The 120000-nt window shown below is 39.2% G+C and overlaps 2 protein-coding genes across 5 annotated transcripts in view; both read right to left on the bottom strand.

The window, feature by feature from the left end:
* Positions 1-14283: 14283 nt before the first annotated feature.
* On the bottom strand, positions 14284-75870 carry LAMTOR4 (late endosomal/lysosomal adaptor, MAPK and MTOR activator 4). The gene is made up of 4 exons (XM_053718261.1): positions 75766-75870; positions 48405-48485; positions 37007-37121; positions 14284-14520 (listed from the first exon to the last, which is right to left on the bottom strand). The coding sequence occupies exons 1-4, from the start codon at positions 75766-75768 to the stop codon at positions 14423-14425; spliced, it is 297 nt and encodes a 98-aa protein (XP_053574236.1). The 5' UTR covers positions 75769-75870; the 3' UTR covers positions 14284-14422.
* Positions 75871-90428: 14558 nt separating this feature from the next.
* Positions 90429-120000, bottom strand: part of LOC128662311 (transmembrane protein 272) — a 76996-nt gene continuing 47424 nt past the window's right edge. For 3 of the 4 annotated variants that reach the window (XM_053716115.1, XM_053716117.1, XM_053716116.1), the window contains exons 3-5: positions 98571-98621; positions 95708-95905; positions 90429-91285 (exon numbers count right to left, since the gene is read on the bottom strand). In XM_053716115.1, coding sequence (XP_053572090.1) covers positions 91065-91285; positions 95708-95905; positions 98571-98621 — 470 coding nt within the window. In that variant the 3' untranslated portion in view covers positions 90429-91064. Of the gene's footprint in view, positions 91286-95707; positions 95906-98570; positions 98622-119598; positions 119639-120000 lie in introns of all 4 variants that reach the window. The other variant, XM_053716118.1, reaches the window with a different exon arrangement.

Here is a 120000-nt window from a genome sequence, read left to right as displayed (position 1 = left end):
AGCTCCTTTCCAAACCAACCGTGGGACTAATTTGCATTGTCCAATAACGGTGGGAAACCTGGTTTATAGGTTGCCCATTGATTCCAGGGAGTGCACATGTACCTAAGCATGCGCTATTCAATATTATTGTCCTGCGCATGTGGCCTATAAATTTAAGAAAATATAGAGCAGTAATGCACATGCTATTTACTTAAAGGGACAGTGAAAATTTTTCTCTTATGATTCAGATAGAGAATACAATTTAAAGCAACATTCCAATTTACTTCTATTATCTAATTTGTTTCATTCTTTAGATATCCTTTGTTGAAGAAATAGCAATGCATAGTGCGAGCCAATCACATTAGGCATCTATGTGCAGCTACCAATCAGCAGCTATTGAGCCTATCTAGATATGCTTTTCATGAAATCATGAAAGAAAACATTTGGGTTTCATGTCCCTGTGCAGGCGATCAGGAGCGCACATCCCTCATTAATATGCACATTTTGAACGCTGCAACTGGGCAATATGATGTAATGGAGTAGACACAACCATTTTATGGGTTGGATTGGATGACGTCAAAAAAGAATAAAAATTGAATTGTTTCTGAGTAGAAGTAAATGTAATGTGCAGATTATCAGATACATTTACAAATTATATGGTTTTACATTGCCATTTTTGCAAAGTTTTGTAATCCTAAAACAACCCCTTGCCCTCATCACATCTGCTTATGAACTGCTAAACATCTACACTGGAGATTTTGTTTCCTTTATGCAGTTGGAATCCCAGTGCTTTGAAGCAGGAATGCTTGTGATATGAGATGATCCAATGAAGAAAGGAAAAAACATAATTTATGCTTACCTGATAAATTCCTTTCTACTGTTGTGTGATCAGTCCACGGGTCATCATTACTTCTGGGATATAACTCCTCCCCTACAGGAAATGCAAGAGGATTCACCCAGCAGAGCTGCATATAGCTCCTCCCCTCTACGTCACTCCCAGTCATTCGACCAAGAATCAACGAGAAAGGAGAAACCAAGGGTGAAGTGGTGACTGGAGTATAATTTAAAAGATATTTACCTGCCTTAAAAAACAGGGCGGGCCGTGGACTGATCACACAACAGAAGAAAGGAATTTATCAGGTAAGCATAAATTATGTTTTCTTCTGTTATGTGTGATCAGTCCACGGGTCATCATTACTTCTGGGATACCAATACCAAAGCAAAAGTACACGGATGACGGGAGGGATAGGCAGGTTCATTATACAGAAGGAACCACTGCCTGAAGAACCTTTCTCCCAAAAATAGCCTCCGAAGAAGCAAAAGTGTCAAATTTGTAAAATTTGGAAAAAGTATGAAGCGAAGACCAAGTTGCAGCCTTGCAAATCTGTTCAACAGAGGCCTCATTCTTAAAGGCCCAAGTGGAAGCCACAGCTCTAGTAGAATGAGCTGTAATTCTTTCAGGAGGCTGCTGTCCAGCAGTCTCATAGGCTAAACGAATTATGCTACGAAGCCAGAAGGAGAGAGAGGTAGCCGAAGCCTTATGACCTCTCCTCTGACCAGAGTACACGATAAACAGGGAAGACGTTTGTCGAAAATCCTTAGTTGCCTGCAAGTAGAACTTGAGGGCACGAACTACATCCAGATTGTGTAGAAGACGTTCCTTCTTTGAAGAAGGATTCGGGCACAGGGAAGGCACCACGATCTCTTGATTGATGTTCCTGTTAGTGACTACCTTAGGTAAGAACCCAGGTTTTGTACGCAGAACTACCTTATCTGAATGAAAAATCAAATAAGGAGAATCACAATGTAAAGCTGATAACTCAGAGACTCTCCGAGCCGAAGAAATAGCCATTAAAAATAACACTTTCCAAGATAACAACTTTATATCAATGGAATGAAGGGGTTCAAACGGAACTCCTTGTAGAACGTTAAGAACAAGGTTTAAACTCCATGGCGGAGCAACAGTTTTAAACACAGGCTTGATCCTAGCTAAAGCCTGACAAAAGGCCTGGACGTCTGGATTTTCTGACAGACGCCTGTGTAACAAGATGGACAGAGCTGAGATCTGTCCCTTTAATGAGCTAGCCGATAAACCCTTTTCTAAACCTTCTTGTAGAAAGGACAATATCCTAGGAATCCTAACCTTACTCCAGGAGTAACCTTTGGATTCGCACCAGTATAGGTATTTACGCCATATCTTGTGGTAAATCCTTCTGGTAACAGGCTTCCTAGCCTGTATCAGGGTATCAATAACCGACTCAGAAAGACCACGTTTTGATAAAATCAAGCGTTCAATTTCCAAGCAGTCAGCTTCAGAGAAGTTAGATTTTGACGTTTGAATGGACCCTGTATCAGAAGGTCCTGTCTTAGAGGTAGAGACCAAGGCGGACAGGATTACATGTCCACTAGATCTGCATACCAAGTCCTGCGTGGCCATGCAGGCGCTATTAGAATCACTGATGCTCTCTCCTGTTTGATTTTGGCAATCAATCGAGGAAGCAGCGGGAAGGGTGGAAACACATAAGCCATCCCGAAGTTCCAAGGTGCTGTCAAAGCATCTATCAGAACCGCTCCCGGATCCCTGGATCTGAACCCGTAGCGAGGAAGTTTGGCGTTCTGGCGAGACGCCATGAGATCTATCTCTGGTTTGCCCCAACGTCGAAGTATTTGGGCAAAGACCTCCGGATGAAGTTCCCACTCCCCCGGATGAAAAGTCTGGCGACTCAAGAAATCCGCCTCCCAGTTCTCCACTCCCGGGATGTGGATTGCTGACAGGTGGCAAGAGTGAGACTCTGCCCAGCGAATTATCTTTGATACTTCCATCATTGCTAGGGAGCTTCTTGTCCCTCCTTGATGGTTGATGTAAGCTACAGTCGTGATGTTGTCCGACTGAAACCTGATGAACCCCCGAGTTTTTAACTGGGGCCAAGCCAGAAGGGCATTGAGAACTGCTCTCAATTCCAGAATGTTTATTGGCAGGAGACTTTCCTCCTGATTCCATTGTCCCTGAGCCTTCAGAGAATTCCAGACAGCGCCCCAACCTAGTAGGCTGGCGTCTGTTGTTACAATTGTCCAGTCCGGCCTGCTGAATGGCATCCCCCTGGACAGATGTGGCCGAGAAAGCCACCATAGAAGAGAGTTTCTGGTCTCTTGATCCAGATTCAGAGTAGGGGACAAGTCTGAGTAATCCCCATTCCACTGACTCAGCATGCACAATTGCAGCGGTCTGAGATGTAGACGTGCAAAGGGTACTATGTCCATTGCTGCTACCATTAAGCCGATCACCTCCATGCATTGAGCTACTGACGGGAGTTGAATGGAATGAAGGACACGGCATGCATTTAGAAGCTTTGTTAATCTGTCTTCTGTCAGATAAATCTTCATTTCTACAGAATCTATAAGAGTCCCCAAGAATGGAACTCTTGTGAGAGGAAAGAGAGAACTTTTCTTTTCGTTCACTTTCCATCCATGCGACCTTAGAAATGCCAGAACTAACTCTGTATGAGACTTGGCAGTTTGAAAGCTTGAAGCTTGTATCAGAATGTCGTCTAGGTACGGAGCTACCGAAATTCCTCGCGGTCTTAGTACCGCCAGAAGGGCACCCAGAACCTTTGTGAAGATTCTTGGAGCCGTAGCCAATCCGAATGGAAGAGCTACAAACTGGTAATGCCTGTCTAAGAAGGCAAACCTTAGATACCGGAAATGATCTTTGTGAATCGGTATGTGAAGGTAAGCATCCTTTAAATCCACTGTGGTCATGTACTGACCCTTTTGGATCATGGGTAAGATTGTCCGAATAGTTTCCATTTTGAACGATGGAACTCTTAGGAATTTGTTTAGGATCTTTAAATCCAAGATTGGCCTGAAAGTTCCCTCTTTTTTGGGAACCACAAACAGGTTTGAGTAAAACCCTTGTCCTTGTTCCGACCGCGGAACCGGATGGATCACTCCCATTAATAACAGATCTTGTACACAGCGTAGAAACGCTTCTTTCTTTATCTGGTTTGTTGACAACCTTGACAGATGAAATCTCCCTCTTGGGGGAGAGAATTTGAAGTCTAGAAGGTATCCCTGAGATATGATCTCTAGCGCCCAGGGATCCTGAACATCTCTTGCCCAAGCCTGGGCGAAGAGAGAGAGTCTGCCCCCCACTAGATCCGGTCCCGGATCGGGGGCCCTCGGTTCATGCTGTCTTTGGGGCAGCAGCAGGTTTCCTGGCCTGCTTGCCCTTGTTCCAGGACTGGTTAGGTTTCCAGCCTTGTCTGTAACGAGCAACAGCTCCTTCCTGTTTTGGTGCAGTGGAAGTTGGTGCTGCTCCTGCTTTGAAATTCCGAAAGGGACAAAAATTAGACTGTCTAGCCTTAGCTTTGGCTTTGTCTTGAGGCAGGGCGTGGCCCTTACCTCCTGTAATGTCAGCGATAATTTCTTTCAAACCGGGCCCAAATAAAGTTTGCCCCTTGAAAGGTATATTAAGTAATTTGGACTTAGAAGTTACATCAGCTGACCAGGATTTTAGCCACAGCGCCCTACGTGCCTGAATGGCGAATCCTGAGTTCTTAGCCGTAAGTTTGGTTAAATGTACTACGGCCTCCGAAATGAATGAATTAGCTAGTTTAAGGACTCTAAGCCTGTCCGTAATGTCGTCCAGCGTAGCTGAACTAAGGTTCTCTTCCAGAGACTCAATCCAAAATGCTGCCGCAGCCGTAATCGGCGCGATGCATGCAAGGGGTTGCAATATAAACCCTTGTTGAACAAACATTTTCTTAAGGTAACCCTCTAATTTTTTATCCATTGGATCTGAAAAAGCACAGCTATCCTCCACCGGGATAGTGGTACGCTTAGCTAAAGTAGAAACTGCTCCCTCCACCTTAGGGACCGTTTGCCATAAGTCCCGTGTGGTGGCGTCTATTGGAAACATCTTTCTAAATATTGGAGGGGGTGAGAACGGCACACCGGGTCTATCCCACTCCTTAGTAACAATTTCAGTTAGTCTCTTAGGTATAGGAAAAACGTCAGTACTCGCCGGTACCGCAAAGTATTTATCCAACCTACACAATTTCTCTGGTATTGCAACAGTGTTACAATCATTAAGAGCCGCTAAAACCTCCCCTAGTAATACACGGAGGTTCTCCAATTTAAATTTAAAATTTGAAATATCTGAATCCAATCTGTTTGGATCAGAACCGTCACCCACAGAATGAAGCTCTCCGTCCTCATGCTCTGCAAGCTGTGACGCAGTATCAGACATGGCCCTAGTATTATCAGCGCACTCTGTTCTCACCCCAGAGTGATCACGCTTGCCTCTTAGTTCTGGTAATTTAGCCAAAACTTCAGTCATAACAGTAGCCATATCTTGTAATGTTATCTGTAATGGCCGCCCAGATGTACTAGGCGCCACAATATCACGCACCTCCCGGGCGGGAGATGCAGGTACTGACACGTGAGGCGAGTTAGTCGGCATAACTCTCCCCTCGCTGTTTGGTGAAATTTGTTCAATTTGTACAGATTGGCTTTTATTTAAAGTAGCATCAATACAGTTAGTACATAAATTTCTATTGGGCTCCACCTTGGCATTGGAACAAATGACACAGGTATCTTCCTCTGAATCAGACATGTTTAACACACTAGCAATAAACTTGCAACTTGGTTATAATCTTATTTAACAAAAACGTACTGTGCCTCAAAGAAGCACTAAACGATTAAATGACAGTTGAAATAATGAACTGAAAAACAGTTATAGCATCAATCCTTAAAAACAACACAACTTTTAGCAAAGGTTTGTTGTAAAGTAACAATAATTAAATTTGAAACATAAAAATTACAGAGCAACGTTTTTAATCACAGTCAATATATAAGTCTCACAGCTCTGCTGAGAGAATCTACCTCCCTCCAAAGAAGTTTGAAGACCCCTGAGTTCTGTTAGAGATGAACCGGATCATGCAGGAAATACAAGAGTAACTGACTGGAAATTTTTGATGCGTAGCAAAGAGCGCCAAAAACGGCCCCTCCCCCTCACACACAGCAGTGAGAGAGAAACGAAACTGTCACAATTAAAACAAGCAACTGCCAAGTGGAAAAATAATGCCCAAACATAAATTCACTCAGTACCTCAGAAAATGTAAACGATTCTACATTCCAGCAAAAACGTTTAACATAATAAATACCTATTCAAAGGTTTAATGTACTTTTAACAGAGTAATTCCAGTGAAATACCATCCCCAGAATACTGAAGTGTAGAGTATACATACATTCATTATAACGGTATGGCAGGATTTTCTCATCAATTCCATTCAGAAAATAAAAACTGCTACATACCTCAATGCAGATTCATCTGCCCGCTGTCCCCTGATCTGAAGCTTTTACCTCCCTCAGATGGCCGAGAAACAGCAATATGATCTTAACTACTCCGGTTAAAATCATAGTAAAAACTCTGGTAGATTCTTCTTCAAACTCTGCCAGAGAGGCAATAACACGCTCCGGTGCTATTGTAAAATAACAAACTTTTGATTGAAGTTATAAAAACTAATCACCATAGTCCTCTCACACATCCTATCTAGTCGTTGGGTGCAAGAGAATGACTGGGAGTGACGTAGAGGGGAGGAGCTATATGCAGCTCTGCTGGGTGAATCCTCTTGCATTTCCTGTAGGGGAGGAGTTATATCCCAGAAGTAATGATGACCCGTGGACTGATCACACATAACAGAAGAAACAGAGCTTGTATTGAACTATTATATAATTCAGTGTTTACAAATAACTGTGCTGATTTTCTAATGCTGCTTCTATTATTGGTCGGCATTTAAACAGATTGCTGGTGATTGCTTTCTCATTGGCTGGTGCACATCTGGTTGGTTTGTATTGACATTACTTCGCCAAATATACATCAATGACAGTTAACTCTAACATGCAGGTTGTGAATGGTTGTTATGGTTGTTGTACAATCTCTTTACTGGATAGAGAATTTAAGCAAATGTTTTAAAAATCTAAGAACTAGTTAGCATTTTGTTTAAGCTTTAAAGGGATACTAAACCAATTTTATTTTCTTTCATTCAGATAGAGCATGCAATTTTAACCAACTTTCTAATTTACTCCTATTATCAATTTTTCTGCGTTCTCTTGCAATCTTTATTTATAAAGCAGGGACGTGAAGCTTAAGAGCCGGCCTATTTTTGGTTGAGAACCTGGGTTATGCTTGCTTATTGGTGACTACATCCAGCCAACAAATAAGCAAGCGTAACCCAGGTTCTGAACCAAAAATGGGCCGGCTCCTAAGCTTAACATTCCTGCATTTTAAATAAAGATGCCAAGGGAACGAAGAAAATTTGTTAATAGGAGTAAATTAGAAAGTTGCATGCTCTATATTAATTATTCAAGAAAATGTTTGGATTTAGTTTCCCTTTAAGATGTGTTAAGCCCCAAGGCTCTTACCTGTGTGCGGTTCAGCCCGTGTTAAGAAGAGAGTGGATATTTTGCCACAATGTTGGAAACACTGAATTGTTTAAACTTTGTGTCCTGCAGCATTAAGATGACCCTCCACTGGAACTAAGGGACCTACCCCAACCCTAAAAAACAGCCCCAGACCATTATCCCTCCTCTAACAAACATTACAGTAGACAATATACATTCTGGTAGGTAGTGTTCTCTTGGCATCTGCCACACCCAGATTCAAATGGCGATGTGCTTTTGGTCTTATACTGTATCTAAGATCTCTTATTTAAAAGAGGGAAATCCAACTATAGAAATAACCAGAGATGGAACATAATGTGACGTCTGACATTCATACTTTTTATGATGAAATCACAGCTGCCGACTTAAAAATCAGTAGGTGAACAAAATAGCATCATGCAGAGTATCTGTACAACTTCCACTTGTAGCAAGCCACATGACTGTCCTGAAAACTGATACCAGCTATGATGTGTTTAGGATTTAATAAACAGCTTACATTTATGTATTGTAATAAAAAGAAGATGCATATTTATTCATATATTACATTACTACTTGTCAATAAACCAAATATTACAATTAAAAATAAATAATATTTCTTTAAGCCGCAGCCAGTATCTTTGTAGTGCAAAGGCAGAATCAAGGTAGTCTGTGGGGGGAGGCACTGGGTGGTCTGAAGGCTTGGTCAGGAGGTTTCAGTAGAGCTTAGGTGGTCCACTGTTACACTTTGTGAAACCAAGGTATAAATAGTAGACATGGAATAAAAAGGGGAAGAGCTACAATATGTGGGAATGTAAGAGTTCTATTAGAACCCCACTTCCCTCAGACAGAAAATGTTTGCACTCTATGGTAGTAGCCTTCACAACAATGTTTGTAGCACTATTATACATAGTTGCAAACACTACTACTATAGAATGCTAAAGACATGTACATGCATCTAAGCCTGTCTAGGTTTAGTCTTTAACAAAGGATGCCAAAACAACAAAAGAAATTTGAAGTAAATTGAAAACTTCATTTTGTTTTGTAAATGACATGCTCTCTGTGAATCATGAAAGTTTAGGTTACAGCAGCAATGCAACATTCCCTGTCAGGGTGCAATGAAATAATGCATTTGGCTATGTTACCAAGTATTATGCTTCAAAACTGGAGCGCCTTAAAGGGACCTGAAAGTAAAAAACACAATTTTGTTCAAGTACTTTAAATTTAGGGAAGAAAAAAACTTGTATATACTAATTTAAGCAATTGTCTTGCTTTTTGTAGAAAAAGGCTGCTCTGTCCCACACCCTATTTTTTGGCTCATTATTCAGAGCCAATCACATGCACATTCCAAACAGTGTATAACTCCTATGAATTTCCCAATCCTGCAGTCACCCCTGCTGTTCCTCTACTTAAAGGGATATGAAACCCAAAACAATGTATTTTCTGATTCAGACAAAGCATACAATGGTTTCCAAATTACTTCTATTATAAAATGTGCTTTATTCCCATGGCAATCAGCCAATCAGATTGAGCTCGCATTCTATTGGCTATTCCGATCAGCCAATAGAATGCGAGCTCAATCTGATTGGCTGATTGGATCAGCCAATCGGATTGAACTTGATTCTGATTGGCTGATTCCATCAGCCAATCAGAATATTCCTACCTTAATTCCAATTGGCTGATAGAATCCTATCAGCCAATCGGAATTCGAGGGACGCCATCTTGGATGACGTCCCTTAAAGGAACCGTCATTCGTCGGGAGACAACGGAAGAAGAGGATGGATCCGCGTCGGCTGCTTCAAGATGGACCCGCTCCGCACCAGATGGAAGAAGATCGAAGATGCCGCTTGGAGAAGATGTTTGCCGGTCCGGATGTCCTCTTCTTGCCGGATAGGAGGAAGACTTTGGAGCCTCTTCTGGACCTCTTCAGCACCGGATGCCAGGACGGATCGGTGATACCTGGATGGTGAAGACAAGGTAGGAAGATCTTCAGGGGCTTAGTGTTAGGTTTATTTAAGGGGGGTTTGGGTTAGATTAGGGGTATGTGGGTGGTGGGTTGTAATGTTGGGGGGGGGGTATTGTATGTTTTTTTTTACAGGCAAAAGAGCTGATTATCTTGGGGCATGCCCCGCAAAGGGCCCTGTTCAGGGCTGGTAAGGTAAAAGAGCTTTTACATTTATTAATTTAGAATAGGGTAGGGAATTTTTTATTTTGGGGGTCTTTGTTATTTTATTAGGGGGCTTAGAGTAGGTGTAATTAGTTTAAAATTGTTGTAATATTTTTCTAATGTTGGTAAATATTTTTTTATTTTTTGTAACTTAGTTCTCTTTTATTTTTTGTACTTTAGTTAGTTTATGTAATTGGAGTTATTTGTAGCAATTGTATTTAATTTATTTATTGATAGTGTAGTGTTAGGTTAATTGTAGGTAATTGTAGGTAGTTTATTTAATTAATTTATTGATAGGGTAGTGTTAGGTTTAATTATAACTTAGGTTAGGATTTATTTTACAGGTAAATTTGTTATTATTTTAACTAGGTAACTATTAAATAGTTCTTAACTATTTAATAGCTATTGTAACTGGTTAAAATAATTACAAAGTTACCTGTAAAATAAATATTAATCCTAAAATAGCTACAATATAATTATAATTTATATTGTAGCTATATTAGGATTTATTTTACAGGTAAGTATTTAGCTTTAAATAGGAATAATTTATTTAATAAGAGTTAATTAATTTTGTTAGATTTAAATTATATTTAAGTTAGGGGGGTGTTAGTGTTAGGGTTAGACTTAGCTTTAGGGGTTAATCCATTTATTATAGTAGCGATGAGCTCCGGTCGTCAGATTAGGGGTTAATAATTGAAGGTAGGTGTCGGCGATGTTAGGGAGGGCAGATTAGGGGTTAATACTATTTATGATAGGGTTAGTGAGGCGGGTTAGGGGTTAATACATTTATTATAGTAGCGCTCAGGTCCGGTCGGCAGATTAGGGGTTAATAAGTGTAGGCAGGTGTCGGCGACGTTGAGGGGGGCAGATTAGGGGTTAATAAATATAATATAGGGGTCGGCGGTGTTAGGGGCAGCAGATTAGGGGTACATAAGGATAACGTAGGTGGCGGCGCTTTGCGGTCGGCAGATTAGGGGTTAATTATTGTAAGTAGCTGGCGGCGACGTTGTGGGGGGCAGGTTAGGGGTTAATAAATATAATACAGGGGTCGGCGGGGTTAGGGGCAGCAGATTAGGGGTACATAAGTATAACGTAGTTGGCGGTCGGCAGATTAGGGGTTAAAAAAATTTAATCGAGTGGCGGCGATGTGGGGGGACCTCGGTTTAGGGGTACATAGGTAGTTTATGGGTGTTAGTGTACTTTAGGGTACAGTACCCGCGTTAGCCCAGAAAGCTCTTAACTCCTGCTATTTTCCTGCGGCTGGAGTTTTGTCGTTAGATTTCTAACGCTCACTTCAGAAACGACTCTAAATACCAGCGTTAGAAAGATCCCATTGAAAAGATAGGATACGCAATTGACGTAAGGGGATCTGCGGTATGGAAAAGTCGCGGCTGAAAAGTGAGCGTTAGACCCTTTAATCACTGACTCCAAATACCGGCGGTAGCCTAAAACCAGCGTTAGGAGCCTCTAACGCTGGTTTTCACGGCTACCGCCGAACTCTAAATCTAGGCCTTAGTGTTTGTTATTTTGTTTAACTTAGTTGTTAGTTTTTTGTAACTTTGTAATTTTTAATAGTAGATTTAAATAATTTGAGTAGGGTTTGGTTTTTAACTATATAATATATTTTATTTAATTTGTAGTTTAATGTAATTTTAATATAACAGTTAGGGTAGATTAATTTAGTTTAATATAATTTTAGTATAATAGTTAGGGTAGGTTAATTATTAGTTTAATATAGTTTAATGTAATTTTAGTATAGTAGTTAGGGTAGGTTAATTAATAGTTTAATATAGTTTAATGTAATTTTAGTATAATAGTTAGGGTACGTTAATTATTAGTTTAATATAGTTTCATTTAAATCTAAAGGTAAGTTTTAATTTATTATAATATAGGGATGAGTTAATATTTAATGTAAAGTTAAGGGGTTGTTAGGTTTAGGGGTTAATAGGTTAGTTTATGGCGATGTGGGGGGCTGGCGGTTTAGGGGTTAATAGGTTTAGTAAGTGGTAGTGATGTGGGAGGCCAGGGGTTTAGGGGTTAATAACTTTATTTAGTTGCTGTGGGCTCCAGGAACATTATTTAGGTGGCGGCGGGGTCCGGGAGCTGTGGGATAGGGGTTAATACTTTTATGTAGGTGGCGGCGGTGTCAGGGCAGCAGATTAGGGGTTAATAAGTATAATGTAGGTGGCGGCGATGTCGGGGCAGCAGATTAGGGGTTAATAAGTATAATGTAGGTGGCGGCGATGTCGGGCGGCAGATTAGGGGTTAATAAGTATAATGTAGGTGGCGGCGATGTCGGGACGGCAGATTTGGGGTTAATAACATTATGTAGGTGGCTTGCGGCGATGTCGGGGGTGGCAGATTAGGGGTGTTTAGACTCGGGGTTATGTTAGGGTGTTAGGTGTAAACGTAACTTTTATTCTCCCATAGGAATCAATGGGATATATGGCAGCATCGAACATAAGCTTTCGCTGCTTTCAGACTCCCATTGATTCCTATGGCATCCGCGGCCTCCAGGGCAGCGGATTGAAAACCAGGTACGCTGGGCCGGAATAGTGGCGTGCGTACCTGTTAGATATTTGTTAACTAGCAAAAGTAGTCAGATAGTGGCGGATTTGTATTCAGAACATCTGTAATGACGTAAGCATTGATCTGTGTCAGACTGAGTCAGGCGGATCGTATGTTACGTCACAGATTTCAACTTTTGCCGGTCTGTAAGCTTTGATAAATAAGGGGAATCAAGCTTGCCACAATTACGCTGCGGAATTCCAGCGTATTTGCGGTTGACGGCTTGATAAATAGGCCTCTAAGCATTCTTTGGATATTAAACTACTTTCTTGGAAAGTGTTGTTCCTTTTGGCTATCTCTTCTGTTAGAAGAGTTTCCGAATTATCTGCTCCTCCTTGTTAGTCTCCTTTTCTGATTTTCAATCAGGATAAGGCAGTTTTGCGGACTTCATTTGAATTTCTTCCTAAGGTTGTGAATTCTAATAACATTAATAGGGAAATTGTTGTTCCCTCTTAGTGTCCTAATCCTAAGAATTCTTTGGAGAGATCCTTACATTCTTTGGATGTTGTTAGAGCTTTGAAATATTATGTTGAAGCTACTTAAGATTTCAGGAAGACTTCCAGTCTGTTATCTTTTCTGGTTCTAGGAAAGGTCAATAAGCTTTGTCATTTCCTTGGCATCTTGGTTAAAGCTTTTTATTCATCAGGCTTATTTGGAGTCAAGTCAGGCCCCCGCCTCAGAGAATTACAGCTCATTCTACTAGATCAGTCTCTACTTCGTGGGCTTTTAAGAATGAAGCTTCAGTTGATCAGATTTTTAAAGCAGTAACTTGCTCTTCTTTGCATACATTTACTAAATTCTACTTTGATGCGTTTGCCTCTTCGGAAGCAGTTTTTGGTAGAAAAGTTCTTCAGGCAGCTGTTTTAGTTTGATTCCTCTGCTTATGTTTTACGTTTTTTTCTTTTCAATTATGAGAAAACTTATTTTTTGGATGTGGATTTAATTTTTTCAGCGGAAAATGGCTGTTTTTATTTTTTAGCCCTCCCTCTCTAGTGACTCTTCTGTGGAGTTCCACATCTTGGGTATTACTATCCCATACGTCACTAGCTTATGGACTCTTGCCATTTACATGAAAGAAAACATAATTTATGTAAGAACTTACCTGATAAATTAATTTCTTTCATATTGGCAAGAGTCCATGAGACCCACCCTGTTTATTGTGGTTATGATTTTTTGTATAAAGCACAATTATATTTCCAGTTCCTGTTTTGATGCTTTCTACTCCTTTTTCTATCACCCCACTACTTGGCTATTCGTTAAACTGAATTGTAGGTGTGGTGAGGGGCGTATTTATAGGCATTTTGAGGTTTGGGAAACTTTGCCCCTCCTGGTAGGATTGTATATCCCATACGTCACTAGCTCATGGACTCTTGCCAATATGAAAGACATGAATTTATCAGGTAAGTTCTTACATAAATTATGTTTTTGTTTAGTAGACAACTGAAAGGTATTGATCTAGACCTATTTTGGTATATTTCATGCCACCATTTCACTGCCCAATGTAATCAAATAAAAAAAAAAATCACAAACCTTGGGGTTCTCACTGAAATTATTTACATGTCACCTATGCAGTCATAACACAAATGGTTGTAAAAGCTTCTCTGGGATCCCCTTTGTTTAGAAATAGCAGATATGCATGGCTTTGCCATTGCCTTTTGGTAATTAGAAGGCTGCTATTTGCAGCTGCGCACCATAGTTCTGAAATTCCTGACGGTGAAGGGGTTAATCAGGTAGCTTGTAATGTTAAGTTTAGCTATAGTGTAGACTTAGAGATTACCCTCTAACTACCTGATCAATCCTAAACAGCTCTCTTCTCTCCCTCACCAATCACTTGTCACCACCATCTTAGGTACTGACAGACAGTCTGCCAAAGTAAGTTTTAGGTATTTTTTTGTTTTGTTTTTTTAAATTGTATTATTAATTTCTGCTGTGTAGGATTCCCCCTTACCCTCCCACCTCCCTGATCCCCCTTAACAGCTCTCTAACCCTCTTCCCTCTAACTAGTGTCCACCATCTTAGATACTGGCAGCTGTCTGCCTGTACCTAATTCATAAACACTTTTCATCTTTTTTTAATTAAAAAAAAAAAGAATTTTCTATAGTATAGGGCACCAAGGAATTGTAAAGCACAATTAATAAAATAACACAATATTTACAGTATAATAAATAAACTTTATTAGAAATATCTTCATGTGGAAATGAACAATAATAATGTGTATGTGCTTGTAAATGTAACATCATTTAACTAAATCAGCATAGTAAACCAGAAACACATGGTAGTAATGAGAGGTTAGACACAGACTGGCTCCCTTATGATATTCTGCCGTTTTACCACATAAATCTTCTGACCAGAAACAGTGACAAGGAAAGAATGTTCTCCAAATACAACTGCAAAAATAGAAGAAGAAATATGAAGGGAACATTTGTTAGTGATGTCTTATAACTGACTCTTTGTGCTGCACTCCTCCCCCTAATCTTGCATAAGATCCCTTTTTTTATTACTATTTCAGATTCTGCTTTCCCCACCAATTCTTTTCGTCTCAGGTTTCTTTATAGTTTCTCTGGGTCCCATTTTCTCCCCTGCCTTCTGACCATATGACTGACAAGGGAAATGTAAAAGGGACATGGTTTTCTCTTTTCTATTATAATTTATAACAGAGCTTTGCTTTTAGAAAAACAGATGTTCTGATGCTGAGTAAACCATTTTTTTTCTGTGAGAGTTATCAGCTAGTGAGCAGTAGAGTCTTAGGAATCAGTTGCACATAATTATGCATTTTCAGTTTCCCCTCAAGTTCAAAAGGCTTTACTTAAACATTTTATATGCAATGAACAAAACATTTTTAATACTTAGCTGCTCTTTCATATACATTATATAATGAAAAAATGAGTAATATATTCCTTAAATTAAAATACTATTTTGATAACTGTATTTCATAAAAAAATTAAAATAAAGTCTAACCGGCATGGTTCTTATTTATTTTTACTATTTTATTGATAATCATGCTAAATTAGAGCCATTGGGGTCGATTTATGAAGCAGCGGATGCTGCTTCCGACCCACTCTGCTTCAGGTCCGCCTGAAGTGGAAGTTAAGAAGCAGTGGTCATAAGACCGCGGCTCCTTAACTCGTCCGTCACCTCTGAGGCAGCGGACAGCAATCAGCCCGATCGGATAAGATCAGGTTGATTGACACCCCCTAGGGGGCGGGATTGCACAAGCATTTCACGTGAAATGCTTGTGCAATGATAAATGCCGATGTTGGCACTATAATAAATCGTCCCCATAGGATGAACATACAACAGAGTGCAGCAGAGTCCTGCCTCTGGAGCTGCCAGTTAACCCAGACTGTGTTAATAGCACCAGAAGCTGCTTTGAATTTGTCAGTATACACAGTAAAGTCATAATTAGACATTCATGACAGAGCATACAATTTTAAACAACTTTCCAAATTTACTTCTATTATTGAATTTGCTTCCTTCTTTTGTTATCCATGGCTGAAAGGTTTATATAGGAAAGCTCAGGAGCAAAGAACCTAGGTTCTAGCTGCTGATTGGTAGCTGCATATATTTGCCGATTGTCATTGCCTCTGCCATGTGTTCAGTTAGAAACCAGTGGGGCATTACTGCTCATTCAACAAATGATACCAAGAGAATGAAGCAAATTTGATAATAGAAGTAAACTGGAAGTTGTTTAAAATTGTATGTTCTACCTAAATCATGAAAGAACATTTTTTAGTTTCATGTCTCTTTAGACATGCCACTAGGGTTATAATAGTTTTAGATTTTCAAATTTACTGTCAATTTTTTTTAGGTCTCAGTTTAGTTTTAGTAAGTTTGGCAATTGTTTTGTTAATCATAGTTTAGTTTTTATTCTATGAACAGATTTCTGTTTAGGTTTTATATAATTTTATTTTAAAACGTTTGCATTCAGAAATTTTGGATAACTCCCAATGTGGAAGGTGGTGGCCCTTCATGCCATTCAGTCTAATTTATACTTGTGGAACAGCAATACACTAACATCTGTGCAAATCCAGTCTTTAGTGTGTTGCCGTTTCACAAGTATAAATTCTGCTCAGAAAATAGCCGAACGGCAAAAAGAGCTGATTTTCCGCATTCGGTGATATCCTCCAAATGCACACATATAATAATAACACCACCACCACAATGTTCTAGCAGGGCTATCAGTAAACGTACTTGATCATGCACAATCTACTGGTTTGATATCATGTGGTATTCAAGAATTCACTGCATCATCAGACTTGTGATAAAAAAAAATGTAATGTATAGTTTTATTTTAGTTAGTTTTCCAATAAATGTTTAGATTATGTTTTTTTTTTCTTTTGTGTAAATTATATTTTTTTCAATAGATTTTCATTTTTGATTATAGCCCTGCTTAACACTCTATGAGGTGTCCTTTTTATTATTTGCTGTACAGTCTCAAGAGTAAAGAACCACAATTTCTGCTATCGGGCTAGATTACAAGGGGTGACTAATGTTAGCGCGGGCACAATGTTGCAATTTCGCAACCTCAACTAGTTGAAAGTAAACGCATTCACTTGAGTGCAATAGAATTTAACACACATCTAGTTAGCGCAACTGAAGACCTTGTATAAAGGCTAAGACTTATTAAAAAATGCGCACCAAACACAACATAATACATAAAATAAACAGTAATACTCATATAAACACTTTATAATAAAAAGTATTCATAAAAATATTAATACAAATATTTTATAATGGTTCAAAGATATATGGCCATCTATTTGACCGCAATGATGAAATTACACGGGTATACATTAGTAGCTCGGTATATGCAGCCAATTATGCAGTACATACAAAGTGTTACAACACTGCTACAAAAAACAGAATATTGCAGTATATAAAAATTGTTACAGCACTGCTATTTAAACAGATCACCTATATTATACAGTATACTGTGTGTGGGACAACCCTAGATAACTAATAGCTATCTATAGACAGCAATGCCAGTCCAAATGGACGTTGAGCCCCCTAGGGGTCATAGTCCCTAGGTTGAAAATCCATCGTGCCTCCCATTACAAGAGGATTTTTGCCCTATCCCCCACCTTGTGTTCAACGGGGGGGATGTGGTCAACGATAATATATTTGAGATCAGTAGCTTTGTGTCCGGCTTCAGCAAAATGCCGAGCCACAGGCTGGTCAGATGTTCCTTTGTCTATCGCTGCATGTATGGCGGACCAATGGATCGCCATCCTGGTTATCAGGTCGTCCACCGTCTTGCCCGCGTAAAACATTCCACACACACAGTGGAGGAGATACACGGTGTACTTTGTGGTGCAGGTTACTCTGTATCTTATTTTAAATTTTTTTGTAGAGTACAGGTGACTGAAGAAACTGCATGTAGTTAAACCCCCGCAGGTGGTGCATCCCAGGCACCGAAAGCACCCGGGCTTGGTTTTACGCCAGGTGTCTTTGCTGTAACATCCTCTGGGGTCCGTTTTAATAAGTTGATCTCTCAGTGAGGCCGCTCTTTGGTATCTAATCCTAGGTGGTAGCATTTTTTTAAAAGGTAAGTCCATATCCGTGGTTCCAGTTCTTCCTCAGGTTTCCTGCAATCCCTTCTTTGCCCTTGGTATAGGTAGTGGAAAATGTAAGTTTCTCCTCCACTTCTTTACTCTTCGGGCCATATAAAAAGTAAATTTATGCTTACCTGATAAATTGATTTCTTCTATGGTAAGACGAGTCCACGGATTCATCCTACTTGTGGGATATTATTCTCCTGCTAACAGGAAGTGGCAAAGAGCACCACAGCAGAGCTGTCTATATAGCTCCACCCCCAAGTCATTCGACCGAAGGTACAGGAAGAAAAAGGAGAAACTACAAGGTGCAGAGGTGACTGAAGTTTGAATCAAAAAAATATAATCTGTCTTAAAATGACAGGGCGGGCTGTGGACTCGTCTTACCATAGAAGAAATCAATTTATCAGGTAAGCATAAATTTACATTTACTTTTCTTCTATAAAGGTAAGACGAGTCCACGGATTCATCCTTTACTTGTGGGATACAATACCAAAGCTACAGGACACGGATAAACGGGAGGGACAAGACAGATGGTTAAACAGAAGGCACCACTGCTTGAAGAACTTTTCTCCCAAAAATAGCCTCAGAAGAAGCAAAAGGTATCAAATTTGTAAAATTTGGAAAAGGTATGAAGCGAAGACCAAGTCGCAGCCTTACAAATCTGTTCAACAGAAGCATCATTTTTAAAAGCCCATGTGGAAGTCACCGTTCTAGTAGAGCGAGCTGTAATTCTTTCAGGAAGCTGCTGTCCAGCAGTCTCGTATGCCAAACGGATGATGCTTTTCAGCCAAAAGGCAAGAGAGGTAGTCGTAGCTTTTTGACCTCTACGTTTTCCAGAATAGACAACAAAGAAGATGTTTGACGGAAATCTTTGGTCGCTTGCAAGTAAAACTTTAAAGCACGAACCACGTCCAAGTTGTGCAATAGACGCTCCTTCTTAGAGGAAGGATTAGGACACAGAGAAGGAACAACAATTTCCTGATTAATATTCTTATTAGTAACAACCTTAGGAAGGAATCCAGGTTTGGTACGCAAAACCACCTTATCAGCATGAAAAACAAGATAAGGCAAGTCGCATTGCAATGCAGATAATTGAGAAACTCTTCGAGCCGAAGAGATAGCAACTAAAAACAGAACTTTCCAAGATAGAAGCTTAATATCTATGGAATGCATAGGTTCAAACGGAACCCCTTGAAGAACTTTAAGAACTAAATTCAAACTCCATGGCGGAGCAACAGGTTTAAACATAGGCTTGATTCTAACTAAAGCCTGACAGAACGACTGAACGTCTGGAACATCTGCCAAACGTTTGTGCAGTAGAATTGATAAAGCAGATATCTGTCCCTTTAATGAACTAGCTGATAGCCCCTTCTCCAAACCTTCTTGGAGAAAGGACAAAATCCTAGGAATCCTGATCTTACTCCATGATTAGCCTTTGGATTCGCACCAATAAAGATATTTACACCATATCTTATGATAAATTTTCCTAGTGACAGGCTTTCGAGCCTGAATCAAGGTATCTATGACCGACTCAGAGAAACCCCGCTTGGATAAAATCAAGCTTTCAATCTCCAAGCAGTCAGCCGCAGAGAAACTAGATTTGGATGCTGGAACGGAACTTGAATCAGAAGGTCCTGTCTCATTGGCAGAGTCCATGGTGGAAGAGATGACATGTCCACCAGGTCTGCATACCAAGTCCTGTGTGGCCACGCAGGTGCTATCAAAATCACCGAAGCGCTCTCCTGTTTGATTCTGGCAATCAAACGAGGAAGGAGAGGAAATGGTGGAAACACATAAGCCAAATTGAACGACCAGGGTACTGCTAGAGCATCTATCAGTACTGCCTGAGGATCCCTTGACCTGGACCCGTAACGAGGAAGTTTGGCATTCTGACTAGACGCCATCAGATCCAATTCTGGTGTGCCCCATTGCTGAATCAATTGTGCAAACACCTCCGGATGGAGTTCCCACTCCCCCGGATGAAAAGTCTGACGACTTAGAAAATCCACTTCCCAGTTCTCCACTCCTGGGATATAGATTGCTGATGTGAGTCTCTGCCCATCAAATTATTTTGGTAACCTCTATCATCGCTAGAGAACTCTTTGTTCCCCCCTGATGATTGATATATGCTACAGTCGTGATATTGTCCGACTGGAATCTTATGAATCTGGCCGACGCCAGCTGAGGCCACGCCTGAAGCGTGTTGAATATCGCTCTCAGTTCTAGAATATTTATCGGGAGGAGAGCCTCCTCCCGAGTCCACAAACCCTGTGCTTTCAGGGAATTCCAGACTGCACCCCAGCCCAATAGGCTGGCGTCCGTCGTCACTATGACCCACGCTGGCCTGCGGAACCACATTCCCTTGGACAGATGATCCTGTGACAACCACCAAAGAAGAGACTCTCTGGTCTCTTGGTCCAGATTTATCTGAGGAGATAAATCTGCATAATCCCCATTCCACTGTCTGAGCATGCAAAGTTGCAGTGGTCTGAGATGCAAGCGAGCAAACGGAACTATGTCCATTGCCGCTACCATTAAGCCGATTACCTCCATACACTGAGCCACTGACGGCCGAGGAATGGAATGAAGAGCTCGGAAGTTGGATAAAAGTTTTGATTCCCTGACCTCTGTCAGAAAAATTTTCATGTCCACCGAATCTATCAGAGTTCCCAGGAATGGAACTCTTGTGAGAGGGATAAGTGAATTAATTTTTTACGTTCACCTTCCACCCGTGAGATCTTAGAAAAGCCAACACGATGTCTGTGTGAGATTTGGCTAGTTGGTAAATTGAGACCTGGATTAAGATATCGTCCAGATAAGGCGCCACAGCTATGCCCCGCGGCCTTAGAACTGCCAGAAGGGACACTAGAACCTTTGTGAAAATTCTGGGAGCCGTGGCCAACCCGAAGGGAAGAGCCACAAACTGGTAATGCTTGTCCAGAAAGGCGAACCTGAGGAACTGGTGATGATCTTTGTGGATAGGAATGTGTAGATACGCATCCTTTAAGTCCACGGTGGTCATATATTGACCCTCCTGGATCATCGGCAAAATAGTTTGAATGGTCTCCATCTTGAAGGATGGGACTCTGAGGAATTTGTTTAGGATCTTGAGATCCAAAATTGGTTTGAAGGTTCCCTCTTTTTTGGGAACCACAAACTGATTGGAGTAGAACCCTTGCCCCTGTTCTGTTTTCGGAACTGGGCAGATCACTCCCATGGTATATAGGTCTTCTACACAGCGTAAGAACGCCTCTCTTTTTGTCTGGTTTACAGACAATTGAGAAAGACGAAATCTCCCCCTTGGGGGAGAATCTTTGAAATCTAGAAGATACCCCTGGGTTACTATATCTAAAGCCCAGGAGTCCTGAACGTCTCTTGCCCAAGCCTGAGCGAAGAGAGAAAGTCTGCCCCCTACTAGATCCGGTCCCGGATCGGGGGCTACCCCTTCATGCTGTCTTGGTGGCAGCAGCGGGCTTCTTGGCCTGTTTACCCTTGTTCCAAGTCTGGTTAGGTCTTGCTTGAAGAAATTAAAAACTAATATTTTATCACTTCTTTCACTTTACCCTTCCTAGTACTTAGAGTAGGCAAAGAGAATGACTGGGGGGTGGAGCTAAGGGAGGAGCTATATAGACAGCTCTGCTGTGGTGCTCTTTGCCACTTCCTGTTAGCAGGAGAATAATATCCCACAAGTAAAGGATGAATCCGTGGACTTGTCTTACCTTTATAGAAGAAAGTTATTTTTGTGTCGTTTCCAGAGCCGCTTCTTTGCTTAGCTTCAAAGTTTTCTAGTGGTATCCCCTCTGGCAGAATTTAATTTCCATATCTGTCATCTGTAGATCCCTGAGTACCTCAATGGTATTGTTCCTGGCTACTTTCTTAAATTGTGATGTTGTAAGTGCCTTCTTCAGGCTAGGCGGATGGCAGCTGGAAGCACATAGAATTCTTATCGGTTGGTTTGCTGTAGAGGGTAGTGTTCAGAATATCCCCTCGTTTGAAAATTCTTATGTCCAGAAAATCTACTGTATTCTTGTCATACGTTATTTTAAACTTGACAGCAGGGTGTACTCTGTTTAGTTCCTTAAACCAATTGAGCAGTTCTTCCTCAGTTCCCGTCCATAGGACGAACAGATCTTCAATATACCTTTTAAATAGCTGCACTCTGTGGTCTTGAAACAGTTGTGTACCTCCATTCTCTAGCTCAGCCATAAACAGGTTGGCATATGATGGGGCTATGTTTGACCCCATTGCTGTTCCTGCTACCTGCAGGTAGAATGATCGTTCAAAATGGAAATAATTGAGCTCCAAACACATTCTCAACATTTCACAGATGGCTTCAACAGGAGGACCAATGTAAAGATATTTTGTCAATTGTCTTTTAGTAGCCGCTATTCCCTCTTGGTGGGTGATGACCCTATACAGGCTGGTCACATCTATTGTGACCAGCCAAGTGTTCTCAGGCAGAGGAGGTAGTTCCAATAAGAGTTTAATCATGGATGCTGAGTCCAATAGGAAGGGATGGTATATTGCGGACTATTGGTTGTATTATATGGTCTACATATGTCGCTATTGGCTGAAGAAGGGAGCCAATTGCAGACACAATCGGCCTCCCAGGCAGGGCAGCCAAACTTTTGTGCACCTTGGGTAACATATAGAGAACCGTTGTCCTCGGGAACTCCACCGTCATATACTCGCTGGTATTTTTGTTGATATAGTTGTTCTTGAGAAGCAGTTGTATAAATTCATTCAGCATCTTTTTAAATTGTCTGCTTGGATCGCCCCTCATTACACAGTAGGTGTCTTTGTCCTCTAGTTGTCGCATCACTTCTAGTTTGTAATCAATATAGTCCTGTAGGACCACTGCACCTCCTTTATCGGCCTCCCTCAGGACGATGGTATTATATTAACTTGTAGTGTTCTAAGCGCCTGCCTTTACCTGGTAGTCAGGTTTTGCCTGTATTCCTTAATGTTTTTGCAATTTTCTTCACTCTCCTGCCATAGGAGTCTTGAGAATGTTTTGATCGATGCATTTTGGCTACTGGGGTCATAGTTGCTTTTTCCCCTAAATCTTGTACCAGTTCCTTCTCCACTAGTGGTGCCAAAGTGTTCCTTAAGTCTCAGAGTTCTTGTGAATCTTTGTACGTCCACGTATAAGTCAAAGTTATCAGGTTTGGATGTAGGGACAAAGGAGAGTCCCTTATTCAGGACACTTCAGTAAGAATGTGGCTACTCAGGATAATAATCAGTTCCTCATGGACCTTCCCCTCCTGTGTGGTCTTGGTGGGCATCCCAATTTAAGAGAGTAGCCAGGAACAATACCATTGAGGAACTCAGGGATCTACAGATGACAGATATGGAAATTAAATTCCGCCAGAGGGGATACCACCAGAAAACTTTGAAGATAAGCAAAGAAGCGGCTGTGGAAACGACACAAAAAGAACCGAAGAGTAAAGGAGTGGAGGAGAAACTTACATTTACCACTACCTATACCAAGGGCAAAGAAGGGATTGCAGGAACCCTGAGGAAGAACTGGAACCTGCTAACCACGGATAGGGACATACCTTTTAAAAAAATGCTACCACCTAGTATTAGATACCAAAGAGCGGCCTCACTGAGAGATCAACTTATTAAAACGGACCCCAGAGGATGTTACAGCAAAGACACCTGGTTTAAAACCAAGCCTGGGTGCTTTCGGTGCCTGGGATGCACCACCTGCGGGGGTTTAACTACATGCAGTTTCTTCAGTCACCTGTACTCTACAAAAAAAATTAATATAAGATACAGAGTAACCTGCACCACAAGGTACACCGTGTATCTCCTTCACTGTGTGTGTGGAATGTTTTACGTGGGCAAGACGATGGACGACCTGAGAACCAGGATGGCGATCCATCTGTCCGCCATACGTGCAGCGATAGACAAAGGAACATCTGACCAGCCTGTGGCTCTGCATTTTGCTGAAGCCGGACACAAAGCTACTGATCTCAAATATATTATCATTGACCACATCCCCCCGTTGAACAGGGGGGGGGGGGGATAGGGCAAAAATCCTCTTGCAAAGGGAGGCACGATGGATTTTCAACCTAGGGACTATGACCACTAGGGGGCTCAACGTCCATTTGGACTGGAATTGCTGTCTACAGATAGCTGTTAGTTGTCTGGGGTTGTCCAACACGCAGTATACTGTATAATATAGGTGATCTGTTTAAATAGCAGTGCTGTAACAATTTTTATATACTGCAATATTCTGTTTTTGTAGCAGTGTTGTAACACTTTGTATGTACTGCATAATTGGCTGTATATACCGAACTACTAATGTATACCCGTGTAATTTCATCATTTAGATTAATAGGATGTATACCCTGACACATATCTGTTGTTGTGTTATGTATATGTGATATGTATGGCCTAGCTTGCATGAATATGACTCTAGTTCTAATTATACACTCCTGCTATAATAAGACACAAATAGAAACACATTGTAATATGGTATGGCTTCATGTACAATATATAATACACCATGTTATGTATTCCTCTTTTGACTGTATATAAACCAAACCTGTGAGTCTGCATAAACGTGAATGTACTTTGGGTACAACAATGTTTTTATGATATGCTACTGGATTGTAACCGCAATGTAATACTGTCATGTACAGCGATAATTAGTATCCTCTCCCAGTAGGGAACAAGCGGTATGCCCTAGACGTGATATCACTTTCTGTACATGCAATGACTCCTGTCAGTACGTTTTACCTATGTTTTTAAGTACACACACGGCGCGCTCATGTCTGAGCGTCCGGTTGCCATGACCACTCGTGTGACGTCGGGTAACTTCCGGGTGGCGGAGTGAGCGCCGCATTGTTTGCTGTGCAGGGATATTAAGGGGGTGAGTTCACTGTTTATTGTTATGCTTAGTTTTGAAAATGGGGTAATACCTGAAACGTCAAATAAAATACTATTTGTATTTATCTAAAGAAAGACCCTGTGAGTGACTTCTTCCTACACTGATCTTTATATATAATAATAAGATAGCACTCACTGGATTTGTAGGTAAAACTTAGCTTTTATTATCAAAAGAGAAACGGTCCCATGACGTTTCGGTGCCAACTAGCACCTTTATCAAATGGATCAATCAGTTCATCAGGCAGATGGCATAGCCTGACATCCGAAATGAGCAAGTTAAAAACATAAGGATGCTGTAGCCTTATATGCACTGTGTCTAGCTCAATTGACTGATGGTAACAATGCGTGTTTGCACATCCGTGTGCACGTCACTAAGGCCACGCCCCTTCCGGAACTATGGGGAACTGTGATTGGTGCAACCAGCATCGTGTTAACATAGACCTTTTCATCCGGAGTCGGGTATGGCACATGGCTAATTTGCATATCTGATGCTGCGTGACGTATGCGGTCAAGAGAGCGTCTTTCTGTAAAACTGCAGAAATCCAAGACGATGTTAAAAACAACACTGTGAGCAATGAACACACTTAAAAAAAAAAAAAAAAAAAAATCGGCAGATGATGTTATGCAGATTAAGATCATAAATTCAATTCAGGTTTGGAGGGTATGGAAGATCATTACGCAGGAAGTGCAGACCTGCACCAGACATTGATTCTTTAGTATAGGTTGAATCCAATCAGCCAATCAGATTAGAAGTAAAAATCTGTAAGGACAGAAGAGAGAAAGGCGCCTTATGGGACAGTATCACTCGTCACAGAGAAGGTAAAGAACACAAACAGCCCAAAGCAGGGGTACTCACAAGAGTGGCGGCATAACAGTATGCCTCACAGCGCAGGACGGGACCTTAGTCGCCCCAAAAGACAAGCCAGCAGGAGAGAGCCCGGGAGTCCAGGAACAAATCAGCAGCCGCTAACTGCAAAACGTCACAGGATAGCCGTCCGTGGTGCATCCAATCGGTAACTCACAGGCTGATCTCACAGAACTGAATTGGTTTCACTGCTACTCCTGGATGGCTTCACTAGTGAGATCAGCCTGTGAGTTACCGATTGGATGCACCACGGACGGCTATCCTGTGACGTTTTGCAGTTAGCGGCTGCTGATTGGTTCCTGGACTCCCGGGCTCTCTCCTGCTGGCTTGTCTTTTGGGGCGACTAAGGTCCCGTCCTGCGCTGTGAGGCATACTGTTATGCCGCCACTCTTGTGAGTACCCCTGCTTTGGGCTGTTTGTGTTCTTTACCTTCTCTGTGACGAGTGATACTGTCCCATAAGGCGCCTCTCTCTCTTCTGTCCTTACAGATTTTTACTTTGACTTTCTTATCAAGAGTGCTGCCTTGTCTATCCAAGTGTTTAATTGGCTCAAGAACCTCCTCACTTTTGTGATCATCCTCCGGTCAAGTCACAATCCACCTTCTGCGCACCTCCAGGAGAGTCCACTTTCTCTTTTTAATCAGATTAGAAGGCCACCATGCCAGGTGAAAGACGTTGAAAAAGCAGTGCATTCAAGCTGATCTCTGCATAGGAGATAACTGGATCTTAGACATATAGTGCCAATCTTTATCCTATGAAGGGGCCATAATCCAATTGTATGTTAAGCCCCCTAGGTTCCACTGTGTCCAAAGTATAGATCCATTTTGTCTCGCGTTGGAGTAGATTTCTACCGCGGTCACCTCCCCTAGCCAGAGGTGGTATGTGGTCTATAATCATAGTTCTCAGGCTGGAGACACTGTGTTTCAGCTGCGTGAAGTGGCGTGCCACTGGCTGATCTGAGGTGCCCTTCTTGATGGCTTCCCTGATGGCGTATCTGTGGTTGGCCATCCTTTCACGAAAATATGTAATGATTTTCCCTACATAAAACAGGGAGCACGGACACACAAGTTACTCTGTGTTGTATTTTGTAGCGTTTGTTGTAGTGTGGGTGCTGGAATGTAGGGGCCATTTGCATACCGTTAAAGGTAATGCAATCTCCACATTTGAAACATCCCTTTTTGGTAGACTTGAGCCATGTGTCCTTTTGATAGGAATCCTTAGGGTCAGTTTTGACCAGTATATCTTGTATATTCCTGGCTCGTCTATAAGCCATACGAGGGAGGTTCAATCTCCAGTTTGACAGGCACTTGTCAGTCTGCAGTATATCCCATCGATTACGGACCGCTCTGGCTACACGGTGATGTTCCGGAGTGAAAGTCGTGATAAAGTTCAACCTAGAAGCCAAAGCTTGTTTCTGCAACTTAGTCCGATCCAGCAGTGTGACTTGTGATTGGCCATCCAGTCGCTTTCTAGCTGTGTCAATGTCTTTCTGGTCATACCCTCTAGCCTGTAGTTTCGTGCACAGTGTCTAGCTGAGCTTGTAGGATGGTAGAATCAAAGTTGTTACGAACCACTCTCGTCAATTGGGAGGAGATTATACCCATCTTTTGGTGGTCAGGGTGGCTACTTGTAGATAGGAGAAGAGAGTTTCTATCTGTAGATTTGGTAGAAAGAGAAGTGCCAAACCTACAGTCACCATCTGTAAGGACTTTGAATACATTAAGGTCCAAAAAGTGTACATTTTGTACACTGCATTCCATCTTAAATTTAATGGGTGACTCAGTGTGATTCAATTCAGATACCCAGTTTTGGAGGTCTGTTAAACTCCCTGTCCAAACCAAAAACAAGTCATCTATGTAGCGGGTGTAAAAAAAGAGATACATGGATGCATTAGGGGTTTCATAATGGCAGACTCATATCCCAGCATGTACAGGTTGGCGTATACAGGGGCCATATTAGACCCCATGGCCGTACCTGAAAATTGAAGGTAGAAATCACGTTCAAATTTGAAATAGTTTTTCTTTAAGCAAAGTTCCATCAGTTCTATTATGAACTCCAGTGGTGGACCACTATAATCAAGGGACTTACTCCCAATGGTTTTGACGGTCTCTAGTCCTGCCTCATGGGGAATAACCGTATATAAACTGTCAACATCCATGGTAACTAGAATGTAGTTAGGGTGTAAACATGTATGTTGTTGAAGTTTACGAATCATGGAAGTGGTATCTTGCAGATATGAAAAAGAATTACATTTAACTGGCTGCAAGTGATAATCAATAAATTCTGCAATACCAGAGAAAATTGACCCCCTGGCAGAAACAATGGGTCTGCCAGGAGGGTTGTCAAGACTCTTGTGTACCTTGCGTAGTAGGTACAATATTGGAACCTTAGGAACAGATAAGGTCATGTAGTCATATTCATTCTCAGTGATATACTGCAATTGTAAACCACGGGATAGGGTCAGATCAACTATTTTTTTAAATTTGACAGTAGGATTAACATCCAGTTTCATGTAAGTATGTGTATCACTCAATTGTCTGATGGCCTCTAATTTGTAGTCACTGTAATCTTGGACTACTATGGCCCCACCCTTATCTGCCGGACGCACAATGATAGTGTGGTCATTAGACAGGGTGGTCAAAGCTTTTTGTTCATCAAGTGGTAAATTGGAAAAAATGCGTGTATCATTCTGAGTAGTGCAATCATTACGTATTAAGCGTGTAAAGCTTTTAATGGAGGGGTTGGTGGTCTGAGGATCAAATTTAGATGGAGGTTTAAATCTGTTATTACTGGGTACAAGTCTGTCATCTTTAAAAACTTTCCTAATATTCAATATTTGTGACTACAAATTAGAGGCCATCAGACAATTGAGTGATACACATACTTACATGAAAGTGGATGTTAATCCTACTGTCAAATATAAAAAAAACTAGTTGATCTGACCCTATCCCGTGGTTTACAATTGCAGTATATCACTGAGAATGAATATGACTACATGACCTTATCTTTTCCTAAGGTTCCAATATTGTACCTACTACCCAAGATACACAAGAGTCTTGACAACCCTCCTGGCAGACTCATTGTTTCTGCTAGGGGGTCAATTTTCTCTGGTATTGCAGAATTTATTGATTATCACTTGCAGCCAGTTATACGAAATTCTTTTTCATATCTGCAAGATACCACTTCCATGATTCGTAAACTTCAAAAACATTCATATTTACACCCTAACGACTTTCTAGTTATCATGGATGTTGACAGTTTATATACTGTTATTCCCGATGAGGCAGGACTAGAGACTGTAAGAACCATTGTGAGTAAGTCCCCCGATTATAGTGGCCACCACTGGAGTTCATAATAGAACTGATGGAACATTGTTTAAAGAAAAACTATTTCAAATTTGAACGTGATTTCTACCTTCAATTGTCAGGTACGGCCATGGTGTCTAATATGGCCCCTGTATACGCCAACCTGTACATGCTGGGATATGAGTCTGCCATTATGAAACCCTTAATGCATCCATGTATCTCTTTTTACACCCGCTACATAGATGACTTGTTTTTGGTTTGGACAGGGAGTTTAACAGACCTCCAAAACTGGGTATCTGAATTGAATCACACTGATTCGCCCATTAAATTTAAGATGGAATGCAGTGTACAAAATGTACACTTTTTGGACCTTAATGTATTCAAAGTCCTTACAGATGGTGACTGTATGTTTGGTACTTCTCTTTATACCAAACCTACAGATAGGAACTCGCTTCTCCTATCTACAAGTTGCCACCCTGACCACCAAAAGATGGGTATAATCTCCTCCCAATTGACGAGAGTGGTTCGTAACAGCTCCGATTCTACCATCCTACAAGCTCAGCTAGACACTATGTGCACGAAACTACAGGCTAGAGGGTATGACAAGAAAGACATTGACACAGCTAGAAAGTGACTGGATGGCCAATCACAAGTCACACTGCTGGATCGGACTAAATTGCAGAAACAAGCTTTGACTTCTAGGATGAACTTTATCACGACTTTCACTCCAGAACATCACCGTGTAGCCAGAGCAGTCCATAATCGATGGGATATACTGCAGACTGACAAGAGCCTGTCCAACTGGAGATTGAACCCCCCTCGTATGGCTTATAGATGAGCCAGGAATATACAAGATATACTGGTCAAAACTGACCCTAAGGATTCCTATCAAAAGGACACATGGCTCAAGTCTACCAAAAAGGGATGTTTCAAATGTGGAGATTGCATTACCTGTAATGGTATGCAAATGGGCCCTACATTCCAGCACCCATACTACAACAAACGCTACAAAATACAACACAGAGTAACGTGTAGTAGCACATATGTTGTTTATATCTTGGTGTGTCCGTGCTCCCTGTTTTATGTAGGGAAAACCATTACATCTTTTCATGAAAGGATGGCCAACCACAGATACGCTATCAGGGAGGCCATCAAGAAGGGCACCTCAGATCAGCCAGTGGCACGCCACTTCACACAGCGTCTCCATCCTAACTATCATTATAGACCACATACCACCTCTGGCTAGGGGAGGTGACCGCGGTAGAACTCTACTCCAATGCGAGACAAAATGGATCTATACTTTGGACACGGTGGACCCTAGGGGGCTTAACATACAATTGGATTAGGGCCCCTTCATAAGATAAAGATTGGCACTATATGTCTATGATCCAGTTATAGTCTATGCAGAGATCAGCTTGAATGCACTGCTTTTCCGACGTCTTTCACCTGGCATGGTGGCCTTCTAATCTGATTGGCTGATTGGATTCAACCTCTACTAAAGAATCAATGTCTGGTGCAGGTCTGCACTTCCTGCATAATGATCTTCCATACCCTCTAAACCTGAATTGAATTTATGATCTTAATGTGCATAACATCATCTGCCGATTTTTTTAAGTGTGTTCATTGCTCACAGTCTTGTTTTTAACATCGTCTTGGATTTCTCCGTCACGCAGCATCAGATATGCAAATTAGCCATGTGCCATACCGGACTCCGGATGAAAAGGTCTATGTTAACACAGTGTTGGTTGCACTAATCACAGTTCCCCACAGTTCCGGAAGGGGCGTGGCCTTAGTGACGTGCAAACACGCATTCTTACCATCAGTCAATTGAGCTAGACACAGTGTATATAAGGCTACAGCATCCTTATGTTTTTAACTTGCTCATTTCGGATGTCAGGCTATGCCATCTGCCTGATGAACTGATTGATCCATTTGATAAAGCTGCTAGTTGGCACCAAAACGTCATGGGACCGTTTTACTTTTGATACTCTACAATAAAAGCTAAGTTTTACCTACAAATCCAGTGAGTGCTTATTATAAGACTGTTTGTACCCTGTGATACAGCACCCTGGTGGATGTTTCTCAATACTTGAGAGTTGGAGTGCAGGTCCCTCTCTCTATATATACATTATATACTATATATATATATATAAATATATATAAAATATATATAATACGGCGTGGGGGGATCGCAATTTTCACGTCAGCACCCCCTGTAACCCCCATAAGCCCCCCTTTTTAACCTACATAAGCCCCATTAGCTCCCACTGTAACCACTCCTCTGTAACCTACATAAGCCCCATCAGCTCCCACTGTAACCCCGCACCCCCTGTAGCCCCCATAAGCCCCCCTCTGTAACCTACATAAGTCCCATCAGCTCCCACTGTAACCCCAATAAGCACCCCCTTTAACATCATAAGCATCGCCTGTAACCACCATCAGCCCCCAACCCCCATAAGTCCCAGCGCACCCCCCTACCTGTAACCCGCATCAGCCACAACGCACCCCGGTAAGTCGGCCCCCCTCCCTGTAACCCGCATCATCCACAGCGCTCCCGGTAAGTCGGCTCAATGTCGCAAGGCAGGCATGGCAAGTCAGCGGCCCTCCTGTACGTCATAGGTGACATCAAATGGGCGGGGCTAAAAATCGCATACTCTTGCGGTTTTAAATCAGTGGCGATTAATTACAGCTTAAAATCGCATCCACGATTAATCGTGTAGCCCTAATATATATATATATATATATATATATATATATATATATATATATACACATACACACATATATACATATACACACACACATACCGTACATACAGTAACCCACAAAAGTGAGTTCACCCCTCACATTTTTGTAAATATTTTATTATATCTTTTCATGTGACAACACTGAAGAAATGACACTTTGCTACAATGTAAAGTAGTGAGTGTACAGCTTGTATAACAGTGTAAATTTGCTGTCCCCTCAAAATAACTCAACACACAGCCATTAATGTCTAAACCGTTGGCAACAAAAGTGAGTACACCCCTAAGTGGAAATGTCCAAATTGGGCCCAATTAGCCATTTTCCCTCCCCGGTGTCGTGTGACTCGCTAGTGTTACAAGGTCTCAGGTGTGAATGTGGAGCAGTTTAAAATTTAAATTTGAATGTTAAATTTGTTGTTATCTCTCTCACACTCTCTCATAGTGGTCACTGGAAGTTCAACATCGCACCTCATGGCAAAGAACTCTCTGAGGATCTGAAAAAAAAGAATTGTTGCTCTACATAAAGATGGCCTAGGCTATAAGAAGATTGCCAAGACCCTGAAACTGAGCTGCAGAACGGTGGGCAAGACCATACAGAGGTTTCACAGTACAGGTTCCACTCAGAACAGGCCTCGCCATGGTCGACCAAAGAAGTTGAGTTGTCATATACAGAGTTTGTCTTTGGGAAATAGACGTATGAGTACTGCCAGCATTGCTGCAGAGGTTGAAGGGGTGGGGGGTCAGCCTGTCAGTGCTCAGACCATATACTGTATATTACATTAACATCATCAGATATAGATATATATATATATATATATATATATATATATATATATATATATATATATATATATATATATAAAAAAAAATTTTTGTCTAGGTAAAGAACACTGGAATGTAAAATATGCATAACATGCTTTCGGTTTCGCTCTGTAGGTCAACTCTGTGTTGGTTTAGCGCACATAAAAAAATAGTTATCTTAATACGTGTTATGTGATTATTAGATATAGAAAAAAAAGAATAAATTAAATTATTTTTGTTACTGTAAAATATACAGAAATTATTTTTAAGGTTTTTAAAGAAAATCTATAATTAAAATTAATATTTTAAAAATATTTTATATTTAATAGTTACATAATGCGCATTAAGATAAATAATTCTTCATGTGCGCTAACGCAATACAGCTTGAAGCGTGTTACGAATATATTTTATATTCCAATGTTCTTCAAATAGAAAAAAAAATGTTTTTATTTTTAAATATATATTTATACATATATATCTGATGATGCTATTGTAAAATATATATCTATATATCTATATATCTATATATCTATATATATATATATATATATATAAAAATATTAAACGTCCTGTATGTGAAGAACATTGGAATGTGAAATATTAATAGCTCCGGTCAGGCGATTTATGTGTTAGTGCATCCGGTTTTGTTCATGTGCAAATTTTTACTTTCAACTAGTAATACGAGCGCTAACTTGTGCGTGCAAAAACTTTACTTCTGGCGGTGTTAACGCTCAAGTGAAAACGCTAAATAGCACTCCACTTATAATCTAGCCCATTGTGTTTCTAGCCCCTGGAAGTGCTGAATGTGTCTGAGTACACATCTTGGAAGAATAGCATTTCTTTTATACCTACAGTGTTGATGAGCTCTCTTTCTTTTAGTTTTGCTTTACAGTATTTAAAGTAAAGCTTTGCCTGGATTATTTAAGAGGAACAGACTTTCTTTCCAGTGTGAACTGAAATTTAGGAAATAAAGTTTTTATTATTTAGACTTTTTCAAACAAACTGATTTAATTTTCTGCTCTCAGCGCATTACTGTCCCTACAACCCTCTATTCTTCGTAGTTAAAGGGACTTGAAACCCAATTTTTTTCTTTCATGATTTATAACGAGCAATTTTAAACAACTTTTCCAATATACTTTATTATCTAATTTGCTTAATTATCTTCATATAATTTGTTTAAAAGCACACCTAGATAGGCTCAGCAGCTGCTTATTGGTAGCTGCACATAGATGCCTCGTGCGATTGGCTCACCATTGTGCATTGCTATTGCTTCAACAAAGGATAACGAAAGAATAAAGCAAATTAGATAAATTGAAATGTTGAGTAAAATTGTATTCTCCATCTGAATCATGAAAGAAAAATTTTGGGTTTCAAGTCCCTTTAAAAGGATCTCAAACGGATGCCAAGCTGCCATGTGAGAGAGATTACTTCTAGGGGTGATTGTACCTCCCTTCCAACTTCAGAGCACTATCTGGCAAGTTGCCCAGAGTTGCACTGCTCCTCTGGAATGCTGTTTCAACCTTTTAAGAACAACACCAGCATCCTTTAACATAAATCTCTTGCTGTTTGGTGCTTCAGCTATCAATTGATAGCTTCTACATTGTGCCGTCTTCTGGGTCCCTGTCAGACCTACATGCAACTATTATTCTGTTAGCTGATGTCTACATAATGCACCCTACTGGCTATACCTGCATTCTGCATATTGTTCTTCTCAGCCTTTCCTTCTTGCTTACTTGGCCTGACCCTTACAGCATTCATTCAGCTCTTGCCACTGTTTCAGCTATATATCCCTTTTTAAAACTTGTGTAGGGCCTGCTGTTCTTTTATGACAGAACTTGCTTAGATATCTGTATGAAAGAGAATACCTGACAAAAGGACCTGAGAGCTTGCAAGTGTATCCACTATTAGTTAGCTATTAAAGGTATCACCTGCACATCTCTTTAGTTATTGTCTTACAAAAGGATTTGTACTTTCTTTAAATACACTAAGGGCTAGGTTACAAGTGGAGCACTAAATTATTGCACTCCTGGAGTGCAATAATTAACCAGCCATTAACCAGTCTGACGGCATCAGAACGAGGCTCCTATAGGAGTCTATAGAAGCGCACTCGTGAGCGCAATGCTTCCTAGCAATGCGAACACACTTGTAATACCAGCGCACATTATCGTGCGCTGGTATTACAAAGTGGAGCGCTAATATCGCTTACATGCAAGTAATATTTAGAGCTCCACTTGTAATCTGGCCCTAACAAGGTACTGGCCTTTTTCTGCATATCAGTATGAAAAAAGCATAAATATACATGCTATTTAGTATCTTAGCAAAATATTTAATGCTAGTTTTAACCTGCTAGCCGATTCCATTGATATGTCACTGACCTCCAAAAACTCTTGAACTACATTAATCAAATCAAATTACAACCTTGTCTCTGCCGTATTACCCTCAGCCCTTGCTAGTAGTATCTACCTTACTACTGATCACTGCTTATGTAAAATGCAAAACGTGACAACTTTATATACGCAGTAGAAAAATAGATACAATTAAAAATGCTGTGCACAAATAAAAGAAAATATCTTATATCCCTTTAAGGAATTAGTGCAAGACCATCAAGAATTCAGGTAAGTGGGAGTCCATCCACATTCTCACAAAGGGTGTATCCAATTGTCCCCCAAGAGAAAAAAAGAAAATAAAAGTGAAGTAAGCCTTTATAATGGCAGGGTGATTGTAATATACCCAAGACTTTAGAATATCAAACAAACACTCACTTCCAGGATCAGGTTTTCGGGGCTGGACTGACCATGTCGGCGGGATCAGACTGATATACTACAGGAAAGTTTTCCTCTGTGAAAAGCACAATTGGGCAGAAAGAAGCTACTACCAGGTGGCAACCGGGCCATAGAACAAGCTATTGATGCTGCTGTTCGTTCCTGGCAGACTGCTTCTCATTCTGTTTTGCATATGTAAATATGACCCTGGGGATAGTCTCCCTAAGGGTGATGGGGGAAACCAGACGTGGACTCCTTGCCCAATGTGCTTAGAGGGATATGGCTGCACCTCACTGACGAGGCCCAAAGGAGGCCGAAGCGATCGTCTGGGGTTGTCATGTTCCTTGTTCAGAGGAGAATTGCCTGGTATTTCGGGGCTGGACTGACCATGTCGGCGGGATCAGACTGATATACTACAGGAAAGTTTTCCTCTGTGAAAAGCACAATTGGGCAGAAAGAAGCTACTACCAGGTGGCAACCGGGCCATAGAACAAGCTATTGATGCTGCTGTTCGTTCCTGGCAGACTGCTTCTCATTCTGTTTTGCATATGTAAATATGACCCTGGGGATAGTCTCCCTAAGGGTGATGGGGGAAACCAGACGTGGACTCCTTGCCCAATGTGCTTAGAGGGATATGGCTGCACCTCACTGACGAGGCCCAAAGGAGGCCGAAACGATCGTTTGGGGTTGTCATGTTCCTTGTTCAGAGGAGAATTGCCTGGTATTTCGGGGCTGGACTGACCATGTCGGCGGGATCAGACTGATATACTACAGGAAAGTTTTCCTCTGTGAAAAGCACAATTGGGCAGAAAGAAGCTACTACCAGGTGGCAACCGGGCCATAGAACAAGCTATTGATGCTGCTGTTCGTTCCTGGCAGACTGCTTCTCATTCTGTTTTAAAATAATAAAACAACAAATGCCAAAAGTATGTTACATGGGTATACAGAACTAATGTCTAAAACTAACTCAGACTGTACTAAACAATGGGGATACAACAAAAAGATCAGTGTTGACCCTAGCAGCTTAAGTGTGGTCTGTATTGGTTGCTAACAAATGTACAACCCTTAAAAGGTACAGTCTACTCCAGAATTGTTCTTGTTTAAAATAAAAAAAATGATAATCCCTTCATTACCCATTCCCCAGTTTTGCAACCAAGACGGTTATATTATTATTCTTTTTACCTGAGTGATTACCTTATATCTAAGCCTCTGCAAACTGCCCCTTATTTCAGTTCTTTTGTCAGACTTGTGATTTAGCCATTCAGTGCTGACTCATGAATTACTCCACAGGGGTGAGCACAATGTTATTGATATGGCACACATGAACTAGCACTGTCTAGCTGTGAAAAATGTCAAAATGCACTTATATAAGAGGCGGCCTTCAAGGGCATAGAATTAGCATATGAACCTACCAAGGTTTAGCTTTCAACTAAGAATACCAAGAGAACAAAGCTAATTTCATGATAAAAGTAAATTAGAAATTTGTTTAAAACTGCATGCCCTATCTGAATCATGAAAGTTTAATTTTGACTAAGCTGTCCCTTTAAAGTCCTCCTAGAGAACCAATGTACATTTCATCAGTTGCTGGCTTTTTCAAGGGAGACTTTTTTTTCTTGAAGGCTATTTGCATTCACCTTTATTGAAAAAATAAATGATAATATGACTTTGGATGGACTCCTACTTACCTGAATACGTGACAACCTTGTACTGATCCTTAAAAGGCAGACATCCTCAAACTTGGCCCTCGAGAGGTTTTAGAACTACATTTCCCATGATACTCAGCCAGCTGATATGCTGGCTGAGCATCATGGGAAATGTAGTTCCAAAACCTCTGGAGGGCCAAGTTTGATAATGTCTGCTTAAAGGGATAGAAGTTATATCCTTATCACTGTTTGTGCACAGTGTTCATTTTCCATATTATTTTGTCCTCATTTATGCTACTCACCGCTCATGCGCTTGAATGGCAACTGATCTCCCAGAGCATTGAAACTGCAGGCTGTAGTTACCATCTCTCTGATCACTCCTGCCAGTCGCTCATCATTTTCCAAGTCACCAGCACTCTGCAGATTGAATGTAACAGTCAGTGTAAAAACAGAAAAATAGGTGCAAAGAGGGTGGAAATACTTTTCTCAAGACAAATCTTTCAAGCTCCCTATGAAAAATTAACGGTCAGTGACAGTTTAAGATTACAGATGTGATGTCCCTGAAAAAGAAAAAAAACAAAACAGAAAAATTGGGGGAAAACATAATTTATGCTTACCTGATAAATGTATTTCTCTTGTAGTGTATCCAGTCCACGGATCATCCATTACTTATGGGATATTCTCCTTCCCAACAGGAAGTTGCAAGAGGATCACCCACAGCAGAGCTGCTATATAGCTCCTCCCCTCACTGCCATATCCAGTCATTCGACCGAAACAAGACGAGAAAGGAGAAACCATAGGGTGCAGTGGTGACTGTAGTTTAATTAAAATTTAGACCTGCCTTAAAAGGACAGGACGGGCCGTGGACTGGATACACTACAAGAGAAATAAATTTATCAGGCAAGCATAAATTATGTTTTCTCTTGTTAAGTGTATCCAGTCCACGGATCATCCATTACTTATGGGATACCAATACCAAAGCTAAAGTACACGGATGATGGGAGGGACAAGGCAGGATTAAACGGAAGGAACCACTGCCTGAAGAACCTTTCTCCCAAAAACAGCCTCCGAAGAAGCAAAAGTATCAAATTTGTAAAATTTCGAAAAGGTGTGAAGCGAAGACCAAGTCGCAGCCTTGCAAATCTGTTCAACAGAGGCCTCATTTTTAAAGGCCCAGGTGGAAGCCACAGCTCTAGTAGAATGAGCTGTAATCCTTTCAGGGGGCTGCTGTCCAGCAGTCTCATAGGCTAAGCGAATTATGCTCCGAAGCCAAAAGGAAAGAGAGGTTGCCGAAGCTTTTTGACCTCTCCTCTGTCCAGAGTAAACGACAAACAGGGAAGATGTTTGGCGAAAATCTTTAGTAGCTTGTAAGTAAAACTTCAAGGCACGGACTACGTCCAGATTATGTAAGAGACGTTCCTTCTTTGAAGAAGGATTAGGACACAATGATGGAACAACAATCTCTTGATTGATATTCTTGTTAGAAACCACCTTAGGTAAAAACCCAGGTTTGGTACGCAGAACTACCTTATCTGCATGAAAAATCAGATAAGGAGAATCACATTGTAAGGCAGATAGCTTAGAGACTCTTCGAGCCGAGGAAATAGCCATCAAAAACAGAACTTTCCAAGATAAAAGTTTAATATTAATGGAATGAAGGGGTTCAAACGGAACTCCTTGAAGAACTTTAAGAACCAAGTTTAAGCTCCACGGGGGAGCAACAGTTTTAGACACAGGCTTAATTCTAACCAAAGCCTGACAAAAAGCCTGGACGTCTGGAACCTCTGCCAGACGCTTGTGCAAAAGAATAGACAAAGCAGAAATCTGTCCTTTTAAAGAACTAGCTGATAATCCTTTGTCCAAACCCTCTTGGAGAAAGGACAATATCCTAGGAATCCTAACCTTACTCCATGAGTAATTCTTGGATCCACACCAATAAAGATATTTACGCCATATCTTATGGTAGATTTTCCTGGTGACAGGCTTTCGTGCCTGTATTATGGTATCAATGACTGACTCGGAGAAGCCACGCCTTGATAGAATCAAGCGTTCAATCTCCATGCAGTCAGTCTCAGAGAAATTAGATTTGGATGATTGAAAGGACCTTGTATTAGAAGGTCCTGCCTCAGAGGCAGAGTCCATGGTGGAAAGGATGACATGTCCACTAGGTCTGCATACCAGGTCCTGCGTGGCCACGCAGGCGCTATCAGAATCACTGATGCTCTCTCCTGCTTGATTTTGGCAATCAGTCGAGGGAGCAGAGGAAACGGTGGAAACCAGGTTGAAGAACCAAGGAGCTGCTAGAGCATCTATCAGCGTCGCTCCCGGGTCCCTGGATCCGTAACAAGGAAGCTTGGCGTTCTGGCGAGACGCCATGAGATCCAGTTCTGGTTTGCCCCAACGATGGATCAGTTGAGCAAACACCTCCGGATGGAGTTCCCACTCCCCCGGATGAAAAGTCTGACAATGAAGAGTCTCTACGCCTGGGATGTGGATCGCTGACAGATGGCAAGAGTGAGACTCTGCCCAGCGAATTATCTTTGAGACTTCTAACATCGCTAGGGAACTCCTGGTTCCCCCTTGATGGTTGATGTAAGCCACAGTCGTAATGTTGTCTGACTGAAATCTGATGAACCTCAGGGTTGCTAACTGAGGCCAAGCTAGAAGAGCATTGAATATTGCTCTTAACTCCAGAATATTTATTGGGAGGAGTTTCTCCTCCTGAGTCCACGATCCCTGAGCCTTCAGGGAGTTCCAGACTGCGCCCCAACCTAGAAGGCTGGCATCTGTTGTTACAATCGTCCAATCTGGCCTGCGAAAGGTCATACCCTTGGACAGATGGACCCGAGATAGCCACCAGAGAAGAGAATCTCTGGTCTCTTGATCGAGATTTAGTAGAGGGGACAAATCTGAGTAATCCCCATTCCACTGACTTAGCATGCATAATTGCAGCGGTCTGAGATGCAGGCGCGCAAATGGCACTATGTCCATTGCCGCTACCATTAAGCCGATTACTTCCATGCACTGAGCCACTGACGGACGTGGAATGGAATGAAGGACACGGCAAGCATTTAGAAGTTTTGATAACCTGGACTCCGTCAGGTAAATTTTCATCTCTACAGAATCTATAAGAGTCCCTAGGAAGGTGACTCTTGTGAGTGGGGATAGAGAACTCTTTTCCACGTTCACTTTCCACCCATGCGACCTCAGAAATGCCAGAACTATCTCTGTATGAGACTTGGCAATTTGAAAGCTTGACGCCTTTATCAGGATGTCGTCTAGATAAGGAGCCACCGCTATGCCTCACGGTCTTAGAACCGCCAGAAGTGAGCCCAGAACCTTTGTAAAGATTCTCGGGGCTGTGGCCAACCCGAAGGGAAGAGCTACAAATTGGTAATGCCTGTCTAGAAAGGCAAACCTTAGGAACCGATGATGATCTTTGTGAATCGGTATGTGAAGGTAGGCATCCTTTAAGTCCACTGTGGTCATGTACTGACCCTCTTGGATCATGGGTAGGATGGTCCGAATAGTTTCCATTTTGAATGATGGAACTCTGAGGAATTTGTTTAAGATCTTTAGATCCAAGATTGGTCTGAAGGTTCCCTCTTTCTTGGGAACCACAAACAGATTTGAATAAAACCCCTGTCCCTGTTCCGTCCGCGGAACTGGATGGATCACTCCCATTACTAGGAGGTCTTGCACACAGCTTAGGAATGCCTCTTACTTTATCTGGTTTGCTGATAACCTTGAAAGATGAAATCTCCCTTGTGGAGGAGAAGCTTTGAAGTCCAGAAGATATCCCTGAGATATGATCTCCAACGCCCAGGGATCCTGAACATCTCTTGCCCACGCCTGGGCGAAGAGAGAAAGTCTGCCCCCCACTAGATCCGTTTCCGGATAGGGGGCCGTTCCTTCATGCTGTCTTGGGGGCAGCAGCAGGTTTTCTGGCCTGCTTGCCCTTGTTCCAGGACTGGTTAGGTTTCCAGGCCTGTCTGGAATGAGCAACAGTTCCCTCTTGTTTTGAAGCGGAGGAAGTTGATGCTGCTCCTGCCTTGAAATTTTGAAAAGGCACGAAAATTAGACTGTTTGGCCTTTGATTTGGCCCTGTCCTGAGGAAGGGTATGACCCTTGCCTCCAGTAATGTCAGCAATAATTTCCTTCAAGCCAGGCCCGAATAAGGTCTGCCCCTTGAAAGGAATGTTGAGTAACTTAGACTTCAAAGTCACGTCAGCTGACCAGGATTTAAGCCATAGCGCCCTACGCGCCTGGATTACGAATCCGGAATTCTTAGCCGTTAGTTTAGTCAAATGAACAATAGCATCAGAAACAAATGAGTTAGCTAGCTTAAGCGTTCTAAGCTTGTCAATAATTTCCTCCAATGGAGCTGTATGGATGGCCTCTTCCAGGGCCTCAAACCAGAATGCCGCCGCAGCAGTGACAGGCGCAATGCATGCAAGGGGCTGCAAAATAAAACCTTGTTGAATAAACATTTTCTTAAGGTAACCCTCTAATTTTTTATCCATTGGATCTGAAAAAGCACAACTGCCCTCAACCGGGATAGTGGTACGCTTTGCTAAAGTAGAAACTGCTCCCTCCACCTTAGGGACCGTCTGCCATAAGTCCCGTGTAGTGGCGTCTATTGGAAACATTTTTCTAAATATAGGAGGTGGGGAAAAGGGCACACCGGGTCTATCCCACTCCTTGCTAATAATTTCTGTAAGCCTTTTAGGTATAGGAAAAACGTCAGTACACACCGGCACCGCATAGTATCTATCCAGCCTACACAATTTCTCTGGAATTGCAACTGTGTTACAGTCATTCAGAGCTGCTAATACCTCCCCAAGCAATACACGGAGGTTCTCAAGCTTAAATTTAAAATTAGAAATCTCTGAATCAGGTTTCCCCGAGTCAGAGATGTCACCCACAGAATGAAGCTCTCCGTCCTCATGACGCAGTATCAGACATGGCTCTTACAGCATTTGCGCGCTCTGTATCTCTCCTAACCCCAGAGCTATCGCGCTTGCCTCTTAATTCAGGCAATCTAGATAATACCTCTGACAGGGTATTATTCATGATTGCAGCCATGTCCTGCAAGGTAATCGCTATGGGCGTCCCTGATGTAATTGGCGCCATATTAGCGTGCGTCCCCTGAGCGGGAGGCGAAGGGTCTGACACGTGGGGAGAGTTAGTCGGCATAACTTCTCCCTCGACAGAACCCTCTGGTGATAATTCTTTTATAGATAAAGACTGATCTTTACTGTTTAAGGTGAAATCAATACATTTAGTACACATTCTCCTATGGGGCTCCACCATGGCTTTCAAACATAATGAACAAGTAGGTTCCTCTGTATCAGACATGTTTAAACAGACTAGCAATGAGACTAGCAAGCTTGGAAAACACTTAAAACAAGTTTACAAGCAATATAAAAAACGTTACTGCGCCTTTAAGAAACACAAATTTTGTCCAAATTTGAAATAACAGTGAAAAAAGGCAGTTACACTAACAAAATTTTTACAGTGTATGTAACAAGTTAGCAGAGCATTGCACCCACTTGCAAATGGATGATTAACCCCTTAATACCAAAAACGTTTTTTAAACAGTCACAACAACTGCCACAGCTCTACTGTGGCTTTTTACCTCCCTCAATACGACTTTTGAAGCCTTTTGAGCCCTTCAGAGAAGTCCTGGAACATGCAGGAAGAAGCTGGATGTCTGTATCTGTAATTTTTGCTGTGCAAAAAAGCGCTAAAATAGGCCCCTCCCACTCATATTACAACAGTGGAAAGCCTCCAGGAACTGTTTCTAGGCAAAATTCAAGCCAACCATGTGGAAAAAACTAGGCCCCAATAAGTTTTATCACCAAACATATATAAAAAACGATTAAACATGCCAGCAAACGTTTTAAAATACACTTTTATAAAAGAGTATGTATCTCTATTAATAAGCCTGATACCAGTCGCTATCACTGCATTTAAGGCTTTACTTACATTACTTCGGTATCAGCAGCATTTTCTAGCAAATTCCATCCCTAGAAAAATATTTTAACTGCACATACTTTATTGCAGGAAAACCTGCACGCTATTCCCCCTCTGAAGTTACCTCACTCCTCAGAATATGTGAGAACAGCAAAGGATCTCAGTTACTTCTGCTAAGATCATAGAAAACGCAGGCAGATTCTTCTTCCAAATACTGCCTCAGATAAACAGTACACTCCGGTACCATTTAAAAATAACAAACTTTTGATTGAAGAAATAAACTAAGTATAAAACACCACAGTCCTCTTACGACCTCCATCTTAGTTGAGAGTTGCAAGAGAATGACTGGGTATGGCAGTGAGGGGAGGAGCTATATAGCAGCTCTGCTGTGGGTGATCCTCTTGCAACTTCCTGTTGGGAAGGAGAATATCCCATAAGTAATGGATGATCCGTGGACTGGATACACTTAACAAGAGAAAAACATTTTTTTTCCAAAGATGTTTCCCCCCCCCCCCCCCGGAAAAATTGAAAAAAAAAATGGGAGTAAAGAATATGTTCTTTTACAATGATTTAATATGGTGTTCATATATTTAAGAAAAAAATATAAAAGAAGCGGCGCACCGGTGTAAAAAATCTCAAATGCTTTATTCCATAAATTCCATTAAAAAGCGAAGACAAAAGTGGAAAGTTGGCTTAAATGAGAGTCAACTAAACCAGCTGACATGTTTCGGCGTGGAGCCGTTATCAAAGCTGATAGTTGTGGAGAGAAATTCTCCGCCTTTTAAAACAAGTAATTAGCTCCCATTGGCCAACACCAAGTATACATAATTAACAAATTAACTCTTGTGTAACCTCTTGTATTCGTTCAAGGGATACTACATTCTTACTACCTAGGTTCCTTATTCCCATAGTATACGCAGGACTGTTAGTTACGTAATTATCTGTCCCTTCAATAATGAGAGATATCAATAGTATATGATTTAAATTTAATTTAGCCCTATTTCAGCAGTATACATCTCTTTATATATCCCCCTCCCCTGGGTACCAGGTAACTGAATAAGGATGGGCAGTATTCCCCTTTCCCCTAACCTCTTTGCAAGACATCCCACACCATATGTTAGTGACACAAAATGATAGCCAAGCTCTTAACAGGATTAATCCTCCAAGTGGATAACACAAATACATTTTTTTTTTTTTTATTTAAAGAAAGTGATGTATATTGTACAAACATGATTCGTATGAGTTTAAATCATGTACTGAAATTACTCCTACATTGTTTAGATTCATTTTATTGGTAGTAGGATTTATTCACCTAGTGAATATAAAACACAAAATAAAGAGATGTATACTGTTGAAATAGGGCTCAATTAAATTTAAATCATATACTATTGATATCTCTCAGTATTGAAGCGACAGATAATTATGTAACTAACAGTCCTGCGTATACTATGGGAATAAGGAACCTAGGTAGTAAGAATGTAGTATTCCTTGAACGAATACAAGAGGTTACAGAAGAGTTAATTTGTTAATTATGTATACTTGGTGTTGGCCAATGGGAGCTAATTACTTGTTTTAAAAGGCGGAGAATTTCTCGCCACAACTATCAGCTTTGATAACGGCTCCACGACGAAACATGTTAGCTGGTTTAGTTGACTCACATTCAAGCCAACTTTCCACTATTGTCTTCGCTTTTTAATGGAATTTATGGAATAAAGCATTTGAGATTTTTTACACCAGTGCTCCGCTTCTTTTATATTTTTTTCTTTTGGAAGTGACCATTTTTTCGAGCGAACAAGCATGGTTGACAGGGTATACCCCTACTACGATTTTCCCTATAGCCCCGTTATTGGCCAGACTGTGCTTACAACATCGTCCAATAAGCTAAGAGAATTCGGACAACACCCCCCACTGCACCATCTGACAAGGGAGCGGATTGGCCAGGAGAAGAATCCGGAAGTCTCCTTAGGAAACAAACACCCGCTCACGCAGTGGTGATGGAAGGAGCGAAGACTTGATCCTGTATCTTCCTAAGACCGGACAACCTGCGTGTTGGGGTAAGGTTTAATACAGCTGATTTATACTTTAGCAGCTTTACATGGTATCCTATTGTACACGGGACACACTGGAAGAAACTTTTTACCCTTTGTTGTTCCGACCGGCACGTCTCTTTGGACATTAACTTTGTATAGCTAGCTTGCTTGTTCAGCAGCAGTGTCATAAAGTATACAGCATTTTATATAGTTAATGGGGAGATTTCCACGTTTGCTCATATATTTAAACCTCCAATATCATTCCTAAAAGCTATATAACATGAAGAATATTATGAAATACTGAATTATTCATATGCCTGTACACTGAAGACAAGCAAATCCTGGAATACAATTCAAATACTAAGAAAATACTGAGGATACAATTCACAAATAAAAGCGAAATATGCATTTCTGTCTCTAGGGGCACTGCAGGGAAAAAGGTTTCAGTTTATTTTGCTTGTGGGCTGCATCTTGTTTGTATAGGTGATTGAGGTGTTTCTGTCCTCTCAGGCCTTAAAGTGATGGTAAATCCTAGTGTTTGTGAAATGCTAGGATTTACTATTGGATTAAATAAAGAGGACATTCATTCATGAAGTATAAAATATTTCATGCTGAAAGCTCCTTTATTTGTTTGCAGCGTTCGCCACACTGAGCTGCTAAGGCAGCTTACGGCAGAACACTATTTGGCTGAGAGATGCCTTGGACACTTTGCACTGCCAACAAAAAGATACTCACATGCATTATCATAATATCAGCTTCAGATTGGCTAGGAGCAATCTGAGTTAAAGTGATGGTAAACTCAGACGGAGTACTCATTAAAATCGTATGTAAAATCTAAACATAATATTAGTTTCATTCATGAAAAACGTACATTTGGAGTATTACTTTGGTATTTAATTTTTAACCACTCCTGGTATATTATTAGCTCCAGCAGCCCTGACACTTAGACCTCTTTTTTTTTATTACGCGTCTTCCTTTCACCAATCAAATTTCTGACATTTTGGCATGTATCAAGAAAGAAAAAAAAAACGGGTCTTTTGCACATTGAATAGAATAAAGAATAGAGCATGAGCAGATAATGTATTACACGTCAGCATCGCGTCATGAATCATTACAGAGCGGGTGGGACAGAACTCAATATCGCACTGATTGAAGGAAGTTGAAGGGGGCGGAGCGTGCCAATGCCGGAGTGTATTAGCAAGTTAGTTGAATTAAAAATAATGACATATTATATATTTTTAAAATATAGCAAGTGAAGCTTTCACAGTATTTTATTTGATTAGCCGTTATTTAAATTTGAAAAATATACCATCACTTTAATATAGAAGCAACATGAGGAGGCACAGAAGAAAATGCTGGAGGCAAGGGAATTTTCAAATACTGCAATTAAGATGTTTTGACGTATTTTTTTCAATTTTTATTCTTAAACAGTGAACGTTTTAATATCCCTTAAAGGGATAGAACGGTCAAAGGTGAAATCTGCAAGGTTGCATTTTAATTTGAAATAAAAGCATTTTTATAATCTACTTATATTAGCAAAAATGTTTCTAGTAAAAGTTATTACTGGCTTTCTGTGGCATACGCACATATCCTGTGAGCGCCTCTGCACCAGCATTCAAACGCCATACCTTTTCAAAGAGTCAGCTGCCATTATTGTGAGCTTGAATACTGGTGCACGGCCTCCACAGCATATGTGTGTATGCCGGCTGAAAACCAGTAATAACTTTTACTAGAAGCATTTTTGCTTATGGAAGTATACGCTTGTATTTCAAATAGAAATCCATCCATGCACATTTTATTTTTTAATTTCAACCTTCCTATCCATTTAAGTTTTGTAGGCATCACCCTTTTAGCATGCAGTTTTTTAAAAAAATATTCAAGCAGACACAGACCTAAAAAACATATACAACAGATACACACACAGGACTGAAACAAGGCAAAAAAAAAAAAAAGATAAGAAAGACTGAGGGCTCAACTATCTAAAACTCTCTGGGCTTGTGAGTTTTTCTAAGAAATCTCACTAGCACTAAAGGTATTGTAGTCTGCCTGGCAAGTGTGGATACTGCTTTATCAGCCTTACGGATCGTTTCCCATGCCTCCATTTTTCAGAGGGAAGCGGGAACAGGTTTTTTAAACTTGGAGGAGGGAACAATGGGAACCTCAGGTTTGTTCTATTCCTCTGTAATCAGTTTCAGAAATTGAGTCAGGTACTGGGAAGCCAGACTTAAAAATAGTTTAGCAATCTGTTTGCTTTTCTGTAATAGGATTCTCTACTGCCAAAGCCTTACTACAAAAGAGCATGTATATGCTCAAGCCTTAAATCAAGGACACATCTATTTCTTCAGCAGTGGGGTCCTGAGTTTCTGATAATTCTCCCTCAGAGGAGGAAATTTCAGACTCCAATATACCCTTCTTCTTCTGTAGAGTACTTAGATGGGTCACCCTGATGAGTTTAAAGTGAAGGTAAACTTTTAAAAATACTATTAAAAACAGGGGCACTTTCATTCATCAAAGTTTAGAAAGCCGTTTTGATTAAAAACTTACCTGTCTCCTCTTCACAGTCGGAGCAGCTTCCCCCACACGGAGATCCTCTCTTCACACATCATCAATGACTAATACGGCTTCCTCCAATCACGGCTTTCCCCCCAGGAGAGTCATTGCCTGAGGCCATGCCGTGATTGGAGGAAGCCAGATTAGTCATTGCTGACATATGAAGAGAGGATCTCCGGGTGGGTGAAGCTGCTCTGGCTGTGAAAAGAACAAAGGTAAGTTTTTAATCAAAACGGCTGCTTTCTAAACTTTGATGAATGAAAGTGCCCCTGTTTTTAATAGTATTTTTAAAAACTGGGCTTTCATTCATCAAAGTTTACCTTCACTTTAAGGCCTGTGACCTTCTGACCTTAGCACGCATTTGTGTCAAACTGCTGGAGCCATCAACTCAATAAAAGCGAAGTTGATGCAGGGAACAGTTCAGAAGAACTCCATTGGAAAAAGCACAGCGGGACGACTTTGCTGTAGGGGCAGCACTGCAGGGCCCTGTCTAGCATTATAAATAGACTCAGCACATGGAGTGCATAGCCGAGGAGGGGGACACAATAAAACATGATTGAGAAAAGGTTAATTAATCTTTGGATCATCCTTCCTGGGGTCAGCATATTGTCCAGAGCTGTACCAGTATACTCCATAGTAATTATAGGAGAGTAAATATAATTGTGAGTATCTATTTAGATAGGAGCACAGAACACAATAAGAATGCACAGAAATGTTTAACCCCAGGTGGGGAACACAGTATTGATCAAAAAGCAGCAAAGTGTGACAGCATAATGTTTTTATTGTAAAGACAAGCAGGGTGATAACACAGTATTGATGACAGTGCACAATGCATTTTAGTGAAATTCCTATGCGGGTTACAGAAAATGTGTACTGCCCCTCTAAGTGCAATTAAAACTTTTATAACTGCTTTTATAGTATGTAATATACTGCAAAACAGGTTGATCTGATTTGTATTTGGTGCATGATTTAATTTATAAAGTGTGCCCCCTGCTACCTTTGCTCTCTCCCATAAAGTTTCCCTGTCCAGCAATCTCCATTACTTTCTATGAGAGACATCTCGCAACTTGCAGGGGAAGCCTCTCGAGTGTTGATGTGACTAAAGATGAAAAAGCATTAATAGGAGGGTTGGAGAATTCCTTACCGCCAGTACTCCGTCCTCACTCATCACAAGATATCCTATCTGATCTGGGATGCGCTCTAGACCTTGAGTCAGTGTGGAAGTCTAGGAGAGAAAAATGTGACAAACTACTTACAGGTCAATTGATTTGATACATTTTATATCTGGTCATCAAAATGTAGAGATATGCAATATATCAGTGAAAAGATTGAAGAAAATGGCCACTGTCTTCTGTATTCGGTTCATTTTGGCACCTGATTTATTAGAGTAAAAGTGCAACACACAAATACATTATGTGTTTATATGTTATAACAAATATATAGAAACGTGTTGCACTTTTACTCTAATAAATCTGGGCTGAAATATGCCAAATGGTGCACACCACGGTCATTTTCAACATTTGTTTCACTAACAAAAAACAAAATAATGCACAGATCTAGTGTTCATCAAAATGAAGGACACCCTATTCCAAGGTTTAAAAAGGAACATTAAACAATTTGAGATGGTAATATAAAATGATAAATTGTATATATAAAAAAAAACTCTACAATATACTTTCATTATTTATTTTGTCTCCTTTTTCTGTAATTCTATTCTGAAAATGTGAGTTTTTCAGTCCTATTAGAAATAGAAGTGCAGAACGCTGTTATATTCCACACAACCATTGGCTGCACAGTGACTAATTTATAACAGTCCCTAACTGGCCACAGCAGAGAAGGTAACCTAAGTTACAACATGGCAGTTCCCAGTTTTTTTAGACACTAAAACTTTTCACTTATTTTGTCAATATTTAAACATCAAATTAAACTTTAAAAAATAAATTTACATGTTAAGCTCAGACTAATCTTTTCTTTAAATGCATCATTCTAGCTAGCATTAATTTACTGTTTAATGACCCTTTAATACATTTATATATTAAACACAAATATTCTTAATAATCAAACTTGCTCAACTTCTACAGTAACACAAATGGGTTATTTTCAAATATTTTTAAAAGGGCAACATTTTTGAAACCCAACATTTTTATTTCATGATATAAATAGAGCATGCAATTTTAAACAACTTTATAATTTACTTGTATTATAATTTTCTATCTTTTGTAGAAAAGCAGGGACATATGCAAAGGAGCGTGCACATGTTTGGAGCACTATATGGCAGCAGTTTTGCAAGAATGTTATCCACAAATAATACAATGGGAACAAAGCAAATTTGATAATAGAAGTAAATTGGAAACTTTTTTTTTTTTTAAATTGTATGCTCTGTCTGAATTATAAAAGAGAATGTATGGGTTTCAAATCCCTTTAAAATAATTTTTCTCCTCGATGACGGCACAAAAGAAACACATTCCACACAAACGACTCTAAAGACCACCTTAGACAAAGCGCAGCTACCCTTACTGACAGACCAAGACCGAGACACACTGAACTGAGAAATCACACATACACTGAAGTCTGGCAGGCCATTCGAGACCTGAAGCCCCAGGATCAGACGGCCTCCCTGGGGAATATTATAAATTATTAAAAACTTCTCTAACACCACATTTAGTCAAATTCTCAAACTACATCATGCAAGGTCATGAGATACCACCGGATCTCCTCCAAACTAGAATAGTAATAATACCCAAACCAGGGAAAAAATCTGAAAATATGTTTGAGCTACAGACCCAGGACATCAAAATATTCACTAAAATCCTTGCAGACTAAAACATTTTACCTGACACTATCCACCGGACCAGGTTGGTTTTATAAAAGGAAGAGAGGTGCATGATAACAGCAATAGTCCACCTGACCCGGACTAAAACGCCTTCTCTGCTCCTATCGCTGGATGCAGAGAAGGCTTTGATAGAATTGACTGGATCTACATGTTCACGGTTCTGAATCGATTAGGATTCAGAGGCCCTTTTATAAAACGCATTAACACAGATATACTCCAATCCCACGGCAACTGTTAGAGCTATTGGTCATCACTCAAATTCCATACAAATACTAAATACTACCAGACAGGGCTGCCCATTGTCCCCTCTGTTATTTGCTATTTGCATGGAACCTCTAGCAGCAATTATCATACACTCGCCTGACATTACTGGACTAACCATACAAAACAATATATATATGTGTGTGTGAAGCAATGCCAATCGCATTACCAGCCCACACTAAGAAATTATTTGAAGCAAATTTAAAATTGTCATGTGTTAAGAAACATATTAAATACCTGAGGATTAATCTAACTACACAATACACGGATTTATACAATTACCTCCCACAATATAAAGAGATCTGAAAATATATAATTAAGTGGAAACTGCATCACTTTTCCTGGTATGGTAGACTTTGGGCCATCAAAATGAATATTTGACCACAACTTCTTTACTTCAGAACACACCCCATATCAATACCACATTCAGATCTACAATTGCTGCAGTAAGATACTCTCCACTTTATTAATGGTCACAAACACACGAGAATCCTCTCCCAGATTATGACCAGACACAGATGGCTAGGATGAGCAGGTGCCCCTAATATATTAGATTATTATCATACATCTAGACTAGCACAAACAGCTTTTTTGGGTGTCGAAAATAAAGATATTCTATGGTCTAAGCTTGAATCCGACATGGGAGGATGTAGCTCCTAAGAGGACTTTATATGGGACAAACATTCATGTTATCATGAGTCACAAAACTGCTCCCCAGCCAATATCTTTTCCATAGGTCACTGGCACAATATAAAAAAAAAAAAAACACATCAGTATTTCCGGAATATTCTACTAAATTACCTTTGAAATATCTACTTCCGACAGATTATTAAAAAAAACTAGACAAATGGGAAAACAAAGGCCTTTACAGAGTAGCGGATATTCTTATCAATAACAAACCTATGACATATTCAAATGCAACACATTGTTATACCTGAATCACTCAGATGGTACCTTTAGTTACAACTCATGTCTGCCACCAACAAATACTTATCAAAAATATCCACTCATCCTAGTACTCCCTTAGCAAGATTGTGTAGCACCACTACTAGACAAAAAAAACACAATATCGCAGTTATATGTAGCCCTACAAATGCCCCCCTGCAAAATTAAATCCTCTATCATCCTTAAATGGGAGACAGATATTGGAAAATCTCTCACTATACAAACCTGGAATAACTTATTCCATTCATCGTGCAGAGGCCTACTCTGCGCTGATTTAAGAGAGAATTGTTTCAAAACCACCATCCAGTGGTATTTGTCTCCATTGAGAACTTATCACTTTGTTAAAGGAGGAAAAAGATATCGTTATAGGGGACTAGGCGATAAGCCTGCCCAGAGGGCAGTCTATGTTTAAAAAAAAAAAAAAAAATACAAACCCCAAAAAGGTAATATTACAAAAATAAAAAATATAACATTACAGAAAAAAACAAAACAAAGCTATCCCAGTTAAAAAAAAAAAAAAAAAATCTTAAACCTATACTAACACCCCTATAAAAATAATAAATCCCCCCAAAATAAAAACACTAATACTAAACTACCAATAGCCTTTAAAAGGGATTTTGTAGGGCATTGCCCTAAGTTAAACAACTATTTTACCTAAAAACATTACCAATTACCCATCACCCAACCAACCCCCCAAAATAAAAAAAAACTAAGTCCGGCGGTGAAGGTCTTCTTCCAGACGGCTCCATCATCTTCTGTCTTCATCTGGAGCGAAGGCAGCGGGGAGGTGCGGAGCAGTCTTCCCTGATGTGCGGATCCGGAGCGGCGGTCCTCAGTGGCTGTTCTCAGCGGTGGCAGTCCTCAGCGGCGTGGAGGCTCCTCTTCATCCTATCTCTGTTGTACACTAAAAATTGAATGGAAGGTACCTCATTCAAATTGGGGTATCTTGCATTCCTATTGGCTGAAATTTTTAAATCAGCCAATAGGATTATAGCTACTGAAATCCTATTGGCTGTTCAAATCAGCCAATAAGATTTCAGTAACTCTCATCCTATTTGCTGATTTCAAAAGTTCAGCCAATAAAAATGCAAGGTACCCCATAAAAATGGGGCACCTTGCATTCAATCTTCCGTGTGCGACATCACATAAAGAGGAGCCTCCACGCAGCTGAGGACCGCCGCCGCTGAAGATACGTGCATCGGGGAATCCAGCTCCGCGCCGCCTTCGCTCCAGATGAAGATAGAAAATGATGGAGCTGCCTGGAAGAAGACCTTCTCCGCCGTGAGTACCTATTTGGGGCTTAGTTTTAGGATTTTGTTTTATTTTTTGGGGTTGCTTTTTTTTTTTTTTTTTTTTAAGATTAGGATTTTTTTGGGCTGTAAATGACCTTACAAATGCCCCTATAGGGGTAATGGGGGGGGGGGGTTTAGGTTTTTTTAGTGTTTGTTTTTTTATTTTGAAGGGTTTGGTGGGTGGGGGGGGAGTTATTTTACTGTTAGGGGGGGGACTTACTGATTTTTACATGTAAAAGCTGTTTAACTTAGGACAATGCCCTACAAAAGGCCATTTTAATGGCTATTGGTAGTTTAGATTAGAGGGTGTTTTATTTTGGGGGGCTTTTTTATTTTCATAGGGATTAGGTATAAAAAAAAATATTTTTGATAATTTCGTTTTTTTTCTGTAATTTTAGATAATTTTTTTTGTAATTTAATGTTAGGTTTTCTTTTTAAATTAAGGTTAGGATTGTTTATTTTAATTGTAACTTGGTATTTTTTTATTTTTTGTAATTGAGGTTAATTTAGGGGGTGTTAGGTTAAGGGGGCTTAGTAATTAAATTAGTTATTTGCGTTGTGGCGGGTTGGCGATTTAGGAGTTAATAGGCTAATTAGTTTTATTGTGATGTGGGGGTTGGCGGTTTAGGGGTTAATAGGTTAATTAGTTTTATAGCGATGTGGGGGGTTGGCGGTTAAGGGGTTAATATTTTAATTATGTTATTTGCGATATTTAATTTGCGGATTAGGGGTTAATTACTTTATTATTTTGCGATGTGGGGGTTGGCGGTTTCGGTGTTTGTTAATACTTTGTGCGGGTGGTTAGTTTTTTTTTTATTATTTTGTGCGGGCAGTTACGTGTTTTTTCGTTAATATTTTGTGCAGGCGGTTGCGTGTTTTTTTTTTCTTAATGCTTCATTTGCCTACACTGCATCCAGGTGGATTCTTTTGGCTGCCTTGCACAGCCAACATTCCTTTGAAGATGCGATTATAGTATAGATGTTGAGCAGAGGGCACCTATATACATATGTGGTGGGAATGCCCCAAAATAGGCCTTTTATGGACGTCCTTATCGAACTTCCTAAGTAATCTATTAAGTGAACAGATATCCCCAAATATATCACAAGCCCTTTTAAACTAAAAATTCCCACAATACAATACACACAAACACATTCATTAGAATTCTCTGCACCATTACAAGAATTAGCACAGCGGGACATTGGAAAGAAGAAGCACCTTCTTGGCACGAGATAATGGAAAAAAATTAAAATGACATACTTAGGGCTAGATTTATCAAAGTCATTCTCCTATAATCACGCTCAAAATAACGCATACGCACTGATCCCCATATTCAGTAAACTACTGTGCGCCTTTAATTGCGCAAATCTGAAAGAAACCTGTTCGCCTTGGCGCACGGGCGCGCTCCCGACAGTAATAATACACATTGCTTACAAACATAGAAATACGACTTGTTTGGAATTCATCATTGCTTTGCGCCAATAGGGAACTGAAATTTCGGGTTCAATTGCGTGTTGTATATTTCGTCATACAGACTGAGGCGAACACCATTACAATACATGCTTTTACATCTTGTGATGCAGTACTTTCTTCTTTTAACTAATTTTTCAAAGGCTCAGCGACAAAAAGAGACTGTTATTGCAAGAAATTTGTGCTTCCACAGGAGCATATGGGTACCAACAGTTATATATATATATACACAGCACAGAAACATTATATAATATAAATATAAGCTAAATAGTTACCTAAAAACGCTTTTTTAATAATCAAAACATGGGGGCGTAAATATTTATAGGGATGTACTGTGATAAATGAGTAAATAGGGAGTAAATGCTTTTGCCGACAGGCGAAATTTATCATTATTACGCCCCAGCTCGCCTGCGCAAAGTTACATCTATTTTTGTGATAAATTCAGGCGCACATGTGCGCTTCTCCGGAGGCGAGCTAGGGCGCAGTTACAGGCGAAGCACATACAGAGTTCGCCTAGCCTTTGATAAATCTAGCCCTTAATGTATGAATCTGCAGCTAGGATTCTAGATACAGTAGACACATTTCATAACATATGGTATTATTGGATGATGCAGGAAACCTAAAGCTTAGTAAATAAGATCTAAGGCAATAGGAGAATGGGGATATACCTTTATATACAATGAAAACACAGGGACAGAATCAGGAAAGGTCTTTTTCTACTCACTTGATTCATGACTATAATAACACTCTTCCACACATTTTATGTAAGAGAACTCTAAAGCTTCCAGTAAAGTTTATTTTAATTTGTTATGTTTTATGTCATGAAGTTGAGTTTATTTATGTCATGCCGATGATTTCAATGTATTAAAATATGAAGAGCAATGAGTATACAATATCAGTAACTCCGATCTACAGACCCTCTGGATGAACTGACTACAAGGACCCTTTCAGAAGCTTTACACACTAGTCTCAGGCGGTCCCTGATATTGCTCTGCTATTCTCTCCCAGCCAGCCCTTTTGGAGGGCCTACAAACTTATATGTCTAAATAACATGATATGTAGGCTGAGACTTCTAACGATATTAATATTTACCTGATGTATTGCAAAAAAAATATTTATGTATATGGCATGGAAAGAACCTTTTGTTAATAAAAACTATTTCAACATAAAATAATTTTTCTGGGCGGAGCCAGCAGCCAAGCAGGGAAGACGTATCTCAGAGAGCTCCTGCAGCAATATCTTTAATATACTGGCAAATTGGGACCAATTCTCTGCAATTTGCTCCAAATTTAACCTTGAATAAGCAGGATCACCCTTACATAATCTGCAGACTTCCCTACGCTATTTTTTATGTTAGATCCTTCCCCTACCCGCCATTGCCAGCTAGGAAACTCCCAGGCTTCTGTGGCCTACTACCGTTATGGCGTCTAATAGGGAGGAAGAATCTTTTGCTATTCATGAGGCTCTGAAGAAGCTCGTCTTTCAGATGTCGGCTGGTTTTGAGGACATCTCGGTCAGCTTGAAGTCTGTGATGCAACAACAGGTGACCCCATGGCAAGACAGGTTGGACATTACAAATGTCGCGACCCACAAAGAACGACACTTTTTACAGGAGGATCAGATAGCGGGGGATACAGTAGATCTTGCTGCTGGTACACCTAGCACCCTCATGAGACCCACTCTACTTTACAGTGCCCCAGATATGGAGGATGTGACTGGCCATGTGGGAATGCAAACAAGGAGCTTGATCACACAGAGGGAGCCCCTCGTAGGAATCGGACAGCTAGGCACAACTCCTGTGATCGGGAGCCAGAGGGAGCCTCTATCACTAGCCCACGGCATCGCAATCTGTGGCGCTATGCATACGATTGCGAGAGTAACCCCCATGGAGTCTATCAGTCTAATCGAGGTACCGCAGGACTACAACCGCTCCATCTGTTTAGGTACTCTGACCCCAGGGGTTCGCAGATTGTCTGCTCATCTGTTACCGGGTACGGATAAATTGGGGCTGCACTTCTTCATGCCGATGCTGCTTGCTCAAAGCATATTGCCACCTGGGTATAGCAGGATAGATGTCTTACACCGCATCGACCCATCGATAGGCCCTTTTGATCCGGGAGGCTATCTCTATTGCTTGTCGGCTGGACTTACATAGCTCAACTGAAGGTCTATCACACAGTCGGACTGTTTTACTATGTTATATTACTGTCAGCTCTATTATGGTGTTCACCTGGAACTCTTCATTAACTATAATATATGTAACTCCCATTGAACTGAATGTTTCTGCTCTGCTTCACCCAGATATGTTTATTTTGTCTCTCATTATAGGGAATATCATTACCTGGTTAAAACGGGGGATCCCTCCCTATGCATACACTGTATATATACTGATAGTTACTAGCAGCTTCTGGGTCTTATGTGACATGGGTTGAAGGGGAGATGCAGCACTACTCCTCTCCTGAGCATACCCTTATTGTATTTTAAAATAATATAGATGTCTCATTAGCTATACCAGACTGAGAGGATTCACTAATAAGAGATATAGTAATATAACATCAGTGCCAAGCTCTAATCTTTCCCTAATGCACAGAGTAGAATTGCGGGCAAAATTTCCCTTCATTGTCACAAAGTTATACTCTTTAACTTGGGTCTTTTATTATTCTATGGGCTTTGTTAGTTTGCTCTTCATTATGATATTTCTTGCACACTCTTACTCCCTGTACTCTTTGAGCACCTAGATGAGGGACAATAATGATGTCTCTAGTAACAAGTCTATTATAGTGTCTCTGATCAATGAGTACAGTCTCTATATAGTGTAGCAGCTAGTGTAACGTATTACCACTAATATATAGGTATAACTTGTGTGGAGTGACAAGTATCTTTCAGAGCCCATGGTTTGTAGATACTGCTTGTGTGTGGTTACAAGTCCAACACAGTGCTTTAAGTTTGAAGATACAGCTTGTGTATGGTGGCAGGTTTAATGCAGTGCCCTCTAGCATATAGATGTGGCTTGCGCATGATATCAAATCTAATACGGTGCCCTTAGTATATAGGCACAGTTTGGATATTGTAACAAACATAATATAGGGCCATTAGTACATGAGCACAACGTGCTTATAGTAATAAGTCTAACAAAGAGCCTCTAGTATCAGTGTACAGTTTATGTATGGTACTAAATATGACACAGTACCTTCCGGCATAAAAAAGCAGTTCGAGTATAGTAACCAGGCTTACATAGCGCCTCTTGTTGTAACTGACTACTGCATCGTAGATATTCACTTTCCATTTTAGACCTTTTTCATCTATTCAGATTATTGACCTGGTAATAGTTTTTGCCTTTCCAGCATCCAAACTGGGTCCGCCCTCCCTTTCCCTTTCCCCCCCCCCCCCCCCCACTCCGAGCGGCTCTTGCCCGCTGCATCCCCCCCCCATATACTTTGGCCTATGGGAGGCCAGACAAAAGACAACTCTCTACCTCTCACTATTTTTAGTTCACTAAGTACCTCTTCTCTTGGGGTAGAGTTCATTAGCTATACGATATAAAAAACGAGGTTCTGTTGTTATATGCTCCAGACATTTGTGTTCCCTAGATATTATTTTACACTCTATGTTCATGGTGTCAGAGGTAGTGCAATAACACGTGTCACCTGTTATTTTCTTACTATTGAAATATAGTCCATAGCACTAGCTCTTATTTATATATACGTATAACACCACTACAGATTAGAGACTACAATAAACTTCTGATACCCTACAACACCAATACTCCAGCACATTTTTACCTCATATATGTAAAATGTTTAAGTGTTTATGTTATGACTGATCCATGTCTGGACATATTTCCTGTTTTGTTGTTATTATTTAATACCTCAATAAACAAATATTTAAAAAAAAAAAAAAAAAATTCTATGTTGCCTCTACTCTAAAAGGAGGATAACTATATTTTTTGTTTTTATTATTTTTTTTAAACTGATCTAAATCTAAATAGGAATCTAAATAGTTTATGGTAAAGCAGCAGACTCTTTGTACGATAATATACAAGATTACAAGCATTGTGCTTTTTCTTCTGAAAATTAAAGGGACATGAAACCCAAAAAATGTTATTTTATGATTTAGATAGACCATTAAATTTTAAACAACTTTCCAATTTACTTCTATTATATAGTTTGCTTAATTCTCTAGCTTACTTTGCTAAAAAGTATATCTAAACAGGCTCGGTAGCTGCTGATTGGTGGCTACACATAGAAGTGTGATTGGCTCACCCATATGCATTGCTATTTCTTCAACAAAGGATATCTGAAGAATGAAGCAAATTAAACAATAGAATTACATTGGAATGTTGATTAAAAAAATTGTATTCTCTATCTGAATCATTAAAGAAAAATTTTGAGTCTCATGTCCCTTTAAGCATGTAGTGATGGTAAATGTTTGGTGTTTGTAATACATATTTGAAGACTACCTAACCTCAGCAAATAAAAAAACATAATTTATGTAAGAACTTACCTGATAAATTCATTTCTTTCATATTAGCAAGAGTCCATGAGCTAGTGACGTATGGGATATACATTCCTACCAGGAGGGGCAAAGTTTCCCAAACCTCAAAATGCCTACAAATACACCCCTCACCACACCCACAAATCAGTTTAACGCATAGCCAAGAAGTGGGGTGATAAGAAAAAAGTGCGAAAGCATAAAAAATAAGGAATTGGAATAATTGTGCTTTATACAAAAAAATCATAACCACCACAAAAAAAGGGTGGGCCTCATGGACTCTTGCTAATATGAAAGAAATGAATTTATCAGGTAAGTTCTTACATAAATTATGTTTTCTTTCATGTAATTAGCAAGAGTCCATGAGCTAGTGACGTATGGGATAATGACTACCCAAGATGTGGATCTTCCACGAAGAGTCACTAGAGAGGGAGGGATAAAATAAGGACAGCCAATTCCGCTGAAAATAATCCACATCCAAACTAAAAGTTTAAAACTTATAATGAAAAAAACTGAAATTATAAGCAGAAGAATCAAACTGAAACAGCTGCCTGAAGTACTTTTCTACCAAAAACTGCTTCAGAAGAAGAAAACACATCAAAATGGTAGAATTTAGTAAAAGTATGCAAAGAAGACCAAGTTGCTGCTTTGCAAATCTGATCAACCGAAGCTTCATTCCTAAACGCCCAGGAAGTAGAAACTGACCTAGTAGAATGAGCTGTAATCCTTTGAGGTGGAGTTTTACCCGACTCGACATAAGCATGATGAATTAAAGTTTTCAACCAAGATGCCAAAGAAATGGCAGAGGCCTTCTGACCTTTCCTAGAACCGGAAAAGATAACAAATAGACTAGAAGTCTTTCGGAAATTCTTAGTAGCATCAACATAATATTTCAAAGCTCTAACTACATCCAAAGAATGCAAAGATTTCTCCTTAGAATTCTTAGGATTAGGACATAATGAAGGAACCACAATTTCTCTACTAATGTTGTTAGAATTCACAACCTTAGGTAAAAATTTAAAAGAAGTTCGCAACACCGCCTTATCCTGATGAAAAATCAGAAAAGGAGACTCACAATAAAGAGCAGATAATTCAGAAACTCTTCTGGCAGAAGAGATGGCCAAAAGGAACAAAACTTTCCAAGAAAGTAATTTAATGTCCAATGAATGCATAGGTTCAAACGGAGGAGCTTGAAGAGCCCCCAGAACCAAATTCAAACTCCAAGTAGGAGAAATTGACTTAATGACAGGTTTTATACGAACCAAAGCCTGTACAAAACAATGAATATCAGGAAGATTAGCAATCTTTCTGTGAAAAAGAACAGAAAGAGCAGAGATTTGTCCTTTCAAGGAACTTGCAGACAAACCTTTATCCAAACCATCCTGAAGGAAGTGTAAAATTCTCGGAATTCTAAAAGAATGCCAGGAAAAATGATGAGAAAGACACCAAGAAATATAAGTCTTCCAGACTCTATAATATATCTCCCTAGATACGGATTTACGAGCCTGTAACATAGTATTAATCACAGAGTCAGAGAAACCTCTTTGACTAAGAATCAAGCGTTCAATCTCCATACCTTTAAATTTAAGGATTTGAGATCCTGATGGAAAAAAGGACCTTGCGACAGAAGGTCTGGTCTTAACGGAAGAGTCCACGGTTGGCAAGAGGCCATCCGGACAAGATCCACATACCAAAACCTGTGAGGCCATGCTGGAGCTACCAGCAGAACAAACGAGCATTCCTTCAGAATCTTGGAGATTACTCTTGGAAGAAGAACTAGAGGCGGAAAGATATAGGCAGGATGATACTTCCAAGGAAGTGAAAATGCATCCACTGCTTCCGCTTGAGGATCCCTGGATTTGGACAGATACCTGGGAAGTTTCTTGTTTAGATGAGAGGCCATCAGATCTATTTCTGGAAGTCCCCATATTTGAACAATCTGAAGAAATACCTCTGGGTGAAGAGACCATTCGCCCGGATGTAACGTTTGGCGACTGAGATAATCCGCTTCCCAATTGTCTATACCTGGGATATGAACCGCAGAAACTAGACAGGAGCTGGATTCCGCCCATACCAGAATTCGAGATACTTCTTTCATGGCCAGAGGACTGTGAGTCCCTCCTTGATGATTGATGTATGCCACAGTTGTGACATTGTCTGTCTGAAAACAAATGAACGATTCTCTCTTTAGAAGAGGCCAAGACTGAAGAGCTCTGAAAATTGCACGGAGTTCCAAAATATTGATTGGTAATCTCACCTCCTGAGATTCCCAAACCCCTTGTGCTGTCAGAGACCCCCAAACAGCTCCCCAACCTGTCAGACTTGCATCTGTTGAAATTACAGTCCAGGTCGGAAGAACAAAAGAAGCCCCCTGAACTAAACGATGGTGATCTGTCCACCACGTCAGAGAGTGTCGTACAATCGGTTTTAAAGATATTAATTGAGATATCTTTGTGTAATCCCTGCACCACTGGTTCAGCATACAGAGCTGAAGAGGTCGCATGTGAAAACGAGCAAAGGGGATCGCATCCGATGCAGCAGTCATAAGACCTAGAATTTCCATGCATAAGGCTACCGAAGGGAATGATTGTGATTGAAGGTTTCGACAAGCTGAGATCAATTTTAGACATCTCTTGTCTGTCAGAGACAGAGTCATGGACACTGAATCTATCTGGAAACCTAAAAAGATAACCCTTGTTTGAGGAATCAATGAACTTTTCGGTAAATTGATCCTCCAACCATGATCTTGAAGAAACAACACAAGTCGATTCGTATGAGATTCTGCTAAATGTGAAGACTGAGCAAGTACCAAGATATCGTCCAAATAAGGAAATACCACAATACCCTGTTCTCTGATTACAGACAGAAGGGCACCGAGAACCTTTGTAAAAATCCTTGGAGCTGTTGCTAGGCCAAACGGCAGAGCCACAAACTGGTAATGCTTGTCTAGGAAAGAGAATCTCAGAAACTGATAGTGATCTGGATGAATCGGAATATGCAGATATGCATCCTGTAAATCTATTGTGGACATATAATGCCCTTGCTGAACAAAAGGCAGAATAGTCCTTATAGTTACCATCTTGAATGTTGGTATCCTTACATAACGATTCAATATTTTTAGATCCAGAACTGGTCTGAAGGAATTCTCCTTCTTTGGTACAATGAAGAGATTTGAATAAAACCCCAGCCCCTGTTCCAGAACTGGAACTGGCATAATTACTCCAGCCAACTCTAGATCTGAAACACATTTCAGAAATGCTTGAGCCTTTGCTGGATTTACTGGGACACGGGAAAGAAAAAAATCTCTTTGCAGGAGGCCTTATCTTGAAGCCAATTCTGTACCCTTCTGAAACAATGTTTTGAATCCAAAGATTGTGAATTGAATTGATCCAAATTTGTTTGAAAAAAAAAAAACGTAATCTGCCCCCTACCAGCTGGGCTGGAATGAGGGCCGCACCTTCATGTGGACTTGGGAGCTGGTTTTGGCTTTCTAAAAGGCTTGGACTTATTCCAGACTGCAGATGGTTTCCAAACTGATACCGCTCCTGAGGGCGAAGGATCAGGCTTTTGTTCCTTATTGTGACGAAAGGAACGAAAACGATTATTAGATCTAAATTTACCTTTAGATTTTCTATCCTGTGGTAAAAAAGTTCCTTTCCCTCCAGTAACAGTTGAGATAATAGAATCCAACTGAGAACCAAATAATTTATTACCCTGGAAAGAAAGGGAAAGCAAAGTTGACTTAGAAGACATATCAGCATTCCAAGTTTTAAGCCATAAAGCTCTTCTAGCTAGAATAGCTAGAGACATATACCTGACATCAACTCTAATGATATCAAAGATGGCATCACAAATAAAGTTATTAGCATGTTGAAGAAGATTAACAATGCTATGAGAGTTATGATCTGTTACTTGTTGCGCTAAAGCTTCTAACCAAAAAGTTGAAGCTGCAGCCACATCCGCTAAAGATATAGCAGGTCTAAGAAGATTACCTGAACATAAGTAAGCTTTTCTTAGAAAGGATTCAATCTTCCTATCTAAAGGATCCTTAAAGGAAGTACTATCTGCCGTAGGAATAGTAGTACGTTTAGCAAGAGTAGAGACAGCCCCATCAACCTTAGGGATTTTGTCCCAAAATTCTAATCTGTCAGACGGCACAGGATATAATTGCTTAAAACGTTTAGAAGGAGTAAATGAATTACCCAAATTATTCCATTCCCTGGAGATTACTTCAGAAATAGCATCAGGGACAGGAAAAACTTCTGGAATAACTACAGGAGATTTAAAAACCTTATTTAAACGTTTAGATTTAGTATCAAGAGGACCAGAATCCTCTATTTCTAATGCAATTAAGACCTCTTTAAGTAAAGAACGAATAAATTCCATTTTGAATAAATATGAAGATTTATCAGCATCAACCTCTGAGACAGAATCCTCTGAACCAGAGGAACCACTATCAGAATCAGAATGATGATGTTCATTTAAAAATTCATCTGAAAAATGAGAAGTTTTAAAAGACCTTTTACGTTTACTAGAAGGGGGAATAACAGACATAGCCTTCTTAATAGATTTAGAAACAAAATCTCTTATGTTAACAGGAACACTCTGAGCATTAGATGTTGATGGAACCACAACAGGTAATGTAACATTACTAAAGGAAATATTATCTGCATTAACAAGTTTGTCATAACATTCATTACAAACAACAGCTGGAGGAACAGATACCACAAGTTTACAACAGATACACTTAACTTTGGTAGATCCAGCACCAGGCAGCGTTTTTCCAGAAGTATCTTCTGACTCAGTGTCAATCTGGGACATCTTGCAATATGTAATAGAAAAAACAACATATAAAGCAAAATTGATCAAATTCCTTAAATGACAGTTTCAGGAATGGGAAAAAATGCCAGTGAACAAGCTTCTAGCAACCAGAAGCAATAAATAATGAGACTTAAATAATGTGGAGACAAAAGTGACGCCCATATTTTTTAGCGCCAAAAAAGACGCCCACATTATTTGGCGCCTAAATGCTTTTGGCGCCAAAAATGACGCCACATCCGGAACGCCGACACTTTTGGCGCAAAAAAACGTCAAAAATGACGCAACTTCCGGCGACACGTATGACGCCGGAAACAGAAATAAACTTTTTGCGCCAAAAAAGTCAGCGCCAAGAATGACGCAATAAAATGAAGCATTTTCAGCCCCCGCGAGCCTAACAGCCCACAGGAAAAAAAGTCAAATTTTAAGGTAAGAAAAAAATTAATTTATTCAAATGCATTATCCCAAATATGAAACTGACTGTCTGAAATAAGGAACGTTGAACATCCTGAGTCAAGGCAAATAAATGTTTGAATACATATATTTAGAACTTTATACAAAAGTGCCCAACCATAGCTTAGTGTGTCACAGAAAATAAGACTTACTTACCCCAGGACACTCATCTACATGTAGTAGAAAGCCAAACCAGTACTGAAACGAGAATCAGTAGAGGTAATGGTATATATAAGAGTATATCGTCGATCTGAAAAGGGAGGTAAGAGATGAATCTCTACGACCGATAACAGAGAACCTATTAAATAGACCCCGTAGAAGGAGATCATTGAATTCAAATAGGCAATACTCTCCTCACATCCCTCTGACATTCACTGCACGCTGAGAGGAAAACCGGGCTCCAACCTGCTGCGGAGCGCATATCAACGTAGAATCTAGCACAAACTTACTTCACCACCTCCATAGGAGGCAAAGTTTGTAAAACTGATTTGTGGGTGTGGTGAGGGGTGTATTTGTAGGCATTTTGAGGTTTGGGAAACTTTGCCCCTCCTGGTAGGAATGTATATCCCATACGTCACTAGCTCATGGACTCTTGCTAATTACATGAAAGAAAAAAGCACTTAGCACTTAAAGTAATTAGTTCATAATTTTAATCATACCATTTTGTCACCTCCCCCCTCTTACATTTCCTGTTGCTGTTAGTTAGTAACATAGATAGTGAGCCTGATAGAAATAAGAGTTGCAAGAACGGCTCTGCAAATAATTTTTATTTTCTTGTAGCGCTGTACGGCATGTATTGCCATTAAGATAAAAAAAAAATCCCAATTTGCGAAGGGCAGGCTGGGCAAGTTAATAAAGAGTGATGATAAACCCGAGCGTTTAAAAAAACGCTAGGATTTGCAATTTTGAAAAATAAAGTGGACTTTCAGTGATCTCTTAGTAAAAAAGTGTGCTAAACTTACCCTGTAAGTGCCCTTGCAACTTGCCTCCAGCCGCCCACGGTACAGCGCTCTTTACCAACGAGGTGATGTTTCCACCTCTAAACCAATAACCGTGCTAGCATACAGAACACTGTCAGATGACTAGCATGGCTGTTGGTTTAGAGGTAGAAACGTAACCTCATATATGGAAGAGCTCTGTGCCATGGCCAACTGAAGGAGCTGACTTTAGCGAGGAGCTGCGGCACAGGAAGGGCGAGTTTAGCACCTTTTCTTTTACTAAGTGATCACTGAAAGTCCGCTTTATTTTCATTGATTGTAAATCCTAGCGTTTTTTAAACACTTGGATTTACCATCACTTTAATAATAGGCAGAAAAATAACTTCATGAATGAAACTTATGTATAAACATTGTGATAACTCAAATGGTTGGTGACAGATTTGGCAAGTATACCAACACTTTAAATAAATCTTTCATAGGCTTCAATAGAAAACACAGACGATTTCGAAAGTAAAATTATTCCTAAAAGCTTTTGTTACACAATATACACCTTGTAATTACATTTTTTTTTTGCAGAATCTAAACATTATTGGAAAAGATTAGCACTTTGGGCTCCATTTATCAAGCTGTGTATGCAGCATTGATAGCCTTCGGTTCTTACTAACCTGTACACTAGCTCTTAGCTGACAAGATTAAAATCACCCCTGACACGCTGGGGGGGCGGAGCCAACAAGCAGAGCGACCAGACGTGCATCTCTAGAGCTCCTCAGATATAACTTTAAAAAGTGTAATTTATATTATCTAGGAGGTCTCTTTACCTGTTATTCAGGATTCACATTGCAACTACTCTGATGCTTAGGCACTAAGAGAACTAACTGTGAATCTCACGGATAAATTAAGCCTAAAGCTGATGCCAAATTTCTAGCTGCAGTGGCGCGAATCGCCATTTTGACTCAGAATGAAACCTCTAACTAGATGGGAGGCTAGGATGGAACACTCGCTCCAAACCTGTTACGGCGAGCTGAAGAGGGACCTGGCCGCCATGGCAGACAAGCTCACAGCAATGCTACCCCGCCGGCCTCTAATTCGAGAGACATCGGAGTTGGTAACATATCCTCCTCTGCGAAGCACTATGGGGGCTACACCAAATCTTGCTGACGGGTTCACTTCCGGCCCTGACTTGGAAATACCGCATAGTGGCTTACAGACGGTCTTGTCAGATCTTAGTCATCAGAAGCAACTCACGGAGACCGCATCCAGCCAGATCGACATGGGGCTTCAGCTTAGCCTCATGGAGCACTGTGTACAGCTAAACAGCACCGCAGAGGCTCTGTACACCCAGTCATCTACCGGGAGATCCTGTGACTCTGTGCAGGTAAACAAAGGCTACCGGTCTACACAATTTGCCCAAGGGAGGTTATTTGTCATCTGTAGTAGGAAGGACACAACTTTTGTCGGCATCTGTGAGGCGCTTTCTCGGAGCGCTATCAACACCACCGGTTTCCCATTAGGAGCTCCGAGCAGATATTTGAGATGGTTGTGGGACCCAGGACAGTCTGTCTTAGCAAACCCTCTAAGTCTGTGGTACCGCTTTGGTGCGGGTTAACCCACGGGTACTCCCTAAGGATACAGATGAATCTCCTACATTGCTGGGGCTATATTTGCCCCCACATTCGCCCGTCATTATTTCTACTATCTACCCACCCAAACCTATACTGCCAGCGCCCCAAAATATAATTTATACCTGCAACAGTGACCTGTTACCTATTTATTTGGGACAACTGCTTAGTGGTGGCGTGGATTATTCTAAAACCCTCCCTCGCTATTCATGTGAAGACACCCAAATACTTCCCGGTTCTCTTGCCTGCAGGATTTTCTGTGACTGATGTATAATGTGTTCATGGTTACATTTAATATGCTATAGTTAAGTACTGTTATGTATTGCATGCCAGACTCTTCTCACATTCCTCCCGCACTATTGGATATAATCAGGACTATCAAAGCTTCCATAAGTGTGTTTTACAATCTGAGTCATAATGTGGTAACACTTCACATGTTGGCAGCTTGTCTCTATCCTATTTATGTTGCTCTTCTAACTCTATTATATTGGAGAGCTTTATAAACACGTATGGTTGCATCATCCTGTTTGTTAATTAAAGTGACACCACGGATACATGAGGGTAATATGTACACGTATGTTAACTTGGAGTGGAACCCTTCTATAGCCTAGGAATTATTTTTGGATGTTTTCCCTATACTAATATAATGCCCTAGTATCCACCTTTACTGCTGGGTAGTGTAGAACAACTACTTTGATATTCCATCTTTGTATGACCCCTGGAACTTAGACTTGTTAACAGCAGCAAATAAATAATACTAAATGAATCCCCAGTAAAGCATCCTCTATATATCCTTATTTCACTTACTGCCTATTCATAATATTTTCGCTGAGACCATATATGTTTAAATGCTATGTGTTCTTCTATTTAGCAAATTTTTTCTGAGTTTATAACCAACTGGCACATCCAACAAGAAGCCTGTAAGTCTGAGTTAAGTTTCCATGATATAGCTTAATGCTACATACACTGTCACTGTAGGAACTTATATAGTATATATAGTTTGTTTACACCTATATCTTTCACTAATCTAATTTCAAACCAGTCCTACCTGTACTGCCCTGACTATAGGGCTCTAGAGCAGGGTTTGGCTATCTCTATATTGCTTAGTAGTAATTCTTCTGAATTAAACTAACCCATTTATAGTCTACTTCCCATCCAGTCTCACTTAGTCTCCCCCTCTCCTTCCAGACAGACTTTAAGGGTCCAGTAGCTGTCTTATCCATCCCACGTCCCACCCTAGAATATATAATTCCACCTCTCAGTTGCTATAGATACTGTCGGGCTGTGCTAACTGGGAAGGCATGGCTTGGCATAACTTATCTATTTAACAGAAGAGGAAACCAACCCATACTTAATTATATTATAAGCTCCACCGCATTGATTAGAAGGCTCCGCCCCTCCATTCCCCCCTCTTCTATCTGAGCGGCTTTTTGCCCGCTGATATCCCCTTCCCCCCTATATATGTCGGCCCAAGAGTGGCCAACACACATACTAACTCTCCACAGACTGAAGCTCTGACTCAGATATGCCATGAAGCGTCTTCCATTGTGTTGTGGAGATCACTTGCCAATAAAATAATATAAAATGAAGTTCTATTTCATTTCACCTGCACTTTTGTCTAGCACCATGTTTAACTATGAATATACGTAACTCTCTTATTATATGTCAATACTGTTTTGTCACCAAACTTAGATTATAGACAATGCAAGACCCTCTTTGATGTAATACTGTTCTAAAGGTGAATCTTGTTTGTTAATACTTATTTCAACTTCAATAAAAAATTTATTTGCAAAAAAAAAAAAAAATCACCCCTGACACATATGCCCGGGGTGATTGACAGCCCCTGCTCGTATGCCATTGGCCTAGTGGGAGCAGGGAACAGCATTGCACAATCAGCCGCTTGTGCAATGTTAAATGCGTGCAGCGTACTGCTGCCTACTTGCTGTGAACCCGGGTGAACCTTGTCCGTCCAGGCATTGATAAATGGGGCACTTTGTTTGCTGCAACAGCTTTTTCAATCAAACCCTACCCACCACTTTCCTTATTTGGAGGATCCAATTGGAACTTGAATCTGCAGAAGACAGGGATTGACACTGTCATTGTGTTTACAAAATCTCCATTATTTGGCTTTAGCAAAAATTATAACAGACTGCAATTAATATACATATACACTCACCGGCCACTTTATTAGGTACACCTTGCTAGTATCGGGTTGGACCACCTTTTACCTTCAGAACTGCCTTAATTATTTGTGGCATAGATTCAACAAGGTGTTGGAAACATTCCTCAGGTCCATATTGACATGATAGCATCAAGCAGTTGCTGCAGATTTGTCGGCTGCACATCTATGATGCGAATCTCCCATTCCACCACATCCCAAAGGTGCTCTACTGGATTGAGATCTGCTGACTGTGGAGGCCATTGGAGTACAGTGAACTCATTGTCATGTTCAAAAAAACAGTTTGAGACGATTTGAGCTTTGTGACATGGTTCATTATCCTGCTTGAAGTAGCTATCAGAATATGGGTACACTGTAGTCATAAAGGGATGGACATGGTCAGCAACAATACTCAGATAGGCCGTGGAGTTTAAATGATGCTTAATTGGTACTAAGGGGCCTAAAGTGTGCCAAGAAAATATCCCCCACACTATTATACCACCACCACCAGCCTGAACCGTTGATACAAGGCAGGATGGATCCATGCTTTCATGTTGTTTACGCCAAATTCTGACCTTACCATCTGAATGTCGCAGCTGAAATCGAGACTAATCAGACCAGGCAACGTTTTTCCAATCTTCTATTGTCCAATTTTTGTGAGCCTGTGCGAATTGTAGCCTCGGTTTCCTGTTCTTAGCTGACAGGAGTGCTCTTCTGCTGCTGTAGCCCATCTGCTTCAAGGTTCAACGTGTTGTGCGTTCCGAGATGTAGTCTGCATACCTTGGTTGTAGCGAGTGGTTATTTGAGTTACTGTTGCCTTTCTATCATCTTGAACCAGTCTGCTCATTCTCCTCTGACCTCAACAAGGCATTGTCATCCACACAACTGACGCTCACTGGATATTTTCTATTTTTCGGACCATTGTCTGTAAACCCTAGAGATGGTTGTGCGTTAAAATAACAGTAGATCAGCAGTTTTTTAAATACTCAGACCAGCCCGTCTGGCACCAACAAACATGCAACGTTCAAAGTCACTTAAATCCCCTGATGCTCGGTTTGAACTTCAACAATTTGTCTTCACCACGTCTAGATGTCTAAATGCATTGAGTTGCTGCCATGTGATTGGCTGATTAGCAATTTGTGTTACCAAGCAATTGAACAAGTGTACCTAATAAAGTGGCTGGTGAGGGTATGTAGCAAGGTTAGGCTTGTAAAGCCTAACATGTGCGCTTTTATTTTCAAGGGCTGGAAAATCACAATTTTCAGACTTTAATTTCAAGAAAAGAGGGCAAAACTGTAATAATTAAAATATTGTGCAAAGTTAGAACAAACATATAAGGAGCGTCCAAGGAAAATCATATATATATATATATATATATATATATATATATATATATATATATATATATATATATATGTAGCCCTCAGTTTACGCCGGGGTTAGGTTCCAGAAGGAATGGTTGTAAATCGAAACTGTTGTAAATTGAAACCCAGTTTATAATGTAAGTCAATGGGATGTGAGGGAGATAGGTTCCAGGCCCCTCTCAAAATTGTCATAAGTAACACCTAATACATTATTTTTAAAGCTTTGAAATGAAGACTTTAAATGCTAAACACCATTATAAACCTAATAAAATAATCACACAACACAGAATATATAATTAAACTAAGTTAAATGAACAAAAACATTTGCTAAACAGCATTATAAACCTAATAAAATAATCACACAACACAGACTTCACTTGCATTTTTCTGCAAACAGTTCTTTCTATGCGTTCCAATCTGGACTGATTTATAGACATGAAGATCTTGTTCCTTTGAAATCTGCTCGATAGCTCAGGTCTGGTTAAACTGATTCATTTCAGCTTGCTTGGCTTTGCTGCAACACAAGCGGACAGCTCCACCTACTGGCTATTTTAATAAATGCACTGCTTCTCAATGCTTTTCAATAGCAGTCACATGACTGGAAAAAAAGGTTGTTATTCTGAAACGGTGTAAATTGAACCGTTGTAAAACGAGGGTCACCTGTATCTATATATAATATATTTAGAAGAAAAAGCTGCAGCAAAAATAACATAGGCGACGTTTCGGGGCTTTGCCCTTTCTCAAGCCATATATATATCTTGAGAAAGGGCATTTTAGACCCAGGAAGAGGCTTTGCGACGGGTGGAGGAAGCTGGAGCTGCTGTCAAGATTAAAAAGGTAAGTTGTTTTTTTTCACAACAGGAGTGAAATGTAAATTTTGATGAATTAGAGTGTCCCGTTTTTAATTGAATTTTTAAAAACCGGGCACTTTAGCATCAAAATTTACATTCACTTTAATAAATAAAACAATATGTAACAGCACTGTAGGGCCACAAAACAAATGTCCCATAAGTATGAGTCCACAAATGATTCCCAATAACTGTGATTCTTCCACCTCCATGTACAATGTCACAGTCTACCTAGCGTTTATAAAACAAAAAGAACACAAGGATGCCAAAATGGCCAAGCACAGTTGTGAGTACTTCAATATTTGACCTATCTACCCTCCTTATCAAACTGTGCTAAGCCATTTTGGCTCCCTTGTGTTTTTTGTTCTATAAAATTTATAGTGCAAGGTGGTTGTACTATTAATAATTGTGCATGTTCCTTTAATAAGCAGACGCAGAAAGTTTTTTTCACATGACCTACATCCTTCTGAGTAAGGATTGCTGTACTTTAGAGCAGTCATAAACATATGATGGGGTTTTTTTTTTGTTTGTTTTTAAACCTGCCCCGTTATCCATAGTAAGAAATATTTTTGAACATAAATTAATGCTTTGTATCTGTGTCTTTTAAACTTCGGCTATAAATAAAGGTTGAATACTACTTAAAGGGCCATTATAGTCAAAAAGTTACATGTTTTAATCTGTTAGAGCATGTAATTTTAAGACTATCGGCCCTACGCTACTGTGTGTTTAACCCCCACAACAAGGTAAGCACACAATAGAAATACTGCTCAGTACTCGCACTGCACTGCTGGCCCAGGGCGGAAAAATGCAGCTAATCCAATTAGCAGTGCTAGTTCCACATCTGAGTTGTTCGACTAGCGCTGCTGTTTGGATCAGCTGCGTTTTCCACTGTTTACCAGCAGTGCTCTGAGAGTCCCAAGTTGTATTTCTGTGTGTTTTTTTTTTTTTTTTACTTGAATATCCCTTTAAGGAAACAATTAAAGTGATGGTAAATCCTAGCGTTTACGAACCGCTAGGAGTTACTAGTGGAACAAATAAAGGGGACTTTCATTCATGAAGTATAAAATACTTCATGCTGAACACTCCTTTATTTGTTCCAAGCAATCGCCGCACTGAGCTGCTATCGCATATTGCAGCGCCAAGCCAGATTTCCCATACGGCTATTAGCTAAGAGGTGGAAACGTCACATCTCAGCCAAACAGCGAAAACAGCATTCTGCCGTAGGCTGTCTAGCAGCTCAATGCAGCGATCGCTTGGAACAAATGAAGGAGCTTTCAGGATGAAGTATTTTAAACTTCATGAATGAAAGTCCCCTTTATTTGTTCCAATAGTAAATCCTAACGTTTCACAAACCCTAGGATTTGCCATCACTTTAAATGCACCAAAACATCAAACAATACCAAAAGACAGAATACAATTAGTCGGAGTAAGCTAAGGACAAATTGTAAAATCCACGTAACAGAAACCTCACTTTCGGCTTTAGGGTATAGATATTTTGAAGTAATGTGCTCAAACTGATACTCTTCTAAAGAATTCAATGAAGTTACTATTGTACTTTTATAAACATTGTTTTAAAATCCATTATAAGTATCATCAAATTTGAGTGCAATAGCTGATAAATAGCAATAATTTATAGGAAACAATTTATTAAGCACTACAACCAATAAAAAACAAGTAGTTGTCCAGACGCAAAGTGCAAAAAATGCTTTAGTACTACCTTGGTCACCTGTGCTGTATAGGTTTGCTAGCCCTAATGGTCTTGATATCAACTATATCTTAAGTAAGGATAGGCAGCAAAAGTTTCAGAAGTTAGAGAGACAGGAAACAGTAATGCAATCCTCAGTTTAGCAACAAAAAAACATTGAAATTCAGCATTTGTTAAATTTATCTAATAAATTGGTCTTTGGGTTGTGCCTCCAGCCACATTTTTGTTATTTAACCCCTTAACAACCAAGGACGTACGCCACACGTCCTCAAAAAAAAATACAGTTAATGACCGAGGACGTGTGGCGTACGTCCTTGGTCTGGAAAGCAGCTGGAAGCGATCCTGCTCGCTTCCAGCTGCTTTACGGTTATTGCAGTGATGCCTCGATATCGAGGCATCCTGCAATAACCCCCCTTGGCCATCCGATGCAGAGAGAGCCACTCTGTGGCCCTCTCTGCACCGGACATCGGTGCAGCAAGTGGCAGCAAGTGGGAGCAAGTCTGGGTGGCGGGTGGGCGGCCATCGATGTGCCGAATGAAGTGGAGGGGGCGGGATAGACGGGAGCGCGCACGTGCACGGGGGGCGGGCGCGTGCACAGGGCGGGAGCGAACCGCTACACTGCAGAAAAATAAATGTTAATAAAAGTAAAAAAAACAACATTTAAAAAAAAAAAATAATAATCTAAGGGATCTGGAAGGGGTGGGGGGTTGAGCTACACTACAGAAAAGGGCAATTAAATTAAAAAAAAAAAAACACACTTTTTTTTTACTAAACTGGGTACTGGCAGACAGCTGCCAGTACCCAAGATGGCGCCCATTAAGGCAGAGGGGGAGGGTTAGAGATCTGTTTGGTGGGGGGATCAGCGAGGTTGGGGGCTAAGTAGCATATGTAAATATGCTAAGAAAAAAACAAACAAAAAAAAAATATAGCTTTTATTTTAGTACTGGCAGAGTGTCTGCCAGTACTTAAGATGGCGGGGACAATTTTGGGGTGGGGGAGGGAAGAGAGCTGTTTGGGAGGGATCAGGGGGTCTGATGTTTCAGGTGGGAGGCTGAGCTCTACACTAAAGCTAAAATTAACCCTACAAGCTACATAATTAACCCCCATCACTGCTAGCCATAATACACGTGTGATGCGCAGCGGCATTTGGCGGCCTTCTAATTACCAAAAAGCAATGCCAAAGCCATATATGTATGCTATTTCTGAACAAAGGGGATCCCAGAGAAGCATTTACAACCATTTGTGCCATAATTGCACAAGCTGTTTGTAAATGATTTCAGTGAAAAACCTAAAATTGTGAAAAATTTAACGTTTTTTTAATTTGATCGCATTTGGCGGTGAAATGGTGGCATGAAATATACGAAAATTGGCCTAGATCAATACTTGGGGTTGTTTACTACACTACACTAAAGCTAAAATTACCTCTAAAAGTTCCCTACATGCTCCCTAATTAACCCCTTCACTACTGGGCATAATACACGTGTAGTGCGCAGTGGCATTTAGCAGCCTTCTAATTGCTAAAAAGCAATGCCAAAGCCATATATGTCTGCTATTTCTGAACAAAGGGGATCCCAGAGAAGAATTTACAACCATTTAAGCCATAATTGAACAAGCTGTTTGTAAATAATTTCAGTGAGAAACCAAAAGTTTGTGAAGAAGTGAACGATTTTTTGTATTTAATCGCATTTGGCGGCGAAATGATGGCATGAAATATACCAAAATGGGCCTAGATCAATACTTTGGGATGTCTACTAAAAAAAAATTATATACATGTCAATGGATATTCAGAGATTCCTGAAAGATATTAGTGTTCTAATGTAACTAGCGCTAATTTTGAGTGTGTTACTTGTATTTATGGCCCTATAACTTACAAAAAAGCAAAGAAGATGTAAACATTGGGTATTTCTAAATTCAGGACAAAATTTAGAAACTATTTAGCATGTGTGTTGTTTGGTGGTTGTAGATGTGTAACAGATTTTGGGGGTCAAAGTTAGAAAAAGTGTGTTTTTTTCCATTTTTCCTCATATTTTATAATTTTTTTATAGTAAATTATAAGATATGATGAAAATAATGGTATCTTTAGAAAGTCCATTTAATGGCGAGAAAAATGGTATATAATATGTGTGGGTACAGTAAATGAGTAAGAGGAAAATTACAGCTAAACACAAACACAGCAGAAATGTAAAAATAGCCTTGGTCCCAAACGGACAGAAAATGGAAAAGTGCTGTGGTCATTAAGGGGTTAAACAGCAGTGAATAGTAGAAAGCAACTGCCTGCTCAAAACAACTATTTGTGGGTGGCAGTTCTATCTATCTCTCTATAATTAATCTACTGCGGAAAGATTGAGGCTAGAAGCCGCTGTTGGATTGGCAGAACTACTGGCTGCTCATTTTAAAAAACAAACTAAATTTAAATGGTAAATATAAAGGGCCATAATAGGAAAAAAAAATGTCATGTTCTAATTCTTTATCGACCCTAAATTACTGTGTATTTAACCCCTGCAATAGGGTTGAACACACGGTAGAATGCCGCTTGATACCCGTGTAAGCACTGCTGGTCTCTAGCAGAACCAATCAGCAGTGATAGTCGCAGGAGTCAGATGTGTTGCTGATTTCTCCTGGAACCAATAGGAGTGGCACTTCTACTATGTGTTTAACCCATTTGCAGGGGTTAAACATACAGTAGTGTAGGGCCAGTAGTCTTAAAATTAGAGCATGCCATTTTTTTTTTACTAAAATGGCCCTTTAATCTATTCAAATGCCAAATGATAACGTTTCTAAAAAGTTTAAATATCTTACTGCAAGGTTTTATGTAATGTTTATTGTTCCTTTAATTCTGGTTGTAAAACTGCTGCACCAGGAAGTAGTGTTGCCACCACAACCATAGTAAGTAGAAAATGTTTTATAAATGTTAGTAATAATATTTTTGAGATTGGGGCTTGTAGAACAAAATGATTTACCTGTAAACTGTTTATACTCTAGAATTTCCTTTAAGGCGCATTTTTGTTTAATCGCCACCGCAGTGTGTTATGTCGAATACGATACATTAAAATAAAATACAGACGAATTCAATACTGCACATATATAATAGCTGCGCACATACAGCACAGCTGTGAAGCGGCCAGTGATTTCTAATTAATGTCAGAGACATTGGAGCCCCTTGGCTATGAACCAATGGCTGCAATAATTGTTACACAATTTAGTATATTCTCTTTTAACAGTAAATTAGAAAGAACATCGTTCGTCTTTTCTAATATTATACATTATGTATATCCCCCACTTATTCACACTCAATTTACTCTATTATTATTACCATCTCAAAGGTATCCTCCGCTTCAGTTTATTCCACAACTCACTCAGCTTCTAGTTCCGGTCTTGAAACCCTCTTCGTATTGGTTCATTCACATGTAAGTCATTCATATGAATCTCCTGATTGGTCATATACTAACTGCAGCTCTTTTTTTTTTCTCTCATAGCTGAAGTCATATGATTTTTGTGAGTGCTAAATTTCTCACGTGTTTCTTCTGATTCCGATTGGTCACATGTTCTGTCAATCTATCTAACGTTTCATTTTATTATTTTCTCTCCTGTGTCTACTAACTGAACAGCTCCACCTTTATTTTAACCATTTCAACTTTAGTTGATTGACTTGGTTATTAAATCGATAATTATTTTTTTAATTGCCCAAATTGACGAAACTATATTTGTACTATAGTTGCTTATTTAGTACTGCTGTTTGAATCTAGTTCCCTAATATAGGATGTCCCACTGTTGAAATATGTCTCTCATGCTTTTTTATTTAAAAAATAAAGTGACCCCTGAGGGATTTTTTTTTTTAACAAAGTATTACATAAACATACATAGAAAACATAGTGACATATTCTTTGTGTACTACATCAGATTAAATGGAACGATCAAAAACATTATTTCCGTGTTATTGGAGTTCAGTAAAACTATCAATGCTTGCAACATTCTATCTAGTGAAGCTGGTAATTGGGCTTTTATATTCTAACATTTTGCAGCCCTTTCCTGGGGTCACAACTACATCAGTACTGTTCACAGTCCTGAACCCCCATACCAAGTTTTACACTGATATAATGTTGCATGGCTGAGGAAATAATTGAAAACTATAAACTCCAGTAAATAATCCTTTTACTTATTGAGATGCAGCACCCTCAGTATTTGACATTTACCTCAGATTCAAAGGACCAGTAAATACAGCAGATTTGCATAAACAAATGCATGATAACAAGACAATGCAACAGCACACTTAGTGGTCGATTTATCAAAGGCTTTGGCCAGCCTTTGAAACCCTACGGCTGCAGGTTATCTCACAAGCGAACCTGCATGCTGTATTTAACAAGCAGCGGCCATAGGGTTGCCACCTTTTGCCCAATAAATTCCTGGACACTTTTTAAGTGGGCGTGGAGAGGGTGTGGCTTGGGGCGTGGTTTGGAGACGTGGCTTGTCACAGCCTCAAATTCATTATGAAATTAATTTTTATATATATATTTAGATATAAATAATATAGATAGATATAATATATAAATAATATATATATATATATATAAATACAAAATTCGGTTTTTTAGCACACCTTACAAAAAGTTTAAATCAACATCTGGGAGTGCTGCCAATATGACCCAGTAATTACACAAACAAAGAGGTATCAGCACACATCCATTTTCAAAAGCACAACATATTTTTTACTGCTGCAAACAATTGCCTGCATATACATCAAGAGACAACTATCTTTTTTTAAATAATATTGGGAACTTAGTCACACAATATGGCCATATTTTGCTTAGCCAGTCACCGCTTACAAGGTGCCCCAATTCGACTGGTCCTACTCTAAATCCTTTTGCCACAGAGGGCTGAAACATTCCTGCTTTTACTCTTCATAATAGAATGAGACTCCCTGGCTTTTTATTCACAACTCTTTAACACTGTAATGAGCACACCTGAACTTGGGTGGGGTGCTTAAACCAATGGGAGATGGTCAGTCTCCCTGGTAATTTTAAATACAAATACAAAATTTGTTTTTTTAGCACACCTTACAAAAAGTTTAAATCAACATCTGGGAGTGCTGCCAATATGACCCAGTAATTACACAAACAAAGAGGTATCAGCGCACATCCATTTTCAAAAGCACAACATATTTTTTACTGCTGCAAAAAATTGCCTGCATATACATCAAGAGACAACTATCTTTTTTTAAATAATATTGGGAACTTAGTCACACAGTGGGCGTGGAGAGGGTGTGGCTTGGGGCGTGGTTTGGAGACATGGCTTGTCACAGCCTCAAATTCATTATGAAATTAATTTTTATATATATATTTAGATATAAATAATATATATAGATATAATATATAAATAATATATATATATATATATATATATATATATATATATATATATATATATATATATATATATCCTCCGTGTGTGTCTGCACTCCCAATGCTGTGTAGTCATCAACCAGGGTGCAAAGTCAAACAAGTATACAGTCTATATCCAATAAAGGACTGCGCTCACTGGATTTAGTTTCAGAAACCTTCAAATCTTTATTGTAATAAAGATTTGAAGGTTTCTGAAACTAAATCCAGTGAGTGCAGTCCTTTATTGGATATAGACTATATATATATATATATATATATATAAAAATATATATATATATAATATATATATTATATATATTATATATAATATTCAGACAATGGGAAGGAACTCACCGTTTTTAAAAATATAACTCTTTATTGTAGTTAACGTTTTCGGGGTTAAACCCGTCCTCAGATGGTCAGCCCACCGCACCAACGCCTGACCTCTCAGTCTGCCGTTCTCTGCTGGATGTCATGTGACGAATACCCTCCTCAACCTTCTTCCCCCCTCCTACACTATCCTCCATCTCCAGACTCCACCTACCCAGTATTTTAGTTAACCTGGGCTAAGAGCTCCCCTGGCCAGCTAATTTTTTTTTAAAATCTTTGCTTGCTGCGCCAGGGGAGCTCTTAGCCCGGGGCATTTGAGTGTAGTTCCGGGACACAGGACATGCAGGATCAGACCGGGACTGTCCCGGTGATACCGGGGCGGGTGGCAACCCTAAGCGGTCATCAGACCGCTGCTTGTTAAAGCCTTTCGCTACTCAACAGTGGCGAAATTCAATCTCTGCGGTCTAGTCCGACTAAGGAGATTGACAGCTCCTGCCCGCGCGTGATTGGCTGTGCGCGGGCAGGGGCGGGATTGTACGCAAGCGCAAAATATTCTCAGCTTTTATAAATCAACCCCTTAGTCTGAACTTCAAATGAGTAGTAGATTTCTTTTTGACAAATTTCAGCAATGTCTGTTTCCACTCCCAATGTATTAGGTGACAGCCATCAGCCAATCACAAATGCATATACGTATTTTCTATGAATATGCTCAGTAGGAGCTGATGACTTAAAAAGTGTAAATATAAAAAGACTGCACATTTTGTTAATAAAAGTAAATTGGAAAGTAGTTTAAAATTGCATTTTCTATCTGAATCATGAAAGTTTAAATTTTATTTGAGTGTCCCTTTAACTAGTTTAAAAAATGATTTGTCTGCACTTATTTGCATTACCTGACTAAGGACTAGATTATAAGTGGAATGCCAATTTATCACACATCCCTAAACATGCAAATTTACCCGTTTACGGGCATGCAATAAGTAATCAGCCATTACGTGGCTGGTTATTGCTTCAGCGAGCTCACAGTAGCAATTAGTTCTCAGAAAAATTATTTTATCACTAACGACTCGGCAAACAGTGACGTCTCTAGAAATTAAATGTGGGGGGAACATTCCAGGAGGCCCTTGGAGAGATGGTAGAGATGGGAATTGTTGTGGAAGGGGAGAAAATATTTTGCTGGGGGGTTAGTGCTTCCCCTGCCCACACTCCCCAGCAATTCCACAGGTGGCAAACTTATGTTTTAACACATCTTTTGTGTCTGGGGAAATTGCCATCCAATAATTTCAGTGTGTTTTGCCCATGCGCAAAACTGTATTTGAAATCTTTTGGAGTACTCAATAATAAGTTGAAAATTGTTATCCAGAGTTTATCAAGTCATTTTATTTCTTAATTACCGAAATTGTAGCCACCAATCAGCAAGGGCTACCCACTCTGCTGAACCAAAAATGGGCTGGCTCTTATAAGGATAGTCAACTCAAAAAATGTTATTGTTTAAAAAGATAGATAATCCCTTAATTACCCATTCCCCAGTTTTGCACAGAAAACATGGTTATATTATTACACTTTTTACCTTTGTGATAACCTTGTATCTAATCTTCTTCTGACAACCCCCTGATCACATGACTTTTTTTATTTATTATCTATTGACTTGCATTTAAGCCAATTAGTGCTGTGTTGTGCACAAACCATGGGCGTGAGCACAATGTTATCTATATGGCTCACATGAACTAGCACTCCCCTGTTGTGAAAAGCTAATAAAAAAAAAAGCATGTGATAAGAGGCTGTCTTCAGTGACTTAGAAACAGGCAACACCTTAGAGGTTTTAAGGTTATAAAGTATAACAATGTTGGTTGTGCAAAACTGGGGAATGGTTAGTAAAGGCGTTATCTGTCTTTTTAAACAATAACAATTTTGCGTTGACTGTTCCTCTAAGCTTCCATCTTTCAAATAAAGATACCAAGAGAACAAAGAAAATTTGATAATAGGAGTAAATTAGAAAATTTCTTAAAATTAGACGCTCTATCTGAATCATGAAATAAAAAAAAAATGGGTTTAGTATTCATTGAGAATTTAGATTGTGATCAGTAAAAATGTCTTATTTGTATACAAATGCAGAATATCACTGTATGAAGTGGTATTCCGCTATTTTTACCACCAGATTTATTAGTGTAAAAAGTTCAGCACATAAAGATTTGTGTAAATCTGTGTAAACAAATGAAGAATAACAAAGTTTGTTCCATTCCTAGAAAACAGGACTGGCAAATATTTAGTACAGGACAATTTTTGACGGAAACAATTATAAAAAATGTGCTGAAGATAAGCAATAAAAAAAAATGTCCAATTGTGATCACGTCGACTTTGAAATCGGCTCATTATCAAATGATAGATTATCTTCAAACCCTTAGTTTTAAATAATTTTAAAACTTTTATTTTGTTTGCAGACTGTTTACAGTTTAGTAACTGAGCTACTTTAGTAGCTGATGAATACTGTATATAGTATATTTTCACCATGTATTATTTGAAGGAACCATCAAATCTTTAACCCCTTAGTGACCGAGGACGTGCAGGGTACGTCTGAAAAAAAAAGGCAGTTAATGCCTGACGACGTACCCTGCACGTCCTCGGCTAAAGTGAGTGCTGGAAGCGATCAAGATCGCTTCCAGGCACTATTACAGTACTGCAGGGATGCCTCGATGTCTGGGCATCCCTGCAGTGCTGTTACGGAGTGCCGGGACCGGATTGATCACTCCCCCTTGAGTGATCACTTCCGGTTTTGCTCCACGTGGAGCCCGGCAGTGCAGCAGAGCATCGGAAGCGATCGGACACGCTTCCGATGCTCTGCTAGTGTGCTAAGTGCCTCGGTGGGTCGAGGCACTTAGTTAGTATATAAATAAACTAAAAAATGTGAAAAAAAAAAATATAATATAAAATTAAAAAGCCCACATATAGCGCCCCCCCCCTCCCCCATGAGGCTTCCAAAATGGCGATGCCCGGTGCATCATGGGGCATCTGGGGGTGTCCCTAGCCTGTCTCACCATAGGGGCAAGCTAGGGTCACCCAATCTGAGCCTTCTGTGAAAAAAAAAATAATAATAATAAAATACCCCATTTGTCTGATCATGTCAATATTTGTAAATATTGACTCTGATCAGTGTGGATCTCCCTCCCTCTCCTCACTTGCCATTTTGTTGGAGAAAGAGAGAGACCTGTATTTTAGCAGAGAGAGATTTATTTCTTTTATTTGTTAAAAAATTTAAAATCCAAAGGCTCTTTTCAGAGCCATTAACCCCTAGCTTGCCAGTGATCACTATAAATCACTGGCAGTAGCACAGCTGCACTTTTTTTTGCTGTCTGTGCATTTTTTTAGGGGTTAATTTTTGTTGTTGTATTTTTTTTTTAAAAACTCAAAGGCTCCTTTCAGAGCCATTTAGCTAATTTAATTTAATTTAAAGACTATTTAACCCCTAGCTTGCCAGTGATCGCTATACATCACTGGCATTAGCATAGCTGTACTTTTTTGCTGTCTGTGCATTTTTTAGGGGTTAATTTTTGTTGTTGTAATTTTTTAAAAACCTAAACGCTCCTTTCAGAGCCATTTAGCTAATTTAATTTAATTTAAATAGTATTTAACCCCTAGCTTGCCAGTGATCGCTATACATCACTGGCATTAGCATAGCTGTACTTTTTTGCTGTCTGTGAATTTTTTTAGGGGTTAATTTTTGTTGTTGTAATTTTTTAAAAACCAAAAGGCTCCTTTCAGAGCCATTTAGCTAATTTAATTTAATTTAAAGAGTATTTAACCCCTAGCTTGCCAGTGATCGCTATAAATCACTGGCATTAGCATAGCTGTACATTTTTGCTGTCTGTGCATTTTTTTAGGGGTTAATTTTTGTTGTTGTCATTTTTTAAAAACCCAAAGGCTCCTTTCAGAGCCATTTAGCTAATTTAATTTAAAGAGTATTTAACCCCTAGCTTGCCAGTGATCGCTATAAATCACTGGCATTAGCATAGCTGTACTTTTTTTTAAAAAAACCCAAAGGCCATTTAGTTAATTTAATTTAAAGAGTATTTAACCCCTAGCTTGCCAGTGATCGCTATAAATCACTGGCATTAGCATAGCTGTACTTTTTTTTTTAAAAAACCCAAAGGCCATTTAGTTAATTTAATTTAAAGAGTATTTAACCCCTAGCTTGCCAGTGATCGCTATAAATCACTGGCATTAGCATAGCTGTACTTTTTAAAAAAAAACACAAAGGCCATTTAGTTAATTAATTAATTTTGGTTTTCTGTGACAGATACAAAAATGTCACAGAAAAGATATAGTGTTGAGGAGGCGTATGCCATCCTTGCGTCAGAGTCAGATGCCTCTATGTCTGACTCAGACCCCAATTTTGACCCTGCCATATGCTCAGATACATCATTAGATGCAGTCTCAACTGATAGTGATGTATCTGTGGCTGCTAGCCCCCCTACCAGCCCCCCTGCTAGCCCCCCTGCCAGCCCCCCTGCTAGAAGGAGGCGTGTTGCTGCCATTGCCGCTGAAGAGTGGGTAACGCCTCATCTCCAGAGGCCAGATATCCCACCCTTCACAGCAAATGCTGGCATAAATATAGATGTGGCAGGTTTTAGCCCCCAACAGTTTCTGGAGGTGTTTCTGGGTGATGATGTATTGGGGAACATTGTCGCCCAAACTAATTTATATGCCCATCAGTACCGTGCTGCAAAGCCTGAAACATATTTGGCAAAGCAGCAATGGGCCCCCATCAATGTGCCAGAATTTAAAAAATTCTGGGCATTGACTATGCTGATGGGCATCATAAAGAAACCCTCCGTTCGCTCCTACTGGAGCAGTAGCCCCATCTGCTCTACCCCCATTTTCTCCCAGAGTATGTCGAGGCAGAGATATGAAATGATTCTTCATTTCATGCACTTCAGCGACAACAGCCTGTGCCCCCCTAGGGAGCATCCCCAATTTGACAGGCTGTATTAAATCCGCCCCCTGATTACCCACTTTTCTGCCAGGTTTGCAGAGGCTTATACACCTGGAAGGAATATATGCGTTGATGAATCCCTGATGAAGTATAAGGGAAGGCTGGGATTCAAGCAGTATATTCCTTCCAAGCGCTCTAGGTATGGGGTAAAGGTGTATAAGCTCTGTGAGAGCGAGACTGGGTATACTCAGGCCTTCCGGGTGTATGAGGGAAAGGATAGCCACCTTGACCCTCCAGGTTGCCCAGAACATATGGGAACCACTGGCAAGATTGTCTGGGACCTGATATTACCCCTAATGAACAAAGGGTATCACTTGTACTTAGACAATTTTTATACAAGTGTCCTTTTGTTCAAGCTACTGTATTGCTTTGATACAGTAGCTTGCGGTACTATTAAAAAGAACCGCAAAGGTTTCCCAGGACAACTTGTACGCACCCGGCTACGAAGGGGGGAGACCTCTGCTCTGCGCCAAGAGGAGCTGTTGGCACTGAAGTACAGAGACAAGAAGGATGTATACCTTCTTACCACCATCCACACAGAGAGGACGGTGGCGGTCTCTGTACGTGGCAGAGCTGAGATCATAAGGAAGCCAGTGTGCATCAAGTCTTATAACAGACATATGGGTGGGGTTGATCTGGCAGATCAGCTGCTGCAGCCCTACCTAATTATGCGGAAGACAAGGGCCTGGTACAAAAAGGTTGCAATTTACCTAATGCAGATTGCAACCCACAACGCTTTTTTGTTGTTCAAAAAAGCAAACCCCGGAATGAAACTGACTTTTTTACAATTTCAGCTCCAGATCATTTCGGGGATTTTGTACCATGATGCACCTGCTCCCCGGGCGGTGATGGGAGAGAGCAGAGTTGGGGCTACTCATTTTATTTTTAAAATCCCCCCTACTGCCGCAAAGCAGAGACCACAAAAAAAATGCAGAGTCTGTACCAAGAGGGGGCAGAGAAGGGACACTGTATATCACTGTCCTGATTGCCCTGGACAGCCTGGACTCTGCATTGGGGACTGCTTCAAGCGGTACCATACAATGGTCAATTTTTAAAAAATAAATAAATTTGCTGTTATTTTTTTTTGTTATGTTTACTGTTAAATTTTTTGTTATTTTTTTACTTTTAATGTGCCAGATTTTTACATTTCACTAATATATTTTTTTTTCTAAAATGGGGCTGTTCTTTTTTTTTTTTTTACAAAAACCCCTGTCAAACCTATGCATGGGGACATAGGTGTACTCAGGGTGCCTAGCAGAAAACAACCTGTAGTATTTTTTTTGCACTAACTTACAACAGTCTCTCCTAAATCATAGTCAAAAAGCAATGTGTGTGTAAAAATGAAAATTGAAAAAATGCCACCATACACTTTCTCCAATTTTTTTAGCTAAAACAGTTACTTCAAATGCATCAAAGCACACCATATACAATACCTTGGGGTGTCAACATTTCAAAAATATGCACATTCATGGCAATAAATAAAAGTGGGGTTTACAATAGGCCCCAAACTAAAGATAGGCCTATCAGAAGAAATACTCTCACTTAATAACTAAAATCACAAGTCATAAAATTGTAACATAACCTTCCCAAAATCCTGGCAAACCTATGCATGGGGGGCATAGGTGTACTCAGGGTGCCTAGCAGAAAACAACCTGAAGTATTTTTTTGCACTAACTTACAACAGTCTCTCCTAAATCATAGTCAAAAAGCAATGTGTGTGTAAAAATGAAAATTGAAAAAATGCCACCATACACTTTCTCCAATTTTTTTAGCTAAAACAGTTACTTCAAATGCATCAAAGCACACCATATACAATACCTTGGGGTGTCAACATTTCAAAAATATGCACATTCATGGAAACAAATAAATTGGGGTATGTTAAAATACCCCCAAAAAGACAATAGGCAAAGAAAATATGTTAAATGTGAAAAAAAAAAATCACAAACGCATGTTGGACATTTGGCATTACACCCCCCGAACAAGCCAAGAAACTTATGCATAGGTGGTATCACTGTACTCAGGAGATGTTGGTGAACACATATTGGGGTCTTCTTTGGCAGTAACACATAACAGGAGCTGAGAATTCATGTCTAAAGTACAATGTGTGTGAAAAATAACACACAAAAAATGACTGCCTAATAGTTTGACAAAGAATTAGTGCATGGAAAGTGTTAAAATACCAGCATTTGAAATACCCTAGGGTGTCTACTTTTCAAAAATATATGGTTTGATGGGGGTAAATTACATTGGCCGGCTTCAGAAATGTCCTACATAGGACATGGGTGCATGGGATGTGAAAATTCCAAGTTGAAAAACTGGAATGCGCCCCCTAAAAATAAGGCCTTTTAGCCCCCAGAGAACCCAACACACCTATACATGGGTGGTATCACTGTACTCAGGAGATGTTGTTGAATACATATTGAGGTTTTTTTTGGCAGTAACACATAACAGGGACTGAGAATATATGCCTAAAGTACAACGTGTGTGAAAAATAACACAAAAAAAATGACTACCCAAAAGTTTGACAAAGACTAGTGGTTGAAATAGTGCATGGAAAGTGTTAAAATACCAGCATTTGAAATACCCTAGGGTGTCTACTTTTCAAAAATATATGGTTTGATGGGGGTAATTTACATTGGCCGGCTTCAGAAATGTCCCAAATAGGACATGGGTGCATGATGACAGATGTGAAAATTCCAAGTTGAAAAACTGGAATGCGCCCCCTAAAATTAAGGCCTTTTAGCCCCCAGAGAACCCGACACACCTATACATGGGGGGTATCACTGTACTCAGGAGATGTTGTTGAATACATATTGAGGTTTTTTTTGGCAGTAACACATAACAGGGACTGAGAATATATGCCTAAAGTACAATGTGTGTGAAAAATAATGCAAAAAAATGACTACCTAAAAGTTTGACAAAGACTAGTGGTTGAATTAGTGCATGGAAAGTGTTAAAATACCAGCATTTGAAATACCCTAGGGTGTCTACTTTTCAAAAATATATGGTTTGATGGGGGTAATTTACATTGGCCGGCTTCAGAAATGTCCCAAATAGGACATGGGTGCATGATGACAGATGTGAAAATTCCAAGTTGAAAAACTGGAATGCGCCCCCTAAAATTAAGGCCTTTTAGCCCCCAGAGAACCCGACACCTATATATGGGGGGTATCACTGTACTCAGGAGATGTTGTTGAATACATATTGAGGTTTTTTTTGGCAGTAACACATAACAGGGACTGAGAATATATGCCTAAAGTACAATGTGTGTGAAAAATAATGCAAAAAAATGACTACCTAAAAGTTTGACAAAGACTAGTGGTTGAATTAGTGCATGAAAAGTGTTAAAATACCAGCATTTGAAATACCCTAGGGTGTCTACTTTTCAAAAATATATGGTTTGATGGGGGTAATTTACATTGGCCGGCTTCAGAAATGTCCCAAATAGGACATGGGTGCATGATGACAGATATGAAAATTCCAAGTTGAAAAACTGGAATGCGCCCCCTAAAATTAAGGCCTTTTAGCCCCCAGAGAACCCGACACACCTATACATGGGGGGTATCACTGTACTCAGAAGTTGTTGTTGAACACATATTGAGGTGTTTTTGGTCAGTGACATATAACAGGAACTGAGAATCCATGCCTAAAGTACAATGCGTGTGAAAAATAACACACCAAAATGACTACCCAAAAGTTTGACAAAGACTGGTGGTTGAATTAGTGCATGCAAAGTGTTAAAATACCAGCATTTGAAATACCCTAGGGTGTCTTCTTTTTAAAAATATATGGTTTGATGGGGGTAATTTGCATTGTCCGGCTTCAGAAATGTCCCAAATAGGACATGGGTGCATGACGACAGATGTGAAAATTCCAAATTAAAAAACTGGAATGCGCCCCCTAAAAATAAGGCCTTTTAGCCCCCAGAGAACCCAACAGACCTATACATGGGTGGTATCACTGTACTCAGGAGATGCTGCTGAAGACATATTGGGGTGTTATTTGGCAGTAACCCTTAACGTTCTCAGTAAATGTATTCTTGAATTGCTATTTTGTCAAAAAATCACCACTTTTTTTTTTTTTTTTTCAAACTTTGGCATAGATTGGTGGTAAAATAGTTGCATGGAAAGAGTCAAAATACCCCATGTTTAATACCTTAGGTTGTGTTCCTTTAAAAAATATATATATGTGAAGGGTTAATCAGGGATTCCTGACAGATATCAGTGTTCCAATGTAACTATCGCTAATCTTTTAAAAAAATTTTTGGAAATAGCAAAGTGCTACTTGTACTTATTGCCCTATAACTTGCAAAAAAAGCAAAGAACATGTAAACATTGAGTATTTCTAAACTCAGGACAAAATTTAGAAACTATTTAGCATGGGAGTTTTTTGGTAGTTGTTGAAGTGTAGGAGATTTTGAGGGTCAAAGTTAAAAAAGTGTGTTTTTTTCAATTTTTTCCTCATATTTTATAATTTTTTTTATAGTAAATTATAAGATATGATGAAAATAATGGTATCTTTAGAAAGTCCATTTAATGGCGAGAAAAACGGTATATAATATGTGTGGGTACAGTAAATGAGTAAGAGGAAAATTACAGCTAAACACAAACACCGCAGAAATGTAAAAATAGCCTTGGTCCCAAACGGACAGAAAATGGAAAAGTGCTGCGGTCATTAAGGGGTTAAAGGGACATTGTACACTAGATTTTTTCAAATGTTTTGTAGATTACCTATTTATACAGCTCATCTGGGAATGTTTTGGTAACAATGTATAGTTTTGCTTATTTTTAATAACATTGTGCTGATTTTCAGACTCCTAACCAAGCCCCAAAGTTTTAGTTGTTTACTGACGTCTACTGTTTGTATAATCTGTTTTTTCATATGCAGCCCCTTTCACTGGGTGTCCCAATGTAACTCCTTTTTTTGTTTCTCAGTACATATAAAAGTTATAAATGCACTATATTGTAGTTTATCAAGTGTGCAATAGCAATATATCTAAAAAAAAAAAAACTATGTACATACCTTAATCCTTTCGCAACAGGGTTAAAGTGTTTACATCGGAATAACTGTTCCAATGTAGACAAATTGAAACCACGCGATCGTGCACAGTTGGATCGTGTTTGGGGGGCGTCCGTACAACCCTAGGAACGCCCTCCAGACCACGATCAAATCCTGAAAGAACAGAAGGCTTCAGGACAGCCGTTAGCTATGACGTTCTATTCCGTCATAACGGCTTTAAAGTCCAGTGTAATTATGACGAAATAGAACGGCATAACGGCATTAAAAGGTTAATTAAAAAATACTTTATTGATAAAAAAAAATGCTAATCATCATCTGAGCCTTCATAATCTTTTTGCAAGTGGTGTGCATATATATTAGTGTAGTTATGTGTATATATATGTATAGTTATGTGTTTATATTTGTGTATATATATGTGTAGTTATGTGTTTATATATGTATATATATGTTGGAAAAATGGCGCTAATAGACTTGCTTGACACAGGGTAGCCACAAACCTTCAATTTCTAAAAAGAGCAATATCTGCAAAGCGCAATAAAGTTGGTGTATACAGTCCCATTAATTATGCCTCCATAACAAAAATAACAAATACAATTTTGTAATGTATAGTCATTTTTTTAGCCCACTTTACCTGTAATGCAATATTCCCCCCCCCCCCCCCCCAATGCTGGAGTGCATCTTGAAGGAACAATAATCTAATTCTACAAGATGCTATATAACATACAAAAGAGGAAAAGGGAGTTTTGTGAATCCTCAAATGTATGAAACAAAGAAATCAGGAACAAACACTACAATTAATGACCTGTACATAATTGGGTCCAAAACAAAGGCTATGCTTCAATAACTTAGCCAGAAATATTGACAGTTTGGATCCAACTGTACATAAATGTAATTAGTTATGGTTCTGTTGGATATCTGACTTATTTGCTGCAATTTGCTACACAGTGATTTTTTTTTTTTTTTTTTTAAAGAGACACAAAATACATAGCACGTTCAGCACAGACAAGAAGAAGAAAAACCAGCACAGATTTACAATACATCTTATGTAGACAGACTAGGCAGACAAATGTAAATGTATATATTGTGCGATAAAGTGTCTACACAGTGATTTTTTGATCTGCGAACAAGAGTACTTATGTAACAACAAAGGTGATAAGTTAAAGAAAATTCAATCATTTTTTTTTCCACGAGGTGTTTCTGGACTGCAAAATAATTCACATTTTGCCAACAAAACAATATGAGTTTAAATGCTTTTAAAACATTTATTGTGTATTCAGATCATAATTTGCAATGCAATGCTGGATAGCTGATATATGTCATACTCATCTATATAATTGCATTACTGTTCATTTAACCTTGACAGGTGCAGTAAATATTGAGTAATATTGCATATGTGCACTTCTTAGTTGAAATTTTTATCTCATTTTTATGATGGCAATTTGTGTTAGTGGGAGAGAGCGCTCAGTTCAATTGCAAGGGTGATTCTGCAACCACTTTGGGTACAATGAACTCTTTAACTTGTCTGCCTAAGTACACTGTTCCTTTAAAAGGGACAGTGGGGTCAAAATTAAACTTTCTTGATTTTGATAGTGTGCCATTTTAAACATCTTTCATGTTTACTTTTATTGTTAAATTTGCTTTGTTTGATTGGGATCTTTTGCTAAAGAGTAAAGCTAGGTATGGCCATAGGAGCTCAGGAGCATGCATGTGATTTGCAACAATGTATAACACTGTTATAAAAAATATTGAAAAACACAGCTGCCGTAGAGTAGAATATAAGGAAACATGCATACTTGTGAGCTCTTATGAGCCTACCTAGGTTTACTATTTAACAAAGATTCCAAGATAAACAAGCAAGTTTGATAATAGAAATAAAATGGAAAGCTGTTTAAATTTGCATGCTCTATCTAGAATTTTAATGTTGACTTTACTATCCCTTTAAAAGGGACACTAAACCCAAATGTTTTCTTTAAATGATTCAGATAGAGCATGTCATTTTAAGCAACTTTCTAATTTACTCCTATTATCATTTTTCCTGCATTCTCTTGCTATCTTTATTTAAAAAGCAGGAACATGATGCTTAAGAGCCGGTGCATTTTTGGTCGAGAACCTGGGTTATGCTTGCTTATTGGTTTGCTAAATGTAGCCACCAATAAGCAAGCGTTATCCAGGGTGCTGAACCTAAAATTGACTGGTTCTTAAGCTTTCAATTCCTGCTTTTTAAATAAAGATAGCAAGAGAAGGAAGAAAAAAAAATGATAGTAGGAGTAAATTAGAAAGTTGCTTAAAATTGCATGCTCTATCTGAATCATTAAATAAAAAATTTGGGTTTAGTGTCCCTTTAAGGTTGATTTTTATGGAAGCTGGTGCAGACAAATCAGACATAAGAGATCTTTGAAACCCAATGCTAAACACGGATGCTATTTTCTCTTTAATGCAAGAGCAAAAAGATACTTAAAGGGACACTGTACCCAAAAATTTTATTTCATGATTCAGATTGAGCATGAAATTTTAAGCAAAATTCTAATTTATTCCTATTATCAAATTTTCTTCATTCTCTTGGTATCTTTATTTGAAATGCAAGAATGTAAGTTTAGATGCGGGCCCATTTTTGTTGAACAACCTGGGTTGTCCTTACTGATTGGTGGATAAATTCATCCACCAATAAAAAAGTGCTGTCCAGAGTACTGAAACCAAAAAAAAAAGCTTAGATGCCTTTTTTTTTCAAATAATGATAGCAAGAGAACGAAGAAAAATTGATAATAGGAGTAAATTAGAAAGTTGCTTAAAATTGCATGCTCTTTCTGAATTACAAAAGAAAAAAATGGGGTTCAGTGTCCCTTTAAACATTGATTGTATTGTGACATTAGTCTCATGGAACAAGGACAGTTTAAATCATTAGTTGGGCCATCTATCTCTACGAGAGCCAAAGGGCAATGAAGCCTTCAGGATACAGAAACAGATGAATATGCACAGAATGCTGAATAACATGATTGCAATACATATGTGACAAACAGTAGTGATCCAGAAGGCATATAGGTAGAGGACTCGGTGACACCACTTGCTGGTTGATGGGATGTTCCAAGGCTCGGGGAAGAGGGAATATATCCACACATTTCCTGTAGAAGACAATATAAGAGATTGGTTCATTAAAAGGCTACTGACTGCTTTATAATTAAACTTTTCATTCTCTGTTTGGTGCTTTATCAGTAGCCATATTTCTTGTCCTGATTCTGATTCAGAATGCTTAAAGGGACATGAAACCTAAAATAGTTTTTTCATGTAACAGAGCATCATATTTTAAACAACTTTCCAATTTATGTTTATGATCAAATTTTTCTTCATTCTTTTGGTATCCTTTGTTGTAAAGCAGGGATTCGGGTAAGCTCAGGAGGGATGCGACTGCAGCGCTATATGGCAGCAGTTTTGCAAGAATTTTATATGTTTTCAAGAGCACTAGATGGCAGCACTTTTTCCTGCCATGTAGACATGTGCACGCTACCTACCTAGGTAACTCTTCAACAAAGAATACTATGAGAACAAAGCAAATCTGACAACAGAAGGAAATTAGAGACCCTTTAAAATTGTTTGCAATGTCTGAATAACAAAATAATTTTTGGGGTTTCATATCCTTTTAAAGGTACATGCATGAAATAAAAAAAATTATTAAAGGGACAGTAAACACCAAAAATGTTATGGTTTAAAAAGATAGCCCTTTATTTACCATTCCCAGTTTTGCATAACCAACACTGTTATAGAAATATACTTTTTACCTCTGTAATTACCTTGTATCTAAGCCTCTGCAGACTGCCTCCATATCTCAGATCTTTTGACAGACTTGCATTTCAGGCAATTAGTGCTGACTCTTAAATAACTTCATGTGTGTGAGCACAGTGTTAGCTATATGAAACACATGAACTAACGACCTCTAACTGTGAAAAACTGTCAAATGCATTCAGATGAGAGGCGGCCTTCAAGGGCTTAGAAATTAGCCCATGAGCCTTTCTAGGTTTAGCTTTCAACTAAGAATAACAAGAGAACAAAGCAAATTTGATGATAAAAGTAAATTAGAAAGTTGTTTAAAATTACATGCCCTATCTGAATTATGTAAGTTCAATTTGGACTTTACTATCCCTTTAATACATGATTTAGACAGAGTATGCAATTTTAGGAGACTTTTCAATTTTCTTCTTATATCAAATTTTCTTTTTCTCTTGACATCCTTTATATGCCTCTTGTCATTGGCTCACCAGGTACGTTCAGAAAGCACATAGTAGTGCACTGCTGCTCTGAAACACATAGCTACAGGAAGTAATTAAAGGCATTTTCTTCCATGTCTCTTGATGATGTTCTTTCCCTGTTATTACCTGCTATTTGACTCCCTGCTCTGTTTGCATAGTGTACCATGTATACCATGTGTGCAGCTGACTCCTTGTGTGCACTTTATTCTATGTGTGCCTAGGTTTGCCAGGTGTTCGCCATAAAAATACAAAACACCCAATAAAAAACTATGGGAGGGGGGAGATTGAGGTGAAATATATATATATATATATATATATATATATATATATATATATATATATATATATATATATATATATATATATATATATATATATATATATATACACAGTAACAAGGGAGAGCACTCTCACTCAGTAAATGAACTGCCAGGGTGCTAGTATAATTAGATATAGCTGAACACAAAACTTGCACTCTCTGGTCTTTCCATAAAAAATCCTTTACTGTGAAAGTAGTGACATTTCGGGGACAAAGTATCCCCTTCCTTAGACACAGTGTATACATAATGCAAACAATATATAGCAAACATTCAAAACCCCCACCCCCCAATGAGGACAAAAAAAAACGCCAAATGGTAGTCATAGTGACCACCCAATCACATAGTAAACAAATACAGTGTATAGCTAATTACAACAAAACTAATGCACAAATCTGTCTGAGCTTAAAGTTCAAGTGATTATATATATATATATATATATATAATTTCTATGGCGTGGCCTAGTACTCACGGTAACCTGTGAACCACCGGGGTGCACATCAAACGATCAAGCATACTTCGAAGATCCCATGTACTTGCAAAAAGGAAGGCACTCACCAGGTTTAACAAGGAAAACAGCTTTTTATTCCTTATAACATGTAACGTTTCTGAGTTTTACCTCCGTTTTCAAACAGACTGTTTGAAAACGGAGGTAAAACTCCGAAACGTTACATGTTATAAGGAATAAAAAGCTGTTTTCCTTGTTAAACCCGGTGAGTGCCTTCCTTTTTGCAAGTATATATATATATTTATATATATGATTCATTCACTTGCACTTTAAGCTCAGATATATATATAAATTTGCTTTTTTGTGGGTGATATTAAATATAAGCAAACTGGTCTGAGAGACAAACATGCCACATACCTCATTGTGTAATAACTTGACTAGGTCGGTCGGTCACCAGGTCTGATCTAATTATAGACATTCAGCGTCACACACAGTGAAGTGACAAATTGCTGCTGACTTAGTGAACGGTATGCACACTAAGAATCACTCAGCATTCAGCAGCCAGCTAACACCGCAGCCAGTAGGTCTTCTCACTGACGTGACGTCAAGCATGCGATCATGTGACTTCCGTCTGGCAGACTCAGTCAGTGCAAGCTGTGCGGTTGTGCCCATCAGGAGTCCAGCTCCAGCTGAGCTAATGGCAGCCAACTAGCAGGCTAGTTTGGGTGCCGGACTGCCGGTTGGGAGTGGGACATGGGTTGAGACTCTGGGAGGGAATCACGGATCATGAATAAAAACTTATTTGTCCACAAAACAGACCTCAGATAATACCAATGCCTCTAATTCCCCATCACATATTTGTCTACAAAACAGACCTCAGATAATACGAATGCCCCTAACCCCCATCACTTATTTGTCGACACATCAAACCTCAGATAATACCAATGTGTTATGATGCCAGGTTTCCTTTGACGCCGGGTTGCTATGAAGCTTTTGGACTCGGATTCTGTTTCCTGTAACAGTTTGGTTTGACCTCTGGCCTGTCGACTCTGCCTTGACCTTTACGGTCATTTCATGGATAATCGCTCCTGGCTTTCCTCCTGGTGCTCAGCATATCCCCTCCTGGGTCCTAACGCTACTATCCCTAAGATTTTTCGTTATCACTCCACTTGGATTGGTTTGATAGCAAAATATCTGAAGGATCCTAACACAATGCCCCTAACCCCCATCACTTATTTGTCCACACATCAGACCTCAGATAATACCAATGCCCCTAAACCCCTATTACTTATTTGTCCACACATTATACCTCAGATGATACCAATGCCCCTAAACCGAGATGTTCAGTCACGCTAACTGAACGAGCTTAAAATGCAATTGAGCTCTCAAGAAAGCGTTAATTTCAGCTTGTAATATGTGCACGCAAAAACCCGATATTGTTGGCATGCAACAGTTAGCGTGCCATGTGTTATCTAGCCCAATACGCACAACATGTTACAGATTGTTTTATTCCATGTAATATATAAACTGCTGGAGATTTGTAGATACCAGTTCACTAAATTAGACATCTTACTTGATATATACTTTAAACCATCAAATACTCATGTACCACAGTCAGACATCCATGCCAAGCCTACAACTCTGGGCAGAATTTTACAATATGGAGTCATGGAACAAATATACCACAGGGCAGAAGTTCCAAAGCCAGGTCTGTCTCGGTAAAATTGGGGCAGTTGGTAAATGTGCAGCACTTATATCGACTTTTGGATATGGGTTGTTGATTTTTCTTGTGGTTGCAGGTGTAGACAGTTTTCACCATGTTATACCATGATCTTTAGACTCTGTTCTGTGTTTTTCCATGGAATGCTACAAATACACCCTATTGTGATGTCACATATGCTTAGACTAAGGACTAACGGCTCCATGTGATTCTTCCTTTGTGACTACCTGAGCATTTTACTTTAAATGCTACATATTCTGTGAACCATGTTCTCTTTTCTAATTATTTTTCTTCCCATTCTGTGATTAAAAGAACTGAAAATTATCTTCCATGCATATCCAAAGGCACTCATTTAATATGTTATACATATAATTTGCATAAAAAATATTTAACCGAAGCTACTCAAATTCGTTTTGAAACTAAAGGGACAATAAAGAAAAAAAAAATAAAATGCAATTTTAACCAACTTTTAAATTTACTTCTATTACCAATTTAGCTTAGTTCTCTTGGTATCCTTTGTTAGAGAGTAATCCTAGGTGAGCTCAGGAGTGTGCACGTGTTTGCAACATTTTTTATAGCAATGTTATACATAGTTGCAAACACTGTTGCCATAGTCTGCTATAAACATGTGCACGCTCTTAAACTTCTATCAGCTTACCTAGCTTTAATCTTCAACAAAGAATATCAGGAGAACAAATTTGATGGACGGAATCTAGGAAGTTGTTTAAAATTGAATGCTCTATCTGAATCATGAAAGAAATCCCTTAAGTGCTAGTGCATTTCCATGTTTCACCATTTCAGTCCCTGACACTCACCAGCGATAAAGAAGGAAAAAAGGCATAGCAGCAGCAATCCTTGTGCGCACAGAGTGGCAAGGCTGGTCCGTGGAGGCTCCCTTCCATCACCACAGGGTAGGCAAGTGAGACAGAGAAGCAATAGGGACCCAGAGCCCCAAATAATTAGATAATAAGGGATCAGGGGCTGACCAGTACACTGTCCTATATAAACTGCACCTGTGGACAAAGAATGAGAGGACATAGATTGTGGCCAGTGATTGCTAGCAACAGAAATGGTAAGGATGGAGAGGAAAAAGTGGGCATAGACCTTACTCAGTACTCCACTGGAGTGAGAGAAAGAAATGGCAGAGAGAAAAGCTGGTTACTATCAAGGATCTAAACAGCATGCGATTATGTTTAAAGGGACACTATACTTAGTTTTATTCTATCATTCATATGAAAGATCAGTATATACACATGGTGATATTTTCTGCAAAAATTATGGGGTAGAAATTGTTTAACCCCTTAACCACCAAGGAAACGCCAGGCACGTCCTACAAAAAAATACAGTTAAGGACCAAGGACGTGCCTGACACGTCCTCTGGGGTTTAAGCGGTTAAATCGATTGTGATCGCTTCCAGACGCTTTTAAGGTATTGCAGTGATGCCTCGATATTGAGGCATCACTGCAATACCCTTTTTACCCACCGAAGCAGAGAGAGACACTCTGTGGTCCACTCTGCATTGGCCAGCGATGGATGGTACCGATCGTTGGTGGGTGGGAGCCATAGCAGGGAGGCGGGTGGTCGGCCTATCGCTGGAGGGAGTCCTAGATCCTGTGCCAAAGTGTGCAGGAGCACGCAACAGTCTCTGGGAAGGAAGGAGAGGGAGGGGGAAATAAGGCATAATCATTGTTGGTAAAGGGATCTGGGAGGGGGGTAGGGTATTGAGGGTTCGCAGCAACACTACATAAAAATGGGGTATTTATAATAAAAAAGGCCACATTTTGAACAAAATGGGTACTGGCAGACAGCTGCAAGTACCCAAGATGGTGGCATATAGGTAGATGGGGGACGGTTAGAGAGCTCTTTGGGGGGGTCATGGAGGTTAGGGGCTAAGGGGGGATCCAACACTGCAGAATAAAAAAAAAAAAAAGCCTTTTATTTTAGTACTGGCAGACTTTCTGCCAGTACTTAAGATAGCGGTGACAATTGTGAGGTGAGGAAGGGAAGAGAGCTGTTTGAGAGGGGTCAGGGAGGGATCAGGGGATGTGTCAGGTGGGAGGCTGATCTCTACACTAAAGCTAAAATTAACCCTACAAGCTACCTAATTAACCCCTTCACTGCTGGGCATAATACAAGTGTGGTACGCGGCAGGATTTAGAGGCCTTCTAATTACCAAAAAGTAATGCCAAAGCCATAAATGTCTGCTATTTCTGAACAAAGGGGATCCCAGAGAAGCATTTACAACCATTTGTGTCATAATTGCACAAGCTGTTTGTAAATAATTTCAATGAGAAACCTAAAATTTGTGAAAAAGTTAAAAAAAAATGTTTTATTTGATCACATTTGGCAGTGAAATAGTGGCATGAAATATACTAAAATGGGCCTACATCAATACTTTGGGTTGTCTACTAAAAAATATATATATACATGTGAAGGGTTATTCAGGGATTCCTGACAGATATCAGTGTTACAATGTAACTATCGCTAATTTTGAGAAAAAAAATGGTTTGGAAATAGCAAAGTGCTACTTGTACTTATTGCCCTATAATTTGCAAAAAAAGCAAATAACATGTAAACATTGGGTATTTCTAAACTCAGGACAAAATTTAAAAACTATTTAGCATAGGAGTTTATTGGTGGTTGTAGATGCGCAAGAGATTTTGGGGGTTAAAGTTAGAAAAAGTGTGTTTTTTCAATTTTTTCATCATATTTAAAAAAATAATTTTTTAGAGTAAATTATATGATATGATGAAAATAATGTTATCTTTAGAAAGTCCATTTAATGGTGAGAAAAACTGTATATAATATGTGTGGGTACAGTAAATAAGTAAGAGGAAAGTTACAGCTAAACACAAACATCACAGAAATGTAAAAACAGCCCTGGTCCTTAACGGTAAGAAAATGGAAAAGTGCTGTGGTCACTAAGGGGTTAAAAGGACATGAAACCCAAAATATTTATTTCATGATTTAGATAGAGAATGCACTTTTAAACATTCCAAATGACTTCTGTTATATAATTTACTCTATTCTTTAGATATCCTTTGTTAAAGAAATAGCAATGCACATGGGTGAGCCAACCACACGGGGCATCTATGTGCAGCCACCAATCAGCAGCTACTTAGCCTATTAAGATATGATTTTCAACAAAGGATATCAAGAGAAGGAAGCAAATTAGATAATAGCAGTCAATTGCTAAGTTGTTTAAAAAACCCTGCTCTTTTTAAACAATGAAAGAAATAATTTGGGTTTCATGTCCCTTTAACGTCAAAGGAATTGTTATCAGTTGTGTGCATTCTGCTAAGGGTCGCTGACTGGTAGATACTCTAAACTAAAGCTCATTGGCTGATTAGTACTTCTTGCTAAGGTTGTTGTTTGGTTATTAGCTTTTGTAGCTAATTAACTTTGGCAGGATGTACAGAAATGATACAGCTATAGTTTCAAATTACATTTAATCATCTTTTATCTTCCATTTTCAGGCAAAAAACAAAAACAAAAGAAAGACCATGTTTAAAAGTAGTTATTTGACATGAATTATATCAAAAATATTGAGTATAGTGTTCTTTTAATTGATAAAAGACTGACATGAAAGTAAAATGAAAAAGGGGCGAGCAACATCACAGAAACAGAGATATTTACTGATAGAATGATATGGAAGTCACATATTAACATTACACTCACCAATCACAATATTGACAATGTTTATCACCGTTAAGATAGACTTCAATGTCACTGAGGAGAGAAGGAGAATTATTGTGAGACACAGATTTACAGGGGTGATATGAGAATACAATAGTTTCTCTTATAAAATGTTAATTTCTTTCATCTAAAATAGGGTATTTTCCCATTATTTCATTTATAAAAAAAAATAAATAAAAACATTCTGTCCAGAATAAACCACGATTTGCTGTTACATTTACAGTGGTCTGCCCCTCCCTAACAGTAAAAGCATTTGTTTCAGCTTAAATTTAAATGCTTTTACCTATCATTTTTTAAAATAATTTTTATTAGATGTGCTCTGCCAAATGCATTTACTTTCAACGTTTAATACACACGCTACTTCTGACGTACGTAAAGAGCCACAATAAACCCCTTTTCACTTGAGCCCTAAGAGTTTGAACAGTTTATATATTTCAGGGCATGCGTTGTACAAGGATGTTGCATTGTTTCTCCCCCAAATATGCTTTCATGGATTCTTTTTTCAGAATCTGTTACTGGTTTTTTTTCGTACAGAGGTGACGACAGATAAAGGAAATATAACTTAAAGGGAATGTCTACACCAGAATTTTTATTGTTTAAAAAGATAGATAATCGCTTTATTACCAATTCCCCAGTTTTGCATAACCAACACAGTTGTACTAATATATGTATTTACCTCTGTGATTGCCGTGTATCTAAGCCTCTGCAGACTGTCCCTTTATCTCAGTTCTTGTGACAGACATGCAGGTTAGCCAATCAGTGCAGACTCCTAAATAACTCCACGGGAGCGAGCACAATGCTATCTATGTGACATACATGAACTAGTACTGTAACTGTGAAAAACTTTCAAAATGCTCTGAGCTAAGTCAGGGCTAAAATCAGTTTGAGCCTACTTAGGTTTAGCTTTTCAAAAATACCACCAATGGAACAAAGCAAATTTGATGATAAAAGTAAATTGGAAAGTTGTTTAAAATGACATGCCCTGGCTGTAGGGGTTTCCGGGGAGGAGCTTGTGTGCAAGGCCAGGTGAGCACCTGCTCCACACACCCCTTCAAGCCGTTGGCGGCACTCATCCGCGCCGAAAGCCCTAGTCCTTGGGCGGCCTGTTTAGCTTACTTACAAACGCTACCGGAGCTCCATCAAGTGCATTACCACCGCACTTTTGAGATATATCACACATTTTAACAGACATATCCTGTTTCTGGTTTTGAATTACCTGAAGTTGTGAACAATATTTTTCTGACTAGACGCTACATCAGGACGAGATAGAATAGCCTGCTGGCTTTCATCCTTTTTTTCCCTTTTCCCACGGAAGCCTTGAGAGGGGGTACAAACGACTCTTTTTACAATATCTTCTTCTCAATCTGAGCTTACCTTAGGTAATACCGAAACACTGAAATACTCTGCTACATTTATGGGGCAAAAGAAATCTGACTTGCATTAGCTACCTCTTAGGGACACAGAGATACCGACAAAACTACAAAGCGAGCGGACATTTTTGGTATCAGTTTTTACCTGGTTAGACGATACCTATTTGGAAGTCTCATCTGACACCCCGGGATCGCTTCTGGGGCGGACTTTCTTCTGCATGCCTTTCGAGCCGGGTGGTGCTCCTCCCCCCCACCGATGCTGCGAGAGGGGGAGGTGTGGGGAATACTGCTCACACGCTGCTGCCTAAACACGCCGCACGCCTGGCTCGTTTTCTACACTTCGCTCCTTTCAGAGCCTCAAATGCAGGCTGACTTGGCCTCATCCGCCTGAAAGTATTCATCCAAGGATCTAAAAACCTCACTTCTGTATTTACCCTCCCACCGATGTTGCGAGAGGAAGGCTCCTGAATGCAGTTTCGAAGGTAAGGTCAGTTGTACCCCCACGGAGGCGTGGGAACCGACATTATCCTACTCTCCACGGGAAAAGTCTTGCAGATAATTTTACCATTAGCCCTGATATCTGAAAAGAAAAGTGTTCGCTACACAGCTCATCCCTCGCTAGAAGTGGACTGAAGCATAAAAGATTAATATCTGATTGCAAGGCGCTCCAACTTACGCTATTATTTGCAACAACTTTGACTCTCTGGCATTATAGAGACTATTGTATCTTTTATATTGGTTGTTTCTTTCTCTCTTTAGGAAATAGTAACATTCTGATGTTGAAGCCTTACAGATTACATATTATCAATATGCTTTCTTCTATGAATTAACAGGATGTTTTGTTCGGTTTTCCCCTGACTGTATAAGAGTGAAAAGCGGAAAATCATTGATAATAGATTAATCCAATTGCTTATTCTAAATTTGAATCCTCCTAACATTGATCAGCCACATTTATTGATAACTAAATTTATGTTTTGATCCATTTTTCTGTTAAACAACAAAACTAAAGGTTAACATTGTATCTTGGTTACTTATGCCACTGGCAAGGGGAAAAACTCTTTTAGACAAATTAATATTTGGATTACATTTAATTTAATCTGAAAACCTTTGACTGATAGGTCACAGCTCTTAAAACCCCCTCTCCTAAAAACTCATTTGAATCACAAACTCATAATCCAATTGTACTTGCTGTTTTCTCCTTTTTTAAATTTTACTGACTCTATAAACCTCACTAAAGCATAATCCTAACTGAATAGGCCTTTCTGCTGAAAAAGTACAATTCTCCCTAGCTGACCATCATAGCTGCCCTAAATCCCTCACATACACAAATCACATCCCTTTTCTTTATTTCACAGCAACCCAACCTTATTTCACATTTTCCAAATCACTACCCCTTGTCCTTATTTTTCTAATTTTTATAAAAAAAAACAAAACAAAAAAAAAAACACTGATCACTTTTCATTTTTCTTTTTTTTTCTCACTCCTTTCACATGGACAAATTTGTCTCTACACACGCAAAATCTTCACCTCCAGCTATGGCAGCCCGTCAAAGGGAAAGGAAAAACAAAAACATTACTGAAATCACAGCAGACACACATACCCCCACTGTTAATCCTCTACATTCGGGTGACATGCTAGACATTCAAGCTTTAGTATCTAACATTACTGATGCACTGACTCCAAAATTTGATTCTCTCAAATCAGAAATTAAACAGGATATTATATCCTTATCAAATGAATTTAAACAATTTTCTGCTAGGCTCTCTGAGGTGGAACAGAGAACCTCGGATTTGGAGGATCTGACACTAACTCAGAACTCTAAGCTGGAAATGTTAAATACATCCCTGTTAAAAGCACAGTGCAAACTAGAGGATCTTGAAAACCGCACTAGGAGAAACAACTTTAGAGTTATTGGAGTCCCGGAAGACAAACAATATGATGACTTGCACAAATTACTAACTGTTACCATTCCCCAATTGCTAAAAATTCCACAATCTCAATCACAATTTACATTAGAGAGAGTACATAGGATAGGCCCATATATCACTGATAAAGAAAGTACTAGGAACAAACCTAGGCCCATTATCGCAAAAGTCTTAAATTTTCAGGACAAAATTACACTTTTACATTACTACCGCAAACATCAGCCTATATACTTAGGAGAGGCAAAAATTATGATCTTTCAAGACTTTTCTGCAGAAACAGCTGCTAAAAGAAGAGAACTAGCTCCAACTTGCACAAAATTAATAAAGCATAACATCAAGGCCACAATAATCTATCCAGCTAGACTCAAAATTTCCATTAATGATCAAACACACTTTTTTGACTCAGCCAAACAGGCTGAGAAATTTTGCACTGAGACCTTCCCAGCAGAAAATTTAGGAGCAGGGCCCATTGTCACACTGTCTTGAAATTGCACATATTAAGATGCTTTGAATAATCATAACAATAATTTAATATGCACAACTATGGATTTTTCAAATGTTGTGATATTTTCTTTTTTGGGGTTAGGAACAAAATTGGGTCACAGATTGGTGAACTCTCCCCCTTCTCTCCCCCCCCCCCTTTTTTTTTTCTTTTTCTTTTCTTTCGTTCCTTTGTTAATTAAAAATGCCATCTGCTTTTAAAGTCACCTCCTGGAATATAGGAGGCATCACATCTCCTATTAAACGTAAGTCAATTGTCTCACAGCTAAGAAAAATAAATTCCGACATTGCCTTCCTGCAGGAGACACACTTAAAAATGGAAGAAGTTCTCAAACTCAAAACCTCCTGGGTTAATGAGGTGTTAGCCTCCCCGAGTGTTCAAAGGAAAGGAGGAGTAGCAATATTATTGGGGAAAAGGCTAAAATACCAAGTTCTTAACACCCTTGCTGACTTGGAGGGGAGATTCCTATTTGCAAAAGTCAAAATAGCCAACATAATTTATACATTTTGCAATATCTATGCTCCCAATATTTTTAGCTTTTCTTTCTGGGATACCCTTTATGCTAAACTAATTCTCGGAGGGGACCTAATAATGGCTCCCCAACATCCCCTAGATAGATTAAGGCATGAGAATGCTCTTTCTAGAACCAAAAGAGATAAAGTTTTAAATACATTTTTGTTTCTAGTTTATCAGATTCTTGGAGTTAGAGACATATGGAGAATCCAAAATCCGGACTCCAGGGAATTCTCTTGTATTTCTAAGGCACATAAATCCTTATCAAGAATCGATGTAATTCTCTTAGACGAAAAACTCTGCACATCAAGAGTGCTTACCGGAATTCTCCCCATTTGCATCTCAGACCATGCCCCGATATTTATAGAGCTTTACCCCAATAACCTTACTCCAAGATATTATAGGTTCTTTTTCCCAACATATTTAGCTTCTGACCTTAAATTTAAAAACTGGCTTAGTTCTAAATTTCAAGAATTTATCTCTTTTAATCAGGAATATGTAAATCGTCCAATTATCCTATGGGAAACAGCCAAAGCGGTATTGAGAGGGGAGATCCTAGCTTACACTATTAATAGGACAAAAAAATCAAAACACAGGGAAAAAGAAATTATAAAATCTATTTCTAACTCATACAATTCGTATCTGTTAAATAAAACTGCAAGAAACTGGTTAAGATATACCCAAGCATTAAAAGAGAGGGATGCTTTTTTACTTTATAAAACCACTCAGAAGGACTTGAAACTTCAAGCAAAACTTTACAGGTATGGAAGTAAAACCGGAAAAATCCTGGCTAGATTAGTAAAAAATAATAAAACTTCTTCATTAATAGAGTCTTTAAAGATAGAAGAGAAAAATGTATCATCCTCAGAAGAAATCATCCAGGTTTTTACAAACTATTATCAGGACCTATACTCTTTAAAACAATCAAATCTTTCTGAGCAAGAATCATTCTGGCAAAATATTGTCGTTCGTACATTAACTCCTGATCTAACTGAATCTCTCAATAGTCCCATATCTGAAATAGAGATTAACAGAGCAATTCAAGACCTTGCCTCAAATAAAGCCTCAGGCCCTGATGGCCTTCCTAACGAATTCTATAAGATATTATCAATGCAGATCTCACCTTACCTTTCCTCGGTCTATAATGACATATATATAAAGGGTATTATTCCGCCACTTAGCTTTGCAGCCTCATATACCACTTTAATTCTTAAACCAAGAAAAGAGCCGGACAAAAAATAATCTTATAGGCCTATAGCACTGCTCAATGTTGATTATAAAATAATGGCCACAATCTTAGCTTCAAGGCTTCAGCTGCTTCTTCCTAAGATTATTCACTCTGATCAAGCAGGCTTTTTACGTAATCGTAATTCTTCAGCAAAGATTAGGGAACTCTTCTTAACTATAGATTATTTTTCCAGAGGAGAAGGAGGAGAGGGGGGAAAGGGGGACACTTTAGATGCTACAATTATTTCAATCGATGCTGAAAAAGCATTTGACTCAGTTCATTTTGATCATCTCATCCATTCTCTCCAGCAATTCGGCTTTACTGGTAATTTTCTTAGTTTTGTTAACAACCTTCACAAATCTGCCTCCACTAGGATGATAGTTAATGGCAAACTCTCTTCTAATATTTTTCTTCAAAGAGGAACGAGTCAGGGATGCCCCCTTTCTCCTCTTCTCTTCGACATTTCCATCGAACCGCTGGCGATATATGTTAGACAACACATTAATGGTATTAAGATCGGTAAGAAAGAGATGAAAATCGCACTATATGCGGATGATATCCTAATTTATATCTCTGACACCCGTAACAATATCCCGAAATTAATTTCACTTATTAAAAAATTTGGTTCCTTTTTAGGTTACAAAATAAATACAACAAAATCTGAACTTATATGGATTAAACAACCCAAGGACCCCCCTCTGGATATGCCATTTAAGATAGTGGATGATTCCTTTACTTATCTAGGCATCACAGTATCTTCCAACCCAGACGAATGGTATAATCTTAACATTCCCCCAGTACTGAAGAAAATTAAGGAGGACCTAAAAAATTGGCAAGGTGTTCCTCTTTCCCTTTCGGGTCGAATTGCCCTTTATAAAATGATCTGCCTCCCAAAACTATTATATATCCTACAAAATATACCTGTGATTCTTAAGGGAAAAGATATCCTCCTTCATAATATGGTGTTGAGGAAATTTATTTGGCAAAACAAGAAACCTAGAATCTCCCTTTCTAAACTTTCTTTCCCCAGAAAATATGCAGGACTGGCTTTGCCAGACATTAAAATATACAATTACACTTTTTTGGTACGCCTAATTCTGGACCGGATATTCGAGAAGGATTATGTTACCAATAACGAACTTGAGAAAAATATAACAAACCCTTTTGATCCCTCTGCAATCATCCATTGCACTGTTTCCTCTCTTCCCAGAGAACTCAAAAATCTGAAAACCATATTTACTCCATTACAGGAAAGTCTGTAAACTCCTCAAAATAAAGCATAAAGTATCCAAATTTATCCCTCTAACTGGTAATCCCTTTTTTCAAGCAGGAATTCAGACATCTCAATTTCAGAAGTGGAAAGCTTCGGGCTTAAATAAAGTTTCTCAATTACTTGACCTAGATAGAAAATGTATAAAGTCTTTTGGCTCCTTGAGAGAGGAATTTAGTCTCTCTCATAAAGAATTCTTTGCATACCTACAAGCAAGACATTATGCTATGAGTCTTGTCGACGAATTCGGCTGGAACTGGACAATGGGACCCATGGAAAAATGGTTAACATTAGCTAAAAACGGTCTCATGGCAATTTCCCCTATCTATTCTGATTTAAGTTCCTTAAAAAAAGTGTTCCTGACATGGAAAACATTACTACCAAATGGGGGGCAAGCTTGCAACAAAATTTGGAAGAAAGTAATATAGTTGAACTCTCAATCACTGAGGTTTCACGAATCACTCTCTCATCCTCCTGGAGAGAATCTCATTTAAACTTCTGCGCATGACCTTTTTCACTCCTGAGAAAGGATTCAGATGCAGAAGCCCAGATTTCAACTGCTGTCCCAGATGTTCGCTCTCTGCGGCCAATCTCATGCATATGTTCTGGGAATGTCCAGTTATCCAACAATTTTGGATGAAAATACAATTTTGGCTTGGCACAATGGGGATCTCCCCTTCGACTCTACTCCCATTAGATATAGTATTTCTCCAAAAGTATGCAGAAGGCCAATCTGTAAATATTAAAATTATCAACCTAGTTATCTTGGCTGTGCGATACTTGATTTTAAAAAAGTGGAAATGTAGGGCAACCCCCTGTATCCAGGAGGTAAAAAATTGTCTCAAGAAACAATGTATCCTGGAACAGATTGACACTAATCTTAACGATGAAAACGATGTTATTAAATTTTTTAAAAAGTGGTCAATCTTTATCCAAAATCTATCACTATCTGAAATTGAATATATAATTTACCCATTTAGAAATACAGAACTGGTATTACTTGGCCTTTGGCACTAGCCTATTGTAGATATCTGGATTTTTTTTTTTTCTCAGGGGGGGGGTAGAGAGGGGAAAATAAAAGAAAATTCCAACAATAGGTGCATACGCAATTTGGTAATTCCTTTACTTTTTCTTTTTTTGTTCAAATCATGAAGGTATATCAAAGACTGGTATATTAGAATATTATGTATTGTTGGTTACTTTTTAACATTGTTTTCATTATATTTACATAAATCTGTACTATGTAAAATCATCTTGAGACACCTTTGTTGGAAACAAACTAAAATAAAAGATTTTAAAAAAAAATGACATGCCCTATAAGAATGAAAGTTTACTTTGGACTAGACTGTCCCTTTAAAGGGACAAAATACTCATATGCTAAATCACTTGAAAGTGATGCAGCATAACTAAAAAACTGACAGGAAAATATCACCTGAGCATCTCTATGTAAAAAAGGAAGATATTTTACCTCACAATCGCCTAGATTACGAGTTTTTGTCGGTAAGGCTGTGCTGGGCTAACAAGCCTTTTTTTCTTACCGCTCACTTAAGCCAACGTTGGTATTACAGGTTTTCTTCAAGCCGGCGTTAGCCTCAGAAAAGTGAGCGTTGAGCAAAATTTAGCTCCACATCTCACTGTAATACCAGCGTTGCTTACGGTAGCGGTAAGCTGGCTAAACGTGCTCGTGCACGATTTCCCCATAGGAAACAATGGGGCTGAGTTGGCTGAAAAAAAACTTAACACCTGCAAAAAAGCAGCATTCAGCTCCTAACGCAGCCCCATTGTTTCCTATGGGGAAATGAAATTTATGTCTGCACCTAACACCCTAACATGAACCCCGAGTCTAAACACCCCTAATCTTACTTATTAACCCCTAATCTTCCGCCCCCGCTATCGCTGACACCTACTTTATAATTATTAACTCCTAATCTGCCGCTCCGGACACCGCCGCAACCTACATTATACTTATGAACCCCTAATCTACTGCCCCCAACCTCGCCGACACCTACATTATAGTTATTAACCCCTAATCTGCCCCCCCAACGTCGCCGCAACTATATTAAATTTATTAACCCCTAATCTGCCCCCCCAACGTCGCCGCAACTATATTAAATTTATTAACCCCTAATCTGCCCCCGCCAACGTCGCCGCCACTATAATACATTTATTAACCCCTAAACCTAAGTCTAACCCTAACCCCCCCCTAACTTAAATATAATTTAAATACATCTAAATAAATTAATCATATTTAAAACTAAAACTACTTACCTATAAAATAAACCCTAAGCTAGCTACAATATAACTAATAGTTACATTGTAGCTAGCTTAGGATTTATATTTATTTTACAGGCAACTTTGTATTTATTTTAACTAGGTACAATAGTTATTAGTTATTAACTATTTAATAACTTCCTAGTTAAAATAAGCACAAAAGTACCTGTAAAATAAACCCTAACCTTAATTACAATTACACCTAACACTACACTATAATTAAACTAATTACCTAAACTACCTACAATTAATTACAATTAAATTAACTTAATTACAAAAAAAACCCGAAATTACAGAAAAGAAAAAAAGAAAGAATTACAAGAATATTAAACTAATTACACCTAATCTAATTCCCCTAATAAAATAAAAAAGCCCCCCAAAATAATAAAATTACCTACCCTATACTAAATTACAAATATCCCTTAAAAGGGCCTTTTGCGGGGCATTGCCCCAAAGTAATCAGCTCTTTCACCTGTAAAAAAAAATACAATACCCCCCAACATTAAAACCCACCACCCACACACCCAACCCTACCCTAAAACCCACCCAATCCCCCCTTAATAAAACCTAACACTACCCCCTTGAAGATCACCCTACCTTGAGACGTCTTCACCCAGCCGGGCACAAGTGGTCCTCCAGAGGGTCCGAAGTCTTCATCCTATCCGGCCAGAAGAGGACATCCAGACCGGCAGAAGGCTTCATCTAGGCGGCATCTTCTATCTTCATCCTTCCGGAGCGGAGCGGGTCCATCTTCAAGACATCCGACGCGCAGCATCCTCTTCATCCGACGGCCAACGACTGAATGACTGGTCCTTTAAGTGATGTCATCCAAGATGGCGTCCCTTGAATTCCGATTGGCTGATAGAATCCTATCAGCCAATCGGAATTAAGGTAGGAAAAATCCTGTTGGCTGATGCAATCAGCCAATAGGATTGACCTCACATTCTATTGGCTGATTGGAACAGCCAATAGAATGCAAGCTCAATCCTATTGGCTGATTGGATCAGCCAATCGGATTGAACTTCAATAGGATTTTTCCTACCTTAATTCTGATTGGCTGATAGGATTCTATTTTGGGGGGCTTTTAATTTTATCAGGGGGATTAGATTAGGTGTAATTAGTATAATATTCTTGTAACTCTTTTTTTATCGTAATTTAGTTTAATTTAATTGTAATTAATTGTAGGTAGTTTAGGTAATTAGTTTAATTATAGTGTAGTGTTAGGTGTAATTGTAATTTAGGTTAGGGTTTATTTTACCAGTACTTTTGTACTTATTTTAACTAGGAAGTTATTAAATAGTTAATAACTATTTAATAACTATTGTACCTAGTTAAAATAAATACAAAGTTGGCTGTAAAATAAATATAAATCCTAAACTAGCTACAATGTAACTATTAGTTATATTATAGCTAGCTTAGGGTTTATTTTATAGGTATGTATTTAGTTTTAAATAGGACTAATTTATTTAATAGTAGTAATTTAATTTCATTTTAATTAAATTATATTTAAGTTAGGGGGGGTTAGGGTTAGGGTTAGATTTAAGGGTTAATAAATTTAATATAGTAGCGGCGACGTTGGGGAAGCAGATTGGGGTTAATAAATGTAGGTAGGCGTCGGCGATGTTAGGGACGTCAGATTAGGGGTTAATAAAATTTAACTAGTGTTTGCGAGGCGGGAGTGCGGCGGTTTAAGGGTTAATACATTTATTAAAGTGTCGGCGATGTCCGGTCGGCAGATTAGGGGTTAAATCATTTTATTATAGTGTTTGCGTTGTGGGGGGGTGCTCGGTTTAGGGGTGTTAGTGTACTTTGTAGCACTTTAGTTAAGAACTTTATGTTACGGCGTTAACTACTGACTTTTATATGCTGTAGGAGTCTGGACTGGAGAGGGTCTACCGCTCACTTTTTCAGGCGATTGTTATACTGGCGTTAGGCAAATCACATTAAAAAGATAGGATACGCAATTGACTTAAGAGGATTTGCGGTAAGCTAAAATCGTGGAAAAAAAGTGAGCAGTAAACCCTTTCCTGTCTGACTCGTAATACCAGCGGGCGTTAAAAAGCAGCGTTGGGACACCTCAACGCTGCTTTTTAAGGCTAACGCAAGACTCGTAATCTAGGTGAATGTCTCCAGCTCACCAGAGTAAGTGAACAGCAGCCAATCAGTATCAGCAGTGCTGAAATCGTGAACTAGCGCTGCGGAATCTGTTGGCACTCTACAAATAACAGATAATAATAATGAATTCTTTTACTGTGATTTCATGAGATTTCATAGTAAACTCCCTTAAACTGAATAGAGAAATAACATGAGCGTGCATGAGGCACACTCCTTTGCAGGTCCCGGGACAGACATACTGATTTGCTGCTTAAAACCCTTTACAATGGGGTGTGAATATTTAGGACATTTTGAGGTAAAAGATATTTCTTTTTTCTTTCATGTAATTGGCAAGAGTCCATGAGCTAGTGACGTATGGGATATACAATCCTACCAGGAGGGACAAAGTTTCCCAAACCTCAAAATGCCTATAAATACACCCCTCACCACACCCACAATTCAGTTTTACAAACTTTGCCTCCTATGGAGGTGGTGAAGTAAGTTTGTGCTAAGATTTCTAAGTTGACATGCACTTCTCAGCATTTTGAAGCCCGATTCCTCTAAAATTACAGCGAATGTCAGAGGGATGTGGAGAGTATTACCTATTGAATGCAGTGATTTCCCTAACGGGGGTCTATTTCATAAGTTCTCTGTTATCGGTCATAGAGATTCATCTCCTACCTCCCTTTTCAGATCGACTATATACTCTCATATACCATTACCTCTACTGATAACTGTTTCAGTACTGGTTTGGCTATCTGCTATATGTGGATGTGTGTCTTTAGTAAGTATGTTTTTATTTCTTAAGACACCTCAGCTATGGTTTGACACTTTATGCATTTATATAAAGTTCAAAATATATGTATTGTACTTATATTTGCCATGAGTCAGGTTCATGTATTTCCTTTTGCAGATTGTCAGTTTCATATTTGGGAAAGTTAATATTGAGAAATATTTTTCTTACCTGGGGTTTAGTCTTTTTTTCAATTGACTACTTGTTTTAATTTGCGGGCTGTCTTAGGCTCGCAGGTGCGCTAAATGCCACACTTTTTTTTGGTGCAAAAAGGCACGTCCGTTGACGCAAGTTCGTCATTTCCGGCGTCGTAGTTGACGCAGGGGTTAACACAGGGTTGCGTCGTTAGTGACGCGAGTGTGTCACTTCCGGACATGGTTGGCGCCAAAAAAATTTCTAGTTACGTTGTGCGTCATACTTGGCGCTAAACTTTTTTCATTATTTATTGCCCCATTGCTTTTGCCTCTTGCCTTTTTCTAAGTCAGAGGGCTATGCTATTTGCATTTTTTCCCATTCCTGAAACTGTCATATAAGGAAATTGATCATTTTGCTTTATATGTTGTTTTTTCTTTTACATTCTGCAAGATGTCTCAATCTGATCCTGCCTCAGAAGTATCTGCTGGAACTTTGCTGCCTGACATCGGTTCTACCAAAACTAAGTGCATTTGCTGTAAAATTGTGGAGATTATATCTCATAATGTCATTTGTATTAGTTGTGATGATAAACTTTTACATGCAGATAGAGTGTCCATCTGTAATAGTACATTACCGGTTGTAGTTCCTTCAACTTCTAATGTACATGATATACCTGTGAATTTTAAAGAATTTGTTACGGATTCTATTCAGAAGGCTTTGTCTGCATTTTCACCTTCTAATAAGCGTAAGAGGTCTTTAAAACTTCTCATAAAGTTGATGAAATTTCAAATGACCGATAACATAATGAATTATCCACTTCTGATGAGGATCTATCTGATTCAGAAGATTCTTCCTCATACATTGACACTGACAAATCAACTTATTTATTTAAAATAGAGTATATGCGTTCTATGTTAAAAGAAGTGTTAATTATTTTGGATATTGAGGAAGCTAGTCCTCTTGATATTAAAACTAGTAAACGTTTAAATGCTGTTTTTAAACCTACTGTGGTTACTCCAGAGGTTTTTCCTATTCCTGATGCTATTTCTGACATGATTTCTAAGGAATGGAATAAGCCAGGTACTCCTTTTAATCCTTCTGCAAGGTTTAAAAAATTGTATCCTTTACCAGAGGTTGCAATAGAGGTTTGGGAAAAAATCCCCACGTTGATGGGGCTAATTCTACTCTTGCTAAACGAACCACTATTCCTATGGAAGATAGTACTTCCTTTAAAGATACTTTAGATAGGAAGCTTGAATCTTATCTAAGGAAAGCCTATTTATATTCAGGTCATCTTCTTAGGGCTGCAATTACTTTGGCTGATGTTGCAGCTACTTCAACTTTTTGGTTGGAGAATTTAGAGCAACAAGAATTGGATTCTGACATATCTATCATTGTTCGCTTACTGCAACATGCTAATCATTTTATTTGTGTTGCCATTTTTGATATTATCAAAATTGATGTTAGATCCATGTATTTAGCTATTTTAGCAAGAAGAGCTTTGTGGCTTAAATCTTGGAATACTGATATGACATCTAAGTCTAGATTACTATCTCTTTCTTTCCAAGGTAATAATTTATTTGGTTCTCAGTTGGATTCTATTATTTCAACTGTTACTGGGGGGAAAGGAGTTTTTTTGCCTCAGGATAAAAAACCTAAGGGTAAATCTAAGGCTTCTAATCATTTTCGTTCCTTTCGACAAAATAAGGAACAAAAACATAATCCTTCCCCCAAGGAATCGGTTTCCAATTGGAAGCCTTCCTCAAATTGGAATAAATCCAAGCCTTTCAAGAAACCAAAGTCAGCCACTAAGTCCGCATGAAGGTGCGGCCCTCATTCCAGCACAGCTGGTAGGGGGCAGATTAAGGTTTTTCAAGGATGTTTGGATAAATTCTGTCCAAAATCAATGGATTCAGAGCATTGTCTCTCAAGGGTACCGAATTGGATTCAGAGTAAGACCTCCTGTGAAGAGATTTTTTCTCTCACGCATCCCAGTGAATCCAGTAACAGCTCAGGCTTTCCTGAAGTGTGTTTCAGATCTGGAGGTTTCAGGGGTAATCATGCCAGTTCCTTTTCAGGAACAAGGCCTGGGGTTTTATTCAAATCTATTCATTGTCCCAAAGAAAGAAAATTCATTCAGACCAGTTCTGGATCTGAAAATTTTGAATCGTTATGTAAGAGTACCAACTTTCAAGATGGTAACTATAAGGACTATTCTGCCTTTTGTTCAGCAAGGACATTATATGTCTACAATAGACTTGCAGGATGCTTACCTTCATATTCCGATTCATCCAGAACATTATCAGTTCTTGAGATTCTCTTTTCTAGACAAGCATTACCAATTTGTTGCTCTTCCATTTGGCCTAGCAACAGCTCCAAGAATCTTTTCAAAGGTTCTGGGTGCCCTACTCTCTGTAATCAGAGAACAGGGTATTGTGGTGTTTCCTTATTTGGACGATATCTTGGTACTAGCTCAATCTTTACATTCTTCAGAATCTCACACAAATCAACTTGTGTTGTTTCTTCGAAAACATGGTTGGAGGATCAATTTACCAAAAAGTTTTTTGATTCCTCAGACAAGGATCACCTTTTTAGGTTTCCAGATAGAGACAGAGTCATGGACACTGAATCTAACAGACAAGAGATGTTTGAAATTGGTTGCAGCATGTCGGCACCTTCAGTCTCAGTCATTCCCTTCAGTGGTTATGTGCATGGAAGTTTTAGGCCTCATGACTGCAGCATCGGACGCGATTCCTTTTGCTCGTTTTCACATGAGACCTCTCCAGCTTTGCATGCTGAATCAATGGTACCAGGATTATACAAAGATATCACAATTAATATAGTTAAATCCCAATGTTCAACACTCTCTGACGTGGTGGTTAAATCACCAGCGTTTAGTTCAAGGGGCCTCTTTTGTTCAGCCAACCTGGACTGTGATCACAACAGATGCGAGTCTTTCAGGTTGGGGAGCTGTCTGGGGATCTCTGACAGCACAAGGAGTTTGGAAATTTCAAGAGGCGAGATTACCAATCAATATTTTAGAGCTCTGTGCAATTCTCAGAGCTCTTCAGTTTTGGCCTCTGTTGAAGAGAGAACCGTTCAAGGCGTTCATTTGTTTTCAGACAGACAATATCACAACGGTGGCATATGTCAATCATCAGGGTGGGACTCACAGTCCCCTAGCTATGAAAGAAGTATCTCAGATACTTGTTTGGGCGGAATCCAGCTCTTGTCTAATTTCTGCGGTTCATATCCCAGGTGTAGACAATTGGGAGGCGGATTATCTCAGCCATCAGACTTTACATCCAGGGGAGTGGTCTCTCCATTCGGATGTGTTTTCTCAGATTGTTCAGATGTGGGGTCTTCCAGAAATAGATCTGATGGCCTCTCATCTAAACAAGAAACTTCCCAGATACCTGTCCAGGTCCAGGGATTCTTAGGTGGAAGCAGTGGATGCGCTGACACGTCCTTGGTGTTATCAACCTGCTTTTATCTTCCCGCCTCTAGTTCTTCTGAGAGTGATCTCCAAGATCATCATGGAACAATAGTTTGTGTTGCTGGTGGCTCCAGCTTGGCCCCACAGGTTTTGGTATGCGGATCTTGTTTAGATGTCCAGTTGCCAACCTTGGCCACTTCTGTTAAGGCTGGACCTACTGTCTCAAGGTCCGTTTTTCCATCAGGATCTCAAATCATTAAAATTTGAAGGTATGGAAATTGAACGCTTAGTATTAAGTCATAGAGGTTTCTCTGACTCAGTAATTAATACTATATTACAAGCTCGTAAATCTGTCTCTAGGAAGATTTATTATTGAGTTTGGAAGATTTACATATCATGGTGTTCTTCTCATAAATTCTCTTGGCATTCTTTTAGAATTCCTAGAATTTTACAGTTTCTCCAGGATGGTTTGAATAGGGGTTTGTCTGCAAGTTCCTTGAAGGGACAAATCTCTGCTCTTTCAGTTTTATTTCACAGAAAGATTGCTAAACTTCCTGATATTCAATGTTTTGTACAGGCTTTAGTTCGTATTAAGCCTGTCATTAAATCAATTTCTCCTCCTTGGAGTCTTAATTTGGTTTTGAAGGCGTTACAAGCTCCTCCGTTTGAGCCTATGCATTCTTTGGACATTAAAACTACTTTCTTGGAAAGTGTTGTTCCTTTTGGCCATCTCTTCTGCTAGACGAGTGTCTGAGCTATCTGCTCTTTCTTGTGAATCTCCTTCTCTGATTTTTTATCAGGATAAGGCGGTTTTGCGGACTTCATTTGAATTTTTACCTATGGTTGTGAATTCTAACAACATTAGTAGAGAAATTGTTGTCCCTTCCTTGTGTCCTAATCCTAAGAATCCTTTGGAAAGATCCTTACATTCTTTGTATGTGGTAAGAGCTTTGAAATATTATGTTGAAGCTACTAAAGATTTCAGGAAGACTTCTAGTCTATTTGTTATATTTTCTGGTCCTAGGAAAGGTCAGAAGGCCTCTGCTATTTCCTTGGCCTCTTGGTTAAAGCTTTTGATTCATCAAGCTTATTTGGAGTTGGGTCAAGCCCCGCCTCAGAGAATTACAGCTCATTCAACTAGATCAGTCTCCACTTCGTGGGCTTTTAAGAATGAAGATTCAGTTGATCAGATTTGCAAAGCAGCGACTTGGTCCTCTTTGCATACATTTACTAAATTCTACCATTTTGATGTATTTGCTTCTTCTGAGGCAGTTTTTGGTAGAAAAGTTCTTCAGGCAGCTGTTTTAGTTTGATTCTTCTGCTGCTATTTTAAGTTTTTCTTTTCTTCATAAGAATAACTTATATTTGGGTTGTGGATTATTTTTTCAGCATTTGGCTGTTTATTTTTTATTCCTCCCTCTCTAGTGACTCTTGCGTGGAATTCCACATCTTGGGTATTTGATATCCCATAGTCACTAGCTCATGGACTCTTGCCAATTACATGAAAGAAAACATAATTTATGTAAGAACTTACCTGATAAATTCATTTCTTTCATATTGGCACAAGTCCATGAGGCCCACCCTTTTTATGGTGCTTATGATTTTTTCTATAAAGCACAATTATTCCAAATTTCTTTGTTGATGCTTTTTACTCCTTTCTTTATCACCCCACTACTTGGCTATTCATAAACTGAATTGTGGGTGTGGCGAGGGGTGTAATTATAGGCATTTTGAGGTTTGGGAAACTTTGCCCCTCCTGGTAGTATTGTATATCCCATACGTCACTAGCTCATGGACTCTTGCCAGTATGAAAGAAATGAATTTTTCAGGTAAGTTCTTATATAAATTATGTTTTACATAGAAATGTTCAGGTGATATTTTCAAGTCAGCTTTTTACAGCTATGCTGCATTACTTTCAAGTGTTTCAACATTTGGGTATCATGGCCCTTTCACCCTTTGGCTGCTGAGCCATTTCTCACCTGTGTGCTAAGCTGGTTTTGAGCTTTTTGTTGCAGTTCACGTTTAAACACTTTTAGAAGTAAAGTTTATGTGAATAAACTATACAAACTATATATTGTTTTTTTTAGCAGACCCAGCAGATTCAAAATATACCATTAATTATATGTGTATGTATCAACAGGTTTTAAAAAATACAGCATAAAATGTGAAAAAGTATTTTTTTACTCCTGACTCAATAAATAATAGTATGTTATTTTATTTTTTCTAAGCTCTATCACAAAAACCTGTGTGGATAAGTAGTTGTAGTAGGTAACCTGTCTGAAATAAGCAGAAATTAAGAACATTTCACAGTTTTTTCCCACTGTTTTATTGCAGGCATGTCAATTTAATAAATTATCAAAAACAGCATCTTAGAATTGACGGTTTTGTTTTTAGCAATTAAACAGTTCTAGCCACCTGATAAATTAAAATGGGGTACACAAAGCACACATTTGCAGAAAGTACACCCATTGGTGCATCAAATGAGGGGCTACAAGTATTTCTAGCATGAATTTGGGCTGCACAGCAATTAATGGAATAAGTTGCATTGCTTAAAAAAAATATTCCACTTATTAATACATTGTCTATTTTTGTGCTAGCAATAAATGTAGCCCCTAATTTGTTGCGCCAAGGGTTGTACTTTCTAAAAATGTGTACTTTATTTAAAGGGACCGTCAAGTCCAAAAAAAAACTTTCATGATTTAAATAGGAAATGTAATTTTAAACAACTTTTCAATTTACTTATATCACCAATTTTGATTTGTTCTCTTGGTATTCTTATTTGAAAGTTAATTCTAGGAGGTTAATATGCTAATTTCTTAGACCTTGAAGACTGCCTCTAATCTGAATGCATTTTGACCACTAGAGGGCATTAGTTCATGTGTTTCATATAGATAACATTGAGCTCATGCACATAAAGTTACCCTGGAGTGAGCACTGATTGGCTAAAATGCAAGTCTGTCAAAAGAACTGAAATAAGGGGGCAGTCTGCAGAGGCTTAGATACAAGATAATCACAGAGGTAAAAAGTGTATTTCTATAACAGTGTTGGTTGTGCAAAACTGGGGAATGGGTAATAAAGGGATTATATTTCTTTTTAAACAACAAAAATTCTGGTGTTGACTGTCCCTTTAATTTATCTTAGTTTCCCAGGTTTCTACAGCTGTCTGATTGCAGACATAACCCATAAAAGTTGAAAGGCTATTTTTTTTAAAGACGATTTCAAGGTTCCCATGTCTGCAATTAAACAGTTCTAGGCCAATTGGAAAATTAAAATATGGCACACAAAGCACACATTTGTAGAAAGTACACCCTTTGGCGCATCAAATAAGGGGCTACATGTATCTCTAGCATATAATTGAGGCGCGCAACAATTAATGGAATATGGTGCTTTGCATAAAAAAATATGGAATAGCATTCTTCTACCATTTATTAATTTGTAACCACATTATCTAGGTGATCATGAGATTACAAATATAATATCGGTCCTTATTGTAAAAGGGAATGCAACATTTCTTAGCTAGGTGATCACTGCAGTAACGCGGGTTACCACGGGGATTATTTAGCTAAGATACTTAAACTGATATTTATTTAAAAAAAATAAACAAGTTTATTTTTATAAAATGTATTTTGGGGGTCTCTAGGCAATTTTGATCTTTATTTATGTGCCTTTAGAGACCCCCAAATCCTTTTTGTTTTTTACTTTTTTTTTTTTTACTGTACACCCCAAAGACGAATACCATTGTAAAGGGTAGACCTTTCCAATGTTAGGTCTTGGAGGTAGATACAGCCATCCAGGGCCGCCACTAGAAATTTTGGGGCCCCTGACTTAACCATCAAAGATGTGAATAATCAGTAATAGGGTCAAAATGTCCTAAAAAGGAACAGGCAATGGACACACACAAACTCAAACACAAATTTGCACATACACTAAAGGAAAAACAGACAGAGACAGCCTCAGAAAACACACAAATATATACACACACACAGAGACACCCACGGAAAACACAAAGACATACACACACACACACCCTCGCTGAGACATCCACAGAAAACACACAAAGACATACATACACACACACCCTCGCTGAGACATCCACAGAAAACACACAGACATACACACACCCTCACAGAGACACCTACAGAAAACACAGACATACATACACACACACCCTCACAGACATCCACAGAAAACACACAAAGACATACACACCCACCCTCACAGAGGCATCCAGAGAAAATACACGAAGACATACATACACACACCCTCACAGAGACACCCATAACTAGGCTGACCATACGTCCCGTTTTGAAAGGGACAGTACCGTTATTTTATGTTTCTTCCCCAGTCCCGTTGTTTCTTTAAAAATATTCATTTTGTCCCGTTTTGAGGGTTATCAGACTGTGCGGCCAGCGCAGGTGTAATTGTTTAGCACACACATCACTTATTAAAAGCTTTTAAACTTCCCGGGGTGGGGAGGGAAGTTTTTGTTTTTAACTGCAGGGTTGGGTGGCCGTGTCCACATGATCCACAGCAACGCTTCTATGCTGCCCGCACTCAAAATTAGGAAAGCAAGTGACAGCAGGTCAGTACTCGGTCGTGAGCTGTCAGACTGAGCTAAGGAGAGAGACTGGTCACGAGAGGGAAGTTAGAACTACTAGCTAGTGCCTATTAAGGACAGGAGTTGGACTAGATTTGTCATCATCTGATGTGATGATCATCTACCTCTACCATCATCCGAATTAGCGGCTGACCATCACCAGAGAGATCATTCTTGCCATCTTCTTGTGTCACAGTGTGAACATACAAACATAGTGATCAAGTAGATCAACTGTCTAAGTTCTGCAAGAATTGTGCACGGCCAAGGTAAAACCAGTGTCTGTGCCTGTCAATCAATTTAATTGTCATTAATTATGCTTATTATTATTATTATATTATTATGCTGCAGTGCTGGTTGTACAGACGTTATAAATAATGGTTATCATTATTAAGTAACTATTTCCACATTTTTCTCAGTTCTTCCACCATGTAACAACGATTTTGGGCAACTCGGCTAAATAAAAATCTACAACTACTAATCCAGATCTTCAAACTAAACGCCTGTTCAGAGGCTACACTTTTACCCTTTAAAATCAGTTATTATGGGGGAATTTGCCTTGACAACATAGAGGATAATTTAAATTTTGGAAACAAAAATTTACCCCGTCCCGTTTTTGACATCTCAATGTCCCGTTTTTGTCTCAAGGAAATATGGTCAGCCTACCCATAACAAAAGCACAAAGATGTGGTACTCAGTCTCATACCATTAGATCTGGTCAAATGCAGGATTTAGGCTTGTTTGTATGTATTTCAAAATTAAGTCAGCTGTTGTGTAAACTGAACAGTGTTAAGTTAACCCGTCTCATTTCAAACACTGAGCAATCTTAGTCTGAGAGTATAACATTTTATGCAGATGTAAAAATCTTAGATAAAATACCTCCTTGCATCTGGAAAGTCCTTTCATAAAGTGCAGTAAACTGGAATGAAATATATATATATATATAAATACAGCATTTCTACAGCATTGTCAAATATTTATAAATACACTGCTGCATATTGCTAAAAATAAATGTGTTTTTTATGGACCCCTGGCCCCACCATACAACTACTACCACACTGAAGTTACAATCCGACATTGCACAAAAAAATAAAAAAACATTTACTAAGAAAGTCCTACCTCCTCTGCAAATGAAAGTGATCTGCCGTCTGACTCAGGCACACACTGTACAAACGTAAGTGCCAAGTCTGTCTCACACTGTGCATAGTGGTTTAGTGCACACTCAGAAATCCTCTCAAATGCTAATGCTTTACTCCTTGTAATAACATTTCCCATGCTCAA

Source organism: Bombina bombina, chromosome 6 (genome assembly GCF_027579735.1).
Source record: "Bombina bombina isolate aBomBom1 chromosome 6, aBomBom1.pri, whole genome shotgun sequence".
NCBI lineage: Eukaryota > Metazoa > Chordata > Amphibia > Anura > Bombinatoridae > Bombina > Bombina bombina.
The sequence above is the reverse complement of the archived record's forward strand: the minus strand, read 5'-3'. Positions and strand labels throughout refer to the sequence as shown.

Bases quoted from the DNA above. Each gene is read 5' to 3' on its own strand.
- LAMTOR4 (XM_053718261.1), bottom strand. The intron at 37,122-48,404 runs GTAAGGAATTCT...TTCAATCTGCAG, and splicing joins GTGAGGACGGAGTACTGGCG to AGTGCTGGTGACTTGGAAAA. The intron at 14,521-37,006 runs GTGAGTAGCATA...CTATTTTTGCAG, and splicing joins GCCATTCAAGCGCATGAGCG to TTGTATTTGGAGAACATTCT.